The sequence below is a fragment of the Rhipicephalus microplus genome, chromosome 5 (genome assembly GCF_043290135.1).
Source record: "Rhipicephalus microplus isolate Deutch F79 chromosome 5, USDA_Rmic, whole genome shotgun sequence".
NCBI classification, from domain to species: Eukaryota; Metazoa; Arthropoda; class Arachnida; order Ixodida; family Ixodidae; genus Rhipicephalus; species Rhipicephalus microplus.
In genome coordinates this window covers 126,345,588-126,489,766 of record NC_134704.1, presented here as the reverse complement: position 1 = coordinate 126,489,766, position 144,179 = coordinate 126,345,588, and the positions used below count along the sequence as shown (strand labels likewise).

Below are 144,179 nucleotides of genomic sequence, written 5' to 3'. Positions count from 1 at the left end.
TGTGAGTCTCTTGACAATACGCGCATACTGTACGTGAGCAGTCAGTTTTGCTCCAACGATGAGCTCGACATGGCCACAGCAAAGCGAAGCGGCACACAAGACCTCATGCAAGGCATAGACCTACCCGACGAGAGCGAGCTGGATGTCATAGTTGAGGATCTCCCTGCACTGTCTCCGTACCTTGGAAACGTCGTTGGTTACATCGCAGGGTTCGTTTGCCGAATGGTCAAACGTAAAATACCTTGCGCAGTATGCTACTCGGCCACCATTGCCGAGACATGTGGTTCGGCACTCCTGAACAGAAAAAACCGTGGAGGTCTTTCCAAGCCGTCGTCATCGACAACGTACATCTGTCAGCTGACTGAAAAAGCTGTTCGACTGCAGGAGAAGGTTCACGACGGAGACCTTCCCAAAAAGAATGCAGCTGACACTGTGACAGCCAAGGTTATGGCAGAACTTTCGGGAGTGCTGAGCACGAACAAGCTCTATCCGGAACTGCATGGCCATATGTTCGAATCAGCAGTTGACTCCAACCACTTTGTGCGTCTTGTTAAATGTGTCATCGGCTGCTACGTGAAGATCAGGATGCACCATGCCGCGAAGCAAGCTACTGCAAAGATAACAGGACCAAACATTCGCAAGCGACTTGCAAAGTTGATTATTTTCAGTCACCAGTGAAGTGATGTGACGTGGCATTTCTTAAGTGCTTCAAGCGACTTGCAGAGTTGATTATTTTCAGTCACCAGTGAAGTGACGTGACGTGGCAGTTCTTAAGTGCTTCGAGTACAATAAACACGTGAAATCCATCTTTGTACATGTATGCCTGTTTTGTTTTCAATGGCGAGGCAGCAAGCATACTTAAATATTAACCTGCATGCACTATTGCCAACCATCTCCAGGCACTGCATTGTCAGTAACAAGGACACGTGCACAAACGTTCTGAGTAAATGAGTTTTTCGTACAATTGCAGGCCTCTCAATTCGAATGAAGCAGTTCCACGCGTCCTCCTTTATCATTCTTTAAGGGTTACACTAAAATGTCCAATTGAAGCCGTAACCACTAGGCAAATCTAAATCTGGATAGACCAGTTTGCATTAGGCACTGCGTGTGCGCAATAGGTGGGCGTCCCTGAAAACTAGCAATAAATGTGTTCATAAGCTAGAAATTTTCTTTCAAGAGAAAGGGCGATACTTTTTGTCAGGCAATGATGAGGAAGCGCGTTTTAAAAGAATTTACTTTGACCTGCTGGTTACACATATATGCTTGAATTCATATTGTAAAGGGTTCCGATGTACTAACCTTCAAAGGTAAAACAGGAGCAAGCTGCGCACAGCCAATTCAGGATTTTTTTTTTTGGCCGGCACGTAGCAAACATCAAATCGGTTATTCTGTTTCAGGTAGCTTCCTCCGCGTTGTTATCGAACTCGCTTAGCTAGTTGATTTTCCGATAATCCAAGGCCTTTCACGGCTGTTGATTTATTGTTTTCGACTAATACAAGCCCCTTCATGACTGTTAATTTATTGTAAGACGTGCATCCTAACACGAATCATAAAGTCCACTCGCCAGCATAAATCCCGTTCGAGCTGCGTCGTCTCCTCTCGAACCGATACCTAAGTGACATTTTTGTTCTCCTTCACAATTATAAACTGCTTCATATTAACGTCGCATGTTTCGGTATAGCATAAGTTGTGATCTGAACGCGATGTGTATCACCAAAATGCAACTAAGTGAGAACAAAATGCAAAATGCGTCAATGGGAACGCTGATCAGCGGTTGAGAAGCGTAGCAGACGCTCAACTTCCGGGACAAGCCATTGGACTTCCGGTGGCCGTGCGCGCGCCAGGCCGCGACAGCGGCGAAGCGCCATCCAGCAACCCTAGTGGAGATCAGTGGTTTCAGCATATCTCATGAGATGGTCGATCACTACGAATATCCAGCGATTCTCACCTGATGTGTATGGCAGAGGACTATAAAGGTCTATCCCAACCCGGTCGAATGGTCGCACTGGGCATGGTAACGGCTGCATTGGTGTGGTAGGACGGCTAGGATTGTGCTTGCGGCGTTAGCACTCTGTGCAAGATCGAATATACTTTTGAAGGAGTGTGCACATGCCGCGTCAAAAAAACCTAAAACGTAGCCTGACGTAGGTTTTGAACAAACTGGCGTGTGCACATTGCGGATCAGCATGGAAAGCAGCACATGTGCTGGCACGGAGATGCCTGGGTATGACGAGTAGCCATTTGCGGCCGTCAGGGTGGTAGTTGCGGCGATAAAGTATTCCATCACGGATGGCAAAGCGAGAGGCTTGTCGGTGTAGTGCTCGAGATGGCGCGTGGACGAGTGTTTCAGATAGGTAATCCATCAGAGACGCAATCCACGAATCTTTGCGCTGCTCCGCAGTCATGTCGATGGGTCCTGATAGTGGAAGTAAGTTGCCTTGGATGGAGACACTCGCAATATCAGAAGAAACAGGTGAACGCGAAAGAGCATCGGCATGCTTTTGGCCTGAGCAATAAATGACACGGATTTCGTACTCTTGGTGCCATAAAGCCCACCGTGCCAAGCGTCCAGAGGGATCTTTGAGGGAGGATAACCAGCAGAGCGCGTGGTGATCGGTAACAACTTCGAAAGGACGGCCGTACAGATAAGGCCCAAATTTGGTAATGGCCCAGATGATCGCTAGGCATTTTTTCTCAGTTACGGAACTGTAGGAGTGCGGCTCGCGTACGCAACAACATATTCTTGGTAACCAGGCTTTCGTTGGGCGAGTACAGCGCCAAGACCGGCACCGCTAGCATCCGTCTGGATTTCTGTGGGAGCACTTGAATCGAAATGCCGCAGTATGGGTGGTGTTTTTAGCAGTTCACGGAGCTTCGCAAAAGCACTGTCGCAGACTGGAGACCACGCTGTTAGATTGCGGTCTCCCTTAAGTAGGTCACTCAGAGGTGCTACGATCGAGGCGAAATCCCGGACGAAGCGGCGGAAGTATGAGCAAAGCCCAATGAAACTACGCAGATCCTTGAGAGATGCGGGCCTCGGGAACTCGCTAACAGCACGTAGCTTAGCGGGGTCAGCGAGAACGCCATCCTTCGACACGACGTGTCCGAGAATGGTCAGCTTGCGTGCTCCAAAGTGACACTTTTTCAAGTTTAGTTGGAGGCCAGCTGCAGAAAGGCAGCGTAGAACCTGTTCCAAGCGACGAAGGTGCGTGTGAAAATCGGGCGAGAATACCATCACATCATCTAAGTAGCACAAACACGTGTTCTATTTGAGGCCTCGTAAGATAGTGTCCATCATGCGCTCAAATGTTGCCGGCGCATTGCATAGGCCGAATGGCATCACATTAAATTCCTATAAGCCGTCTGGTGTAACAAAGGCGGTTTTTGGTCTATCATCCGGATTCATGGGCACTTGCCAATACCCAGAGCCTAGATCAAGGGAGGAAAAGAACTCTGCGCCTTGTAAGGAGTCGAGGGCGTCATCGATCCTAGGCAAAGGATACACATTATTTCGTGTTATTCTGTTTAGGCGACGATAATCTACGCAAAAGCGTATAGTGTGATCCTTCCTTTTAACTAAAACAACCGGCGACGCCCAAGGACTGTTTGATAGTTGAACGACGCAGCGGCTTAGCATGTCACCTACTTGTTCATCGATGACACGGCGTTCAGTCGGTGAAACATGGTACGGTCGATGCCGTAGTGGTGGATGATTACCTGTTTTGATCTGGTGGCATACAGTAGATGTTCGACCTAAGGTAAGGCTGTGACTGTCAAAAGTTGGCCGAAACTTGTCAAGGAGGCTCAAAAGCTCACACTTTTGTTGTGGGTTTAGGTTTTTGTCGATCACACGGTTGAGAATGTTGGCAGTGGAAGGGCCATTCCCGGAACTACAGGAAAGGGCGCTGACTTCCGATGATCCATCAGGAACGTCAAGTGTAGCGATGGTTTCGAATGATTCGATTGAGCCGATACAGTCGCCCCGAAGCAGCGTAATCGTGAATGGGAAAGGATTCCCCACAGGCACGTCGGTCGCACCGCGTTGAAGAGTAACGAGAGCGGTTGGGAGCGGTGATAGGTGGCGATGAACGAAAGCAGCGGAAGGCGTGAAAAATGAGGTAGCGTCGACGATGGTAGAACACGACACAAGTGCGAAGACAGTAGCGCGCGGAGGGATCCGAGTGTCGCCACTAATGACCGACTTCGCGTAGGAAGGGCGATTATCCGCAGGTAGAGCGTCACCAAGAGGACAAAAGACAACTTGGGCACGGGCACAATCAATGATGACTTGGTGATGGGAGAGAAAATGCCAGCCTAAAATAATGTCGTGAGAAGAGTGCGGGAGTACTACGAACTGCACTGTGTAAGGCACTCCTTGAATTACAAGTCTGGTGGTACAATTCGCCACAGGCTGCACAGGCTGCTGTGCAGTGGCAGCATGAAGAAACGAACCCGAGTAAGGCGTTGTCACTTTTCGAATTGCACGGCAAACTTTTTCGGAAATGACAGAAATAGCGGCACCAGTATCAATAAGGGCGAGTACAGGTACACCTTCAAGAACAGCATTAATCACATTTGGCGGCAAATGAAGAGGACTTCTGCTTTGCGACGAGGACGCATTCCTTGCCTCGGGAACTGCGTCATTTAGTTTCCGCTTCGATTGCCGGGGGGCGTCGGCGCATCGGGGAGGGCGAGCGACGACGTGGAGAAGGAGATCGGCGATCAGAATGAGGTCGTTGGTTTGGTCGAAGAGGGTGCGATTCGGAGTCTGGAGTGTAGGGAAACGTGTGGTCGTACTCATATGAACGTGGGTTTTCACGTGAATGGAGCGGGCGGCGGCGGCAAAGACGTGCGAAATGTCCGGGTAGACCACACGAAAAGCAGATCGGTCGGTTGTTGGCAGTGCGCCACGGATTAGGGACTCGGTGGACTGGAGGTCGTGGCGGCTAGGTGGTATGAAGAGGAGCGGGCAGTGGAGGTGGCGCTCGGAACGTGTGTGGTCGTTGTCGTGCTGCTGCTTCGGCATACGTCAATGGTGCATTGACTGGTGGCACCAGCTGTGGAGGAAGGGCCTCAGACACTTGTGCTTGTATAATTGTCCGCAGTGTAGGGCTAAGCGGTGCACAGCGCTCCGGTAGGCCGGAGATGAGCGACAGTTGGCAGGCAACTTTTTCGCGTACAAAATCTTTTATCTGCGAGAGGAGGACGGGATCTTGCGAGAGAGTCAAGCCGGACATCGATTCCTGATGGGGGACAGCACGGCGGGTGACGAGACGTTGCCGGCGGAGCTCATCATAGCTTTGGCAGAGCTTGGTAACTTGAGCGACAGCTGACTGGCCCACAGTTCGGACAAGAAGAACGGTCGTTCGACTCACCCGATGCACTCTCCAAGGCGGTCGATGAGGTAGACTCCTCGTCGGACTCCGTTGCTGCAGCGCGCTTGACGTCCGGGAGGGCCTCGTCAGAGCAGCCAGGGCCGCCGCTCGGAGCCGCCGCCGGCCCATCCTCCAAAGCGTCCCGAGCCGAGACACGCCGCTTCCGTCCTCGGACCATCTGGTACCACGGCATGGGGGAATCCTCGTTCTCCTCAGCGGTGGTAGCAACCGCAGGCGCGTCAGCAGGCGCGCTCACGGGCGCGTCGGCGGGTGAGGCCGGCGTCGGCTCAGCGGCGGATGGGAGGGGGGAAGCCTAAGCTTGTTCCAACTCCACCCCCTCCGGCTTTCCCCCACCGGGGGCCACTTCCCCACAGGGGGCCACGACCGGGGACCTCCCGGTCGTCAGCAGGGCTGCTCCTAACCTGCGAAGAAGAAGAAGCACCAGCGGCAGCAGCGTACGAAAACGCGCGAGCCTTGCGCGCCCATCGGGCGTGGTCGCCGCCACAGCGCTGGCATTTCTGCTCGCACATGGTGTGACCGTACTTCCCGCAGCGTTCGCAACATGGCATAACGTAATCGCTTGAGATGTGCCCCGGTCGGAAGCAGTTACGACATTGGCGTACGATGCCATCGTACTCAATGTAGATGAGTTGGTCACCACTCGCCATAATATTCGGGACGGCGTTCTCCGTCTCCACGCACACTCAGCGGACACCAGACGATGTGCTTTCGGATCCGGGCAAGTTTTCCTCTCCGACCTCGAGAAATTTTCCGTACTGCATAAGCCATTTCATTGGGTGCTTGTCACTGCAATTTCCTGGGTAACAAAAAACTCGCAGAGTCATCGTACGCGCGCCACGGTATAACCGCCTCCTTGCCAACGAAGATCTCTGGCTTAGTTTTGAACCACTCAACCGCGTCCTCTCTGACAAATGTCACCTCAAACTTTCCTCCACAAACGTTCTGGACATACGTGATGTCCTTGACTTGCAACCTCTTGACTAGGTCCTTACAGATGTCAAGATTGTTGACACCCTTTGGCACACGACCAAAAAAGGTCTTGGGTCTCAGGCACGAAGGAGCCACCATCGTGGTAAGAGTACCACGCGGTGGACAAGTAAAAACAAACTAGCCTACCAAGCAAAAGCTGAAAATTAAGCTGGCCTATTCTGACAAAAAGCCTCTCTAAAACAGAAAAAAAACAACCTCACCAAACCTAGCGCCTCCCGAAGGTCTGCTTCAGGCGCGGCCAGACATGACGGCTTCTTAAGTTCTGCTTCTGCTTCGAAACGCGCCGAGAAAGCGAATGCTCCATTTACACACTGAAGCAAAATCTTGAGCAGAGAGATATCGAACACTATCGGGGGGCGTTGGTTTGAGCTAGAGTAGAGAAACGATAACAGGCGAGACGCCAACTAAAAGAGCCCTCGCAAAGGAAAGGAAGTGGGCTCGCCAGAACGTGATTTACGAAGTTGAATGGGACGGTGTTATCTTAAATGAACAGAGTGACATTGAACGCGTATTCACAGCATTCTACAAAAAGCTGTTTGCGCGTTGCCCGGTGGACGTGGGAGGTTTCGAGACGGAATTCATGCCTTCAATGCCAAAGATTGATGATAGCTCAAAGGAAATGCTAGAGCACCGTATTACAGCCGAGGAAATTGCGTTGGTGATAGATGATTTGAAACGTGGAAAATCGCCCGGGCCCGATGGGCTAGGAGCCGGTTTTTAAAAGGCGTTCAAGTACGAATCGGCCCCCATACTGGCGGCACTTTTTGATGATGCATATGAGCGCAAGTGACTACCACCTTCATTCCTGTCTACACACAAAGTTCTTATCCCGAAAACAGATGATCGGGACTTATTAAAGCGGGTAACAGCATATCGCCCTTTCAGCTTAGTGATCGTCGACTGTAAGATATTCATGAAATTGTTGAATAAAAGGCTGCAAATGTTGATGAAGGAAATAATTGGACCACACCAGACGTGCGGTATCAAGGAACGAACCATTTTCACGGACATTCATATGGCAAGAAGCATACTCGAGTGTTCTGACGTATTGTGCAAGCGGGTCGGAATTCTCCATTTGGATGTGGAAAAGGCGTTCGACCGCATACCGCACGATATACTATTTGCCATTGTGCAGTACGTGAAGATAGGATCCGTTATTATGCAATGTGTTGCAATGGCTGACAGGGGTTGCACAACAAGGCTGATAATAAACAAGTCAAAAGGAGAGCTTATTGAAGTGCAGCCGTCGCTGCGCCAGGGATGCCCACTATCACCGTTACTTTTCGCCTTATATATCGAGCCCTTGTGCCTCAGCATAATAAGGCCTAACATTATCTGTGGCTTTGAAATGCAGCAAGCAGAGGTAAAACTACTCGCTTATGCTGACGACATTGTGGTGATTTGTGGGGACCATGGTAGTATCATGAAAACTGTGAAAATTGTGAAGCGTTATTGTGTTACTAGTGGCAGCGCTGTTAACTGGTGCAAGAGCCTAGGAATCTGGCATGGAGGTTGTCCAATGATACCCAGTACCTTTGCAAACATGCAATGGGTTTCCACTCCCATGAAATACCTAGGCGCCCCTTTAGAGTTTTACCGTGTCAGTGAACCATACTGGCAGAACCAAGTTGCGGAAATGCGTGCAAGAACTGAGAGAACAAAAGGCTCGGAATTATTTATGTTTGCACGTACCACGGTGTGTAATGTGTTTTTCACCAACTTGTGGTATGTATTGATTGTTTTGCACTGCTCTCGCAGTAACGTACAAAAGCTCCACAGAATTCTGGCTGTTTTTCTTTGGGTAACGGTTGAGGAGAGGACGAGCCACACCTACTTGTCCCGAGGTGTACGTGTCGGAGGCCTTGGCCTGTCGCACTTATTCTTCAGGCAAATAGTGAACCGGTTCTGCATCATTAGGGATGTGAAGGACCCTTTCTTGCGCACTGTATTACAGCTTAGACTTAGCAAACTTGTGCCGGACTTTGTGGTATCCACCGAATAAATTGAAGGTGGGGTTATCAGTTTTTTGAAGGAGGCTGTGATGGCTTATAAGTTCTTGCATGCTGGATTCTCAAGCGAATATCTGGCGGGAGTGAAATGAAGGAAGGTATACAAATATATTGTGAATATAATACTCCCCCTGCCCCTGTGTCGCGCAATATATAGTGCCAATCGAGGAAGTCACGTCTTGAAGTGTGTCAAACATATGTATGTAGCTCCAGGAGCCAAGTCCTTTTTCGTCAGATTGCACACCGGGACACTAGAGGTAAAAACATGGATACAGAAAAAATGAATGTATGTACCATAAGGTGTGCTCTGTTTCTTATCTACAGAAAGCCCGAAACCATTGAGCACATCTTAGAATTCTGGGAAAGCGTGTTCTTTTGGGATATATTACAAAGAAGGCTAAAGAAAAACCTCCCCTTAGACCCACAAGGAATTCATTTCCTAACTGTGGAAAACGAAGAAGGTGTCCCGTTTGACACTGTCATGCTACAGGGTTTGCACTGCATATGGAAGGCCTGCATGGCCACACGACATGTCGATATAGATGCAAGATCCGCCCACGAGTACTTTCGCGAATCAGTGGGCAGGTTCCTAGGAGGGCGTAATTTTTTAGATCCGATATCTGAATGGGTATCGAGGATCGAGCCACTTGTGAACATGAGACGATTTCAGCCAACACAGGCCAGCCAAAGTTTGGTTGCTCCTTTTATCCATGCCCAATTTATGTATCTATGTCTTATGTGCCTTGCATGATTACTTTTGATCCCTGACTCTATTTCTGTTTCGATGTATACGTCTAAGCAGGCAATAAAAAAAGCAATGATTTATTGATTTATTTGTGGGGTTTAACGTCCCAAAACCACCATATGATTATGAAAGAAGCCGTAGTGGAGGGCTCCGAAAATTTAGACTACCTGGGGTTCTTTAACGTGCACCCTAATCTGAGCACACGGGCCTACAACATTTCCGCCTCCATCGGGCAATAATGAAAAAAAGCAGCGGCGCAGTGGAACTGTGCTGGGCTCATAACCCTGAGGTCCATGGATCAAACCCACGCTCTGCTTACAGTTATTTTTCTATTGTACTAGTGCGCACTTTCTTATTGCAGATTTTCCCCACCTACCGAGCGTGCAGCAGAGTGGCGCAGTGGAAGCGTGCTGGGCTCATAACCCAGACGTCCGTGGATCTAAACCACGCTCTGCTAACTGTTATTTTTCTATTGTACTCGTGCGCACTTACTTATTGCACATTTTCCCGAACTGCCGAGTGTGCAGCAGAGTGATGCGCCTTCCACTTCTGGCTTTCGAGCGTTACGGTCACGGATTGTTCGGCTCCCATGGAGCGGCTTGAGGGGCCTGAGCGGGCCGCGGTAACATTGTTTTCGCGCTTAGCACCGACGATTATCAGGTGATTCTGCGCAATCTGCCTTCCCGGCGTGTCGTTGCGAATATTGTTTTTATGCATGGCAACCCGAGAGCCCAGCCTTACCACGACGAAGATTACCGGGACATTTTGGTCAAGGTTGGTGCGCTCACCGACGTTTTGGTGTTGGGGGCGTATCAATTGAACCACGTAGGGCTGTGACACTGACGAGTGCTGACGCTGCTCGGAAGTTGCTTTCCGCCATCGACGTGAATGTAAAGGATCGCCCATGTTTGCTTATTGGCCCAAATAACTGTGAAGTTCGCTTGAAGCTTTACTTGTTGTTGCATGGCATGACCGATGAAGGCGTGCGTGTTGTTTTGACTCCCTATGGGAAAGTATTGGAAGTGAAGTGGGAGAAAAGGAGAGTGCAGGACTTCACTGAAAAGGTCTCGACGACGTGGTTTGTGAGACTAAAGCTGCACTCCGACGTCAAGGTGTATGACAATCAGCACCAGCTCAAGATTACCAAAGAGTTGACTCTCGTCGTCGTTCCAGGCCTACTCCGTTGTGCCTACGGTGCACAAGTACCGGTCACATACGTCGGGACTGCCGAATACCCCGCTGCCGTCGTTGTCGCTGCATCGGCCACGAAGACGATGACTGCGACGCCATGACTGCGCAGGAGTTAGCCCAAACTTTGCTGAGCAAGATGGGTCGTCATGCTGTCTAGAAGAGGGCGTGTGTGAAGCACCAGGTAAGCCCGAAGCCGGGCTTTCATACGAAGGCGTATAGGAGAAAGCCGTGAAAAGGTAGATGCAAGCAGCACCGGCGACACGTTTCCAGGCTTAGCCGTCGAGACCCCTTCCGAGGCAGAACACATGACTGGGATTGAAAGTGACAGTGGCACTGTGACAGGGAAGCGTCCCCGTGACGCAGAGAAAAAAAATGGCCCCGTATCTGCATGTAATCTGCAAATGTTATCGAAAGACGATAGTCTTGCATGTGGAGAGAGTGAACAAAACATTTGTTTGATGTTCTGCGCAAGAAAATCCGCGAATGGTATTCTGGAGGCGCTGCGTTAGAGTACCTCGAGCGTGCAATGGAGGTGAACAAGCGCCTCAAGTTACGTCACACGTGAGACACAAGGGCCATCTGGCAGTTTTCTTAAAAAGCGAATTGCGTGGCTCTGAGATGGGTGTGCGCGCCCATCTCAGAGGTGATAAGGTGTAGAACGCAAGGCGATGGGTAGGTGCCACCACCGTCTCGTTTTAGCAAAGCGTTGGAAACCCTCGCCTTTCCGTGCAAGCGTTGAATGGTCAGCGCAGCGTGATAAGCGTGTAGCGGCCGGGAATATCGGCTGCTGGAGGCAGCGAGAAAGGAGACGTGAAGCTGGTTTGGAGTTGCAGGGCAAGACTGTTTATTTCCACTCCGTGCGAGTGACGAGAGTTCCCCTCAACGAGGGAGAGAAGGAGGCACCTCCGCGTTCTTCTACAAGAAAGAGGAAAAGGGGGCCCCCGAGCGAGCAGACGTAGCATGCCGCCGGTGCTAATCCCCGGAGCCGGCCCCGACAACACGTTGTTCCCCGAACACGGAGGAGGAGGCGCTGGCGCCGCGAGTAGGCACGCTGTCGACAGCCGGCTGCAGACGGGATAGAAAAGAATGCGGTAGTGCTGAGCAGCTTCCGCTACAAAGGCTCCCCCTCCTAGATTGCGGAGCTTTTAAAGAAGGACAGCAGTTACGGGCTGAATAGTGAAAGGTCACAGTCCAATGGTTAGCACTGAAATTGTACGTGAGAGGCTGCTTGAATGGAAACCTCAATATGAGCAGGCTTGGCGCGGTCAACGGCGACGACTTCTCGTTTCCCCCGCACGTCAATTGCGATGGTTTTGTTAGTACGTCTCAAAACTTTGAATGGGCCATCGTATGGCAGAGTAAGGGGCGTCTTCGTTGCGTCGTGTCGCACGAACACATGGGTACCAGAGTCCATGTCAGGAAAAGTGAAAACTTTCCTGTTGCGGGCGATGCAAGGTGCTGTTGGCCTGAGTTGCGCGAGCCATGCACGCAGCTTCTCGATGTGATCGGAGGCTGTTGGGGCGGAAGGTGTCTGGTCGGAGAAGAATTCTCCCGGGAGGCGCACTGTTGAGCCGTAGACCATTTCCGCTGCGCTGAAGCCGAGGTCTTCCTTCACCGTTGAGCGTAGGCCAAGAAGAACGAGCGGGAGCTTCTCCACCCAGTGCTGGCGGTCGAGTTTCGCTGCCAGTGCGGCTTTGAGTTGCCGGTGGAAGCGCTCAACCATTCCGTTGCTGGCGGGGTGGTAGGCGGTTGTATGCTGCAGCTTCGTGCCGAGGAGCGTTGAAAGTGCGGAAAAGAGGTTGCTCTGGAATTGCCGTCCCCGGTCAGTTGTCATGCGGGCGGGGCAGCCAAAGCGGGACACCCATGTTTGAATGAAGGCCTGCGCGACGGTCTCAGCTGATATGTCCGCAATTGGTATAGCTTCGGGCCACCGGCTGTACCTGTCGATGCATGTGAGCAGGTACCTAAATCCTTGGCAGGGCGGTAGTGGTCCCACGAGGTCGAGGTGAACGTGGTCAAACCGCGACTCAGGAGTCCGAAATTCCTGTAGTGCAGCCCAATTGTGGCGAGTCACTTTCACTTGCTGACACGTTTCACATGTCCGAGCCCATCGTCGCACGTCCGCGTCGACTCCGGGCCAAACGAAGCGTTGCGTTATCAGCCGCTGGGTGGCGCGGACACCTGGGTGGCTGATGGAGTGGAAAGTGTTGAATACCACTCGGCGAAAGTTCAGTGGGACGAAAAGTCGTGGTGCTGCCTGGGAGGTATCGCAGGTTATCGTGCTCTGTACGTAGGGAAGTGCAACCTAACCTCCGAGAGCACAAGTGAAGATCCCCCTCCCTTCAGTCTTGTCAACTCGGGGTCGTCCCGCTGAGCTGCGGCCATAGCTTCGAAGTCCAGGACTTCTGTGCCGGAAGCGTTGACGCGAGACAAGGCGTCAGCTGCTTCGTTTTCGACCCCGGGAACGTGGCGGATGTCTGTAGAAAACTCGGAGATGAATGAGAGCTGACGGATCTCTCGTTCTGAGTAGGAGGAACTGTTGTTTTTGAATACGTAGGTGAGGGGCTTGTGGTCTGTCAAGATGTAGAACTCACGGCCTTCGAGAAAGTAGCGGAAATGCTTAATGGAACAATAGATTGCGAGCATCTCCCTTCCAAAAGTGCTGTACCGTGCTTCTGCAGGCTTCAGACGTTTCGAAAAGAAGCCCAGTGGCTTCCACTGGGCGCCCTCCTGTTGCTGCAGCACTGCTCCGACCGATGTGGAGGAAGCGTCCACCATGAGGCGTGTAGGAGCTTCAGGCCGTGGATGAATGAGGAGGGTAGACGCGGCTAGCTCGTCTTTAGCTTTCTGGAAAGCGTTCTGGTGTTCGTCAGACCAACAAAATTCTGGTGCCTTTTGGTCGTCTCGGCGCAGCAGGTCGGTCAATGGCTGGAGCACTCCAGCACAAGACGGAATGAACCGCCGGTGGAAGTTTAAGAGCCCGAGGAACTCCCTCAGCTTGCGAAAAGATGTTGGAGCTGGAAACTTCTTGACGGATTCCACCCTCGATTCCAATGGCATAATGCCTTCAGCAGTGATGTGGTGGCCGAGGAAGTTGAGCGCCTCTACTCCAAACATGCACTTTTGAGGTTTCAACACCAGACCGTGCTCATCCAGACGCTGAAAGAGCTGGCGGAGGTGCTCTTCGTGCTCCGCAGGCGTTCTGCTGGCCACCAAAATGTCATCCAGGTAGACAAAGATGAAAGGAAGACCCCGGGTGACCTCATCCATGAACCTTTGAAAGGTCTGTGCGGCATTTTTCAAGCCGTAGGGCATGCGGACAAACTCAAACAGGCCGAACGAAGTTGTTATGGCTGTTTTTGGTATGTTCTGCGGTTCGACGGGGATTTGGTGGTATGCCGCTACAAGGTCAATCTTGCTGTATATTTTCGTACCTGCCAGCCGCGCGCTGAAATCGTGAATGTGTGGCAGAGGATACTGGTCCGGCGTTGTCGATGCGTTCAAGGCTCTGTAATCACCACACGGGCGCCAATCGTCGTCCTTAGGCACCATGTGTAGCGGCGATGAATGGTTGCTAGACGAAGGGCGAACAATTCCCAGCTGCAGCATATGCTCGAACTCCCTGCGTGCAGCTTGAAGCCTTTTGCTGGACAGCCGTCGTGGCCGAGCGGTGACTGGCGGCCTGGTGGTGACGATGTGGTGAGTCACGTTATGTTTCACCGGCTGTTCCGTGTTGCGGGGCTTGGTGAGCGAGGGGAATTCGGCCAGGACGTGGTGGTAGGCTGATACTGGCTGGAAGGCGCAGATGCCAGATGAGCAGATGTTTGACTCCAAACCACGTACTTTGAGGGATGTGTTGTTATCCTTGAGGCAACGGTCACGTACGCTCACATCCAGGTTGAAGTGGCTGAGAAAATCTGCTCCGAGTATGGCGAAATTAACATCCGCCACCACGAAGACCCAGCGAAACAGGCGCCTGAGTCCGACGTCTATTGTCAGTGAGCGGAAGCCGTACGTAGCGATGGCAGTGTTGTTCACTGCCTGCAGCGACGATGTGTTCTTGCTACGTCGGCGATCCTCGGGGGTTGCCGGGACAATAGAGATTTCGGCTCCCGTGTCGACTAGCAGGCGCGAGTTGCTTACGCGGTCGACTACGAAAAACAGGCAGCTGGGTGGAGGGCCGATGTCGTAAGCCGCCGTTAACGACTGGCCGGAGCATTTCCCGGAAACGAGCAAGGTTGAGTGCAGCGGCTAGCACCCGTGCCGAAACGACGGTGGTACCAGCAAACTCCGTCCTGTGTATCTCGTGCATGGCTTCTCTGGGAAGAGCTTGGATGCCTTGAAGGGGATCGGTTGCGTCGTTGCTCGTCCTGTTGGGGAGCGCCAGATAGCACAAGTTTCTGCATGGTCTCGGTAAGGTGTTGCAATTTCTCCTCAAGGCGCGACAGTCGATCTGGTTGCTCATGTGTTCTTGCAGCAGCTATGGGCGCAAAGGTTGGAGTTGAGTATTCCGCGATGCGATCGGCAAGTTGCGCTAGTCGATCAAGGGACGTCTCATTTGAACCCGCGAGAACCACGCGCACCGACTGGGGGAGCCGCTGCAGGAAAAGATCACGAAGAAGTGGGAGCTGGCCGTCCTGACGCGCGTGCACACCGAGTAGTTGCCGCATACGGTGCAGCAGATGGGAAGGTCGTTGGTCGCCCAGCTCTTCGCGACACAAGAGCTGCTGCAGTCTGCTTTCTTCAGGCGCCTCGAGGCGGTCCAGCACCGTCTTTTTGAGGGTGTCATATTCTTCTTGCGCGGGGGGGTGAAACCAAAATGTCGTCGATAGCGTCGGCGATTTCGGGGGGCAGGGCTGCGACGACGTGAAGGTATTTTGTCGACTGCGAGGTGATGTGCCGGAGCTGAAAACGGGCCTCCACTTGGCTGAACCAAACTCTTGGATTTTTCGGCCAAAAATTTGGTAGCTTCAGTTCTGTGGCGCTGACCGCAGGCGTGGAGGCAGCAGCGTTGTCGTCGGAGCTCATCGCGGCGTGTTCGTTGAAGCGTTCGGGTCACAAATTTTGTAGCAGCCGGGAATGTCGGCTGCCGGAGGCAGCGAGAAAGGAGACGTGAACCTGGTTTGGAGTTGCAGGGCAAGACTGTTTATTTCCACTCCGTGCGAGTGACGAGAGTTCCCCTCGACGAGGGAGAGAAGGAGGCACCCCCGCGTTCTTCTACAAGAAAGAGGAAAAGGGGGCCCCCGAGCGAGCAGACGTAGCATGCCGCCGGTGCTAATTCCCGGAGCCGGCCCCGACAACACGTTGTTCCCCGAACACGGAGGAGGAGGCGCTCGCGCCGCGAGTAGGCGCGCTGTCGACGGCCGGCTGCAGACGGGATAGAAAAGAATGTGGTGGTGCTGAGCAGCTTCCGCTACAAGCGCTATGGTCCCTAAAATTACTTATGTATGTCTTTTTTAGTAAAAGATGCACATGCAGAATATATACGTGCTCTTGTGGTGCCCCAGATATGCGCAATAATTGCTTTTTATTTGACAATTGCACAAGCATGAACGCTGAACCTTGAGCAACATAGGTGGGCGCTGTGGATGGGGTCGCCCGTTTCAAGTACCTAATGCCATTAAGGGTGGAAAACAGACAAATGTACAGACAGACAGACAGACAGACAGACAGACAGACAGACAGACAGACAGACAGACAGACAGACAGACAGACAGACAGACATACAGACAGACAGACAGACAGACCATAATTTTTGCGTCTAAGATCCCCAAGAAAGACTAACGTTTATAAGAAGAGAAGGGCACCACTGCTGCCACGCTGGATGAACCACCCGCCAAAACGACTCGTGCTCGGCGGCCTCTCCTACGGCACCGACCAAACGTTTCGACGGCGCGCAAGACGGTGGGAACCCCGCCTTCGCCACCTTGAGGACTGTACTGGGACAAGGCGTTCAGGAAGGAATTGCAGTTGTAAGGTAAGCGCCATGCCTCTGGGTATTTCGTAACGTTACAATAGTGCAAATAGAAAATTCGATCCGTGTGGCCACTTAGAATGTGCGTGGCCTTGCCTCACGGAGAAAACAATGTCGGCTTTATCGACTAGTAATGACCTCGACCTTGACATCCTGGCAGTCCAAGAGAATAAAGTCCATGCGACGACGAAACTGGATACATGGTGCGCCATTTCTTGCCGAGGTATTCTGCTTTAGTTAGCTATAGGGACTTCTTCCGGTTGTGTGTTGTTCGTCCGACAGAGTCTGGGCGCAAAAATAGAAACCTTAACGCCATGTCTGTCTGGGCGGCTCATTGGGTGATCTTTTGTTTTCGTGTTTGAAATGGTGCGTAATTTGTTTGTACGCACCGACTGTTGCCGACGAAAGACGCATATTTTTCGAACTTAAGCAGTATACTCAGTGTAATAGGCTCCTTATCATTATTGGCGACTTCAACTGCGTTCTTTCAGCCAAAGACAAAACTAACGAACGTCATTACAGGAATGCAAGTACCGCTGTCTTATGTGATATAATAAGGGACCATGGTTTTGAGTATGTAGCTGAATGTCTCGGGGGTGGAAGGACTGTGCAGTACACCCACTTTTAGGCAGCCAGCCACGCCCGACTATAGATAGGTCGTGCGTGAGTGTTGAATTGGTGCCAATTTGCAAGGAATACTGTGTTAACGCCATTACATTTAGTGACCACTGCTTGGTTAACTTTGTAGTAGCTAGCACGAAATAAACGAAAAGGGCCTTCAAGTGGCAACTACGGAAATTGAATTCGAATCAGCTGCCCCGCCGTGGTGGTCTAGTAGCTAAGGTACTCGGCTGCTGAACCGCAGGTCGCGGGCTCAAATCCCGGCTGCGGCGGCTGCATTTCCGATGGAGGCGCAAATGTAGGCCCGTGTATTCTGATTTGTGTGCACGTTAAAAAACCCCAGGTGGTCGAAATTTCCGGAGCCCTCCACTACGGCGTCTCTCATAATCATATGGTGGTTTTGGGACGTTAAACCCCACATATCAATCAATGAATTCGAATCAGCTGAGCGACAAAAAGTTTATGGTGAAAGTAATGACGGAAGTTGTAGAAGTGAAAGTTCTCAGTAATGGAATAATATGTGGGGTTTAAAGTTCCAAAACCACCATTTGATCATGAGAGACGCTGTAGTGAAGGGCTCCGGAAATTTCGACCACCTGGGGTTCTTTAACGTGCACCCAAATCTGAGCACACGGGCCTACAACACTTCCGTCTCCATCGAAAATGCAACCGCCGCAGCCGGTATTCGATCCCGCGACCTGTAGGTCAGCAGGCGAGTACCTTAGCCACTAGACCACCGCGGCGGGGCGAAAGTTCTCAGTAAGAAGACGTTCGGAGAAAAATGGGAGAACTTCAAACAGGCCGTTCAATTGAATGCTTTGGAGTGCTCGAGCGCTATACGCAGAGAAAAAGGAGCAGAAGAAAAGCACATGCGTAGAAACGTGGAAAAATTACTCATCGAAAATTGTAGGATGGCCGGCATGTTTATTGACGATATTCGCGCATTTAAATGTAAAATACAATGGTTCGATATCAAAAGATACCATGGTGCTATGGTGCGGGCAAGGGCTGAGCGACTGATAATGGCAGAAGCACCGTCAAAAAGGGTGGTGGGCTAAGAAAAGTGCCATGCGCCACGTAATCAGATAACAGAAATTGAACACGATGGAGGAGTCAGCGATACCGCAAATGTTATCGAGTGTGCTTTCTTTGAACACTTCAATGGTTTATTCGCCACCATCTCAGTTGATGTGGAACGTTTTAAAAAGAGTTTTTAACGCTGATGCCAAAGCTTGACAGTAATACGAAAGAAATATTGGAGGAACTCCTTTCGGAAGAGGAACTGATTGATTTATTTGTGGGGTGTAACGTCCCAAAACCACCATATGATTTTGAGAGACGCTGTAGTGGAGGGCTCCTGAAATTTCGACCACCTGGGATTCTTTAAAATTCACCAAAATCTGAGCACATGGGCCTACAATATTTCCACCTCCATCGGAAATGCAGCCACTGCAGCCGGGATTCGATCCCGCGATTTGCGGGTCAGCAGCCGAGTACCTTAGCCACTGGACCACCGCGGCGGGGCTTTCGAAAGAGGAAGTTAACAGTGCTTCGAAAGTATGCATCCAGGGAAATCCCCTGGCCCTGATGGTCTGACTTCCACCTTTTATAAGTGCTTTATGTTAGCTATAGTGCCAGTCTTAGCCGACGTTTATAATGAGGCATTCGAGCTGAAAGTATTACTCCCGTGATTTTCAACCTCCCACACTGTTCTTATACCAAAATCGGAAGACCCCTATGCACTGCGTAGAGTAACTTCTTACCACCCAATTTGCCTCACTACTGGAGATTATAATATATTCATGAAAATCCTTGCTAGAATGTTGCAAACAGTCGTTACGGAGCTCGTGGGGCCGCATCAGACGTTCAGCATTAAAGGCCGAACTTCCCTCACTAATATACATGCAGCACGGAGCATCCTCGAATGTTGCGACGCTACTGGTGCGCGAGTGGCAATGCTGCGAATCGATCTCGAGAAGGCGTTCGACAGGGTGCCTGATGAAATTCTGCTGTGCATCATAGAATATGTCACCTTAGAGAAAATAATCAAAGAGGGGGTTGCCATGGCGTACCGGACCGAGACTGCTCAACATGGTTAATTATTAACAAGGCGATGTTGAAGTGCATACCAATCAAGCGTTCGTTCCGTCAGGGTTGCCCACTTTCACCACTATTGTTTTGTTTGTACATAGAGTCTTTTTGTTTCAGTGTCATAGAGAATGACTGTGTCCGCGGGTTGAGCTGCATGAGGTTGAAGTCCGGCTGTTGGCTTATGCGGACGATATTGCCATTTTTGGCGTGGACCCTGACGGCATAGCAGAGGCTGTCAAATGTGTTACTAACTTCTGTGCTGTAAACGGCAGCGCTGTAAACTGGGTGAAATGCCTTAGCTTTTGGAACGGTGACTGACCAGAAACCCCAGACAGTTTTGCTAGCATGAGGTTTGTTAAGTCACCGGTGAAATACTTGGGTGCCCTCCTCGAGTCCTACAAAGACAGCGATTCGTTATGGAGCAGCCAAGTGGGTAACCTGCGGGAAAGAGTGAACAAATATAATGGCTGGAGGTGGTCTATGTTTTCTAAAGTCACAATTTGCAATATATTCTTACTGAGTAAAATTTGGTACATCTTACAAGTCTTACATTCTTCAAGGGTAAACATCCTAAAATTGCACCATGTGTTCGCTCTCTTTGTGTGGGAACCGTCTTGGGAAAGATCATGTCGGACCAAATAATTTCTTCGAGTGCGAAACGGAGGACTGGGCTTGTCGCATTTGTTTTTCAGACAGGTAGTCAATCGATTTTGTTTTCTTAGAGACGTCAACAACCCAATAGAGACGTCAACAACCCATTCCTTCGCACTGTCTGTCACCTTCGCCTGAAGCAACACTTGCCTAACATGGTTGTCACAACCGGCAGCGTGGTGTTTATGGCTTTCTCCGCGAAGTTGTGCTTTTAAAGGCGATAGTCTTTCTTGGGGACCTTCGTCGCAAAAATTTTTGTCTGTCTGTCTGTCAGTACATTTGCTTGTTTGTCCACTTTTAACGGCACCAGGTGCTTCAAACGGCCGACCCCATTGACAGCACCCACCACTGTTGCTCAAGATTTAGCGTTCATTGTTGTACAATTATCAATTAAAAATCAAATAATGCACATGTCTGGTGCACTATAACAACACGTATGTATTTTACTAGAAAATGCATACATAAGTAATTTTAAGGACCGTAGCGCTTATCACGCTGCGCTGACCATGCAACGCTTGCACGAACAGGCAAGTGTTTCCAACGCTTTGCTCAGACGAGACGGTGGTTACACCTACTCATCGCCTTGCGTTATACACCTTTCACCTCTGAGACGGGCGCACGCACCCGTCTTAGAGGCACGCGTTTCGTTTTCCAAGAAAACTGCCAGACGGCGCTCATGTTTCACGCGTGACGGGACTTGATGCGTTCGTTCGCCTCCACTGCACGCTCGAGGCACTCTAACGCAGCGCCTCCAGAATACCATTCACCGATTTTCTTGAGCCCCGCCGTGGTGGTCTAGTGGCTAAGGTACTCGGCTACTGACCCGCAGGTCGCGGGTTCAAATCCCGGCTGCGGCGGCTGCAATTCCGATGGAGGCGGAAATGTTGTAGGCCCGTGTGCTCAGATTTGGGTGCACGTTAAAGAACCCCAGGTGGTCGAAATTTACGGAGCCCTCCACTACGGCGTCTCTCATAATCATATGTGGTTTTGGGACGTTAAACCCCATATATCATCATCATCACCGATTGTATTGAGGAGAACATCAAATACATGTTTTGTTCACTCTGTACACAGGCAAGACTATCGTCTTTCGAAGACATTTGCAGACTAACATGCAGATACGGGTCCAATTTTATTTGTAGGTTTCTGTAAGCGCGGTTTTCACTTTAATACTTGAGTCAAGTCCGACGTAAAAAGTTTATAAAGACCTATGTGATGTATTTTTAACAGTTCTTTTGTATCGGTCCCTTTACAGTGTATGCCATGGGCACACTGTTATATAGCGCGTTAAGGCAATGAAAATACCACCAGGTGCTAAGAATTTCTTTTTTTAAATTACATACCTGTACGCTGAGTGTCAAATTCTAGATGGCTGCAAAAGGTGTTACGTTCCTTGTGGCACGCATTGCATAATATGCAGAAAGGAGGAGACAATTCAGCATGTATTCCTTGACTGCTGGGATACGGTCTTTCTTTGGGACTTGCTCCAGCGCATCAGTGAGTGAGTGAATAAAAACTTTATTGAACATGTCCGGCGTCATTGAGCGGCGTGGGGCTACAAGAACCCCGGCCTAGATGACGGCCTCGAGTCCTAGGACCCGGGCGGCATCCTGGGCATGCCGGATGGCCCACAGTTTATCGGCAAGGTCATGGCTGAGCAGAGCCGCCTCCCATCGCGCCTCACGGTTCGAGACCGCCATGTCTACCGGGTTCGTAGGGGACTGCTGCGCGTTACCGGTACACTTCCACAGCATGTGCTGCAGCGTCGCTCTGGCTCCGCACGCCTTACACACGTCGGACGTATAAATGCCTGGGTAGCAGAGGTGACGGATCACCGGATTTGGGTACGTGTGTGTCTGTAGTTGTCTCCAGGCAACTTGCTGTTTCTTGTTTAGCTTGGCGTGGGGTGGTGGACATTTGCATCTGTTCAGTCTGTAGTGTTGCGTGATGTCTCTGAAAGTGGTCACGCGATCCCCCACGTTCATTCCCGCATCGCTGTCGAAGTGTGCGAGACATCGGGACTGTCGGCAGGCGTCGCAGCTCGGCGTGTAAGTCCTCGAGTCGCGGCGTGGGCAGTCGCGTTGCCCGCAAGCGGAGGGTCCGTGTGGGCGGGGGTCCATACGAGGAAACTGTCGTTTTTGCGGCAGATGTTGCGTTCGTGAATTTGGAGAATGCGGGCCGCTTCGCGGGAGATCCGGCCGCTGGCGTAGTTGCGTATCGCTACCTGCGAGTCACCTATTATCACCTCGGCGTCCGTGGTGGCTATCACGAGGGCTATGGCAGCTTCTTCGGCCGCCTCCGTCTCTTCCGTGCCTATCGTCGCACTCGTGACAGAAGTTCCTACATGATCCGTGATCGCGACCACGAAGCCGCGGTGGCAGTCGTAACGGGCCACGTCCACGTAAACTGTGTCTTTGCTATTGCCGAATTTCTTTTCAAGGACTTGGGCGCGCCTGTTGCGCCGACCGATGTGATGTGTCGGGTGCATGTTCTTAGGCAACGGCAGAACGACGATGCGCTCGCGAATACGTCTGGGTATCCCGACCTTTTCGCCGCGCTGCGTATGGTAGTTCATACCCAGTGTCTCGAGGATGTGTCGACCAGTTCTGGTCTTCGCCAGACGTTCGTACTGAACGATGTTGTGTGCTTCGATTATCTCATCTAGAGTATTGTGCAACCCCAGCTCGAGAAATTTTTCCGTGCTGGTATTGGCCGGTAATCCGATTGCGCATTTGTACGCCTTGCGGATGAGACAATCTAGTTTGGTGCGTTCAGTCGCCTGCCACTTGAGGTAGGAGGCGACGTACGTTATATGGTTCTGTTACATAGCTAGCCGGGCAGCCACGGCAAGCATACGCAGACAACCGCAGACTAGGGCAACGAGTGAACGTTTATTGTTTCGCGCAAGCTTCTTTTGTAGCTTCATCTACGAAGCAGGGAGAGGGGGAAAAGGGGGGCGGGAATGGCTATCGCTTCAGCCATCGACAGAAACACGAAGGGGGGAAAGGGGGGGACGTAGAAGTAGGAGAGTTCAGTTCGCAACACTTCTCTCTTCTTAAAAATGGAACCGTTGTACTGGCTTGCGTTGTCTGGTAGAACGCCGAAGCACTGGTTCCGCGCTTGGGGTCGCCGCTTGTGTAGGACCGGCCTGTGGCATGGTTGGCACTGGATGGTCGTGGGGGCTTGCGGTAGTGAGCGCTTCTGGAGGCAGCACGGTGGAGCTTGTAGTTGAGGGCCCCGGCGATCGTTTCGGCAGCATGGACATATTAGACTCTGATAAGGATGCAGAGCCCGGCGATGGGGACTGCGATGCTTGTCGAGGGCGCACTTGGTCAACGTGGCGTCTGACTACAGAATGAGGAGTTTGGACGGTCACCATTCGGGATCCTGCAGTGGACTGCACACGCCCTGGTGTCCACTTTTCTCCGACACCGTAGTTCCGCACGTACACGTTGCTTTCTATGGGGACCACCCAGTCATCTGATGCCGGCGGCGAGTCTGCAACAGTTGAGGGAAAACACGCATCCAATCGTGAACGTAACTGGAACCCTAGCAGCAATTCTGACGGAGATTTTCCCGTCTTCTGTGGTGTTCTCCTGTAGTTGAACAGGAGCCGCACAAGGTTGTCCTCCAAATTACCCTCCCTCATCTTCCGAAGTCCATCCTTTATTGTACGCACTGCTCGTTCTGCCGCTCCATTAGACTGTGGATGAAAGGGCGCCGTTTTCAGATGCATTATGTTGTTCTTTGCCACGAACGTAGCAAAATCCTGGCTAGAAAACTGTGTCCCATTATCCGAAACAATGGTTCGCGGGACGCCGAATCGACTGAACATGGCGCGCAGACAGGTGATTGTGCTTGTTGTGGTGGCATGCTTTACTGGCACGGCTTCTATCCACTTGGTATGGGCATCTACTGCAACTAGAATCATCTTGCCTGCTATGGGTCCGGCAAAATCGACATGTAACCGCGACCATTTTTCATTGGTTTTCGGCCAGTTTACTGGTGGTGCCGCTGCCGGCATTGGCATGTTTTGGGCACAGTTCGTGCAGCCGGCTGAAAGCGCTTCAATATCGCGGTCTAGTCGGGGCCACCAAAATTTTGACCTTGCCACTGCTTTCATTCCTGACGAGCCTTGGTGGGTCTCGTGCAACAGTTTCAAAAGACGGTCCCGCGCTTTTTCCGGTATCACTACGCGATGCCCCCAATACACTAGACCATGGGCTACGGACAGTTCTAGTTTGCGGTCGAAAAACGGCCGCATCGTTTCCTCCAGCTGTTTTGCACTTTTGGGCCAGCCATGTAATATACAATTCTTTACCGCCGTTACTGCGGGGTCTGTGGCCGATAGCTGCTGTAGCTCCCGTGTTGTGATAACGCCATCGTCAAAATTATCCAGAGCGAGGACATATTCCGGTGGCTCACCCACGTCATCAGCCTCCGTAGACCGCAGTGGCAGCCTGCTCAGGGCGTCCGCGTTGAGCAACTGTTTTCCCGGCGTGTATTGCAGCTTGTAGCGGTAGCCACCCAAGTACAGTGCCCAGCGCTGGATACGTGCTGCAGCCAGGGGTGGCGTCGGGCGGTCGGATTGCAACAAGCTCAAGAGGGGCTGGTGGTCCGTCACGAGAGTGAATTGGCGACCTAAAAGGTAATCACGAAACTTAGTGACGCCAAACACTAAAGCCAGGGCCTCTCTTTCCAGCTGAGAGTAATTTTTCTCGGCGGCCGTCAGTGTACGGGACCGGAACCCAATGGGTTTTGGCATGCCGTTACTCGTGTGAAAAAGCGCCGCGCCCACACCGTAAGGGGAAGCATCACATTCGAGCTTCAACTCTTTCAACGGGTCAAATTGAACAAGAACCTGAGCTTGCATTAGGCTGTCTTTTGCTTTCTCAAAGGCAGCTTCTTGTTGCCGCCCCCACTGCCATACTGTGCCCTTCTCCAAAAGTTTGTTGAGCGGAGAAAGTAGAGTGGACATATTTGGAAGAAATTTGGCATAAAACGTCAGCATTCCTAAAAAGGAACGCAGCTCCGCCACGTTCTGTGGGCGAGGTGCCTGAGCGATCGCTTCCAAATTTTTCTCTGTGGGATGAAGACCCTCTCTGTCTATCCGATGGCCGAGATATGTGACAGAAGGCTGTCTAAAGCTGCACTTATCAGACCTTAGCTTAACTCCGTGTTCACGGAACCGTTGCAACACACTCTTCAGGCGTTCACTCCCATCGCCACGAGCCTCCGAAACCAGTACATCATCAAGGTAAGCCTGAACCCCTGGCAAACCTGACAGTATTGCATCCATTTTTCTTTGAAAAATAGCCGGAGCAGAGGATATTCCGAAGGGAAGCCTATTATACGAAAACAAGCCTCTGTGCGTGTTAATGACGCAGAGCTTCCTTGCGGCTTCATCCAAAGGAACTTGATTATAGGCATCTCGCAAATCAAGAATGCTAAAATACTCCCCGCCGTTTAGAGATGCAAACATGTCTTCAATCACTGGGAGAGGGTACTGCTCAACTGTACAGGCTGGATTTAGGGTGGCTTTGAAGTCACCACAAATTCTAACAGTTCCGTCTTTCTTAAGTACCGGCACGATGGGAGTGGCCCAATCGGAATGTTGGACTGGTGAAAGTACACCGATGGCTACCAGCCTGTCCAGTTCTTGCGTCACCCTGTCCCTTAGAGCGTAAGGTATGGATCTTGCCTTACAGAATTTCGGCACCGCTCCCTCTTTCAGCTGCAATGTGGCTGGAGGCCCCTTGATCAGGCCAAGATCCTTGGAGAAGACGTCGTGGTAGTCGTCGACAATGTTGTGAACTGCCCCAGCGGGTTCTGGCGTTGAGTGTAGCAAGTCTTGTGCCGACGGCTGCAAAACTGGAACCCCCGCTCTGTGGAGCAAGGAAATCAGATCCCGGCCACACAGGTTAGGTCCCGAGCAGTTCAGTACAATAAGACGGCAGTAAACTGAGACGGCCCTGTATTGCACACAAAGTTGCAATTCCCCCATCACTGGGAGTGGTCCAACGTAGCATGACAACTTCACCTGAGAAGGTTTAAGCGCTGGCCACTGTTCGCGATGCTTGTCAAACACGTTTTTGGAAATTACGCAGACAGGCGAGCCAGTATCTACTTCCATTGTAAGTTGTACGCCATTCCATGAAAAACTGCGCCTTATCGGCGGCTCGAGGCGGCTTTTTCGTGCAGAAAGTAAGGTCCATATATGTGTCTCGTCCTTATCGTCGTCTTCAGTTACGGCTTCTTCGAGAGTCAAAGCTCTTCCCTCCACTGCATGCGTTGCGACGCGGCTCTTACTGGCGGTTGTGCGGCACATCTTTGCGAGATGCCCATGACGTCCGCAGCGATAACACCTTGCTCTAATCCAACGACAGCTGTTGCCGTCGTGTTTGCTGCTTCCGCATCTATCACAATGCTGTGCCGCGTGCCGAGTCGGAGATGTTTTAACAGTGTTGGCCTCGGACGCGCGTAGCTTAAGCAAGGGCGTAGCTTCTGAGGTCATGCTTTCGGCACCATTTTCAGCTGCTTCGACAGACAGTGCCAATGCTTCGGCTTCTTCTAGCGTTAAATCCTTTTTTGCCAACATCTGTTTCCTCAGTGCCACGGAGCGTACGCCGCAGACAATGCGATCCCGAAGCATGCGGTCAAGAGACGTGCCGAAATTGCAGTTGTCTGCTATTCGGCGAATAGCAACGAGAAATGCGCTAACGCTTTCGCCTGGAAGTTGTGAGCGATTGAAGAACTTGTAGCTTTCCGTTATCTCGTGCTTCTTAGGGTCATAATACTCATTCAAGCTCTGAACGACTTCCTTGTATGTCAGTTCATTTGGTGCACGCGGGGCTACTCTGCCGGCTAGCACCTCGACCGTCTTACTAGACAACGCCGAAACTAGTAGTGCTCGCTTCTTAGCCGGGTCCGTTACACTGTTCGCCTCGAAATACGCTTCTGCTCTGACGAGGTAAGGCTTCCACTTATCTTTCGTTTCGTCGTAATCCGGCAACTGCAGGGAGGCCATCGTGGTCGGTCCTCGTTCGTCTGACGCCAGGACTCGTAGTCCGTCAGGTACCGTGGGTAGCGAAAACCGACTTCGTCGCCACTGTTACATAGCTAGCCGGGCAGCCACGGCAAGCATACGCAGACAACCGCAGACTAGGGCAACGAGTGAACGTTTATTGTTTCGCGCAAGCTTCTTTTGTAGCTTCATCTACGAAGCAGGGAGAGGGGGAAAAGGGGGGCGGGAATGGCTATCGCTTCAGCCATCGACAGAAACACGAAGGGGGGAAAGGGGGGGACGTAGAAGTAGGAGAGTTCAGTTCGCAACAGGTTCATAACGAAAGCATGTACCAGACGAATGGTATTGCTTTTCTTCATTCCGCTATGCCGATTTGTTATTCGTTTCAGCAACCGGATTGTTTAATTGACCGCGCCCTCTAGTCTGCGAACGGTTTCGCCGTTGTGGCCGTTGGCGGACAGGCACAAGCCCAGTACCCTAATGGTGCTAACTTGTGGGATGACAGCGCCGTCTGATGTGCGTACACAAATTTCTCTATACACGCACTCGAATGCGGAATCGGCGTTCTTGGGTTTACGGCCCCTGCGCGAGGGTCTATAGAGCAGGAGCTCCGATTTAGCGGCGGAACATTCGAGGCCACTGTCGCGAAGGTAGTCCTGCACCACGTCGACGGCTTTCTGCAGCATTTGCTCTACATAGCCGTCATTTCCCTCGGCAACCCAGAGAGTGATATCATTGGCGTACAAGCTATGGTAGAAGCCTTCTATCTCAGCGAGGTTTCGTGGTAATCCGACAAGCACGAGGTTAAAGAGCATGGGCGAGATTACGGAGCCCTGCGGCGTGCCCGTACAACCCATGTATATGTCTTGCGATTCTAGTCCGCCGATCGCTAATCGGGCCCGGCCGCCCGTAGGAAAATCCCGTACGTAGTGGTACGTTCTCTCGCCCAGTCCCAACGCTCGTACACTTTCAAGTATCGCAGCATGGCTAACGTTGTCGAACGCCTTTTTGAGGTCGAGCCCGAGTATCGCTTTGGTTGATCGTGTGGAATTTTCTACGATATCGCGCTTGAGTCGAAGCGTAACGTCCTGCGTGGAAAGGTTACGACGGAACCCCAGCATCGTGTGTGGGAGCATGTTTTGGTCCTCGAGGTAGTTGTTAAGGCGAGAGAGAATCACATGTTCCATGACCTTACCAACGCAGGACGTCAGGGATATCGGTCGAAGGTTGTCAATCTGTACTCGTTTGCCCGGTTTGGGGATCATAATTATGCGCGCCGTTTTCCACAAGTTCGGTATAGCACCCGCATTCCAGCACTCGTTCATGTAAGCCGTCAGTTGTTCTATCGACTCATCGTCCAAGTTACGTTGCGCTTTGTTGGTTATCCCGTCCGGGCCTGGCGCCGACTTTGTGTTGAGCCTATGCAGCACCGCCCTCACCTCTGCAACGCTGAAGTCCTCGTCTAGCTCCGCGTTACCCTCACCCTCCCAGGCGCATGCCGAGTGCGCGAGGGGGCTACGTGACAGAAAATAACGGCTTCGCACGTCATCTAGAAAGTCCGCGTGGGTGCCTTTGTAGTCGTGCAGCAACTTGTTAAGCTTATGTGCGTGCGATGTGTTCATCTCCTCCGGATCCAAGAGGTGCCGGAGGAGATGGCACGTCTTGGCCCGTCCCAGCTGGTTCTCCATCCTATTGCAGATCTCTTCCAATTGCGTTTTGCATACCTGTAACGCGTGCTCTTCCATGTCCCTGTTTAGCCGTGCTACGCGTCTGCGCAGCGTTCAATTGTGGCGTTGACGCTTCCACCTGTCTTGCAGGCTGCGCTTGGCTTCCCACATGTGTAGGAGTTTGCTGTCTACCACTTCGAGCTGTGCTTCTGGCGGAACCTCCCACGTCGCCGTTTCTAAATCCCCCTTGAGCGTCGCAGTCCAGCTATCTATATCCTCAATAGCCGCACTGCCACGATTCTGCTCTTTCCGGACTTTGCGAAACGCGTCCCAATCCACCAGCCGGTGGTTCTTGCCCTTGGTACCCTCCCGATGAACGCGGTGGTGAGGTTCAGCGTCGACCTGGATCTCGATCACTGAGTGATCACTACCCAGGTCCTCCTGTGTATTGTGCCATCGCGCGCTAGCAACGTTCTTGGTAAATGTAAGGTCGGGTGAGGTGTCTGCACATACGCTGTTGCCCCTGCGCGTAGGCGCGGAAGGGTCTGTGATGAGCTCGAGGCTCTCATTCTGCGCATCGTCCCAAAGGCGCTTACCTTTTGGCGTTCCGTAGCCGTACCCCCACGCCGCGTGGGTCGCGTTGAAGTCGCCCGCGATGAGCAAGGGCCCGTCGGCAGCTGCCTCGCGCGCCTCTCGCAGTAACGTGCTAAAGCGGTGTCTGGCTTTGGGTCTGCTATACACGTTCAGCACAAACAGGCCGGGGCCGCCCGCGCCCTTTCGTCGGGATGAGCTCTATGAGTACATGCGGTATGCTAACGTTCATAAGCTTCGTCTATAAATTTGTACCCCGCTAGCTTCACCGGGTCATTGGTTTTCTGCCATAGTATTACGTCCGGTCGTTGCCAGCTACGCAAGAATTCTTGGAGAAGCGCCCGTTTCCTCCTGTACCCCCTGCAGTTCCACTGCCAGATAGTGAACGTGTTCCGTGTGTTATGCTGTTGTGGGCGTTGTGTTTGTGTGGTTTCGTGTCGAGCCATGGTGACTGTACGTGTTATGATTTGCCGTCCGGCTGATCCTGCGCCTCTTCGTCGGGTAACGGCCTGAAGTACGGTTTCCCAGTCGTTCGTACTGGGCGACCCACTGCGCCCGGAAGTAGCATTTCGATATTGTCTATGCGCGTTCGCAGCGTCGCGACCATTTTTGTGAGCTGAGATATTGCAATGCTCAACTGTTTGGTTTGTGCGGTTTGCTGAGCAATTGCGTTGTTAAGTTGCGCGGTTCGCTGCGCGTGTTGGGTCATCATCGCGTCTACCTTGTCGTCGAGTGCAATACCTTGTGGCACGCATTGCATAATAAACAAGAAGGAGGAGACAATTGAGCATGTATTCCTTGACTGCTGGGATGCTGTCTTTCTTTGGGACGTGCTCCAGCGCATCATCAAAAAATATTTTCCCTTTGATGCACATGGCATCCGCTATTTGGAAATACAATGTGACGACGGTACCCCATATGATAAGATAATGCTTATGGCTCTTCATAGAATTTGTAAATCCAGTATGGCAGCCATGCACTTTGATGTAGATGCATGAGCGCCCACCCAGTACTTCAAAGAATAAAAAATTTTGTGGATGAACAAAAGTTGCAGGAATTTACCCCAGAGTGGTTGCCGCGCGTCGAAATACTATCGACGATGAAAACTTTTTAACAGATGTGTGGCCACAACATTTGAGCCACTGTTTTTATCAATGGTTTGGATTGTATTGTGTAATTATCTGTGAATATTTGTATTGTTTATAGGAGCCAAAGACAGGCAATAAAGAAAAAAAAAGAGTGGCACAGTGGAAGCGTGATGGGCCCATAAGCAAGAGGTCCGTGGATCGAAACCACACTCTGCTAACTTTAATTTTCTTTTGTACTAGTGCGCATTTTTTGTACTGCACATTTTCTCACTAAACAGGAGAGCAGCAGAGTGGCGCAATGGAAGCGTGCTGGGTCCATGGATAACCCAGAGGTCCGTGGTTCGAAACCACGCTCTGCTAGCTTAATTTTTTCTTTCGTACTAGTGCGCATTTTCTTACTGCACATTTTCTCATTTAACACAATAGCAGCAGAGTGACGCAATCATTATTTCGCCGGCACTCGCACGCGTAGGACGCAAGAATTATGGGCTCCTGCAGAGCAGGGGTCGCCCCGGAAACACGATTACAGACGAAAGTGAGAAGGTTTTTGAGATTATCTTGCTGAACTTGCCAACATGACGTGTTGTTTTGAACACAGTATTCTTGCACGTGGATATTCGAGTGAGGCCTTTCAAGGTCGAGAATTTCCGGGATGGCCTGGACAAGGAACGACTGCTTCCCGACGTAATAGCGTTGGGCGCCTACCAGATCAACTATGTGTAAGCCGTCACCTTTAACAGCTGGAGGCGATGAAGAGGTTGACTGAACTGAGAGAACTCCAAGTCAAGGGACGCCACTGCCTTGTTATCGACCCTCAGGAGCAGCAGGGGAGGCTGCAGCTTCAGTTGCTGTTACACGGCGTTTTGGACGAAGATGTCCGCACGGCGTTTGTGGTGTTCGGGAAAGTTACAGAAGTGATCCGGGAACGCTGGCGTGTAAAAGGAGTAAGTGAGAAGAATAAGACGACCCGCACTGTTTTAATTAAGCTGCAAAGCGGTATGAAAGTTGAGGACCTGCCTCTTCAGATACGAGTCGGCGGTGAATAAGCCCTAGTGGTAGCCCCCGGTCAGCCTTTGCAATACCTGCGTTGCAGTAGAACGGGACATGAGTGTAAGGTGCCACGGTGCCGGAGTTTCGGGCACGGGGACGCAAAATTCGTCCGTTCTTACGCCTCAGTGACCGCGTCAACAGAGGCGGAGGATGCGACGGAACACATTACGAACGTGACGGAAGTGGAGGACGTGGCTGAAGATTGCGGAGAGCAAGTCGCAGCGAATTTGAACTGCGAATCTGTAACACCAGTAGATGAATCTACACCAGTGTCTCTGGACACACGATCAGGACAAACGACGAGGCTGCTGACAAGGCAGTAACAGACGCAAGCTGTGAAGTCACCGGAGCGTCAGCCCCTGCGTCGGAACAGGGCGAAGTAGTCGATATATACGTGAATGACCTTCCTATTAACATTAAATCACAGCTGCGCCTATTTGCAGACGACTGCATTCTTTATAACCCCCTTCACTCCTTTAATGACGCAATCACCCTACAACGCGACCTTGACACCGTCAATTTATGGTGCGAAAAATAGTATATGCTCCTAAACCTCGCTAAATGCAAGGTCATGTCCTTCCCACGTAAACACAACACCTCACATGAAACCAACTGCATTATTTCGGTTCCCATTGATTACACGCGTACTTACAAGTTTCTAGGAGTTCGTCTGACATCATGACTATCATGGGTGAAACACATTGAAACCATTCGTTTTGAAGCCTCTCGCACATTAGGCTACTTACGACGTAACCTGCGACCTGCATCTCCTGACATAAGGGAACTCGCATATCTGACATACGTGGAAAAAAAAAACTCGAGTATGCGTCATCCATCTGGCATCTTTCACAAGCTTATCTCACCGATGATTTGGAAGCCTTTCAAAATCGCGCAGCTCGTTTCAATACGTCACAATATTCAAGGCATAACAGCGTAACCGCACTAAAACAAACGCTGTGAATCGCGCCGCTCGCTTCACTTCGCATAACCTCTCGTATCTGCCTCCTCCACACATTATTTTACTTTAGCAGGACAGGACACCCTCTATTAAAACGCCCATTAAGAACGTCCTTTCGCCTGTGCCGTACGCACCCTCTGATGACCATAAAATGCCAGACGATGGCGATGAGCAGCTCATTTTTCCCCCATGCGGTAACACTCTAGAATGCACTGCCAGATAACATTGTTTCTTGCAGGGACCGTTCAACATTTCGCGAAAAACTAACTCTTTTCGAGAATCCAAATACGATGTCCTAACAGCACATTGAGTCTTGCACTTATAGTTGTTTTACTGTACTGCCAGAAATTATTTATCGCCTATTATATTTTTACGTTTTGTTTTGCGTGTTATTTCCGCTTGTGTTCTTTATTTGCTCATTCATTGTAATCAGTGTGTACCCTCCTATTGTTACATTGCTTGGGAACTTACAACCTGGATGTACGACCCCCCCCCCCCTTATGTAATGCCTTCGGGCCCTTAAGGTTGAATAAATGAAATTAAATTAAATGAAATGATGCCTCTCTCAACGTCGGTTTTGAGATGAAGATAGACGGAGACACGCTCAACGCCAGCTGCGTCTCTGAGTCTAGCGGTGCCATTCCAGTCATCAAAAAACCATTGGAAGAACCTGCGAAGACGGGAGACAAGAACAGCTCAAGTAGCGTGAAAGAACCACCGGCAAAGACGCCGACTGGCAGACACACCAGCATTAGAGCAAGGGCTGGCGGCACTACGGACAAGAAAGCTACGAACAAATCGATTCCACTGTGCAGCGAAACCGGGCGGTTAGGTGGTCCCAAAGGCGTCTAGCGTAGCGTTACACGTGCAAGGTAAGTGCCATGCTCCGGGCCTAACTCCTCCACATAGTTGTAATGACACCTCAACTATCATTTAGCTTAGCCACTTTGAATGTTACCGGCTCAGCTTCAAAGAACAAGCAAAACCAAGTCTATCGATTGCTATTTAAAGAAAATCTGGATGTACTTGCAGTGCAGGAGACGAAAGCTAAATGAGAGGAAGCGACTGGGCGCATGGTGCTTAACTTTACATCACGATATTTTGCGTCTGTGAGCCATGCCATAGGCACATTTAGGGAATGTGTTCTTTTTGTTAAAAAACGTCCAGGATTAGTCAAACAAAGTGTCTTTTCGTGCTCGTCAGGGCAAGTAGTACGGTGTAATATTGTTTATCGTGACACTGAATTGCGCATTATAGGTGTTTACGCTCCAGTAGTAGTAGTAGTACAAAAACTTTATTACATACATAATCCAGACCGGCTTGAACTCCAGTGCCCAGAGGGATATACAGGGTGGAGAGCGAAGTCTGTCCGGCAGGGTGGTGCCCCTATTCCAGGGCCCCACTGGCGCGTGCCATCCGTTCAGCTCTTTGGATCAGTCGCAGCTGATCCACCAGGGCTGGGCTGGACAGCAGTGCCTCCCATTCCTCCCACGTGCCAGTGGCGTCATGCTCTTCGTCGTGCTCTGCACATTCCCACGTGATGTGAAAGAGTGTTGGGGTGGCTCCACACCACGGGCATATATCTCTGTACGCCGTGGGGTAGATTAGGTGAAGAGTGTGCAGGTTTATGTAAGTGTTAGTCTGTATTTTTCTTAGCGTTGTTGCCTCCGCAGCGCTGAGCTTGCTGTGAGGACGTGGCTACAGCTGCCTACTTTCTCTGTAGTGCTTTAAAATTGTTGCGAAGCAAGAGTCCAGGGGTGTAGGGTCATCACATGCATTGGCTTGAGTGGCTCGGTGATTTGTGAAGCCTCGAGCCACCTCGTCCGCGCGCAGGTTCCCTGTCACGCCCTCGTGCCCCGGTGCCCAAGTCACAGCCTGTACGTATTTCACTGTGGGGTCCCATCCTGTCCCAACCAATATACGGAGCGCTTGTGCTCCAATTTTGCCCTTTAGATAGTTTCTGCAAGCTTTTTGCGAATCTGTAATCATTGTTAGTGGAGCGTTTCGCGTCCATCCCTCTTTTATTGCGAGTGCTATAGCAACTTCTTCTGCTTGTGTTGTCGACGCCTGATCTATTGAAGCGCAGGCTGTTTTTTTTCCCTCTATGGTCGGTGGCTACACACACATATCTCTTTGCATTGGTCTGGTAAGGCGCGGCGTCAGTGAATCTGGCCGTGTTCAGAAACCTTGTCTTTTTTTCTTTGTAGTAAGCCCTTGCATTTCTTCTTCCAGCATGCAGAGTAGGATCCGTGTTGCTTGGTATTAGCAATACGGTGTACCATTCTCTGAATTCGCTTGGTGCTTCTTTAGTTTCTTGGTGCGTTTGTATAAAGTATCGCGCCCTAGTTTTGTTAGGACTGCTCTGCCTGTTGGGGTCTGGAGAAGGCGATTTTCTCGCGCTAGTAACTGGGCCTCGGATAATTCTTCAATTGTGTTATGAAGACCAAGCGCCAGCAGCTTCCCGTTTGAAGTATTCCGTGGTAATCTCAGGGCTGTCTTGTAGGCCATTCTAATTATTTGGTTTGTTTTTCCCTTCTCTTACCTGTTCATAATTTGATACGGAAGCGAGTATGTAATGCGACTGATGACGAGGTTTTTGACCAATTTTAGGGTATCTTGTTCTCTCATGCCTGTATGGTTGTTTGTTATTCGCGAGATCATGCGTGAGATCTGCTGTACTGATGTTTTGAGTTGATTTAGTGTGTGCAGACATCTCTGATTAGCTTGAAGCCACATTTCTAGTATGCGTGCGGTATATTTCTCCGGAATGACATTTCCGTCGAGCTTGACTTCCAGCTTCAGATTCGGGTCGATCCTCCGTGCTTTTCTCTTCGTGAAGCGAATGAGCTCTGACTTTTCGGCTGAGCACTGAAGACCCCGTATCCTTGCGTACTCTTCTATGGTGTTAGCTGCCTGTTGCAACGTCATGTTTACGCTCCAACTATTGGCCAGGAAAGAGCGAGGTTTTTTTTCCAATTTACGACAACCTATGTGTATCTGTAGGAAACTCCTACTGGTGGGGGATTTCAACTGTGTCTTGAATGAAAGTGATAGATCAAGCAGTCGCAACGTTAAAGACAAAAGCAGCGATGTCCTGGCACAGATGATTATTGAATACGAATAAGTAGATGCGGCGAAGTGTCTGTATAGCTCCCGAGATGTGAAGTATGCCCACTTTCATGACACAAGCAATGCCCGATTAGATCGACTTTACTGGGGATGCGATAGCCCAGTGTAGCAATTCGTACGTTGTCCTTGTTTCCTTTTCTGATTACTGTCTTGTAAATTGCAATATCGGGTAAAAAAATAAAAGGAACGCCTTCTCTTGGGAACAGTGGAAAATGAACTCTAACTTCTTAAGAGAGTAGTCATGTAGTGCATCAGTAATGAAGGTTAACAATAATATTAACATACACTGTATGAATCACACAGGAAAAGAATGGGAGCTATTCAAGCAGCGAATCAAAATGAAAGCAATAGAGAGATCTAGCGTTTTATATTTTGAATATTAAAAGGAGAATAAAGAGCTTAGACGGACACTTGAGAGGCCAACAGCTCTTGAATGTGAAAAACCTGGAGTATATGGTGACAATTTGCGGAGTATGAAACAGAAGATAGAGGTATATGAGGAGGAACGCTATCGCGGAGCGCTAGCGCGAGCCCGAGCAACATCAATGACTGTGGATGATCGCCCAACGAAGCGAGCGCTTGTATTAGAGAAGAGTCATGCCAGACGAAATCATATAGATGCCACTGAAGTGAACGGTATGGAAGTTTCAGACAAAGAGAGCATAGGACGAGCGTTTGGCCAACACTATGAAGCACTCTTCGCTGCCACATCCATTGATGCAGAGGCATTTAAGCAAGAGTTCCTTAGCAGAATGCCAAAGTTGTCAGATGACACCAAATCAGCTTTAGAGCTATCTATAACGCCAACGGAAGTAGAAAGGGCTATAGATAAAGTGAATCCTGGTAAATCGCTCGGGTCGGAGTGGCTCTGTGCTTTGTGTTATAAGGAGTTTATAAAAGAAATTTTCCCAAGTACTCGCAAATGTCTTCAATTAGGCTTATAAACTTTAGGCTGCCTTGGTCCTTTAGAAAAGCACATTCAGTTTTGATACCTAAGACAGAACACTCGGAGAAGTTAAAATTAGTTTCTTCGTATATACTTATATCACTAATTGATTGTGATTACAAAGTTTTAAAGAAAGTAGTAGTACTGACAGAAGAAAACTGGGAGTGGGGTTCCTAATTCACATAAACATAGCTGGCAACATAGAGGAATACTATAGCATTAATGAAAGATTGGTAGGTATCGTAATTAAACTGAATAAAAGATACAAGATGAAGGTGGTACAGGCTTCCGCGCCTTCATCCAGCCATGATGACTATTCAGTTGAAAGCTTCTATGAAGACGTGAAATTGGCAATGAGTAAGGTGAAAACACTGTACACTATACTTATGGGAGACTTTAATGCAAAGATAGAGAAAAAGCAGGCTAGGGACCAGGCAGTAGGAGATTATGGTATCGGTACTAGAAATGCCAGAGGAGAGCTACTACTAGAATTTGCAGAACGCAATAATTTACGGATTTTGAATACCTTCTACCGAAAACGAGGAAACCACAAGCGGACATGGAGAAACCCTAATGGAGAAAATAAGAACGAAATAGACTTTATAATGAGTGCACATCCAGGTATCGCTCAGGATGTAGAAGTGCTTGGCAAGGTACGATGCAGTGACCATAGAATGGTGCGGTCTCGAATTCACCTAGACTTTAAAAAGGAACGACAGAAACTGATGCGCAAGAAGCCAATCAATGAGCTAGCACTGAGAGGGAAAGTGGCACAGTTGAGAGTCTCACTTTGGAACAGGTACTCTGCTCTTATCGAGGAAACCAGCCTTAGCGTTGACGCAATTAATGATAATCTGACGAGTATCATTACGGAGTGTGCAGTGAAATTTGGAGGCAGGGTAGCTAAACAGGGCACTGGCAAGCTCTCCCAGGAAACGAAGAATCTCATTAAGGAGCGTCAAATCATGAAAGTCTCAAGTACAACAGACAAAATAGAGCTGGCAGAGCTTTCGAAGTTGATCAACAGGCGTAATGTATGCGATGTAAGAAGGTATAACATGGAGAGAATAACATGCTCTGAAAAACAGAGGAAGCGTCAAAGCAGTGAAGAGAAAACTTGGGATAGGCAAAAATCGGATGTATGCACTAAGGGACAAAGAAGGAAAAATAACTACCAATATGAATAGGATTGTTAAAATTTCGGAGAAGTTTTACAGAGATTTGTACTGTAGCCGGGACAACCACGACCTTAATACTATAAGACCTAGCAGTAACCCAGATGACAGCCCACCAGTAATGATAAAAGAAGTCAGAAAAGCTTTGGAGAGCATGCAAAGAGGCAAAGCCGCTGGTGAGGATTAGGTATCATCAGATCTGCTGAAAGATGGAGGACAAATTGTGTTAGAAAACTAGCCACCCTGTTTACGAGGTGTCTCCTGACTGGAAGAGTACAAGAGTCTTGGAAAAATGCTAACATCATCTTAATACATTAGAAAGGAGATGACAAGAACTTGAAGAATTACAGGGCGATCGGCTTGCTCTCTGTAGCATACAAGCTATTTACAAAGGTAATTGCTAACAGTGTAAAGAAAACATTCGAATTCAATCAACCAAAGGAACAAGCAGGATTTCGAACAGGCTACTCAACAAACTACCACATTCATACTATCAATCAGGTAATAGAGAAATGCTCAGAAAATAACCAGCCACTATACATAGCCTTCATAGATTACGAGAAGGCGTTTGATGCAGTCGAAATATCAGCCGTCATGCAGACACTGTGGAATAAGGGTGTCGATGAAGTATATATGAACACCCTGCAAGGAATCTGCATGGGATCAACTGCTATCTTCATCATCATCATCAGCCTGACTACGTCCACTGCAGGACAAAGGCCTCTCCCATGTTCCGCCAGTTAACCCGGTCCTGTGCTTGCTGCTGCCAATTTATACCCGCAAACTTCTTAATCTCATCTGCCCACCTAACCTTCTGTCTCCCCCTAACGCGCTTCCCTTCTCTGGGAATCCAGTCAGTTGCCCTTAATGACCAGCGGTTATCCTGTCTACGCGCTACATGCCCTGCCCATGTCCATTTCTTCATCTTTATTTCAGCTATGATATCCTTAACCCCTGTTTGTTCCCTAATCCACTCTGCTCTCTTCTTGTCTCTTAAGGTTACACCTACCATTTTTCTTTACATTGCTCGCTGCGTCGTCCTCAATTTAAGCTGAACCCTCTTTGTAAGTCTCCAGGTTTCTGCTCCGTAGCTAAGTACCGGCAAGATACAGCTGTTATATACCTTCCTCTTGAGGGATAGTGGCAATCTACCTGTCATTATTTGAGAGTGCTTGCCGAATGTGCTCCACCCCATTCTTATTCTTCTAGTTACTTCAATCTCGTGGTTCGGCTCTGCGGTTATTACCTGCCCTAAGTAGACATAGTCTTTTACAACTTCAAGTGCACTATTACCTATCTCGAAGCGCTGCTCCTTGCCGAGGTTGTTGTACATTACTTTCGTTTTCTGCAGATTAATTTTAAGACCCACCTTTCTGCTCTCCTTGTCTAACTCCGTAATCATGAGTTGCAATTCGTCCCCCGAGTTACTCAGCAATGCAATGTCATCGGCGAAGCGCAGGTTACTAAGGTATTCTCCATTGACTCTTATCCCTAACTGCTCCCATTCTAGGCTTCTGAAAACCTCGTGTAAGCACGCGGTAAATAGCATTGGGGAAATTGTGTCCCCCTGCCTTACACCCTTCTTGATTGGTATTCTGTTATCTATCTGTTATCTTAGTGTTTCATAAAGAAAGCAACAGAATACCAATCAAGAAGGGTGTAAGGCAGGGAGACACAGTCTCCTCAATGTTGTTTACCGCGTGCGTACAGGAGGTTTCCAGAAGCCTAGAATGGGAACAGTTAGGGATAAGAGTTAATGGAGGGTACCTTAGTAACCTGCGCTTCGCCGGTGACAATTCATTGCTGAGTAACTCAGGGGACGAATTGCAACTCATGATTACGGAGTTGGACAAGAAGAGCAGAAAGGTGGGTCTTAAAATTAATCTGCAGAAAACGAAAATAATGTACAGCAACCTCGGAAGAGAGCAGCGCTTCGAGATAGGTTATAGTGCACTTCAAGTTGTAGAAGACTATGTCTACTTACGACAGGTAATAACCACAGAGCCGAACCACGAGTTCGAAGAAACGAGAAAAATAAAATGTGGTAGAGCACATTTGGCAAGCGCTCTCATATTATGACAGGTAGATTGCCCCTATCCCTCAAGAGGAAGGTGCATACCAGCTGTATCTTGCCAGTACTTAGCTATGGAGCAGAAACCTGGAGACTTACAAAGAGGGTTCAGCTTGAATTGAGGAAAACGCAGCGAGCAACGAAAAGAAAAATGGTAGGTGTAACCTTAAGAGACAAAAAGAGAGCAGAGCGGATTAGGGAACAAATGGAGATTAAGGATATCATAGTTGAAAACAACAAGAGGAAATGGACATGGGCCGGGCATGTAGCGCGTAGACAGGACAACCACTGGTCATTAAGGGTAACTAACTGGATTCCAAGAGAAGGCAAGCGGGTTAAGGGGAGAAAGAAGGTTATGTGGGCAGATGAGATTAAAAAGTTTGCGGGTATAAATTGGCAGCAGCAAGCACAGGACCGGGTTACCTGGCGAAACATGGGAGAGGCCTTTGTCCTGCAGTGGACATAGTGAGACTGATGATGATGACTAGCACGGCGACTTCAAGTGGTAATCAAAGAATTTGTAGGGCCCCACCAAACACACACACACACACACACACACACACACATATATATATATATATATATATATATATATATATATATATATATATATATAGAACTAATGAAATGTAAATAAGAAGAAAGAAGAAAAGTGGATGAAAAAATTACCAGCTGTGAGCAGGAATCGAACCTACGACCTTCGAATAACGCGTTCGATCCTGTAACCACTGAGCTATCACAGCGGCCGTCCCTCCATCCACTTTTTGGGGTTTATATGTGAATTTAGAAGTAGGAGTGACAGTCAGCGCCATCTATAAGCCAAACAACGAGTGTGAAAACACTCTTATTTGCATGTTTAGCGTCACGTAGCACGTGAACTTATTTTGAGCGGGCAGCTGATTAATTGTCCCTCTTATACAACCTAAACACACCAAGTCTGTCAGTACGAGACCCTCGTTCAATGAAATAAGGGAGAGAAGTGTATACCTAAGGGCTCGTATTTCCGTGTTTTAACACAATATTAATGAGATATAACAGACAGTAATGCCAAGGAATGTACAGGGGAAGTTAATAGAACCAATGGAATGTAAATAAGAAGAAAGAAGAAGGAAAAGTAGACGAAAAAATCACCAGTTGTGAGCAGGAATCGAACCTACGACCTTCGAATACCGCGTTCGATGCTCTAACCACTGAGCTATCACAGCGGCCGTCCCTCCATCCACTTTTTGGGGTTTATATGTGAATTTAGAAGTAGGAGTCACAGTCAGCGCCATCTATAAGCCAAACTACGAGTGTGAAAACACTCTTATTTGCATGTTTGGCGTCACGTAGCACGTGAACTTATTTTGAGCGGGCAGCTGATTAATTGTCCCTCTTATACAACCTAAACACACCAAGTCTGTCAGTACGAGACCCTCGTTAAATGAAATAAGGGAGAGAATTGTATACCTAAGGGCTCGTATTTCCGTGTTTTAACACAATATTAATGAGATATAACAGACAGCAATGCCAAGGAATGTACAGGGGAAGTTAATAGAACCAATGGAATGTAAATAAGAAGAAAGAAGAAAGAAAAGTGGATGAAAAATTACCAGCTGTGAGCAGGAATCGAACCTACGACCTTCGAATAACGCGTTCGATGCTCTAACCACTGAGCTATCACAGCGGCCGTCCCTCCATCCACTTTTTTGGGTTTATATGTGAATTTAGAAGTAGGAGTGACAGTCAGCGCCATCTATAAGCCAAACAACGAGTGTGAAAACAGTCTTATTCGCATGTTTGGCGTCACGTAGCACGTGAACTTATTTTGAGCGGGCAGCTGATTAATTGTCCCTCTTATACAACCTAAACACACCAAGTCTGTCAGTACGAGACCCTCGTCCAATGAAATAAGGGAGAGAAGTGTATACCTAAGGGCTCGTATTTCCGTGTTTTAACACAATATTAATGAGATATAACAGACAGTAATGCCAAGGAATGTACAGGGGAAGTTAATAGAACCAATGTAATGTAAATAAGAAGAAAGAAGAAAGAAAAGTGCATGAAAAAATTACCAGCTGTGAGCAGGAATCGAACCTACGACCTTCGAATAACGCGTTCGATTCTCTAACCACTGAGCTATCACAGCGGCCGTCCCTCCATCCACTTTTTGGAGTTTATTTGTGAATTTAGAAGTAGGAGTGACAGTCAGCGCCTTCTATAAGCCAAACAACGAGTGTGAAAACACTCTTATTCGCATGTTTGGCGTCACGTAGCACGTGAACTTATTTTGAGCGGGCAGCTGATTAATTGTCCCTCTTATACAACCTAAACACACCAAGTCTGTCAGTACAAGACCCTCGTTCAATGAAATAAGGGAGAGAAGTGTATACCTAAGGGCTCGTATTTCCGTGTTTTAACACAATATTAATGAGATATAACAGACAGTAATGCCAAGGAATGTACAGGGGAAGTTAATAGAACCAATGGAATGTAAATAAGAAGAAAGAAGAAAGAAAAGTGGATGAAAAAATTACAAGCTGTGAGCAGGAATCGAACCTACGACCTTCGAATAACGCGTTCGATGCTTTAACCACTGAGCTATCACAGCGGCCGTCCCTCCATCCACTTTTTGGGGTTTATATGTGAATTTAGAAGTAGGAGTGATAGTCAGCGCCATCTATAAGCCAGTGGTTAGAGCATCGAACCAGTTATTCGAAGGTCGTAGGTTCGATTCCTCCTCACAGCTGGTAATTTTTTCATCCACTTTTCTTTCTTCTTTCTTCTTATTTACATTCCATTGGTTCTATTAACTTCCCCTGTACATTCCTTGGCATTACTGTCTGTTATATCTCATTAATATTGTGTTAAAACACGGAAATACGAGCCCCTAGGTATACACTTCTCTCCCTTATTTCATTGAATGAGGGTCTCGTACTGACAGACTTGGTGTGTTTAGGTTGTATAAGAGGGACAATTAATCAGCTGCCCGCTCAAAATAAGTTCACGTGCTACGTGACGCCAAACATGCGAATAAGAGTGTTTTCACACTGGTTGTTTGGCTTATAGATGGCGCTGACTGTCACTCCTACTTCTAAATTCACATATAAACCCCAAAAAGTGGATGGAGGGACGGCCGCTGTGATAGCTGAGTGGTTAGAGCATCGAACGCGTTATTCGAAGGTCGTAGCTTCGATTCCTGCTTACTGCTGGTAATTTTTTCATCCACTTTTCTTTCTTCTTTCTTCTTATTTAAATTCCATTGGTTCTATTAACTTCCCCTGTACATTCCTTGGCATTACTGTCTGTTATATCTCATTAATTTTGTGTTAAAACACGGAAATACGAGCCCTTAGGTATACACTTCTCTCCCATATATATATATATATATATATATATATATATATAATTTCTGTGCTTAGCACTAACTCAAAACATCAGCAATCATAGCTTTAGATTACAAGAATCCGGAGTTAAAATTCTGGCGTATGCCGACGATGTGGCTGTTTGTTGCACCGATAAATATAGTGCTACCACTGCCATCACTGTAGTTAAAAGGTTCGGCAATGCAACTGCCAGTCCAGTAAACTGGGGAAAGTGTCTGGGTTTCTGACATGGAGAGTGGTCGTCAAGACCAGACTATTTTGCCAATGTTACTTGGGTGACCACACCTGTCAAGTACATTTGGGTGCTACTGGATTGTTATAAAAATAAGGAGAACTACCAGAAAGAACAAGCAAAAGACATCCAAACGAAAGCCCATAGATGCAATGGTAATCATCTGTCAGTGTTGTCGAGAGCGACTGTCTGTAATCTTTTCTTTGCCTCAAAACTTTGGTATCTGATGCGAGTATCACATTCTTCAAGGCCAAACACAGAAGCTCCATCGCATCTTCGCAGTGTTTGTGTAGGCCTCGAACTGGGAAAGATGCAGTCGAACTAATCTGTTTTGAAAAGTGAGACACGGGCTGAGTTTACCACATCTTTTTATACGCCAGCTCTTGAATAGGTTCTTTTTTTTTCGCTACAAAAGAAATCCTTTCTTACGTAGAGTGTGCCAACTAAGACTGATGCGGGCTTTACCTGGATATGTGATTAGCACGAATAACATGACTGGCGCGGTCCGCGGGTATCTTAAGGAGGTTATTCTAAGTGTACGGTTTTTATCTGTTACATTTTCCAATGAATATTTATTTTCAGTGACTCACAAAATGTTGTACAAAGATGTGTGTGTTGTTGTTTTACCTGAACCCCTGTACCGTACCTTGTACACTGGAGGTCAGACAAGATGTGCTTAAACGAGTGAAAAAAATGCAAGTGGCTGCTGCCACGAAGTTCTTTTTTTAAGCTATACAAAGGTACATTATCTGTCAGGACATTTGAAGCAGACCGCGGTTTTTACTCACCTTGGGGGACAAATTGCCTTATCTGCGAAAAACCAGAAACTATAGACCATGTTTTCTTACATTGTTGGGTGGGAGTATAGTTTTGAGATGTACTTGAAAGGACGTTAACGAAGGAATTACCTTTAAATTCTTATGGTATAAGATTTCTGCCAATATTGTACGAGGAGGAAATGCCTTTGGTTTGATTATGCTATGTGGCCTTCACTGTTTATGGCGGGTCAGTATGGCGGGTGTTTATTGCGATCAAGATGCACGGCCTGCACGAATGTATTTCCGTGATTGTATGGCCAAGTTTGTAGAACTGCAGAAAACTCAGGAGATTGTACCTGAGTGGTTGTCGATGGTATAGCCCTTGGCAGCACTTACGGAATTTTAGTTTATGTCGGAATGTTACTGCTTGTTTTTTTTTAGTGCTTATGGTTTCATGTACGCGCCTATTAACTTGCAATATATTTAAAATAAAGCAGAGTGGCGCAGTGGAAGCGTACTGGAACCATAACCCAGAGGTCCGGGTATCGAAGACACGCTCAGCTAGCTTTTATTTTTCTTTTGCACTAGTGCACATTTTTATTGCCCTTTTTTTCGCGTAACATGAGAGCAGCAGAGTGGCACAGTCATTCTACTTCCGGTAGCGAAAGCGAACAGTCGCTGAATGAATATATCCGACGGAACGGTAAAAGTGGCCCGCGCCGGCCGTGGTAACAGGATGGCGGACGAAGCTAATGAATACGAAGTTGTGCTGCCCACTCTGCCCACAGGCCGTTTCGTTTTGAACACGTTCTTCCACAGCGATGTGCGTGAGAGGCCCTATAGGGTCGAGGACTTCCGTGACGCCCTCGCATCAGCTGGTGTGCTTCCTGACGTCGTGGAGTTCAGCGCATACCAAATTAATCATGCATGGGCAGTGATATCGAACACCAGTGAAGCCGCCAAAAAACTGGCCACGGTTAATGTACTTAAAATGAGAGGCCGCCGGTGTATCATCTTTGACCCAGAGGACCAGCAGGTGAAGCTTCGCTGCCACTGGATGCTTCACGGCGTCCAAGTCGAAGATATTCGGACAACCTTTGCGGCATTTCGCAATGTCACCGAGGTTACTCGAGAGCGTTGGTGGGTTCAAGGTATGAAAGAAATGGTTCAACCACAACAACTGTCCTACTGAAATTGAAGCCCGGATACAAAGTGGACAACCTTCCCCACCAGGTCCGTGTTGCAGGGGAGTTGGCCCTCGTTGTGGACCCCGGGCGGGCCGTGCAGTGCCTATACAATGTTATGGCACGGGACACGCCCGCCGGAACTGCAAGGTGCCCCGGTGCTCCAAGTGCCCTCGTTATGGGCATGCGGGCACGTACTTCGTACGCACCGACGCGTCGGCGACAGGGCAGACAAAGCCGGACCGCCGTGAGGAAATGATGGATGTTGCCGAGGCAGGAGAGGCGGCTCGGGGCACCAATGAGGCTACAAAGCAGGCCGGACCTCGAGGCTCGCTGGCGCCTTCTGAAGGTGAAGCCCCCAAAGACACGCCCGGGCAGACCATGAAGCACAAGATGACTCGGCTAGGTCTGTCAGCCAGCCGGCAGCTCAGGTATACTGTCTGTGGCTTTAGGAGTCGACACCGACAAGGGTGACACACCAACCCACCCAAGAGCGGCGGGCGACACATTCACGTCATCTGTGGTGACGGTGAAAGCTCCCGAAAGCTCACCAGCACCCAAGGTCAGCGAGCGCAAGGATGCGAACGAGCTACCGCTTGAGAAGAGTGGCGTTCAAGCACCGACCAACGTCGCCGCAGCTCCCAAACGTCCCCACCCCCCGGCTAGCAATGAGAGTGCTGAAACGACCACGCCTGGCCCCGAAGAACCACCAGCAAAAACTTTGCAAATACTGCGGCCGTCTATTGCAGCGCGTCCCAACTTTCCAGCCGATAATTCCGGCGGCAACGTCCAGCCAGTCGGGCAGTCAAAAACTCGGCCGGATGGCACCGCCGGCGATGGTACGGTCTATCCATGGGCTAGACGCGAAACGCGAGCGCAATGCTGCTGGTCTCCTTTCTTGTCGTCAAAATGGCCCCTGGATTTCCGTTCAATGTCGCCAACCTTAACGTCAGAGGACTGGCAGGTAAAAGAAAACAAAGCCAGCTTTACCGTCTCGTAACGGGGCGCGACATTGACGTGCTAGCAGTACGGGAAACCAAAGTCGATGCAGAGACCGGCAGCATGGTGCACCTTTTTGGGTCAAGGTATTCCGTTGTAGTTAACCACGGAGTGGGCACATCGGCTGGCTGTGTACTTTTTGTTAAAAAGTTGCCTGGGATTAAGGTGAACGCCTATTTTTCGTTCGAAGCAGGCCGATGTAGACTTCGCTATGAACACCGAGTGGCGGGTCGTGTGCGTGTACGCGTTCAACAAGGTAGAAGAAAGGGCGCTGTTTTTTCTCAGCCTTGAACAACAGCTCTGTGAAGAAAAGTAATTAGTATTGCTGGGCGACTGAGCGCACACGACAAAACACTCGGGGTTACAAAGATAAGAGTACCAACCTCTTGGCTAATATTGTCGCAAAGTTGGACGTCGAAAATGTAGAGAAGTGTATCACAGGCACAAGTGCGGTAAAGTACACGCGATTTGAAGGCCCTAACCATCCAAGACTTGACCGCATTTACGTTTGCGTGCACATCCTACCGGAATGCACCAGTTATAATATCCTCCCTGTGTATTTTTCAGACCACTACCTAGTCCTCTGCTCTGTCAGAATTTTGAAGCGAAATAAGCCATTCTATTGAGAACTGTGGAAATTAAATAACTTTCTGCAGGACGATATTTGTAATCCGGCAGTGAAAGCAGAAATTAGCAAAATAAGCTTCAGCGAAAAGATTCACCTTTGGTAACATTGGGAACTTTGCAAAGAAAAGCTAAGAATTAAAGCAATAAACAGGGCAACGAGCATTCCGTACGATGTAAAAAGGAGACTGAGTTGAGGGTGCTACTCGACAAATTACTCAAGCAGGAATGTGGAGCCCCTCCAAAGTAGAGTGAAGATATTAGAAAAGTAAAACAATAGTTAAAGCTGTTGGATGAAGAGCGTTAATGAGTGGCGCTGATGAGGGCAAGGGCGGATGACGCCGCAACAGGTGAAATGCCGTTGAAATGCGCTCTAGGCTTGGAAAAAGCCCGCGCTGAAAAAAAAACTGCATATGCGAGATAGAGCAGGGCGGCACCGTATTAACTCACACTGAAGGCATCACAAGAGCTTTCAAGGACCCTTATCGCGAGCTATTCGAATTGCACGACGCAAATTTTGAAAGCTTCTAGAATGACTTTATGCCGTTTTTAGCCCGTCTGGATGACGAAAGAAAGCTTGGAGCGTGTAATAACTGTGGCTGAAGTAGAGGACGCCATAGACAGGTTAAACCCATGGAAGTCGCCCGGTCCAGACGGTTTCACAGCCGCCTTTTATAAGTAGTTTAAGCATGAAATCAGCCTTATTTTGACAGGAGTACTCAATGAAGCCTATAAAATAAATACATTGCAGCCATAATACAGGATATCCCACGCAGTTCTCATACCGAAAACAGAGCGTGTATACATAAACTGAAATCTGTCTCAGCGTAACGTCCTGTAGCCCTAACCAACGTAGACCGTAAAATTTACATGAAGGATTAGCTCGAAGATTACAGGCAGTAACACAGGACATTGTGGGGCCTCCGTAAACGTGCGGCATCAAAGGACGCTCCATCGCCTTAAATATCCATAAAGCACGCAGCGTTCTAGATTTCTATGATTATTGCGATGAAAAAGTTGCCATACTACAGATTGATATAGAAAAAGCCCTTGATTGTGTTGAACACCAAATTTTGTTCGCTGTGTTAAATCACTTAACGTCGGTTCTGTTATTTGCGAGGGAGTTGCCCTGGCGCAGCGAGACTGCACGACGAGGTTGATTGTAAATAAGGATCTGAGTTCACCTATAAACGTGTATCGTTCGGTTCCTCAGGATTGCGACCTATATATATATATATATATATTCCCACTCCCAACCATAGTAGATCATTTCGATAAGATCACGCCTACTCTGCGAACTGTAGAGATTATTCTGGAACCTACACCACCGCCAGCGATAACGCTAGAACATTCGACGGCAAGAGTATAATTGCCGACGCGCTTCGCCGCTTGTCAGTAGTTGATCGACGGCCGACGCTCCGTTCGCCGCTATCAGTCCAAGACTGCTACTGCAATCGGACTTTCCGTTTACCGGGCACATGTTCGCCCAAATAAACAGTTAAATTCCAACAAAAGTCTCCTGTCTTCGGCCACGTCACGACCCCGTGGCAATATATATATATATAAATATATATATATATATATATATATATATATATATATATATATATATATATATAGATGGCACTGACTGTCACTCCTACTTCTAAATTCACATATAAACCCGAACATGTGGATGGAGGGAAGGCCGCTGTGGTAGCTCAGTGCAATAAAGAGAAAAAAAAAGCTGTGGTAGCTCAGTGGTTAGAGCATCCAACGCGTTATTCGAAGGTCGTAGGTTCGATTCCTGCTCACTGCTGGTTATTTTTTCATTCGCTTTTCTTTCTTCTTATTTACATTCCATTGGTTCTAATAACTACTCCTATACATTCCTTGGCATTACTGTCTGTTAGATCTCATTAATATTGTATTAAAACACGGAAAAACGAGCCCTTATGTATACACTTCTTTCCCTTATTTCATTGAACGAGGGTCTTGTAATGGCAGACTTGGTGTGTTTAGGTTGTATAAGAGGGACAATTAATCAGCTGCCCGCTCATAATAAGTTCACGTGCTACGTCACGCCAAACATACGCATAAGAGTGTTTTCACACTCGTCGTTTGGCGCATAGACGGCGCTGACTGTCACTCCTACTTCTAAATTCACATATAAACCCAAAAAAGTGGATGGAGGGAAGGCCGGTGTGGTAGCTCAGTGGTTAGAGCATCGAACGCGTTATTCGAAGGTCGTAGGTTTGATTCCTGCTCACGGCTGGTTATGTTTTTATCCACTTTTCTTTCTTCTTATTTACATTTCATTGGTTCTAATAACTTCCCCTGTACATTCCTTGGCATTACTGTCTGTTAGATCTCATTAATATTGTGTTAAAGCACGGAAAAACGAGCCCTTATGTACACACTTCTTTCCCTTATTATATATATATATATATATATATATATATATATATATATATATATATATATATATATATATATATATATATATATATATACATATATATATATATATATATATATATATATATATATATATATATATATATATATATATATATATATATATATATATATATAAAGAATTCATGGTTTTTGAGTTGCAGGCAGTTGATGTTAGGCTGCTCGCATATGCAGATGATGTTGTGGCTATTTTTTAATGGGACTAAACAGTATAGAACAGACTGTTGGAACTGCGTGCTTTCAGCCAAGCTACTGCGAGCGGTGTTAAGTGGTGTAAGTATTGGGGCTCTGGAATGGATCGTGGCCAACGAAGCCAGACCACTTCACTAACGTGCCCTGGGCAACGATCCCTGGTAAATACTGAAGTGTCCCGCTTGACCCATATTGAACAAGTGACCAGTTTTGGAAAGGTGAAATTAAGGACACACAGCAGAAAGCGGAGAAGTGGCAAGGAGACGCGTTCACAATCTTTGCCAGGGCCAATGTCTGCAATATCTTTTTTACCAGCTAGCTCTGGTACGATGCAGGTATTGAATTGCTCAAGGACAATTGTGCAAAGGTTGCACAAAATATATGCCGTATTTGTGTGGGTTTTAGGGTGGGAACGCTACTGCCGTACTTCCTCGTTACGACAAGTAAAAGACGGAAGGCTTGGACTAGTTCACCTATCTATACGGCAGCTAGTTAACCGGTTTTAGTTTTTTCGAGATGTCACATATTCCTTCCTGTGCATTCTATGTCAATTACGACTGGGCAACTTATGTCGGAGTGTATGTTGTCTCAACTTAATATTGTGTAAGATGGATGGAAGGCTAACACAAAAAAATGTGTCTAGTATACGATTATACGGTTTTCAAGAGAATACCTTTAGAAGGATAAACGAAAGGAACTACATTTTGCTTTATGGTACATTGTCTTTACTGTGCCGTTGCACAAGTCATTGTACAGTGGAGGCCCAGGCAGCAACGTTGTAAAGAGAGTTAAAGTGTATGCGCAGCCTGGAACAAAAACTTTTTTATTTAGTTGCACTCTGGTACGTTGCCAGTTGAAAAACTTTTTGGAAGGTAAAGGATGTTATTTGCCTTGGGACGCGCATTGCTTAATTGGCCTTTTTCACGACAGGTACAGCGCCCTTAGCGGCAAGAGTCAATAGCAAATTTGGTGGCTTTCCGGTCAACGCGACAGCGTGGGAGTCTGTGCGTTCATTTGCACCTATTGCCTGCGAGGTGGTGCACCGACAGGTTTCGCAGGCCACGTGCCACCAAAAATGTTTCGATGTGGCGCCGTTGAAGCGTTTTCGGTGCGCATGCCCAGATTACACCCATGAAAATGGTCGATTAGCAAGCTCCCGGAAACCATAGATCTTGTGTTTTTACATTGTTGGAAAGGGGTAATTTTTGGGAAGCGCTGCAGAGCGCTCTTACTAAAGAACTCCCGTTGGACCCATACGGAAGTCGGTTCTTGAGTGTAGAGAATGAAGATGGCCTGCCATTCAACACATGGGCCTCCACTCGTTGTGGCGTTGAATGATGGCAGGCTACATAGGCGTATCGTCTGAGGGGTGGGGGGGTAAGAGGGGCGCGAGCTTCGCTAAAGAAGGCAGGGATGGTTAGGAGAAGTAGAGAACGAAGAAGTGCTTTTGGAATAAACATGGCGTATGAGCCATGCCACGTCTCCCAGTCATTATAACGTCCCACAAGTCGACAGGATGGAGACCTGCCAGCCCCCTCATCAGTCGCACATCATCGACAAGGTTCTCCGCAAAACACCCTGACCGTAAATGAATTACCGAACCAGCACCTAGCAATACACATCGACGAGCATCATGACGGAATCATCGAGTGACCAGCCCATCCCGAAGTACACCGGAGCAGCGGACGATGGACCTGCACAGGACTGGTTCGACCTGTTCGAGCTCCACGCTACCGCTGCATCATAGTCGAAACGGGAGATGGTTACGAACTTCAGCGACTACGTCACCGGTGAGGCATTTAAATTTTACCTAACCCACATATTCGAGAACAACGAGTCATGGCAAAATATCAAAGAGGAAATTATTACCCGCTTTAGCGACTATGACCAAGGCCTACTCATTGCCAACCATCTAGAGACAACCGCACACTATAGTCGATTTCCTAAGCAGTCCTCAAGCATTCGAAAGCCCAGCGCGAATCGACAACTGCCTCAAGACGAAGTGGCATATGAATTTATTTACAGAAGGCCATGCGCACATTGGGAAACACCCAACCGTCAAGCGCGCCTCCCTGCTGCACGAAAGTCGGCATTTCCAAAGTAATCGCTTCAGCATATGACACGAGACGTTGCTGAACCACCTGACGCCCTTCACTCTTCGTCTCGCATACGTGGTCTACCACCTGTGTTTCCATCACGCAATTCTTCAAGTGCTCCTAACGCTCGCCACTTGCCTTATAAGGACGCCGTACTCATGGTAGATGACCTGGCGCATCCGGAAAGTACCCTGCCAAGCCATTCTCCTTCCGTGCGGTTTCATGCATCACCCTCCGGTGCACGCACCCACGACAGTCCAAACAAAACAGAAAGCTCAGGCGCATCGAACGTCGCACGCTACCATGTGTAAGAACCACTCATAGTGAACAGCGAAGAAGAAGCCCCTTAAGAACTATTTGTCAACTCTGAATGTTTTTTGTCGCAAGACATTATTTCTACGGCATCACAGACTTCCCAAAATCAGCATTTCGAACCTGGTGATGCCACGCCACCTGTGGTACCCTCATACTGTGCCCACCAATTCAAGAATCAAACCCATTCAGAAGTACATCATACTTCAGAAGCGTCCGTAATGAACCATGTCACTGAAGCCTCTCAAGAGCATGCTAGCAATGATAACGCATTACCAACTATGCCCGACAAGCAGGACCCCACCTCACCATGCATTAGCTGTCTACAGCACGCGTCAAACCTCGAAGTAAATGAATGCCCAATTCCGGAAGGGGTGCCACTACAGCCATCTCCTGAGCAGCATCAGCGAAGCAAAGTTAACAAACTCATGCGACAACGAGAGAGGCTGCAACGAAGGCATCGACGAACGCAAAATTCAACGGAAGCACTGCTTGCACACCACAAGCACTATGCACTTCGACACAGTCTGTGAAAAAGCATGAAAACAAGAAGCACCGTGATTGCACCATTTGCGACGAAAAATACAACCTTAACGACATCCGAGCTGCCGATGCCACAATGCGTTCCAACCTTGCTCAGTCCCCAGAAGAGTTCAAGAAGTATTGTCAGTATACATGTGTAGCCCGCTCTGTCCGGAACGCACCAGTTAAGCTCGTCCACCAGAGTCGTCATAGAAATCACCGGACTCCTCCTTCGGCCTCGAAGATTTAGTGAGATTGTGAAACTCCGTCAGGACGTGAAACTGTGAATTTGGCCATTATTTTGTTTAGTCTCTTCTCTAATTTGTTGTTTGTAACCGCTGCCATCTTTCAGGGGGAGGGGGAATCCTGTGACGTAAGAAGGCAGGGATGGTAAGGAGAAGTAGAGAGAAGGAAGAAGTGCTTTTGGAGTAAACATGGCGTATAACCACGTCTCCCACATCTAGCGGCACACACACACACACATATATATATATATATATATATATATATATATATATATATATATATATATATATATATATATATATATATATATATATATATCCCGGCTGACGAGTGAAATAGGTTGCCCCCCTCCCCCCCCCCTCGCGATAGAGTTCGTTGGTACGCCACTGGCAGACTATCATTTTGATAAAAATGCGTGGCCTGCCCGAGACTATTTCAGAGAGAGCGTTCATCGCTTTGTTGGAATTCACAAAGCAGCACCGGAACTACCCGACTGGCTTTGATTGATCGATTGAATGATATGTGGGGTTTAACGTCCCAAAACCACCATATATATGATTATGAGAGACGCCGTAGTGGAGGGCTCCGGAAATTTCGACCACCTGGGGTTCTTTAACGTGCACCCAATTCTGAGCACACGGGCCTACAACATTTCCGCCTCCATCGGAAATGCAGCCGCCGCAGCCAGGATTTGAACCCGCGAACCCGACTGACTTTCAAGAGTAGAGCCGCTGGTCACATTACCCGAATTTTAATCCGACGATACCGGCACCATACCGGTTGACTTAATAAAAATGTCACCGCATGCTCGTTGTACATGGGGTGCTTTCAACATCAGTGTTGTTTGGGCTATGTGTTATGTACCAAAGACAGGTAATACAGAAAAAAAAGGAAGGGGTCACATATGCGTCATAGAAAAAGTGAAATCAAATTACTAACTGCCTGGTGGACACACGCAGCGTATATCATGCGTGATCAACATATTGCGTTTAGGCGTCAATACAGCTACCACCCTGCTTTTTCATTCGGGTCACACACCTGAAGTAGGTCATCGTCTATAACTCTCTGTAGTTCAACGGTGGTTCCGGATGGAAATAAAGGCATGGGCACCGTGGTTAGTTGGTTAAAGCGCCTGTCTAGTAAAAAGTAGATTGTGAGTGTGAATCTCACCGGTGCCTTGGAAGATAACCTTTTTGTTTTTTTACTCTACTCCTTTGAGGTGTACCTGGTAGCATCCTGACTCCAGAGTCCAGCGGACAATAACAACTCATTTCCTTATTTACATAACACCATGTCGCTTGTTTGTCAATGTTACAGTTAAAAAAAGCATATAACTGAAGGCCCTGTCATGATGTATCCGCTCAAAGAGCTAGAGTAAAAAATAGAAGATCTCTTTGACAAAGGCATCCGGGTCTTTCGATATGTTCATAAAGTGACGCGCAATGATCTAAAGAAAGTGTCACGAAAATACGGTGTCGAAGACGTTTCCTGCGCACGTCACAAGCTATGTAGCCTCTTCAAGAAGACTGACGATGATCAGGCAGGAACATGTTGCAAAAGGAAGCGCTTTCAACTTTTCCTTAAATGTCGAGGAAACGTTGTGTAAAATATTCCCCCACTTACGGAAGTTGTGACATCGACCAAAGGGGGCGCTGCACAAATAAAGGTTACGTTAAAATCCATAATCGTTAAAAGGGACTGTGAGTAGCCACCTTGCAGACCACTGCGAAAATTGTGATTGTGGAGCAGTCTTCAAGGATAGCGATATTCTATGCAATTACGCTGAGCAACGCCAACGGTAAGTGGTTGAGGTCATATGCATCCAGGGAAGCGGATATTATTGTGTCAGCGTAGCTTTGCTATCGCTTTGAGAAAAATAAAACGAAGATCCTCTCGAAAGTTTGAGTCGGCATGTTTCAGTGATAACTTGTTCCTCGAAGCGCTCACTCATTGTATTTTCATGTTTATGTCGACGTACAAACGCAATAATACAAGGTTTTAGTCAGCGCCCTGTTTGTATCTCTCATCTCCGTTCAGTTCTAGCGCTGTTTCTACATTCAAGGTCATGTCACGTGACATATCAAATTATCAGCTTAAGACTGGTTTTATGGATTTGCCGCCGCGAAGCCTCGAAGCTTTTATAGTGCGGTTACCCTGGGATTTCATTTACTACAGCATCGGCGAGTTGTATAACGCATGCTTGCAAGCTTTTAACCCTTTGCGTTAAAGCATCTTTGCTGTATTTTTAGAATAAACCGAACCTCGCTCTTAAAGTTGTCTGACACCCATTCATTATGATGAACTGTTGAAGGCGACCTTGAATACAACACACTGACAGAGAAAGAAACGTAAAGGGGTTTTCCATTTGTCACGGGGGAAAGGGAGGACAGAAGCTCACCCTTCTCTCCACTCGTGCCGCTTCTGCATTGATTGCAATGCGAATAAGAAAGCTGAACGAGCTTCTCATGCGTATGCAAAAATGAGCCTTTTAAAAATAGGTGTTGTTTGGTTGGCACGCAGTCGTGGCCGAGTGCACTAGAAATCCATTGGGGTCTCCCCGCACACGTTCGAATCCTGCCGACTGCGCTGGAATTTTTTTTTTCGTGTGGTATTTAACACTCTTTATTGAATCATAATGCGGATGTATGGTTTGGAAGGTATCGTAACTAATTAAGTGTTTTTCCTAGTTGTTTCTGCTACGTTGCGCATTTTATGCAGTGTATGCAAGTTGTGCTGTGCATAAAGCGGTGTAGCCGGTTATTGATTTCTAAGGGAGAAGGGAGTGGCATAGAGGTAATATGCGAAAACGACAGGAGTCTGAGAACAGAATACCGAGGGGTAATCGAATGATCATAAAAAAATATCCATTTTATATTAAAAAAGCACACCGTGTTTACCAATGCGACGAGGTCTTTCTTAAACTGAAGAAAAAAAGCGAGAGAGAGAAGGCCAGAGCGAATACTTTTAACACAAGAACAACGCATCAAAGAGCATGTTCGAAACAGATGTGCAGTGATGGCGTCTTGATGAAAGGTAAAAATATCGTGAGCGAGCAAAAAAGAAAAATCTAGCAGAGCGTGGTTTCGATCCACGGACCTCTGGGTTATGGGCCCAGCACGCTTCCACTGCGCCACTCTGCTGAACACAAGCCGCTCGATTTGTAGCAGCTATTTGGTACTGAAGCGCATACCGATCTCGCCCTGCGTAGACCGGTGTCCTTCACGCATATAAAGGACGTGAAACGGTCGCTGTATTTGCATCCGCCTGCAGGCATTTCGTATGAAATGGGTAAAAGCTCGTCGCGCCATCTGCATGATGGTTGTTGCTGTAACATCGCGGCGTATGCAGTTAAGTATGTCGCGTTAATTTGAAACTGTCCCCTTTTTATGGGTACTTCCTGTATGAACGAACAATACACCTGTTATTATTATTATTATTATTATTATTATTATTATTATTATTATTATTATTATTATTAATATTATTATTATTATTATTATTACTTAATTTGCATACACAGATACACAAGAACGCAGAAGGAAGAGGGAGAAAGCAAGCTGGCAACTATCAGCTGGATGCGCACAACGCCTGCTCACTCTTTCTGGAGGAGGAAAGAAACAGAGGAAACAAAGATTACAGGGGAGTGAGAGGAAAGAAGATGAGGAAGAGAGAAAAAAATGACGAAGACTTCGACAAGTAGGACTAAAAATAAATAAAAACCATAAAAAAGAAAAAAAAAAGACCGTCCATAAACGGGTGGCCAGGTCCGTTTGATTCATAGATGTAAGGAGAGCTCGGTGGGCCTGGTCACGTCGGGAAGCACCACCACTCGGAAAGAGGTTGTCGTCTGGAGTCGCGCACTTGAGTCCTGGGAATTTATATTCTTTAATCAGCAAAGACCACTGCGTAGCAAATGTGGGACAGTGCACTACGAGATGCTCAAGTAGCTAATCACTTCCTTCCCAGCCACCGGCCTACCGGGGGTGTAGGGAGGGTTAAAACTACGCACCCCACCGAAGTTTTTCTGTTCTGCGTGTGTATGCGTATATAAGTAAACTCATAATTACAAGCACACGCACGAACATGCATCAAAGGTGGTTGAACACAGCCACTGACCCGGCCCCCCTTCCCACTGCTCAGGAAGATATCTGGCTGCGCCCCCGAGTTGTAGTGTAGTTCCAGAGAGGAAAATGTACTTACAATGATGATGATAATTATGCCTCAACTGTGGCTCATACCGACTCAGAAGGACTGGCCAAGGATTGCTTATATGAACTTTTAGTCCTTTCAAATAATGAATAATCTTAAGGCAAAGATGAAAGAACGTACTTAAAAACGAAAGGGGCGCAATATTCACTTTTGCTACTCCGACCAGACAGTATAGTCTTTATCTGGAATCTAAGCTACAAGAGTATCAAACGGGCTTGAAATTTATGTTTTGAACTTGCTTATTATAGCTATGATAATATATATACAAGTAGGAATATAGAGGCGCATTCGTTTTGTTTCATGAAGATGACTGCAAACGGCATCAAACGCGTTCCTATGGCTGAAGCCCAGACCCGTAGCACCAAAGGTATACACGTACTGTCAATGGTCAAGGTCAGTCCTCGGTTATCGGATGGGATGACCAGGAGTCGTTTTTACAAGCACATGAAATGTACGGCTCCACGAAGAAAAAAATATGTGCTGAATTCATAAATAAATGACATTGCAATCTAAAGCACCAAGTAAAATAAAATAAACTTCAGCAATATTACAGAAATAGCTGTTATGAGATCACAACGATGGTCGCGTGGGCCGTAGTTGTCCGCCACCGCCGGTGTCCGTAACCGCTATCCCGCGAAATAGGGAGAACAGAAATCTTGGTAGATGAAAACACCAAGGAGGCAACTGGATTTCAACGCGGGTTCCCTACTTCCCAGGCAAGCATTATACTACAGTGCCACGGCGGTGCTTGAAACTCCGTTCCAAACTTGCGTTACGCAGGCTTGATGTCGTTAGAGAAACCGCGTTACTTTGAGTAACAAAGCGTATTAAAGCAGCAAAACAACAGCCAGGCGTCACCCAATGTGAATTGTGTAACGCGTGGGTAGTCCTATGCCCTAAACAACCTTGTGAAGAGGACATTTCAGTGCATACAAGGACAACACCAGTGGGTAAAGGCGAATGAATCGTTAAAAAGTAAATGAAGAAAAATATACCTAGCAAAGCACCGTTTCAATGCAAGATCGTCTGAGTTATGAGCCCCGCACGCTTCCACAGCGTGATTGATGCTGATGCTGATGACCTCAGATGGACGGCGCTCACCCACAGAAGGGGATGGGCCAAGAACCAGGCGGCAGGTTACTTAAACGGAACTAAAATGAAATTAAAGCCATTCTAAAGAAATAGTTTAGAGATAATACTACCAATAAACAAAAAATGTTTGCTTAGCAAGCGGTCAAACCTTCTCTTGTTTTTGACAGACATCGATACTAATTATAAGTCTAAAGATCTGAAAAGGGTAGGGTTCACTGGCACGGTAATCTTTTAGTTGCATTGATGTAAAGAAACAAAATGGAGCATATATCTCGTGGCAGTAACCAAATGAAGTGCCGCCAAGTGATAAAAGTACTGGTTGATTTACTTGTATTCCTAGCTTTTGTATTGGGGCTACTAAAAGTATCTTTTCATGATAAGATTAACGACGATAGAATAAAAAGAAAGTTCAATTGTTTCAATTTCGTTGTAGAAAATGCAAAGCGGTGACGCGTTGAGTCGAGCTTTGTTGTTTGTCTCTATCGCTTCTTTCTTTTTCTCTCTTTCTTTTTGTTAAAGCGACACTGTTGAGCTCCTTGTATGTTCGGCTCCTTGTATACATTCAGCAGAGTGGCGTCCTAGAAGCGTGCTGGGCCCATAAACCGGAGGTCCGTGGATCGAAACCACGCTCTGCAACATGTTTTCTATTTTGTTCGTAATTTTTTGCTTCTATCAAAGCGCGATCACTGCAAAGCTCTTAAATAGAATTAAATGAACAATTTTTGTGTTGAACTCATCGACAGTAACCTTTCGCTTTTCTCTGCTCCTACATTTTTCCGTGGTAATATATCCGATTTTAGCGAAGAAGGGTAAAGTACCTCATTACCAGTAGCAAAAGTGTCGTAATTAAGATCTGCTAATATACCATTACAACACCCTTTGAAAGAACTTGAAGTACTGGTATATGTGGGCCTTTTATTAGACAACACATATTTTTTATACATGCTGTGACCAGGGAAGTGCTGTCATATTCGCATTATTGTTTTAATTACTGCTGCTTTTCAGATGACCTCTTTATTCAGCCACACTTGTACGTGCCCTCGCCCAAAAAAAGGGGGCTACCACACTCTACGAGAACTGGAGAAAACGCAAAACGTACTTTAAACTGCGCTGCAATCTTGATAATATACATGTGTGAGGAGGTTTATTAGCCGTTAAAGACAGCGACGAGACAGCGTCAAGAACCGTCCAGCGATCGGCACAGCAACGAACCGAAGCACGAGCCGAGAGAGCCAGGCGTTGGCGATGCTGCTCGCTGCAGGCACATCTTCTTCTTCACAATCGCCCCCGCTGAAAAAGGAGCCATCCTGGCGACTTAAAAAGTTTCAGGCAAAGGCTCATGGTATGGTTTCAGTCGGGAAACATGGACGATGTCACGTGCACGCCGGCGCATGTCGTCCGATCGGGAAACTGGTTCAATAAGGAAATTAACCGGAGAGGTTTTCTCCAAAACGGTGTAAGGCCCCTCGTACCGCGGGACAAGTTTCGAGGAGAGTCCCGGTGTTTGGTATGGGATGGCAAGCCACACAAGAGACCCTGGGGCATAGTTGGGATCCGGAAGAGAGGTGCTACAAGTTTCTTTCTGGCGTTGTTGTTCTTCCGAGGTGAACGCACGGGCGAGCTGGCGGCACTCTTCGGCTTGTCTAGCAGCATCGGAGATAGGTGGACACTCGCAAGCATCAGGACGGTAAGGAAGTAGGGTATCAATTGTATGGGAAGGCTCACGTCCGTAAAGAAGAAAGAAAGGTGAGAATCCCGTGGTGGATTGTATTGCGGTGTTATATGCGAACGTGACGTATGAGAGAACACGGTCCCAGTTGCTGTGATCAGATGCCACGTACATTGAGAGCATATCACCTAGCGTGCGGTTGAACCGTTCCGTTAGTCCGTTAGTCTGCGGGTGGTATGCTGTCGTTTTCCGATGAATGACGTGGCATTCCGAAAGCAGAGTTTTGACGACCTCGGAAAGAAAAGCGCGGCCTCTGTCACTAAGGAGCTCTCGAGGTGCACCATGTCGAAGGATAAAGCGTTGCAAAATGAAAGAGGCGACATCCTGAGCTGTAGCGCTCGGCAAAGCGGCTGTTTCGGCGTAGCGTGTCAGGTGGTCGACCGCCACTATAATCCACCGATTACCATCTGGTGTCAATGGAAGGGGACCGTAGAGGTCAACGCCGACGCGATCAAATGGCTTGGCAGGGCATGGAAGTGGCTGCAATGCGCCAGTCGCACGTGGCAGTGTTGATTTACGTCGCTGGCAGTCAGGACAGCACTGCACGAATTTACGTACAAAATTGTACATGCCGCGCCAGTAATAGCGATGGCGAAGGCGTTCATATGTTTTGAACACTCCGGCGTGGCCACATTGCGGATCGTCGTGAAGGGAGGCGCATACTTGCGATTGTAAAGTGCGTGGAATGACCAGCAACCACCGGCGGCCATCGGGAGCGTAGTTGCGTCGATGAAAAAGTTGATCGCGGATGGCGAAATGGAGAGCTTGACGTCGGAGGGATCGAGATACTGGAAGGTTGGGCGTGCCAGATAAATATTCGATAAGAGAGGCGATCCACGGGTCACGACGTTGTTCGGTGGCAATTGATTCAAGATTTAACAATGACAAGTACTGGAGGCACGTGTTTCCGCACGTCGGATCTGGTGGCAAAGGTGAGTGGGACAGGGCATCAGCGTCAGAGTGTTTGCGTCCGCAGCGGTATACGACGCGAATGTCGTACTCCTGGATGCGGAGTGCCCATCGCGCAAGGCGGCCAGAAGGGTCTTTCAGTGTGGAAAGCCAGCAAAGGGCGTGGTGATCAGTTACTAGATCGAACGGGCGGCCGTATAAGTACGGCCGAAACTTTCCAAGCGCCCACACCAGAGCCAAACACTCTTTTTCTGTCACGCTGTAATTAGTTTCGGCTTTCGTCAGAGTGCAGCTAGCGTAGGCTACAACGTATTCTGAATAGCCGGGCTTTCGTTGAGCGAGGACCGCGCCTAGCCCGACGCCGCTGGCGTCGGTGTGCACTTCGGTAGGAGCCGTCGGGTCGAAGTGGCGAAGAATAGGTGGGGAAGTAAGCAGACGGCGCAGAGTAGCGAAGGCAACGTCACATGCAGGGGACCAGGAGGTGAGGTTCACGTCACCGCGAAGAAGCTGCGTTAACGGCGACATGATAGATGCAAAATTGCGAACAAAGCGCCGGAAATAGGAGCATAGGCCTACAAAACTGCGAAGTTCTTTCATGGTCATCGGCTTGGGAAATTCTGCGACTGCTCGAAGTTTTGCTGGGTCTGGTAATACGCCGTGCTTGGACACGATGTGGCCTAGGATGACGAGCTCGCGTGCAGCGAAGCGGCATTTTTTTAGGTTAAGCTGCAGACCAGCGTTGGTCAGACAACTCAAAACGTGCCTGAGGCGAAGGAGGTGCGTAGGAAAGTCATGGGAGAAAACCACGACATCGTCGAGGTAACACAGGCACATATTCCATTTGAGGCCACGTAGCGTATTATCCATAAGACGTTCATACGTGGCAGGCGCGTTACAAAGCCCAAAGGGCATGACGTTAAATTCATATAGTCCGTCTGGTGTAATAAATGCCGTTTTTTGGCGATCGGCTTCTGCCATTGGGACCTGCCAGTAGCCAGACCGCAAATCTAGCGACGAGAAAAATTCCGCTCCGTGAAGGGTGTCAATGGCGTCATCAATGCGCGGCAAAGGATAGACGTCCTTGCGGGTTATCTTATTCAAACGACGATAGTCCACGCAAACTCGGATAGATCCGTCTTTCTTACGCACCAGGACGACGGGAGACGCCCAGGGACTGTGAGATGGTCGAATGACGTCCCTACGAAGCATATCTTCGACTTGATCGTTGATGACGCGGCGCTCTTCAGCGGAGACACGGTATGGTCTTTGACGCAGTGGCTGGTGTAGGCCGGTGTCAACATTATGTTTGACTTGTGATGTGCGGCCCAGTTGAGGTTGCGACACATCGAACGAACTCCTGAACTCATTGAGAAGATCCAGCAGGTCGGCATGTTCGGTGGGAGTGAGAGTGTCAGCGATGGCGCTGGAAAACGTATCATTGGACGACTCCCCAAGTGCTGACAGTGCTTTTGGGTGGTCGCAGTAGTCGTCCGGGACATCAAACAAAAACGAAGGGTCGAGATCCTGCACGCGGCCGAGACATTCCCCCGCAAGCAATGTGACAGGTGTGGAAAGCGGATTGCTTACGAACATGTTGCTTCTTCCGGCGGCAAGGTCAATTGTTGCGAAAGGCAGCGGCAAAGCTCGACGACATTTGAAGATATCGGAAGGCATAAAAAGAACTGTAGCGTCAGTGTAGGCGTTGCATGAAACGGGAACAAGGGCGAAATTTCCAGGCGGAATATCGGTATCTTCAAGAACGAGCAACTTCGGCGGCTGATGAGGAGCGTCCAGTAATGGGACATCACACAAGGGCGAAAACTCAACTTCGGCGCGTGCGCAGTCAATGACGGCATTATGGCGGGATAGGAAGTCCCACCCGAGGATGACGTCATGCGAACAGACAGGAAGAACAATAAACTCCACGATGTAAAGAATGCCTTCGATGGAGACTCTTGCAGTGCAGGCTGCGAGAGGCGTTACTTGCTGTGCGCTTGCGGTGTGAAGCGACAGTCCCGAAAGCGGCGTCGTTACTTTGCGTAATAAACGGCAGAGATTAGCGGCAATAACAGAAACAGCGGCTCCAGTGTCCACAAGGGCGAAAGTACAATAACCTTCAACAGTTACTGCGACCACGTTAGCAGGAGAGGAGCGAGGGCTTAGACAGTTCGAAAACGGCGCAGTTCTTGCCTCTTGAACTGCGTTGCTTAGTTTTCCTGGTCGGAGGGTCCGGGCCGGCGACGCATGGGGGAGGGCGATCGCCGACGAGGAGAGGGTGCGCGTTGCGGCTGAAAGTCTAGGTGGTCAGTAGGTGCATAGCGAGGTGGCGAGACCGGCCCGTATTGGACGAAGGGTTGGCTGCCGGGATGCGACGACCGGGCATAGTTGCCGAACGTCTGAGGTCGACGGCGGCAGTAGCGAGCAACGTGTCCGGGAGTGAAGCAAGCGTAGCAAATCGGTCGGTTATCGGGCGTCCTCCAGGAATTGGCGACTGGTGCTGCCGCCCAAGGTGCAGTATAAGCAGCCGGGTGTGCGGGCTGTGAGCGCGTGGTGTAGGGTGGTTGCGGGAGCCTACGTACAGCGTCTGCATATTGTGACAGTCATGCACACGTGCGCCAGATTGGGGGCAACGCCCCTCGGCATAGAATGTATATATGAGAGCGCTATCGTTCAATAAACGTTCTTTCGACGCACATGACCCGTGCAAGCCACATGGTGTCAGAAGTGGTCGGACCGCAGCCGATACACGCAGCCGGCGAACGAACAGCGGACGCGTAGCAAGCCAACAGGGGCGGCTCGGAGGTCCCAACCAGCTACAAGCATGCAGAACGGGGAACAGCGCCAGCAGGCCAGCGGACCAGTCACCACGCTATTGCCACCGCCGAAAGCCCTGGACACCACAGGAGACGTATGGCGAAGCTGGAAGACATGGCGGCAAGAGTTCGAGCTCTTCGCAACGGCAACATACCTGAACCAGCAACCGAAAGAGGTACAGGCAGCCACCTTTCTTATGATTATCGGAGAGGACGCACGCAAGACGTACAGCACTCTTGATTTTGCAACTGACGAAGAGAAGTCGGACGTAGAAGTACTGAAAATGAAGTTTGAGGCATTTTACAAACCAGCTCTAAACTTAGCCTACCATGAGTTCCGCTTTGGAAAGTGCGACCAAAAGGACGGTGAAAGTTTCAATGACTGGCTGACAGACCTCAGAGTGCTAGCAAAAAGCTGCGAGTTTGGGCAGCTTGAAGAGCGTATGCTGAGAAGCCGTATTATTCTCGGAATTAGAGATAAAAAGCTGCAAGAAAAGCTAATCTCCGAAAATGCTTCTTTCACGAAGACCGTAGAAATGTGTCGCTCTCGTGAACATGGCAAAGAACAGTGTGAAGAGATACAGGCGCGCCCGAAAAGCGATTACGCAGCCGAGATGAACGCGCTATCTGAAGCGAAAGGTCAGCGTTGTACAAAGTGCGCAAAGGTTCATCAGACCGACCGTGTGTGCCCAGCAAAGGGACGCACGTGCAGGAAATGCGGTGGCAGAAATCACTTTGCGATAGCCTGCAAGAAGATGCAAAAAAGATTTCATTCAAAAGAGCACGCAGTAGCATCTGTCGATGCAGAAGAAGGCGATTTCTGGTTAGAAACGCTATCGCATGCCCGTGGGAAAGACGACCGCTGGACGGCTACCGTTGAGATAGAAGGAAAGCCTATTTTTTGCAAGTTAGACACAGGCGCAACATGCTCGGTTATAGCACGCAGCCAGCTGCAGAAAATAACAAACAAGCAGCCACTTGATTGCAACGTTGTTTTAAACACATTTTTTGGCTTCCAGAAAAAAGCGACGAAACAAGTTCGTCTTGAAGTGGCAACGAGAGAAAGCAAGATTCTGACAGAGTTTTTCGTCGTGGATGACGAAATCGCCGTGACCTTGAGCGGTACAGTTGCCGAAGAGCTTGGCTTGCTCCAACGTGTCTGCTCTGTCGACCAACTAGAGCTTTACGGCACTGCCAAGCCTTACGAAGACGTGTTTGAAGGTCTGGGTCAACTGGAGGGTATTGTCTACCATCTAAAGCTCAAGCCCGGGTCCCAGGGAGTAGTGAAACCAGCACGGCGGATTCCAATAGCATTGCAAAGCAAGGTGAAAGCTGAGCTCGACCGCATGGAGACTGCTGGAGTCATCGTGAAAGTGACCGAGCCGACAGAGTGGGCCAGCAACATGGTCGTTGTTACAAAAGGAGAGAAGGTACGCATTTGTCTTGATCCTTCCGACCTAAACAAAGCTCTGCTTCGCGAGCACTATCCAATGCCAACATTGGAAGACATAGCACCTTCGATAAGTGGGGCCCAGTACTTTACAACTTTGGACGCAGCCTCCGGTTTCTGGCAAATCAAGCTGGATAAAGAAAGCTCTAAGATTTGCACTATGTGCACTCCATACGGCCGTTATAGATTTTTGCGCATGCCCTTTGGAATCTCGTCGGCGCCGGAAATATTTCAGCGGGCCATGCACCGCGTGCTAGAAGGCCTCGAAGGCGTAGCAGTTGTCATGGACGACATTCTAGTGTGGGGCCGAACAAGAGAGCAGCATGATGCAAACCTTGAACACGTCCTACGACGTTGCCGAGAGTACAAACTGAAATTGAACAGAAAGAAATGCCGTTTTTTACAGGAGTCCGTCCGGTACTTGGGACACATTTTGACGCGCGACGGCCTGAGCCTGGATCCACAGCGGCTAGAAGACATCTTGCAAGTCCAGACGCCAAGCAACCAGAAAGAGCTGCAGACGTTCCTGGGCATGGTAAATTTTGTCTCTCGCTTTATTCCGAATATGTCGGACCTAACAGCACCACTTCGAGAATTACTAAAGAAGAATGTCGCGTGGCTTTGGGAGGACCGCCAAGATGCAAGCTTCAAGGCTCTGAAGGAAGCGCTTGCGACAGCCCCTGTACTAAGCTACTACGAGAAGGGGAAACCAATCAGGCTGTCGGTAGATGCCAGTCAGAACGGAGTTGGCGCAGTGATCATACAGGACGGGCATCCACTAGCGTATTCGTCGCGTTCCTTGACAGAAACACAGCAAAGGTATGCCCAGATCGAAAAGGAGATGCTGGCAATTGTCCACGGCTGTGAAAGATTCCGCGACTATCTTTTCGGGCAGCCTGAAGTTGTGGTAGAATCCGATCACAAGCCACTAGAAATTATATTTAAGAAGCCGTTATGCCAATGTCCTCTAAGGCTTCAGCGCATGCGCCTCAGCTTGCAGAGGTACCCGATAGTCGTCAAATACACACCTGGAAAACAGCTGTTTGTTGCTGACGCTTTATCACGGTCCCCGAGCCAAGCAATATTGAAAGAACAGTGCCTGAATTATCAGTTGAACACCATTGCTTGCCTGCAGGTTTCAGACAGACGGCTGAGCCAAGTTCTACAAGAGACCGACCAGGACCCTGTGATGGTGAAACTTCGACAGTACGCAAGCAGTCAGTGGCCGGAGAGCAAAGCTGACGTCAGCAGCGAGCTACGATGCTACTGGAGCTTCCGCGACGAGCTGCATACGCAAGATGGCCTAGTATTCAGGAGCAACCGCCTCATCATTCCGGCCAAGATGCGCAGCGAAGTTCTTGCCTGCCTTCATGCAGCGCATGGGGGAGCAGAAAAAATGAAAGCACGTGCTCGAGCTGTACTTTTTTGGCCTTCTATAAACAGCGATCTAGAGGAAGTTGCTCGACGCTGTGAGACCTGCCAAAAGCACAAGCCACGAAATCTGCGCTTGCCATTGATGAACCATGAAATTCCTAGCCTACCCTGGGAAGTTGTGGGAGCCGACATATGCTATCACAATGCTACCGAGTACTTGGTGGTTGTTGACTTTTATTCTTTCTTTTTCGAAATCAGGCCCGTGAAGACGACAGCCGACAAGGTGATTGCTGCCTTCGCAGACATATTCGCCACTCATGGCTTCCCGCAGCGCCTATGCACGGACAATGGACCGCCATTCAGCAGCCAGGACTTTCGTGAATTTGTCGGTAAGATTAGCTTGCACCATGTTCGCTCCAGCCCCTATCACCCTCGATCAAACGGAATGGCTGAACGTGCGGTGCAAGAAGCCAAAAAATTGCTGAAGAGGTATCGGTACGGCACAGTGGATTTTTGTGCTGCATTGCTTGAATGGAGAAACACTCCTCGCGATTCCTATTTGAAATCTCCAATGCAGAGACTCATGGGCCGAAATGCGAGGACGCTGCTGCCAGTCACGGAAACCCACCTGCGACCGCAGACCATACCGCCAGAGGAGGTTCAACGGCGGCTCCACGTCATCAGAAGTAGACAACGTTCCTACTACAACAGGGGTACAAGGCCGCTACCAGGACTTCCTGAGGGCTCCCGCGTCACAGTGTACAACGTACCATCAAAGACCTGGTCCCCTGCTACGGTTATCAAGCCTGCCAACAGTCCGAGAGCCTACATTGTTGAGACCGAAGATGGACTCCAGTTGCAGCGCACCAGAGAACATCTCCGTCTGGCCCCCACTCCACTGGTGCCCCCCACACAAGAACATCAAGCTGACGTGGGCCCCGCCGAGCCACAACTACGCAGAAGCGAACGCAATCGCCGGCCACCGCAAAGATACCCCATGCCGGAACTTTAGTCTTTTTGTTTGTTTAAGAAGGGAGATGTGACAGTCATGCACACGTGCGCCAGATTGGGGGCAACGCCCCTCGGCATAGAATGTATATATGAGAGCGCTATCGTTCAATAAACGTTCTTTCGACGCACATGACCCGTGCAAGCCACACATATGTGAGCGGCGCGGCTACGGGCTGCATCTCTTGTGAAAAGGCGACAGGCGGAGCCACAGGCTGCGTTGCATAGGTTAGGGGCGCGGCCACAGGCTGAACGGCTGGCGGATAGGCGACAGGAGCGCCTACCGGCTGTGCGACACCCGGGCAGTGACCACGGCTTGATAGAGGTGGCTCGTAGTGCGCACGAGGAACAGCTTGCGCAACCTCTTCCGATATAGCCGTGCGAAGCGGGGCAGGTAGACGGGTGGTGGTCTCGTGAGTAAAGGGCACTAGGGAAAGTTGGCGGGCGACTTCCTCGCGGACGAAGACTTCCTCACGGACTTGCTGAAGCAATGGTGAATTTTCGGGCATGGAGTCGAAGCTGGACAGTGACTCACCACCAGGCTGAGGCTGCCTAGTCAGGGTGCGTTGCTTTTTCAACTCGTCGTAGCTCTGACACAAGCTGACGACTTCAGAAACTGTGCTTGGATTCCTTGCCAAAAGCATTTGAAATGCGCCGTCGTCGATGCCCTTCAGTATGTTTTTGACCTTGTCGGATTCGGGCATGGTGTCATTCACACGTCGACAAAGGTCGACGACGTCCTCAATATAACTGGTAAAGGTCTCGCCAGTCTGCTGAGAGCGGACGCGCAAGCGCTGTTCTGCCCTCTGCTTGCGGACAGCCGGCCGACCGAACACTTCAGCACATGACGTCTTGAAGACGCTCCATGTGGGGATGTTGTGTTTGTGGTTATTAAACCACAATTCGGCGACGCCAGTGAGATAAAATATCACGTGGCCCAGCTTGTCGGCTTTATCCCACTTATTGTTGGCGCTCACCAGTTCATAGTGCTCGAGCCAGTCTTCGACGTCGGTCCCATCCGCACCTCTGAAGACCTTCGGCTCCCGTAGTTTAGGATGGCCAGGGCAGTTGAACTGGAGCGAAGGCGTCGATGTAGTGGCGTTGGCAGTCATGACAGGTGGTAGCGTGCGGCTTCGCAGCTCCAGGGTGTAGCAACGGGGATTAACAGCACCTTCCACCAAATGTGAGGAGGTTTATTAGCCGTTAAAGACAGCGACGAGACAGCGTCAAGAACCGTCCAGCGATCGGCACAGCAACGAACCGAAGCACGAGCCGAGAGAGCCAGGCGTTGGCGATGCTGCTCGCTGCAGGCACATCTTCTTCTTCACACATGTAATTAGTTATGTTCCCCTACAATTTGATAAAAAAAACTTACATGAACAAGAAAAACGTGCTGTGCAGTCGAAAGGATTCCAACCTATGTGGGGAGACCCCAATGGATTTCTAGTCCATCGCCTTAACCACTCGGCTACGACTGCACTTTTTTTCTTTATTTGGCTCGGCCACAACTGCACGATGCGCAGATGTCACCACGCGACTGCTTTCTGAAGATGCGTGGTGAACTTGTTACGAAGGCCACTTTCTTTCTTCCTTTGCAATCAATACAGAAGTGGCGCCGGGGAACAAGAAGAACTTTTGCCCCCGTCCCCTAACCCCTTGCCATAATTTAAACCTGGTTAAGATAAAAATGTTCGCAGCTTCGACGTATAGTCCAAATCGATGATGTGCGAAGCACGAATGAGCAAGTTTGATATGTCTATTTAAAATCAACACAATGTTACCAGGAGGCCATAAATCATGCCGTATGTGACTTACATCTGATGATTATCATATTTGCATCTGGCATTGGTGCGCTTCATTGTGTGGCCCGTGTGCTCAGATTTCGGTGCACGTTAAAGAACCCCAGGTGGTTGAAATTTCCGGAGCCCTCCACTACGGCGTCTTTCGTGGACGCCGTAGTGGAGGACGACTACCACTTGCGCGTGTTGGTAAAAATGGATGATGATGCGTGTGATATATTTATTAGTGTTTGCTTTAAAATAACATTTTTCAGTTGCTAGTAAGCGCTTGTCTGTGTCCTCTCTGAGTGTGTGTATATTTAGCGCTTGTTTCATCATGAAGATTTTTGGGACATTAAACCCCTCATATCATATCAATAAATCATTCACGTCACATAATGCCAAACTTAGTATATGTGAAGCCAGCGAAACGGCCGCGAGCTCATCATGAGCGTGTCATGTAGCCATGTTTTTACATTAAACGCATGTCTTGATTATTATGTTCGAAACAGTAATTTACTTTTGGCATTCGTTCACGTCTCGTAATACCAAATTCGGTATATGTGAAGCTATCTAAACGACCATGAGCGCACCTGAAGCCTAGCGTGTAGTAATGTTCTTACATGACACGCATGCCATGATTATGATTAGATTTATTTATATGTAGGGTATGATGTCTTAAAACCATCATATGATTATGAGAAACTATGCTTATCAGGTTTGCACCAGCTGCGTTCTAGGGCGCGTCCCGCAGGACCTCAATGAAATTGTTCCAACCAACCAACCAGTCACATACGTTCGTCATCCATTCACGCCACGTAGTACAAAATTCGGAATATGTGAAGTTCGCGAAACGCCCACGAGCAAATTTATGAGCATGGCACGTAGTCGTGTTCTTACATCACAAGGTGGCCATAATTATAACAAATTTAGTACATGTGTTGTTATCAATATGACGCAAGCTCACATTTAGCGTAGCCAGCAGTCATGACTTACATGACATGCATGTCATGATTTTTACATTGGGGCCTGTCATTTATGTTCACCATGCAGTCATGCCATACCATACGAGTTTTGCAATGTGTCGAGTGAACGATACCACGGCAAGAGCAGCAAGACCGTGACATGTAAATCTTGACCTTCATGACATAAACGTCATGACTTTCACGTTATGGCTAGTCACCTAAGCTTGTCATACAGTCATGTTATGTAATAGCAATTTCGGTATAGATACCATTTTCGAAATGGCCAGAACTAAAAGCCGTAGGTGGCTAGACAGACGGACGGATGGACGGATGGACGGACGGGCGAACGGATGGACGGACGGGCGAACGGACGGACGGACGGACGGACGGACGGACGAACGGACGGATGGATGGATGGATGGATGGATGGATGGATGGATGGATGGATGGACGGACGGACGGACGGACGGACGGACGTATGTATGTATGTATGTATGTATGTATGTATGCATGCATGTATGCATGTATGCATGTATGTATGTATGTATGTATGTATGTATGTATGTATGTATGTATGTATGTATGTATGTATGTATGTATGGACGGACGGACGGACGGACGGACGGATGGATGGATGGATATGGTCAAAGTTGCCGAACTTCACCAAGAAATGCTTCCATTTAATACGCCGCGTCTATCCTTCTTGGTTCCTGGGTACCCAGTTGGGCACTGTTGTTTGAAAGGCCACAGGTCATCACAGTTCAATATCCGTGTGTACAAATTTGACTTAGAACATTAACGACCAGTTCCTTTCACGAAATTCTGAGAAGTGACGCCATGTGTCCAGTCGTCTTCGCAAAACGAGTGAATGAAAATGACTGATTACTGCACGAGCACTTGGAGGCGTATTGCACGAGCGCTTGCCAGCATCCTCGTGATAAGTGAAAGCTGGTAGGTGAAGCCTTCAGAAAAAATTGCAAGAAAACGCTGACTGTTTTTACTCTTCTTGTACAGTTCATTATAAGAAATATAATAATGAAATTCTATTTGAGGCATAACCTAATTAGTACTAATGGCAAATAAATAATTACTATCGTATAATATTTAGGTCACTGTACGTTCTTCATAACATGTCAAATCTGCAATAGCTGCTTATCATGACATTTATAGCAGCTTTATGTAGTCTAATTGAGGTATTATATTTCATGTATCGAATATGATACAGGGGGCAATACAGGGTTGAGTATACCGTGTTTCCAATTTTACACATCGTACGAAACAACCACAATTCATATATAACCTACAAAGGCACGGATATCGTGATAAAACAACTGCTGTATATGACCAATTCAAGGTCGCAACTGCTACATGACTTGATGGGAAGACAGCGCAAGCGACAAACCTAAGCGATCAGTCATGAAATCTGCCTTCGGGAACCACCCCAACCACGCATGCTTTTGCTGCTACTGCGAGTTTACCGGTGTCTAGTCAACAGAGTGGCACATTCTGCTTTCGGCAACAGAGCTGAACGGTTCCCAGAGTCATGTGCTCCAGCGGAGTCGCTACAGCACCCACTATTGTCCACGGAAACCGGAACAAGGATGACGAATATCAGTTTCTTTTGCCTCACCTGCCTAAAAGAACACTTGATACTAACACCGTGTTTTTGCACGGAGACGTCCGAGCCAGGCCCCACGAAGTCGAAGATTTCCGGGATGCGCTTACGCCGAATGGCCTGCTGCGTGACATGGTGAACTTCGTCGCTGATAGGGGTAACCACTTGTGGGCGGTGATCTCCATGATGCAGCTCCCACAAAACGTCTACTTGCGCTGAAAGAGCTTCAAGTGAAGGGGCAGCGTTGTGTCATCGTTGACCCACAGGATGAGCAGGTGACGCTAAGGCTGCACTGGCTGCTCCAATGTGTAAGTAATGAAGACATAAAAACGGATTTTGTCAACTTCGGAGAAGTAATGAAAATGAGCCCTTAGGGGTTGTGCATCCCCGGAATGGCCGACAAGTGTTTCACGACAAGGACGGTGCTGCCCAAACTTAAGCCTGGCGACAAGGTTGAGGACCTCCATGATCAAATCCGTGTCGACGGAGAGTTGGCCTCGGTCGTGGCGTCCGGCCGTCCAATGTGGCGCCTGCGTTGCCAAGGTACTGACCAAGTCCGTCGCGAGTGCAAGGACCCTTGCGGCTTCCGCTGTAGATGCTTCGGGCACGTCAAGGCTGACTGTGTGAGGACGCATGTCTCGGCATCTGAAACTGCGAAGAATGGAGGGTGGCCGAGCACGTCATGGACGTGACCAAGGCGGAGGAAGCCGCTGAAGGAACCCGCAACCCAATGGTGCTTGCGAAAACCGGGCAGGCAGCGTCGGGTAATGAAAGCCAGGAGGCCGAGACTCCTCGGCACTGGACGGCACCTGCCATCGCACCGTCAGCGGACGAGCCTGAACGTATTTTGAAGGAAAGAGTGCCCATAAACAAGGTCAACGCAACAGAGGCCCAGGGAGAGACGTCGGACAGCGAGGACATGAGCGTCCACGCTAAAGCGTGTGCGCAACGAGATAAGTGAAAGTGGCAAGATGTCGACGGTCAACAGCGAGGAGCCCCATGCAAAGACTCCTGAAAGAAGGCAGTTGCGTTTGAAGTCGACACCGAACATTCATTCAAACCAGAGTCTTCCGGACCAGGCAAACGAAAAGAACGCTGCAAAGCAGGATGGTCCTGGAGGCGGCTAGCCGGTGGCTGGTCGTGAAAGATAAGCACCGTGCTCCGAGCCTACTCCTTTACCGTGTATGTGTCACCATGGAACCATCCGTGTCACTTAGCGCAGCGACGCGTAACGTCAGAAGGTTGGCGGCTAGGCGTCGGCAAAGTCGTGTCTTACGATTGGTCACTCACCGAGACATAGACGTCCTAGCCATCCAGGACAATAAGATGGACGGAGACGAGGAGACCGGGAGCATGCTGCGCCGTTTCACTTAGATATATTATGCATTCGTTAGCCATGGCATAGGAGCGTCCGCGGGATGTGTCCTTCTTGCAAAGAAATTCCAGGTCCTTTTTTCTCAAAGCGTACTTTTATGTCAATCAGTAAGAGTTGTTTATTGTGGTTTTGTATTTTGCCACGTCGAATTTCGTGTAATTTGCATATACGCGCGAAATTGTGTAGAAGAGCGCGTCGAATGTTTTTCAAATCTGTTCCAGTAGACGAAGTTTTTTTTTTATTAGAAGGTTATTTTGTTGGGGGATTTCAATTGCGTTTTAAATGCTCGTGATAGAGTCAATAGTACTGGCATTCATGATAAAAGCAGTTATGTGTTAAGTAAATTAGCTAGCGACCTTAATATAAACGACGTGTTTGAATGCATCGAAGCGAATTAACCGAAAGTCATGTACAGGCGATTACAAGGCACTAGCCACGCGTGATTAGACCAGGTGTATTTATCGCTTGAAATAATGCCAATGTTCTATGGCATCACCATGGTGCCAGTGTCTTTTTCGAATTGTTGCTTGGTTGTCTGTAGCATAGGTATAAAACAACAACAAAAGGCTTTTAATTGAGAGTTATGGAAACTAGACGCCTAATTGCTAAGTGATGCGCGATTTGTAGAATCAGTACACGGAGTCATTAATAAAATGCTCACGGAAGGCACAGAAACTGTCACAGAGACATGGGAACGTTTAAAACAAAATGTAAAAATGTGTTTAAAGGCTGGACAGATCGTGTTCGCTTAAATTCGAGGCACAAATAAAAGAAAAAAAGCCTAAATAAAGCACTGCAGCAGCTGATAGCCCTCAAAAGCAAGGAGCCTGGATTCTACAATGACGAGGTCGCAGTATAAAAGAAAAAAATCGGCAGATCCCGCGAACAGTCGGAATCAATGATATCCGAAATTTCGGTATTGCATGAGAAGTACACGACGAAGGTAAATGCACATCGAAACATGATAATAATGATATGCTGTCATGTAAAACATGACTACATGCTATGCTCATAGCGTGCTCGCGGCCGTTTCACTACTTACCCATATACACAATTTGGTATCACGTGACCTGATTGGACGACAAAGGCAAATGACACGTCCAAACATGATAATCATAACATGCTTGTCTCGTAAAACTGAACTACATGCTACGCTCATACCACGCTCGCGACCATTTCACTAGCTCCACATACACCAAATTTTCTATCAGGTGACGCAAATAGATTACGAAGGTAAAATACACGTCAAAACGTGATAATCATGACATGGACGTCATTTATGGCAAAATTTAGCTCCGCTACGTAACGTTGTGCTCATTTCAAATTGGCATATCAATCTTCTTCAATCGTGCTTTGCATATCATCGATTCCCACTGTACGTGGAATCTGCCAATTTTTTTATATTGTTACGAGAAGGAGACCGACTCGGAGGGGTAGTCACCGATGTGTTTACAGCCGGTTAGGCGGGCAGCGCCAGCCACACAGATTAGCTCACGCCCGTGTATCTGCTTTGTCTTCTTCAACTCCATGCAATGGCACGTAGCATGACCCCCGGCCGCGGAGGCACCGTCCCGGTGCTTTAAAGGTCGTGATCTGACGCATTCTTGTAGGTCTTGATCCGCGAGACGTGTGCAATATCACTGGGCCGCATTGTATATGATGATGGATAGATGGGGCTGATCTCGTAGGTGACAGGTGTTACTTGACGCAATATACGGTAGGGTTCCGTGTAATGAGACAGAAGTTTTTCTGATAGGCCCAGCCGATGATGAGGAGACAAGAGTAAAACGAGGGTACCGGGAGCGAAATGTACGTCTCGATGTTCCGCATCGTACCGACGGAGTCGGTTGGTTTGCGACGCCATCAGCCGAGCGCGAAAGAGCTGACGGGCATGATAGGCTCGCGCAATCGCGTCGCGGGCATACTCGCTGGTGGACGAGGTGAGAGCTGAGATGACTGTGTCCAGTGGTAAAGTGGCCTCTCTTCCGTACAACAAGTAGAATCGCGAAAATCCCGCTGTGTCGTGACGGGATGAATTATACGCGAAAGTTGCGTAGGGTAAGGCAAGGTCCCAGTCTCGGTGGTCGGGCGACCCGTACATAGCGAGCATATTTGTTAAAGTGCGGTTAAATCGTTCCATGAGGCCGTTTGTTTGAGGGTGGTAAGCGGTTGTCAGTGTGTGTTGCGTGAAACAAGAACGCAGAATGTCGGCGATGACTTGGGATACAAATGTACGGCCACGGTCTGTGAGAAGCTGTCTCGGACAACGTGAATCAATATAACCTCTCCTAACAAGAAGTCAGCGACGTCGGTTGCACAGCTGGTCGGTAGAGCTCACGTAATAGCGTAGCATGTAACGTAGTCTGTAACAACGGCTATCCATTTGTTTCTCAATGTTGATGTGAGAAAAAGACCAAGCAGGTCTAACCCAACACGGTAAAATGGTTCCGCGGGTATGTCAATTGGTTGAAGATGGCCAGCAGGCCGGAGCGACGGTGTTTTACGACGTTGGCATAGCTCACACATGACGACGTATCGCCGTACAGAGTGAGCAAGGCCTGGCCAGCACGTCCGACGCCTGGAAACGGCGCCGGACGCGCTCGTACGTGTGGGATACGCTAAGGTGCCCAGCCGTGGGAGCTTCATGAAGTTCGGTGAGAACACAGTGGTGCAAATGCTTAGGCACAATAATGAGAAGGTCGGGCCCGTCTGATCGCAAAGTGCGACTGAGTAGCACACCCTTTTGAATGACAAAGTATCGGATGGAAGCATGATTTGGGGAAGATTCCATACGGCTGATGATGTCAAGTAGCTCTGGATCACGCTTCTGTTCTTCCCCAGTAATAAGAAAGTCGGACACTGACAAGATAGAGTTCCACGTGGGCTCGTCAGTGTCCTCAGGATCGTCGACAGGGTACCGGGAGAAGCAATCGGCATCATGGTGTACGCGACCAGATTGGTAGACCACCGAATAGGAAAACTCTTGCAGGCGCAAAGCCCAGCGACCAAGGCGGCCTGATGGATCTTTCAGAGAGTTAAGCCAGCAGAGTGCGTGATGGTCGCTAACTACCGAAAATGGGCGTCCGTATAGATAAGGTCGAAATTTCGCCACCGCCCATTCAAGAGCCAAGCACTCACGCTCTGTGATCGAGTAGTTACGTTCAAGGGCGGATAGCCGGCGGCTGGCATATGCAATAACGTAATCATGGCCATGTTGTTTCTGAGCCAGCACTGCACCGATGCCATTACCTTTTGCATCTGTATGGATTTTTGTAGGGGCAGCAGGGTTGAAGTGTGCCAGAATCGGAGGAGTAGTGAGAAGAGCGACGAGAGTCGAGAACGCAGAAGCCTCTTCGGAGCCCCATGAAAACGGGACTTCTTTCTTGAGGAGCTGCTTAAGCGGCCTCACTATGTGCGCAAAATTTTTCACGAATTCTCGGAAGTAGGAGCATAGTCCGATAAAGCTGCGTACATCCTTCGCAGATAGTGGTACAGGAAAGTTTTTGACGGCGCTGATTTTTGCCGGGTCTGGTTGCACACGGTTGGCGTCTACTAAATAGCCAAGCACTGTGATCTGATGGCGTCCAAAGTGACATTTGGACGAGTTGAGCTGCAGGCCAACGCGACGGAAGATTCCCAGGATGGCTGAGAGGCGCTCTATATGAGTTTTAAATGTTGGTGAAAAGACGATGACGCCGTCCAAGTAGCAAAAACAGGTGGACCATTTGAATCCTCTGAGCAGGGAGTCCATCATTCATTCGAAGGTGGCTGGAGCGTTACAAAGGCCGAAGGGCATGACCTTGAACTGATATAGACCATCGGGGGTGACGAATGCCGTCTTTCCACGGTCCATTTCATCTACCTCAATCTGCCAGTGGCCGGAACGAAGGTCTATGGAGGAAAACTAGTGGGACCCATAGAGGCAATCAAGCGCATCATCTATTCGTGGCCGAAGGTAGACATCTTTTTTGGTAATTTTGTTTAGGTGTCAATAATCCACGAATAAACGCCATGCATCGTCTTTCTTGCAGATTAGCACTACAGGAGAAGCTCAAGGACTTCAGGATGGCTCAATGATGTCCTTGGTGAGCATTTTGTCGACCTCACTTTGGATAATGTGACGCTCGGCGACCGACACCCGATATGGACGCCTATGAATAGGATGCTCATTACCAGTGTTTATGCGGTGGCTCATACCAGTAGCTTTTCCCAACGGACTGCCGCTGATGTCAAAAACGTCGATGTAGGACAGCATAAGCCAGTGGAGCTCATCGGTCTGCTGCGGCGTTAAGTTGGAAGCGATCATCGACATAATAGCGCTGTCGGAACAAGTGGCAGATTGATGTTGAGCATGGGGGTCAGAAGGAGCGGCCATCACGAAAACATCTACCGCATTGTCTTCTAAGGTGCAGAGCAACGCCAAAGAGATCCCTTGTAGCCGAACTTGAGGTGTCAAGCTAAAGTTGACAGCTGTGAGGGACGCAGAATTTCTGGCGACGGACAGAATGGTGTGCAGTAATGTAATGCCACGATGTATGAGGACATCCGTGATAGGGGTCAGAACATAGTCACCGTCGGGAACTGGTGGTATTGAGACGAGCTCTATGTAGGTCAGTGTCTGTGGAGGGAGGCGCGCGTGTCCCGTTGTGCAAAGGCGACTCGGCCATTGTGCAAGAGGTTGTGTTGCGGGCAAGTGTAGACGAAGCGTACTGGTCGAACAGTCTATGAGGGCCGAATGCGCGGACAGGGAAGTCGAGGCCTATGATTTCGTCATGGGGGCATTTATCAAGGACGGTGAAGAGAACAACTGTGTGTCGATCCACAATGCTCACACGAGCGGAGCATAATACAACGATAGATGCTATTCCACCATCCGCGACACGGACGAACTGAGTGGTCGCAGGTGTGAGAACCTTCTCGAGCTTGCGGCAAAATTCACTCATCACGGAAAGTTGAGTGCCGGTGTCGGCAAGAGCAGGGACATGTACGCCGTTTACTTGTACGTATATGAGGTTCCGTTTTGTCGGGATCGTCAAATAAGGATTTACGGTCAGTCCGAGTGATGCAGCGCCACCTCCGGTGGCTGCAACACTTAGTTTTCCGTCGGGAAACCTCGTGGGAAGGCGGGGGAAGACGGTCGGTGGGGCTCTGGAGAACGAGACTGGCGACGTGTGGGGATGGAGAGCGGGAGTAGCGGTGTTCAGAAGCAGGTTCCTGGGCAAAATGGTCGCGGCTGGTCTCATGGCGATATGCAGGACGTACATAGAAGGGACGAGAGGACGCTTGTGCAGGAAAACCCCAGTGACTTCTGCAATGGCGAGAAATGTGCCCGATTCTGTGACACGAGAAGCAGATCGGCTTGTCATCGTGTGTTCGCCATACGGACGGATTACGGAACGTTGAGGGAGAGCCGGTCGGGAAGGAACGTGCAGGCATGGTTTGGGGCTGGTAGTCGGTGCGGGGAGGCGGTGGGATAGAGTGAATTCCCAAGCTGGCAATTTCCTGCCGGACGACTGCTTGAATGAGAGGCAACGTAATTGGCGGAGAGGGGTCAGGGGACGTTGGTCCCACCTTAGCTGGAGCAGCCGCTTCAAGTTCCCGCCTGATGATTCGCGTCAAGATGTCACAGGTGTCTGGTGAATGATATGTGTCGAGACACGAGGACGTCCCAGTGGTGTTCGGGAGGCGCTGAAACTGATGGGAGATGCGTCTGCTTTTAGCTTGTTGGAACCGGTAGCATTCTTGAATGATCGCATCAACAGATGACACATTGTTGAATACCAACATGTTGAACGCATCGTCGGCGATACCCTTTAGAATATGCGCCCCTTTTTCAGGTTCGGACATGTTTTCGTAAGCTTGGCGGCATAGTGAGAGGACAGCCTGAATGTAACTGATGTAGGGCTCCGTGGAAGATTGTGCGCGAGTCGACAACTCATTTTTCGCAGCTTCACGACGACCAGAACTGTTGCCAAAAAGCTCACGGATCTTTTTCTTGAAGCTGTCTCAGCTTGTTATGTCATGCTCGTGGTTATCAAACCAAACACGAGGGGTTCCGTCGGAATAAAAGATGACGTTTGCGAGCATAAGAGTGGCATCCCTCCTGTAAGTGGCGCTGACGCGTTCGTAGAGGCGTAGGCACTGGTCGACGTCGGAACCCTCACTGCCCGAGAGCACGCCGGGGTCTTTGAGCGCGTGGAGCGTCACGAAAATTATTGTGGGCGCAGGGTTGACAGGCCAGGCAAAAGGGCGGGCGACCGGAGAGGATGTAGCCGAGTCTTGAGTGGTCATGTCGTCAGCCGCGAAGGAGCGTCCACTTCGGAGTTCCGTGGCGAGGACGGGGATCGCACGACTCCACCAAATACGTTACGAGAAGGAGACCGACTCGGAGGGGTTGTCACCAATGCATTTACAGCCGGTAAGGCGAGCAGCGCCAGCCACACAGATTAGCTCGCGCCAGTCTATCTGCTTTGTCTTCTTCAACTCCATGCAATGGCACATAGCAATATTTTCGCACAATGTGGTTAGGGACAGCGGTGGCGGCAGCTGTGGCAGCGCGGGACAACAACTGCGCGTAACCGAAAAAGTGATCTTATAACAGCTTTCGCTGTAAAAATGAAAAAAAAAGATCTCTTTAACTAATGAATCCAGATCATTCCAAATGTTCATAAAGTGATGCGCAATCTAAAGAAAGTGTCGTGGAAATTCGGTGTCAAAGACGTTTTCAGCGCACGTCGCAAGCTATTTAGGCTTTGAAAAAGACTGATGGTGATAAGGTAGAAACATTTTGTAAAAGGTTCGCATCACTTGCGGAAGTTTCGCCATCAGTGAAAGGGGCCGGTGCATAAGCGAAAGGTTACGTAAACATCCATTATCGCTAAAAGGGTCTGTAAGTAGCCACTTTGCAGACCACTGCGAAAATTGTAATTACGAGCCAATCTTGAAGGATAGCGATATTCTATGCAATTACTCTGAGCAACGCCAACGGGAAATTGTTGGGGTCATATGCATCCAGAAAAGCGGAGATCATTGTGTCAGCGGAGCTTTGCTATCGCTTCAAGATAAAAAGTACGAAGAACCTTCGAAAAGTGTGAATCGGCATGTTTCAGTCATAATTTGTTCCTTGAAACGTTCACTGATTTGTATACATCAACGTGCAAACGCAATAAAACAAGGTTTTAGTCAGCGTCCTGTTTGGATTTTCTTATTTCCGTCCCTTTCCAGCGTGGTTTCTTCATTCGATGTCATGTCAATGTGCCATCAAAATATCAGCTTAAGACTGGCTTTATGCATTTGCTGCCGCAAACCTTTCAAGCGTTTATAGTGTGGTTCCCCTCGGATTCCATTTACTACAGAGTCGGCGAGTTGAGTAACTGCATGTTTAAAAATTTTTAACCCTTCTACGTGAAAGCATCCTTGGCGTTTTTAAGAAATAAACTGACACTCGCTCTTAAAGTTTTCTGACGCTCATTCATTACGATGAACCATTCAAGGCGACCTTGAATACAACACACCAACTGAGAGAAAGAAACGCGGCCTACCTATGTCAAGGGGGTTTCAATATATGACGCAGGAAAGGGAAGGCAGAAGCGCACCGTTTTCTCCACCCGTGCCGCTTCTGCATTGACTGCAATGAGATAAGAAAGCTGAACGAAGTTGTCATGAGCAAGAAAAGAGGAGCCTTTTAAAAATAGGTGGTGCGTGGCAGACAGCAGTCGTGGCCGAGTGGTTTAGGCGATGGACTAGAAATCCATTGGGGTCTCCCCGCACAGGTTCGAACCCTGTCGACTGCGCTTGATTCTTTGTTTTCCAGTGGTATCTTACACTCTTTATCGAATCGTGATCCAGGTGTAGTGTTTCAAAGGTGTCGTAACCATTGAAGTGTTTTGCCGAGTTTTTTCTGCTACGTTGCGCATTTTATGCTGTTTATGCAAGTTGTGCATGAAGTGGTGTAGCCGATAAATGATCTCTAAGGGGGAAGGGAGTGGCATAGAGGTCATATGTGAAAGCGACAGGAGTCTGACAACGGAATAACAGGAGTAAAAGAATGTCCATAAGAAAAAAAACATCCATCCTATAAAAAAACCGTGTCAACCAGTGCGACGAGTTCGTTCTTGAACCTGAAGAAAAAAAAGCGAGAGAAGACTAGATCTTTTACTAAGCAATGACGAAAATGTTATTGTTCACACAAACGTATGTCCAGGAATTAGTGATCATAGTTGCGTTGTTGCAGAGTTAAACGTTTCTAGAATACCTGCGTGTAAGCAAACCCCTCGAAATGTTTTCATGTACGACAGAGGGGACTTTAATGCCATTTCCGAAGAGCTGGTCTTGTATTATCCCACTTTTTTATGCATATCGGAGTCATGCGGCATGGATGAATTGTGGCAAATTTTCCGTGACAAGGTTACAGAGCTGGTGAATATGTACGTACCTCAGAGGTGTCTAAGATGCAGAAAGAGGCACAAACCCTGGTTCAACTCTGAGATACGCAAACTTGTTAGAAAAGCAGCGAATGCCCATAAAAGGTTTCTTAAAAAGAGAACAGCACTAAATAAAACAAAGCTCAAAAGTGTAAACAAAGAGCTTAAGTTAAAACTAAAACAGGCAAAGCGTGTCTTCTTTGACAAGCTAAACACAGACTTGAAGTGTAATCCAAAATTCTTTTGGAAGTATGTCAAGAGCAACAGAAAAGACGACACAGCTATCCCTGACCTTTTAACCCAGGAAAAAACTATAACGGATGACTTGGAGAAAGCTGAAGCATTTAACGCCTATTTTCAGTCAGTGTTTTCAAAAAGAACTGAACACTCTCCAATGCTACCTTCAAAAAATATTGGTAATGAAATGGCGGAAATTGAAATCGATTACGCTGGTTTGGATAGTCTGCTGCGTACTCTGGACACCTCTAAGGCTACAGGGCCTGACGGTATATCATCTCATGTACTTAAAAAGTGTCACGTTATTATTGCACAATATTTATGCATAATGTACAAGTTGTCTCTAGACACCGGCGTTATTCCAAGGGATTGGAAAACAGCCAATGTGGTTCCTGTACACAAGGCAGGAAGCAAAAAACATGTACAAAATTATCGTCCCATATCCTTAATTTCAACCTGTTGCAAATTATTAGAACATGTTATTTATAGCGCATTGTTCAAATATCTCGAATCTACTCATTTTTTTGCCCGCTCCCAGCATGGATTTCGGCAGGGTCGTTCATGCGTCACACAACTAACTGAATTTCAGCATGACGTACTGACTGCGCTTGACCGTAACAACATTGTTGATGCATTATTTCTCGATTTTCGCAAGGCATTTGATACGGTCCCACATAATCTGTTAGATATTAAACTGGCTTCACTGAATATTAATGCTAAGCTGCAAACCTGGCTACGGAATTACTTAAGTGGTCGTAAACAGTGTGTTGTTTTAAATTCTAAAACGTCTTCATATGTAAACGTGACCTCAGGCGTGCCACAAGGTAGCGTTCTAGGTCCGCTGTTATTTTTGGTTTATATAAATGATATAGCCTATAACATAAAATCTTGCATAAAATTATTCGCAGACGATTGCGTCATCTACCGTCACATTACTTCAATCACAGACACTGAATTATTGCAAGATGACTTAAACACGGTAACACATTGGTGCTCCACGTGGAATATGTGCTTAAATATCTCGAAGTGCAACCACATCAGCTTTGCAAAGAACATTTCAAAAATCCAGTGCACATACAGTATTAATGGCGAGGCAGTCAAAAAAGTGCCCGAGTGTAAATATTTAGGAATTTACTTGACAGAATCATTCCATTGGAACAGACACATAGACCAAATGATCTCAAAGGCTAGTAGAACGTTGTTTTTTATTCGTAGAAACTTTCACTGTGCAACAAAAGAGGTGAAAGAAACTCTTTACTTCCTTCTTGTCAGGTCTATACTTGAATATGCTTGTGTTATCTGGGACCCGGCTCAAAAGTATCTTGCAAAAACAATAGAAAAAGTCCAAAACCAGGCAGCCCGTTTCGTCAGCAACAACTACGACCCATTCGCTAGTATGTCAGAAATAAAGGCCATATTAGGCTGGGAAACTCTAAAATCTAGAAGACGGAAACTTCGATTAAAACTTCTGCACAGCATATATTATAACCTAACAGGAATTAATAAGTCTGAATACCTACTAGCACCAACATATCGTTCCACAAGATGCCAACACTCACATAAAATACAAGAATACGCATACAAAACCACTACTTTTGCCAACTCCTTCTTTTTAAAAACAATTAGAGACTGGAATGAACTTCCCGAAGGTATAGTGAACTTGAGTGACAACAGCGCTTTTTTCTCATCGTTGTGAAATTGTGACATAGGTACTTCTCTTTTGGTACCTGTTGTCATGTGCAATATTGTACTAAAATATTTTTTATTTTTATATGTTGTTATAATTGAATTTTTCACTATGTTTGGCGTCTTATCGCAGAAATGTTTTCTATGACTTCTTATGTATACCCCCCTGCAGTAATGCCACTACGGCGTTGCAGGAACTATGTAAATAAAATAAAAATAAATAAAAGAAAGGGCAGAGCGAATGCTTTCAACACAAAAACAGCGCATCACAGACATGTTTGGAAGAGAAGTACAGTGATGACGTCGTTATGAGAGAAAGAATTATAGTGAGCAAAAAAAAATCTAGCAGCGCGTGGTTTCGATCCACGGACCTCTGGGTTATGGGCCCAGCACGCTTCCACTGCGCCACTCTGCTGAGCACAAGCAGCTTGACCTGTAGCAGCTGTTTCATATACTATACTGGAGCGCATACCGATCTCGCCTTGCGTTGTCCGGTGTCCTTCACGCATATAAAGGACGTCAACCGGTCGCTGTAACTGCATCCGCCTGCAGGCGTTCTGTATGAAATGGATAAAAGCTCGTAGCGCCATATGCATGATAGTTGTTGCTGTAACATCGCAGCGTATGCAGTGAAGTGTGTCGCGTTCACTTAAAACAGTCCCTTTTATACGGGTACTTTCTGTATGACCGAAAAATACACTTGTTAGTATTATTATTATCATTATTATTTGATTTGCATACATAGATACACAAGGACAAAAAGGAAAAAGGGAGAAAGCAAGCTGGCAACTGCCACCTCGAGGGGCACAACGCCTGCTCACTCTTTCGGAAGGAGGGAAGAAACAGGAAGAAAGTTTAAAGGGGAGTAAGAGAAAAGAAGTTGAGGAAGAGAGAAAAAAATCACGAAGACTTCGACAAGTATGAGTAAAAAAATAACAATAAAAAGAAAAAAAGACCGTCTGTTATCGAGTACAAAGGTCCGTTTGATTCATAAATGTAACGAGAGCTCGGTGGGCCTGGTCGCGTCGAGAAGCATTACCACTCGGAAAGAGGTAGTCGTCTAGAGTCGTGCACTTGAGTCCTAGGAATTTATACTCTTGAATCAGCAAAAACCCTTGCGTAGCAAATGTGGGAGAGTGCACTACTAGATGCTAGAGTAACTAATCACTTCATTCCCAGCCACCGGCCTACCCGGGGTGTAGGGAGGGTTCAAACTACCCACCTCAGTGAAGTTTTTCTGTTCTGCGTGTGTATGCGTATATAAGTAAACTCATAATTACAAGCACACGCACGAACATGCATCAAAGGTGGTTGAACACAGCCACTCACCCGGCCCCCCTTCCCACTGCTCAGGAAGATATCTGGCTGCGCCCCCGAGTTGTAGTGTAGTTCCAGAGAGGAAAATATACTTACAATGATGATGATAATTATGCCTCAACTGTGGCTCATACCGACTCAGAAGGACTGGCCAAGGATTGCTTATATGAACTTTTAGTCCTTTCAAATAATGAATAATCTTAAGGCAAAGATGAAAGAACGTACTTAAAAACGAAAGGGGCGCAATATTCACTTTTGCTACTCCGACCAGACAGTATAGTCTTTATCTGGAATGTAAGCTACAAGAGTATCAAACGGGCTTGAAATTTATGTTTTGAACTTGCTTAATATGGCTATGATAATATATATACAAATAGGAATATAGAGGCGCATTCGTTTTGTTTCATGAAGATGACTGCAAACGGCATCAAACGCGTTCCTGTGGCTGAAGCCCAGACCCGTAGCACCAAAGGTATACACGTACTGTCAATGGTCAAGGTCAGTCCTCGGTTATCGGATGGCATGACCAGGAGTCGTTTTTACAAGCACATGAAATGTACGGCTCCACGAAGAAAAAAATATGTGCTGAATTCATAAATAAATGACATTGCAAGCTAAAGCACCAAGTAAAATAAAATAAACTTCAGCAATATTACAGAAATAGCTGTTATGAGATCACAACGATGGTCGCGTGGGCCGTAGTTGTCCGCCACCGCCGGTGTCCGTAACCGCTATCCCGCGAAATAGGGAGAAAAGAAATGTTGGTAGAGGAAAACACCAAGGAGGCAACTGGATTTCAACGCGGGTTCCCTACTTCCCAGGCAAGCATTATACTACAGTGCCACGGCGGTGCTTGAAACTCCGTTCCAAACTTGCCTTACGCAGGCTTGATGTCGTTAGAGAAACCGCGTTACTTTGAGTAACAAAGCGTATTAAAGCAGCAAAACAACAGCCAGGCGTCACCCAATGTGAATTGTGTAACGTGTGGGTAGTCCTATGCCCTAAACAACCTTGTGAAGAGGACATTTCAGTGCATACAAGGACAACACCAGTGGGTAAAGGCGAATGAATCGTTAAAAAGTAAATGAAGAAAAATATACCTAGCAAAGCACCGTTTCAATGCAAGATCGTCTGAGTTATGAGTCCAGCACGCTATTACAGCACGATTGTGTTTTGTCTATATCGCTTCTTTCTTTTAGTTAAAGCGACTCTAATGAGCTCCTTGTGTGTTCAGCTCTTTGTATACATCCAGCAGAGTGGCGCTGTGGAAGCGGGATGGGCCCACAACCCTGAGGCCTGTTGATCGAAACCACGCTCTGCAATAAGTTTTCTTTTTTCTTCGTAATTTTTTACTTCTATCAAAGCGCGATTACTGCAAAGCTCTATTATATTGGAATTAAATGAACTATTTTTGTGTTGAACTCATCAACAGTAGCCCTCTCCTTCTCTCTGGCCCTAAACTTTTCTGTGATAATATATCCGGTTTTAGAAGGATAAAGTACCTCATTACCTATAAACAATAGCAAAAGGGTCGTAATTAGAATCAGCTATTGTATCATAACAACACCCTTCTTAGGAACTTGCAGTACTAGTATATGTGGGCCTTTTATTAGACAACACATATTGTTTTAGACATGCTGTGACAAGGTAAGTGATGCCACATTCGCAATATTGTTTTTAACTACTGCGGCTTTCTAGATGACCATTTTAATCAGCCACACCTGTACGCGCCTGCGTCCAAAAAAAATGGCTACCGCACTCCCCAAGAACTGGAGAAAACGCGAAACGTAGTTTAAACAGCGCTGCAATCTTGATAATATACATGTAATTAGTTATGTTGCTCATCATCCCTACAATTTGATAAAAGAAAGGTTACCTGAACAAAAAAAAGTGCTGCGCAGTCGACAGGATTCGAACCTGTGTGGGGAGACCCCAATGAATTTCTAGTCCATCGCCTTAACCACTCGGCCATGACTCCACTTTTTTTTCTATATTTGACCCGGTCATGACTGCACGATGCGCAGATGTCGCCACGCGTCTTCAGACTGCTTTCTGAAGACGCGTGGCGAATACGTTACGAAGGCCACTTTCTTTCTTCCTTTGCAATCAATACAGAAGTGGCGCCGGGGAACAAGAAGAACTTTTGCCCCCGTCCCCCAACCCCTTGCATTAATTAAAACCCGGTTAAGATAAAAATGTTGGCAGCTTCCACGTATAGTGCAGATCGATGATGTGCGAAGCACGAATGAGCAAGGTTGATATGTCTATTTAAAATCAACACAACGTTACCAGGTGGCCATAAATCATGTCGTACATTACTTACATCTGATGACTATCATATTTGCGCCTTGCATGTGTGCGCTTCATTGTGTTGCCCGTGTGCTCAGATTTGGGTGCACGTTACAGAACCCTAGGTGGTTGAAATTTCCGTGGCCCTCCACTACGGCGTCTTTCATAATCATATGGCGGTTTCGGGACGACTGCCAATTGCGCGTGTTGGTAAAAATTCATGATTATGCGTGTGATATATTTATTCTTGTTCGCTTCGAAATAACATTTTTCAGTTGCTAGTAAGCGCTTGTCTGTGTCCTCTCAGAGTGCGTGTATTTTTAGCGCTTGTTTCATCATGAAGGTTTTGGGACGCAAAACCCCACATATGATATCAATAAATCATTCACGTCACATAAAACTTAGTATAGGTGAAGCTAGCGAAATGGCCGTGACCTCATCATGAGCATGTCATGTAGCCATGTTTTACATAACACGCATGTCATGACTATCATGTTTGAAACAGTCATTTACTTTTGTCATTCGTTCACGTCTCGTAATACCAAATTCGGTATATGTGAAGCTATCTAAACGACCGTGAGCGCACCTGAAGCCTAGCATGTAGTAATGTTTTTACATGATACGCATGTCATGATTATCATGACTGATTGATTGATATGTAGGATATGACATCCCAAAACCACCATATGATTATGAGAAACCATGATTATCATTTTTGCACCAGCTGTGTTCTAGGGCACGTCCCGCCGGACCTGAATAAAATTGTTCCAAGCAACGAACCAGTCACATACGTTCGTCACCATTAACGCCACGTAGTACAAAAATCGTATATGTGAAGCTCGCGAAACACCCACGAGCGCACTTATGAGCATGGCATGTAGTCGTGTTCTTACATCACAAGCATGCCATAACTACAACAAATTTAGTATATGTGTTGTTAGTGATACGACGCAAGCTCACATTGAGCGTAGCGAGCAGTCATGACTTATATGACTTGTATGTCGTGATTTCTACATTGGAGCCTGTCACTTATGTTCGCCATGCAGTCATGTCATACCATATGAGTTTTGCAATATGTCATATGAACGAAACCACAAGACCATCAAGACCGCGACATGTAAATCTTGACATTCATGACATAAATTTCATGACTTTCACGTAATGACTAGTCACCTAAGCTCGTCATACAGTCATGTTATGGAATATAAATTTTGGTATAGATACCATTTTCGATATTGCCCAGGAGAACAAAAAGCCGTAGCAGGCTAGCTAGCTAGGTAGATTGATTGATTGATTGATTGATTGATTGATTGATTGATTGATTGATTGATTGATTGATTGATTGATTGATTCGGTCAATGTGACTGAAGTTCACCAAGAAATGCTTCGCATTTAGTACGCCGCATCTATCCTCTTTGGTCCCTGGGTAACCAATTAGGTTCCGTTGTTTGAAAGGCGACAGGTCAGCCCAGTTCCATATCCGCGTGTACAAATTTGCCTTGCAACATTAGGGATGAGTTGATTTCACGAAGCCCTGAGAAGTGGCGCCATATGTCTAGTCGTATTTGCAAAACGAGCGAACGAAAACGACTGAGTACTGCACGAGCGCTCGGAGGCGTTTTGCATGATCGCTTCCCCGCGTCCTCGTGTTAAGTGAAAGCTGAGAAGTGAAGCCTTCAGAAAAATTGCGAGAAAACGCTGGCTGTTTTTCCTTTTCTTGTACAGTTCACTTTAAGAGAAATATGAATGAAATTTTATTCGAGCCATAACCTAATTGGTACTAATTGCAAATAAATAACTAATATCATATAATATATAAGTCACTCCACTTTTTTCATAAAAGGACGAATGTGCAAGAGCTCCTTATCATGACATCTATAGTAGCTTCATGTAGCCTAATTGAGATATTATATTTCATGTATCAAGTATGATACAGTGGGCAATACAGGGTTGAAAATACCGTGTTTCCAATTTTCTACACGGTAAGAAACAACCATAATTTATATATAACCGAGAAAGGTGTGGATATCGTGACGAAACAACTGCTTTATATGACCAATCCAAGGTCGCAACTGCTACATGACTTGATGGGAAGACAGCGCAAGTGACAAACCCAAAGATCTGTCATGAAATCTGCATTATCGAACCACCCCAACCGCGTATGCTTTTGCAGCTACTCCGAGTTTACCGGTGTCTAGTCAAAAGAGTGGCGCATTCTGCTTTCGGCAACCAAGCTGAACGGTTCCCAAAGTCATGCGCTCCCGCTGAGCGGCTACAGCGGCCACTATGGAGCGCAGAAACAGGAACAAGGATGACAATTATCACTTTATTTTGCCTCAGATGACTAAGCTAATGCTTGTTACTAACACCGTGTTTTTGCACGTGGATGTCAGAGCCAGGCCCTACAATGTCGAGAATTTCCGGGATGTCATTACGCCGACAAGCCTGCTGCCTGGTGTGGTGAGTCTCCACGCTCATCAGATCAATCACTTGTGGGCGGTGACCTTCAATGACGCGGCTCCCACAAAAACGCCTACTTGCGCTGAAACAGCATCGGGTGAAGGGGCGACGTTGCGTCGTCGTTGACCCGCAGGATGAGCTGGTGAAGCTAAGGCTGCGCTGGCTGCTCCACTGTGTAAGTGATGAAGACGTAAAAACGGCTTTTGTCAACTTCGGAAAAGTGGTGGAAGGGAGGTGTGAGACGTGGCGCATCCTTGAAATGGCCGACCAGTGTTCCATGACAATGACGGTGCTACCCAAGCTCAAGGGTGGCTACAACGTTGAACGCCTCCCTCATCCACTTCATGTCGACGGAGAGTTGGCCTTATTCGCGGCGCATGGCCGTTCAATGTGGTGCGTGTGTTTCCAAGGTACTGGCCACGTCCATCGCGAGTGCGAGGTCCCTCTCTTCTCCCGCTGTAGATGCTTAGGGCCCGTCTAGGCGGACTGTGTGAGGACGTATGCCTCGGCAACTAGAACAGCGAAGAACGAAGGGGTGGCCGAGCACGTCATGGACGTGGCCGAGACGGAGGAAGCCGCTGAAGGAACCCGCAACCCAGTGGTCCTTGCGAAAACCGGACACTCATCGTCGGGTGATGAAAGCAAGGAGGCCGAGGCTCCTCGGAACTGGACGGCACCTGCCATCGCACCGTCAGCGGACGATCCTGAACGTGCTTTGAAGGAAGGGGTGCCCGCGGTCAAGGTCGATGACACAGAGGCCCAGGGAGAACCGTCGGACTGCGAGGACGTGAGTGTCACCAGTGCCACGCTAAAGCGTGTGCGCAACGAGATCAAGACGTCGACGGTCAACAGCGAGGAGCCCCCTGGAAAGACTGCTCAAGGAAGGCGGTGGAATTTGAAGCCGAAAACGAACATTCATGCGGACCAGAGACTTTCGGACCAGCCAAACAATAAGAACGCCGGAAAGCAGGATGATCGTGGAGGTGGCTAGCTGGTGGCTGGTCGTGAAAGGTAAGCGCCATGCTCTGGGCCTACACCTTCACCGTATATAAGTCACCATGGCACCAACCTTGTCATTTAGCATAGCTACGCTTAGCGTCAGAGGGTTGGCGGCTAGGCGTAGGCAAAGTCTGCTCTCACGGTTGATCATGACCGAGACATAGATGTCCTAGCCGTCTAGCAAACTAATGTTGACGGAGAGGAGGGCACCAGGAGTATGGCGCGCTGTTTCACTGAGAGATACTATGCAGTCTTTAGCCATGCCATAGGAACGTTCGTGGGCTGTTTCCTTTTTGTAAGAAAATTGCAGGACTTTGTCGTCGAAAGCGTATTTTAATGTCAGCCAGAAAAAGGTTTTATTGTGATTTTGTATTTCGTAACGTACAATTCCGTGTATTATGCATATATGCATGTCACACACTCCGGGTTAGGCCCCACCAATCTAACATCGACGTGTGGCAGACTCGCAGGCTTCCACTTTACGCTACGGCCTGCGACGCCTCAAAGGCCTCGAAGTGGTACATTTCAAGTTCATTAGCAAGTCGGTTTACCCGCGGGTTCGCACGTGAGATAATGTATGAGCTTGACCAACGGGCTCATAGAGCAGACACGGACATTTGCCTAAACACAAACAAGCATTCAATTAAAACAAGGGCAAAGGCAAGGAGATCACGAAAAATAACAAAGAAAAACACTAACACGTGATGAAGAGAACAGCTACAAAACATTCTATTCTCTAAAAGAACATTACAAGTAGTACAAGTGGTAACAATGTGGAATGTTAATAAATTGATGACATGATAGAAATCAAAAAGGGTTACAAAGAAATGTTTACGAAGGGTCATGCTCACGCTTCGGAATTTCTACGTGCGACGCAGCTCACACAACTACAATTATTGAAAAGCTGTTGATAATAAATTTCCAGTTGGAAAAAATCGCAATAAAAAGTTTTATATGGACCAGGCCAGCTCTTGGCACACGTAGGGAAGTTGACGGGTGCCGCTGAACATCTCGCCAGCTTAGTAGACGACGAGGATGCCCGGTATTGCAGCCGTCTCAATACGTTGCGCGGGTTACTCCACGCTCGTCGCCTACGTGAGCCTCGTGACACCGACGACCGCACTCCTTGCTGGTTGCACGTCAACTGCTGATTTCGAAGCAGTCAAAACTCTTTCGGGACGTCCCGTCCCCTCTTGAGGTCATTCTTTTTTCCTCGAACACATGTGTGCTCCTTTCGGGACAGGTGTAGGGAAAACGCGGTTGCGCCGCTGCTGCGTCGTTAGTCGCCGGATATCGTCCTCCCACACAAAAGCACCCTTCCTTGGACGATGGGGCGTGCGGGCGAGTCGAAAATTGCAGTCGTTTGTGACATAGCCCCTTTCTCAAGAATATGGTTCCCAAAGTTCTCAAGGTACTGGCCACGTCCATCGCGAGTGCAAGGTGCCCCTCTGCTCCCGCTGTATACGCTTCGGGCACGTCGAGGCGGACTGTATGAGGACGTATGCTTCGGCAACTAAAACAGCGAATAACGAAGGGGCCACAAAAGCATGTCATGCTTTGACATGGTTTCCATGTCAAATCATGACTTGTTTTCTTCTACAATACAGGAGTACTTACGTGATGACGCGTGAAGTGTATAATGTACAATTATATTATTGTACTCTGTTCCCCCATGTTTCTGATGGTACTTACACATACATTCAGTGCATTGCCTAACATCAAATTTGCATGTCTTGTAATCTTTATTACTTTGATGCTATGTTTGCTTTTGTTTATAGCTTATTATTTCTTTTGTACCCCACTCCCCTTTGTAAAACTATGTGCAATTGAAGGTAAATAAATAAAATTAAATGAAAATAGCTGCGTAATATTCAAGGAGATCACAAACGCGCACTGTTAGAGAGCTTTCGGTGTCCTGGTCGTCCACGAATGCGTTTTCTTTTTCGCGCACCATTTCACTGACGCGGGCGACACCACACAGAATCTAAGACGCACCGCACTCCACTGTCACACTATGACAAAAGTCCTATCTCGCACGCTAGGCCATGGCCACACACATACAAAAATAAACTGACTAAAATACTGCTCACTTTAAAGCTAAGGCACGGAAGCCTTCTTTGATGCCACATATTCAAACGTACACGCTATCAGCAGTATAGAAAAATCAAATATTGAGATGCCTTAAAACAGAATAAATGAAAACAAAGGCAATTTGTTGTCCAAGATGCAATTTGTGTGTCTGCTTAGTACTAGTCACGCACCGATGCGCTTCATTAAAAAATCAAAAGCTTTAAAGAATATCTCGCCACGTTTAGCACGCAGACGTGCCGTGATAGACCTAGAACGCAGAGGTAACTTGATAAGAGTCTCTCAAAGAAGTTTACCTTTGCATACGAAAATCAATTAAAATTTCTAAAACAAAGCTTAGAGAACTGCAAGCGCAGCAATGGGTTTAACAAAGGGTCATCTCACAGAGAAACAAATACAAAAAAACACTCGAAAACGTTGTATTTAAGGAGACCGCTAAGCTCATCAGCAATTCGAAAAGCAAGTAAAAAAATGTGAGCACTGTTTTTCAAAAACTTGTGATTTAGTAGCGTTCACCTGACGAAGCATAACTCCTAACTTTGACACGCGCTCGATGCGGTCGATTTTTCGGACCCGTTTTCACAAACAAAAGAAAACAATATACAGGACGGTCGCAAAAACTACGGCTGTGTCCCGTCAGCTTGCCCCATGGCAGCACGCCATCGTTTACGTAGCATTCTACGGAAATGGGCCTCTTTACCACGTCGCGTCGTCCAGCAAACTGCGCTCCTTTTCTATGCATTCCGTTCCTCCAACACAACAATGGACGGGTGGAGGTTGGCTCCTCCTAGCCCTGGGAACAAATGCCCGCCTCACCCCTCTGGAAGTCGGGCGGTTTGGATAATGGGGGCCCACTCGACTGGCGAATGCCACAAAACCCAAACAAAGATTTCGTTGCGTTGATTGCCATTTGACCGTTCTCGATTTTGTTGGTTGATTTGCAAACTTCGTTACTCTCTTGATTTCTCGGCGCCTTTTTCTATGTGCATGTTGCTCAGTCCTCTCTTTTGAGAACCCTGCTCTTATCACATCTCAAGCAGAACTAGTCTGGTTGATCTGAACTGCTGTACTGTCCACACAGCTGGGGTGATTTCTTCTTAAATCATTGGCATTCTGACATGCGGTCAACGTGGCCGACGGCGGAACTATGCAAGTGACGGTGTCAGGGCTGCGCTGCTCAGCCCTGAGAAAACTACTTGCAACTACACTGCTCAACTCACAGTGGACGTCAGCACACTACTCTGCCCCCCTCGCTCTACCATGGTTATCGTCTGCCGGGCCAGTAGTACTACGAACTTCACACCTGTCAGCTGCCACGGCGACGAACAAACACGGGAATCGTGCCAAGTCAATTATAGATGACCTTTCTGTATCTTCAAGACTTTGCCGGCACAGCCCCTCGTCGACATCACCGAGGCCTTCAATAGCCTCTGTGGCCACCACAGGACTTTCGGCAGCTAACAAACTTGGTGCAGTGATGAACCTGCTGTTCGCATCAGAAGTATTACCGTTAAGCCCGGCTCGTAACGGTTCAGTGCACTTGGGCTCTTTGCACCTTCCGTGCATTACATCTAATGCCACAAATTTGCACCGCCTGCTTTCAATTTTATGGCGCAATAACTGTACGTACTCATGGTATGACTGCACCAACTTGTTCGGGGCACGAACGGTCGCGCTATTGGAAAGTCCAGAGCCTGGGCAGGGGTCCAACGGCGTAGTGAGCAGTGCTAGTTTCAAGCGCTCCTTCGCTTGTTGTATTCTGAGTCTGGACCGCTCTTTTTGTCGTTCCATCTTGAGTTGCATATTTTGCATATACCACTTTCGTTCAGCAACACGTTCCTCTTTCCATCTATTTCGTTCTTTTTTGACGAAATGAAAAAGCCGATGGCCTACAAAACCCGTTCAATCAGCTTATTAAACACCGTGCCGTCCATTGTTACAACAGTTGTCTACCAACAAAACAATAATAAGACGTCTGCATATGCAACGCTCAGAGTTACGTCAGTCGTCTCTCACACATCACCACGCGGTCGGCCTGTCCTGTTGTGGATGCCAGGTAATGTCACACACTTCGGGCTAAGCCCCGCCGATCTTACATCGACATGCGGAAGACTCACAGGCTTCCACATTACGCTTCGGCCTGCGACGCCTGAAAGGCCTTGAAGTGGTACATCTCAAATTTATTTGCAGGTCGTTCGACCCGTGCGGGGTTGCACTTGTGGTGGTGTATGATCCTGACCGACGTACTCATAGAGCAGACACTGACTCTTGATTAAACACAATGAAGAGTTTGAATAAAACCGGAACAATAGCAAGGAAAATACGAAAATAACCTAATAGGAAACAATGAAAGTTCGCGCGATGGAAACAACAGCTATATAACAACCTATGCTCTAAAAAACAACAGTACAACGGGTACAGACAAAAGACCAATATGCGGAATATTACTAAAATACCATTATGGTGACAATAAGAGATAGAAAGAAAAACTACGAAAAAAAGCTCAAGCTCGTGCTTCGGAACGTCTACGTGCGACGCAGCGCGCATAACTACAATGATCGAAAAGCTGGTTATAATAAAATACCAGTTGAAAAAAAATCCCAATAAAAAGTTCTATATGAACCAGGTCAACCCTTGGTACACGTAGGGCAGTTGACGGGTGCCGCTGAAGATCTCGCCAGCTTAGTAGACGACGAGGATGCCCGGTATTGCAGCCGTCTCAATACGTTGCGCGGGTCACTCCATGCTCGCCGCTTTTGCGAGCCTCGCAACACCGACGACCGTACTCCTTGCTGGTTGCACGTCAACTGCCGATTTCGAAGCAGGCAAAACTCTTTCGGGACGTCCCGTCGCCTCTCGAGGTTATTTATTTTTCCTCGAACACATGTGTGCCCGTTTCGGTACGTCGTTAGTCGCTGGATGCCGTCCTCCCAACACAAACGCATCTTTTCTGGGACGATGGGGCGTGCGGGCGAGATGAAAATTGCAGTCGTTTGTGTCAATGTGCCGAACTGTGTAAAAGAGCGTGTCCAATTTTTATCACACCATCCGTGGACGAGCCTGAACGTGCCTAGAAGGGAGGAGTGCCCACGGTCAAGGTCGACGCAGCAGCGTCCCAGGGAGAGGCGTTGGGCAGCGAAGAAATTACTGTCACCAGTGCAACGCTAAAACGGGTGCGCGACGAGATAAGTGAAAATGGCAAGACGTCGACGTTTAACCGCGAGGAGTTCCCTGGAAAGACGCATAAAAGAAGGCGGGGGTGTTTGAAGCCGATACAGAACAACAATTCGGACCAGAGACTTCCGGACCAGGCAAACATAAGTCACAGCATATCGACGAAGTTAATGATGATGAGTGGGGCGAAGCGTCTGTCAGCCCGTCTGCGCTTCCGTCCGTCCATTCGTTCTTGCTTCCGTCCGTCCGCGCGACCATTCGTGCATCCATCCATGCGTCCGTCCATCTGTCCATGCGTCCATCCGTGAGTTCGGCATTCCGTCTGTCTGTCTGTCTGTCTGTCTGTCTGTCTGTCTGTCTGTCTGTCTGTCTGTCTGTCTGTTCGTGCGTCCATCCGTCCGTACGTCCACGGGTCTATCCATCCGTTCGCCCGTCTGCTAGTCTGTCTGTCCATCCGTTAATGCGTCCATGTTGTGAACACTCCAAATATCGCCATCTCCGATCTCGCATCCCCAGAGGCATATACCCGGTCTAGCGCAGGTATGTGTCACCTATGTCTACATACTACTACATCCATACATGCGATGGACAGACCCACGCCCTAAGGAGCTTCGCCCCTAGAAGAACGCTGGAAGGCAGGATGGTCCTGCAGGTGACTCGCCGGTGGCTGGTCGTGAAAGGTAAGCACCATGCTCTGGGCTTACTCCTTCACCGTATATCAATCGCCATGGCACCAACCGTGTCCCTTAGCATAGCTACGCTTTGCGTGAGAGGGTTGGCGGCTAGGCGTAGGCAAAGTCCCTATTATGGTTGGTCACTCACCAAGACATAGACGTCCTAGCCATCCAGGAAACTAAGGTAGATGGAGAGAAGACACCGGGAGCATGGTGCGCCGCTTCACTGAGAGATACTATGCAGTCGTTACCCGTGCCGCAGGAACATCCACAGGGTGTGGCCTTTTTGTAATGAAATTGCAGGCCCTTGTTGTCCAAAGCGTATTTTCATGTCAGTCAGGAAGAGTTAATATTGAGATTTTTGTGTAATATGCATATATGCTCAAAATTGTGTAGAAGAGCGTGTTAAATTTTTTTCGAATCTGTTCCAGTGGACGAAGTGCGATAAGCGGGTTGTTTTGTTAGGTGATTTCAAATGTGTTTTAAATGCTCGTGATAGAAGCAGTGGTACTGGCATTCGTGACAAAAGCAGTGATGTGTGAAGAAAATACTTAGTGACCATGACATAGACGACGTGTACAAATGCATCGAAGCGAACTGGGAAGTCATGTACACCTGATTTCTAGGCACTAGTCATGTGCGGTTACGGCACATGTACTTATCGCTTGACATTATGCAAAATGCCATGGCTTCACTGTAGTTCCAGTGTCTTTTTCGGATCATTGCTTGGTTGTCAGTCGCATAGGTTTGAAACACCAAAGAAATAATTTTAATGGATAGTTATGGAAACTAAACTCGTCATTGCTAAGCGATGAGTGGTTTGTATAAGATGTACACGCTGTTATTAATTAAATGATTATGGAAGGTACAGAAACTATCGCAGAGACATGAGATTGTCTAAAACAGAAAGTAAAAATGAAAGCGCTGGACACATCGAGATCCCTAAACTTGAAGCACAAATAAACGAAAGAAGTCTGAATAGAACACTGCAGCAGCTGATAGCCTTCGAAAGTGACGAGCCTGGGACTTGTAAAGACGAGGTGCGCAGTTTAAAAGAAAAAAGTTGAACAAAATGACAAGCAGCGTTACGAAGGTGCCTGGGTTCGTGCTCGTGCCAAAGAACTAGTAGCGGTGGAGACACCCCAAAAAAGAGCACTTGGTCTGGAAAAAGCACCGGGGCTGCGTAATCACATCGATACGGTTTATTGCAAAGGCACATATGCGAGCGACAATGGAACCATGGAACGCGCGTTTTAGGAGCGAAGCTCCTTAAAGCGGCACCCGTTCGTCCCTCGTCGTAGTCGTAGTGCGTAACCAGTCTTACTCTTTGACCTGCAAGGTGGTGCCGATTGGAGATTTCTCCTGTGCGTTGTTGAACCATAAAAAATTCGCAGCGTGCGCGTTTACTAAAAGCCGAATTCTCCTGTCTCTCATTCCCGATGAGCAGCCATTGGTATGTACATTGAGCACTATCTGACAAGAAAGGGTTGCTAGGTTATACATGCTGGGCGTAACCTCTTTGGTTTTAAAAAATGTTTAGCGAGCGCTGGGCCGCAGTATCATTAATACAGTGAACTAGTCTATACCATGAACTCGAGGTGGTTAAAGTTGGGAAGTAGACACGAAGCGCAAGCCATAAGAAAGTGTGCCACCTCTCGTTTAGTCCTCGGAATGTACACTGGATGGCGGTGCTTCAATATGCGGAATATATAATGAAAAGATGCGAGATGGTGGTACTTGGAGTGCTGACTAGATAGACGAACGGACACGCAGACAGATGCATGGACGGACGCACGGATGGCAGCATGGATAGATGGACGCATGAAGGGACGCAGGGACGGAAGAACGAATAGACGCACTATCGGACGGGTGAATGGACGCACGAACGGTCACACAGACACACGCATGGACGGACGGAAGCAATAACGAATATACGGGCGGAAGCTTCGCCCCACTCTCCATCACTCTCCCCGTGGATATGCTGCCATTTTTTTGCTCATTATCAGACACTCTTTTCAGCTTGACAAGCGAATGTAGATGGGTTTAAAGAAAAGTTTCTGCATTTTATGTCTCGGCTGAGTGACGACAATATCGAGCCGTTAGAAGGGAAAATAACCGGAGGCGAAGTTGAGCGCGCCATTAATCGTTTGAACCTTGGAACATCACCGGGACCCGATGGGCTAACTTCTGCCCGGTACAAAATGTTTCAAACTGAACTGACCCCTTTGTTGACCGACCTTTTCAATGAAATGTACGAACTGAAAACTCTGCCGCCTTCTTTTAGCAATGCGCATACAATACTGATTCCTAAAACTGACGAAGCTGGAAAGCTCAAACTAGTTGCATCATATAGGCCCATATAGCTGACCAATTTCAATTGCAAAAATTTTATGAAGGTTCTTGCAGCGAGGCTTCAGGGTGTCATCAAAGAAATAGTGGTAGAACATCAAACGCGTGGGATAAAAGGTAGAACTAATACCACTGACATTCACAGGATGCGAAGCCTGCTAGAGGGCTGTGATGAAGCGTTACGTGGCGTTGCTGTGCTCAAGCTAGACCTGGAGAAAGCATTTCATTGTGTTGCGCAAGATAATTTGTATGTCATCTTAGATCATGTGAATGGTGGTTCCATCATCAGGCAGGGAGTGGCTTTGGTGAACCCGAACTGCACCAAAACTGCACAACACATTTAATTGTTAATAAGTCTTTCGGGGCCCCCATTCACCTAATGCGTTCTGTGCGACCAAGCCACCCCCTCAGTTCGCTTTTGTTTTGTATTTGTATTGAATTGCTGTGTCTCGCAATCAATGGAAACGATAAAATAAGTGGTTTCAATTTGGCGGCAGCAGAAGTCAAGGTAGGAAAAATAGGAAGAAAAGAACAGCAGGGAGGTTAACCAGTCTATAGGCAGCCGGTTTGCTACCCTGCGCATGGGAGGTGGATGTGGGAGATGAAAGATAGAGAGGAGAGACGGAAGAGAGATAAAGACTGCACTGTAAGCAGCACATGCGCGCACAAGCAGAAGTCAAGCTGCTGCCTTATGCAGATGAAATTGCAGTGTTTGTACTAACAAAGAAGGTGTTAAGGAAAGGATAAGTGTTGTCAAGCATTTTTGCAACGTCACAGGGAGCCGAGTAAACTGGGGGAAATCGCTCGGCTGGTGGCATGAAAGATGGCCTTAAAACTGGCGTATTTCGCGAATGTGTGCGTGATGGGAACACCGACTAGGTAGCTTGGTATTCCCCATGAAAGTGATTGAGGCAGCGAGGAGTATTGGGCGCATCAAACAAGAGAAATTAAAGAAATGGCAGACAGGTTGGCACGAGCCTGTCTGTCTGTTTTTGCTAGATCCACTGCGTGCAACGTGTTTTTTTTTTATCACGAAGCTGTGGTATGTGACGCAGCTGCTGCATTGTTAGAGGAGCAACGTGCAAAGGCTGCACAGAATGTTCGCGGTCTTTATATGGGGCTCCGAATGGGAAAGGTGCAACCGGACTAATTTGTCCACGCGCGTGAAGTACGGGAAGCACACCTTTTCGTAAGACAGGTCGTAAGTAGATTCTTGTTCATCCGTGACATCCGTGATCCTTTTCTGCGTTCGGTATGCCTACTCAGATTGAGCAACGCCTTACCAGATGTCGTCGTCACCACTGATAATAGCATGCCGGGGACTGTGCGTGGCTATCTCAAAGAAATGGTAGATAGCGTACGTTTCTTATTTGTTCGTTATTATGTATCTAGTGTTAGAAGAAAAACTATACAGAGGTTTATGTGACGTTGTATTTCCAGGGCCATTAAAGAGGGCGTTATACTGTGGAAGACCGGGAAAAAAATTTGCAGAAGTGAATGAAAGACACTCAAGTACCTACAGGGATGAAAACTTTTTTCAGTAAGCTACACACAGGAACGATATCAGTAAATGCATCCACAGTGGAACTGGGCTGTTACACACCAGGGCGATCACACTGCCTGATATCCAAGAATCCTGAAACAATAGATCATGCTGGGAAGGGTTTTTTTTCTGCCGTCTTAAAGAATTTTAAAGAAGGAGTTCCCACTTGAATCACATGGAATCAGGTATCTGGCGGTAAAGATTGATCAGGGAATCCAATTTGATCTGGTGATGTTGACCGGGCTCCGCTGTATATGGCGCGCACGAATGGCTGGATATCACTACGACCTGGATGCTAGGCCAGCAAGAATCTATTTCAGGCAAAGCATGTCTGCTTTCATAGAAATGGCGAAAGTACAGGGATGTGTGCCAGAATGGCTGACGAGGTCGGAACCTCTGGCAGCCTTGAAAAAATTTTAGGTAGACGACACCAGCCCATGTGGCTCTGATGGTTTTTTCCCTGTGTGTATATTTGAGAAATTGTATTTGTTTTTTGTAAAATGTGTTTGTGTATATATTCCTAAAGCAGCAATTAAAAAAAGTCAGCAGAGTGGCGCTGTGGAAGCACGCTGGGTCCTTTAGAGGTCCGTGGATCGAAACCACGTACTGCTACATTTTTTAGAAATGTTTATTCTGAACATTTTCTTCACATTTTACTTATGCGACGTATTCATTGAAGTTAATTGCGAGCTGCCGGAAGAACATATAAGTAAGAAAGATAGGCATAAAGTATATTTACCTAGGCCTCAAAAACACTTCAAAAGTAGCTTCGTGCTTTTAGAAGCCACGAAGAAAGAAATCTACATTCCAGTTTCACGCATGTGCAATCGAGTAGCATTCACTCCAGCGGATAATGACAACTCTTTTTCTTATTACATAAGACCATGTACCATTTTTCGCCAAAGTGGCAGTTAACAAGAGAATGTAACTGAAGACCATCGTACCATGGATCTGATTAAAAAAATGAAATGAAAAACTCTCTGTGAAGGCACCGGTGATATTCAAACTCACGATCTCCTGTTTACTAGACAGGCGCTTTAACCAACTAAGCCACGGCTTCCATACTTTTCGCTGCATGCAGAACCCACCGTTGAAGTACAGAGAGTTTCGAGGATGACCTACTTCAGGCGCGTGACGTGAATGTAGAAACAGTGTGCTAGCTCTACTCTCACCTTAATGGATTATGGAGATCACGCAAGATATGTGCTGCATGTGTCCGCCAAGAAGCTAGTAATGAATGCGAAGCATTTCTTACCAGGCCCCGGAAACTAGGCGCTAGTTTCGGTTTCCAAGAAGACGCACGCTCGTATAGCGGTTGCCGGGCATGCTAAGATCCGGTTGAACGGAGTGAGGTTGATGTGAGTGTTCGCATTTATTTGCTTTCGCAAGTTTTTATAAATGAAAAAAGTCGATACCCCTGTAATAAATTTCTCTATCGTTTATATGCATTTTTTATTCCCTATTGCGCGAAAAAGGGCGAGAAGTGATTGACTTGCGTTCGTAGCAGTTGCCTCCGCTCCTTCTTGTAATTCGCTCAGCGATAATATAAGAAGCTATTAGAAGATATATTATTAGTTATTAAAAGGTATTAAAAGATATTACAAGTTATTAGAAGAAATCCTTAGGCTCGTCGCATATCGATAAGCAAGAACGCCACAAATTCTTTAAGTAGACACCCAACAACAATGCGAAATTTCAGTTTATCCATGAGCCGCTAAAAGGCTGCATTCACACAATATTTATTATTCCCCATGTTTGCGGCGACACCAAGTGCACTTTACGATGGGCTTCAGCTAAAAAGTGGCATCTACACTGACATGATCCTCACGAAGAGAGGCTACGACGACGATACACATCACTCTCGCCAAGTGCTTGACCTCATCTTATTGCGTTACGTATACAGGCAATTAAGGCCAAATGCTTCTGTAGACAGTGCTGGGAAAACGTACAGGCAGTCAATCTTGAGCTAACAGAGTGGGAGAAACCTCCCTTTGAGCACGAGCATGACGTACGCGCACGTGCTAGCCTATGTGGATAGCAGACGACGCCGGGAGCAATCCACACTAGATGCGCTTAAGCCAGTGGCCACCAGGCGGCGACTCAGCTTGATCTTGGGGCGAATACTAATGGCCTGTTAGCCCAGCGTTGCAGGCAGGTACCCGGGAGGTCATTCCCACGGCTCGTCGACGCCGGACGTTGAACGTTCCGGGAATCGGATTGAAAGAAGTTGAGCGGCGACGAGAAGCGGTGGTTCTTCGAGGAAGATTCGAGGAGGAAGAACTCCGTGCCTGCCACCTTCAACGGCAGCCAACCAGGAGTCGAGGAGAGAGACATTCCTGTGTTCCGTGTGGATTTTAAGAGTGTGTCAATGGGGGTTCAGGGGATAAAAACCAGGGGTGCAGGGACAGGAAAAGAAGAAACGAATAAACGTCTCTTTCAAAATGATGTCCGAGTGGTCCTTTCCTCAAGGTGTCGGAACATGAAAAATCTCGCCTTCGGCTTCCTTGGCGACAGCAGAAAATGTCACGCTACCAGCGAGGTAAGTGGAAAACCAAAAACGAAACGGAACTGATGGGCTGCCAGTCGCCACATGGGCCTTTGTGTTCCAGTCGTTGTGGCTCCACTGCCTGGCGGACACACGCAGCGCATATCATGCGTGATGCACATAATGCGTTAAGGTGACAATACATCTAACGCCCTGCTTTTTCATTCACATCGCGCGCTTCAAGTGGGTCTTTTTCGAAACTCTTTGTCCTCCAACAGTAGGCTTCGCATATACCAAGAAGCGTGGGCGCCCTGGCTTAGTTGATTAAATCGCCTGTCTAGTGAACAGGAGATCGTGACCTCAGAGGTGATAAGCTGTAGAACGTGTGGGGACGGGAAGGTGCCACCACCTACACGTCTTAGCAAAGCGTTGGAAACACTCCCCGTTTCGTGCAAGCGTTGCATGGTAAGCGCATCATGATAAGCGCTACGGTCCTTGATATTGCTTATGTATGCATTTTCTAGTAAGAGATGCATATGCAGAATATATGCGTGTGGTTATGGTGCCCCAGACATGCGCAATAATTGATTTTTAATTGGTAATTACACAAGCATAAACGCTCAACCTTGAGCAACATTGGTGGTCGCTGCGAATGTGGTCGACCGTTTCAAATACACAATGCCGGTAAGAGTGGACAAACAGACAAAAATACAGACAGACAGACAGACAGACAGACAGACAGACAGACAGACAGACAGACAGACAGACAGACAGACAGACCAAAATTTTTGCATCGAAGGTCCCCAAGAAGGACTATCGTTTTTAAATCACCGGGCCTGTGCGGCAGGCCTGGCGGTAGCATTGTCAAAGCGAAAGCTGGGAGAGCGGCCTTTCACAGCCTCTTCACGACGCTCATTGGTTAACTACTTAAAGTACATTTGCTTGGTGCCCACTAGGGCATTAATTATAAACATTTGGGTAGTATGCCGGTATTCGCTATGCTATTTTTCGTCATTCTTGTGAGAAGCGTGGTATCCGTAAGCACTTTAGGAATTTTTATAAATAGGAATTTCATGCCAATTGTCCATGCAGTGGCTGAGGACTATGAGGAATTACGGCTGTAGTGGGTATGCGCCAGAGTTATTAGGGGAAAGAGAACAAGCTTTTGTAATGGCTTCGACCATTGGACAGCCCACTCGTTACGCTATTCGCATTGTGCGACGACTGCTTGTTCTTTCGCTGTTTTAAAATGCCTTATAAGTCGTGTTAACGGGATTGCTTTCCCGACATCAAGTCTGCCTAAGGACAGTTAGACAACAAGACGCAAGCACCGGTGTAGCTCAGTGTTAGAATACTGGGCTGTCACCCAGTGGACCCGAGTTTGAGCCCCACTGTGCTAATGGTGCTAGGTCATGCCTGCCTAATGCACGTTTGACAGCAAGTTACTAGCACCGGCGAAACTCAGTGGTAGAAAATTGGGCTGGAACACAGCGGACCCGGTTTTAAGCCCTACTGTGTGATTGATGCAAGGTTTTTTTTTTGTTATTTTCGCGTGATGTTGTTACGGACACCGGCTTGGCGGTGGCAGCGGACAACAGCAACTGTGCGTGACCCGAAAAAAGCATCTCATAACAGCTTTCACTGTAAAAATGAAAAAAAAAAGATTTCTTTTAACAAACCACCCTGGTCATTGCGTATGTTCATAAAGTGACGCGCAATTTAAAGAAAATGTCGCAAAAATTCGGCGTCAAAGATGTTTTTAGCGCACGTCGCAAGCTACTTAGCCTTTGAAAGAAGACTAATGGTGATCAGGAAGAAACGTTTTGTAAAAGATTCCCCCCACTTCCGGAAGCTTTGCTATCGGTGAAAGGGACTGATGCATAAACGAAAGGTGACGTAAACATCAATAATCACTAAAAGGGTCTGTTAGTAGGCACCTTACAGACCACTGCAAGAATTGTGATTGTGAGCTAATCTTCAAGGATAGCGATATTCTATGCAATTACTCTGAGCAACGCCAACGGGAAATTGTTGGGGTCATATGCATCCAGTAAAGCGGAGATCATTGTGTCCGGGTAGCTTTGCTATTGCTTCAAAAAAAATAACAGGAAGAGCCTTTAGAAAGTATAAATCGGCATGTTTCAGTGATAACTTGTTCTTCGGAACGTTCATCTATTGCATTTTCTTGTATTTATCTGCGTGCAAACGCAATAAGACAAGGTTCTTAGTCAGAGCCCTAATTTTATCGTCTCATATCTTCTCATCTCCGTCCTGTTCGAGTGCTGTTTTTTTTCAATCAAGGTCACGTCAATGTGGCATATCAAATAATCAGCTTAAGACTGGCTTTATGCATTTCACGCCACAAAACATACAAGCTTTTATAGTGCAGTTCCCCTGGGATTCCATTTACTACAGCGTCGGTGAGTTGTGTAACTGCATTGCAAATTTTTAACCCTTGGCTTGAAAGCATCCTTGGCGTTTTTTTTTTTTAAATAAACGGACACTCGCTCCTAAATTTGTTTGACGCTCATTCATTACGACGAATCGTCAAAGGCGACCTTGGTTTCAACGCGCTGTCTGAGAGAAATGAACGTGGCGTACCCGTGTGAAGGGGGTTTAAATGCATAAACGGAGAAAAGGGAGGGCAGAAGCTCACCTTTCTCTCCAACCGTGCAGCTTCTTCATTGATGGCAATCAGAATAAGAAAGTTGAACGATGTTATCATGGGTATTCGAAAAGGAGCCTTTTAATAATAGATGGCGCTTGGCCGTCTTGCAGTCGTGGCCGAGTGGTTAAGGCGATGGACTAGAAATCCATTGGGGTCTCCCCGCACAGGTTCGAATCCTGTCGACTGCGCTATTTTTTTTCTTGTGGTATCTTAACTTTTTATCGAATCGTGATGCGGGTGTAGTTTTGGAAGGTAACTTAACTAATGATGCGTTTTGCCGATTTGTTGCTACGTTGCGCATTTTAGGCAGTTTATGCAAGTTCTGCACGAAGTGGTGTAGCCAATAAATGATTCCAAGGGGGAAGGGAGTGGCATAGAGGTCATATGCGAAAGCTACGGAAGTCTGACAACAGAATAACAAGGGGTAACAGAATGTCCATACGAAAAAAAAAACACATGCATCCTATGAAAAAACACCGTGTCAACCAGTGCGACGAGTTCCTTCTTAAACTGAAGAAAAAAAGCGAGGGAAGAAAAAAAAAGCATGTTCGGAAGAGAAGTGCAACAATGGCGTCGTTATGAAAGAAAGAATTATAGTGAGCGAAAAAAAAATTAGCTAGCAGAGCGGGGTTTTGATTAACGGACCTCTGGTTTGGGGGCCCAGCACGCTTCCACTGTGCCACTCTGCTGAGTACAAGTAGCCTGACATGCTGCAGCTGTTTCATAATGAAGCGCATACTAATGTCTCCCTGCGTAGACCGGTACGTGTCCTTCACGCGTATAAACCGGTTAATTGCGTCCGCCTGCGGCCGTTCCGTAGGAATTCTATAAAAGCTCGTCGCGCCATCTGCATGAGAGTTGTTGCGGTAACATCGCGGCGTATGTAGTTAAGTATTTCACGTTCACTAAAAACTGTCCCCTTTATATGCGTACTTTCTGTAAGTTGTAAAGCTACGTTAGGGTACTTCGTCGATGTCACGGTCAATGTCATGTTTTCGAAACGAAGTGGAATTCCTTCCCAGCTGCCATTCGACAAACCCAGCGATTTTTCCAGTTTACTGCACTGACAGTCATTCTACAAAACTTTGTGGTCACTTCTACCGCGTAGCCTACACTTCGCTTATCTTCACAAAACATTACAATGTCATCTGCGTAGGTAATTTTATTTCGCTCAAGTACCCCGTAAATTCTTTAGCATTATTAAGATGCATCACACTAAAGCAAAACGGTTCTAAAAATATTACAAAAAGTAGAGAGGAAAGAGCACATCCTTGTTTTACGCCCGACCTGATGTTAATGCGGCGAGTCAGAATTTTATTAACTACATCTTGCCTCGAGGCTTCACGGTAGCACATCTTTACCCCTTCTAATAGAATATAACCCACACATTGGCGTGTTCCATGACCGTGAGGAGAATTTCGTGCGCTACCTTATAGAAAGCCTTCTCTGAGTCTAGTTGTATCATTGCCACTTTTTTCGAAAAGGCATCGAATCACACGAGGATCGTCCTTGCAACGTTAATTTTTATTTGTTGTGGATCTCCCCTTTATCCCGCACGTTTGATTGGGCCTACCAGTTGTCGTACTACATTTTACAGCCTGCTTGCCAAGACTTTCGCATATACCTTATAGTTTGTGTTGGTCAAGCTGATGGGTCAATAATGTCCAATTGATAACAGTTTTTCAGAATCACTCGATTTTGGGATTAACACTGCAAGGCTTCGCGGAAACATGGAGGTCACTTGCTTATCATAAGCCTCTGTTATTACATCATGGAAGATCCCGGCTAGCTCTTCCTTAAGCATTTTATAGAAGCTTGCACCGAAACCATCTGGTCCTGGTGATTTATCATTGCTCAAGTTTTCGGTGACTTTTTCTTTTTCCGCGACGATTATAGGGGCCTCAGCTTTCTCTCTCGCCATCATGCAGCTTAGGCATTGTCTGAAGAAATACTTCATCGAAACGTTCTGAAAAAGACATCTTCTGCCCCAGCATTCGCTCATAATAGTTTTCAAAAGCACCGAGAATTATGTCTCTTTCCCGAATTACGTCATTCTGGTACATTAGGGTTTTTATCTCAATCCTTGCAGCACAGCCCTTTTGATCAGATATTGACGACTTCGTTGGTTCTTCACCACACCAAAGTTTTTCTGCATGCGAGCGTATAGTGGTACCTTTATATTTTTCAACGTCCAATCTTTACAATTCCGCCTTTTTTTTGTACTTCTAACATGGAACTTTCCGGAGTACTTTTTTCTTTGCTTAGGAGAAAATCTAGCTCAGCTTGGAGCGCCCTTTCTTTTCTTTTTTCTGCCTGTTTTAGTACACAGATTTTTTTAATGGCGTCTAACACAAGTTTCTCCTTAAAGTATTCCCACGTTTCTGAACAACTTTTGTACCTTAAGTGATACGCCTTTATAGAATTTCTAACTTTGTTTACAAATATTTCATTGTGTAAAAGTTTATCGTTAAATTTACACAGAGACCTACTAATGTTTGCGTGTTTCTTTGAACCTATCAAAACATGAACCACACAGTGGTCACTGAATGAGAAATTTGTTACTCCACAGTCGCTACAGTGCGATATAATTGGGGTTGGCACATATATTCTATCTAACTTCACCTGATTATCTTTCTGGTAGTGCGTGAACTTTGAAATTTCCGCATTTGCAAATACATAGCCAACATCCGTAATTTCATGCCCTTCGATTATTTCGGCAAGAACCTTTGAACTAGTATCAAATGTTGGCGGTGTATGTACACGATCCTCTACATTACATACACAGTTGAAATTACCCACCATCGTAATAAACACTTCTGCTTTTAAATAACGAACAAAAATATTTTTAAAGGAAAGCTCACCTGGACACTTATTCTATTAGGTGCGTCCAAACAAAGAGCCAGCCACTTCACTGCGCTTAACATTGAGTCACATACAAACAGGCGCTCACTATCATCCGTAATGAGACTGTTATGTTTCATCCAACGCTTTTCTTATCAGGAGTGCACAACCACCGGCTCTTCCGCGTGCAAGAGATACGCACTCAAGATAGCGCAACATGAAAACATTCGCCATTCAATCCGTCCCTTTCTATATTTGTCTCCTGAACTGCAATGATATCAAGATCTTTGTCGACAAGAAGGCGTTGTATCTGATACTGCACCTTTCGTTCCGATAGCCCCCTAACATTGATAGTAGCTAAACGCACTGGCTTGTCTATGTGAATCTTTTTGCTGTGACGAAGCGGGGACCGAGCTGCACGCGTCACTCAGCTCGAGACACAAATGCACTTTTCCAGTCGAAGGTGTAAAAGAATACGCGGACAAACTAAGAAAAAAAGAAAAAGACAAGGGCAAAAAAAGAAAAAGAAAGACGCGAGAGAACGCGCCGAAGAAGTTCTTCCAAGTCGGTGCTATGTCACTCTGTTTCTCGCTCAGTGGTGAATTAGGCGCCAGCCTTAATGTCATTCGACAATACGGAATTTTTAGATCGGTTCCTTCGTGCTGCTATCTCCTGCATTTTCTTGGGAATCCTCTTCAAGGGTTCGCTTTAACAACGCCCCGCTTGTGTCCATCACCGTCTCGCCAGTGGTTATCTTCAAACCCTTCTCAGAGTTCTTATCTGTCTTTTTACTAGAGTCGGCGTCTTCACTCTTCGAAGGCCGCTTCGGGGTATCTTTGTTTTCCGCATGCACCACCGTTTCCTGAGTTGTAGTTTGTGGCCTCATCATCGGTCCTCTGGCGGCTTCTTTGGCACCTGCTTCATTCATTAAGTGTTCACAGATTAGTTCGTCACATTTCAGAATGTCGCTATATTAGCGTAGGTTCACACACATTCGTTTTTCTTCGTGACCGAACCGCCCTCACACCGCACAGCGAGGCACACGATAGTCTCTTCTGATATGCCCTGTTCTGTTGCAACGCAGGCATAACGGGGCTCTCCCTGAAAAACCCAGAAGCGACATAATGCCATTGATGCTCAGCTGGTGGCGGTAATTCATCGACGTTTACACCCGGCTTTAACTAGAGGCAAACAGTGCACGTTGAAGAACCTTTGTCTTGGATGCTTTGAATTCGCTAGCACTCGCGGTTAACTCCTTTCACTTTCCCTTACGGGTTTAGTGCCGAGCAAACTTCCTCGTCGGCAGTGTAGTGCAGCAGCCAGTAGAGCTTCACACGAACGTCCTGTCTTCCCAGGTCCACAACAAGGTATCTTCGGTCTTTCACCTTCAAGTCACCTTGGCACAGCACTTTTCTCACTGTTTCAGAACTCGAAAGTCACCGCCCACACGTGGTTCATCTGGAACGTTCCGAGCGCCACGACCTCGGCCAGCAAACCCAGACGAGCCAAAGTGTCACGAAAATCTTCAGCCCGGTATGGCTTGGCTCTTAGATCCCCTTGCACGAAAACATTATTTAAAACACACGTATCTCTAGAAAACTGCGGTAGAACCACTTGGTAATTATCAGAACTACTTCTTTCCATCCTGTTTCCGCGGCTAAGAGCTCCTGTCACCACCCCCGAAAAACACGTCTTTTCGCTAGTGTGACCGGAAGTGAAATCGACTGCGCCACTCTGCTGCACTCTCGTTCGGTGGAAAAATGTGCAGTATAAAAGTGCGCACTAGTATGAAAGAAAAATAAAAGCTAGCAGATCGTAGTCTCGATCCACGGACCTCTGGGTTATGGGCTCAGCACATTTACACTGCGTCACTCTGATATTTTTTTGTTGTTGTTGCCTGTGTACGTACAACACTCACAAACAAATTCGCATCAAACAAAGGACAAACGTGGACGAAAGAAAAGAGGTAAAACGCCTCAAACTTAACAGGCTTTTTAAAATTCCTTCATATGTAGAAGGCTTTCTACTTGACGAAGCCATTCGGGCACCTCTTGTTGAACCTTTTGTGATTCCACGAATGAACAGACAGATTGAAAGAAGTATTGCCGAACCGGACGTGCATTACTATCAGCATGGCGCACCGCCTTTTCAGATTGTCATGTACCGTACAAGCTCAGTAACAGGACTAGATCGAAAGGTATTCCTTCTTCATTTTATTGATAGATATGTGGGCTTTAACGTCCCGAAACCACCTATAGTTATAAAGGACGCCGTAGTGGAGGGCTTCGGAAATTTCGACCACCTGGGGTTCTTTAGCGCGCACCCAAATCTGAGCACACGGGCCTACAACATTTCCGCCTCCATCGGAAATGCAGCCGCCGCAGCTGGGATTCGACCCCGTGACATGCGGGTCAGCAGCCGAGTACCTTAGCCACTAAACCACCACGGCGGGGCTTTACGGTAAGACGGTAGGATGGTAGTTGTTTATGTCAGCTTTGTCCGACTTCCTTTTATAGATCATGCTCATCCTGCTAAGTTTCCATCCATCGGGGACTTCACCATCGATTAATATTTTGCTCACTGCCTCCCTCAAAGTCTGCTTAGACTTCGGACTCAATGTGTTTATCAGCATAATTGGAATGTCATCTGGGCCTGTTGATGTACTACTAGGAACCTTCTTCTCAGCCCTTTCCCACTCTCGTTGTGAAAATGGAGCCATTGCGCCACTTCATTCATTCTTGTCTATTGTGTTGCATAGGGCACTTCTCTGTTGAAATTTTTTTGTCACCCTTGTCTTATATATTCGATAGCTTCGTCCCCTTCTAGCTTAGCACCTTGAGCTGAAGTAATAAACCTCTTCTCTAGGCTCGTCACAATTCTTAAGGAGTTTAGATGGTTCTGAAATTTCGCAGCTGCCTTTCTATCCTTTTTATGTACTTCTGCAAGCCACTGAGCCCCCTTTCTTCTAATCTTTCAATTGGTCAGAAGAGATGCTTCCCTTCTACAGCTTAGAAAGATGTCTCATTTTCTTTCAAAATAATCAGTCGGTTCACCCCTCTGCTTAGCATGTCTGTGTTCCCTACAGGCTTCCTGGTGTTTTGCTATGGCTCTCTTAACTTGTTCATCCCACCAACTCTTGAGTTTGTGTCTTCTTTTCCGAGGTGACTTGTCACGTGCCTTAGCAAGATTTAGCTCAAAGAGTCTAAATAGATTCGTGTATTTCCACACTGTTTTATTATCCTCAGTGATTAGTTTATTATTCTCTTCGGTAGCTATTTCTATTTGCTTTTCTGAATAAAAATTTTCCCGTAGTTGCTCACCTTGTCTCCTTCCCACTTTCACTGCTCTTCCAAAACGTAGCTTGATACGTTTGTGATCACTACCCAGACTTCTGGAGCCACATTCATCTATGTGCATTCCCCTGAGCCAATCATACATCCTATGTGACATCAGTGCTTAACCTATCGTCGACTGCAGCCTTCCTACCTCCCATGTTATTTGCCCTTCACACTTCTCCGTACTGTTGCAAATGATCAAATCATGCCTTTCACACATATCCATGATCATTTTGCCTGTTGGGTCGGTATACCCATCTATATCTTCTATGTGCGCATTCATATCTCCTAGTATAATTATCTTGCACTCTCCTCCTAATTCCTCAATGTCCTTATATATACACTCTACTATTGTCTGGTTTTCCTCTCTGGCCTTTACTCCCGTCCACAAATACACCAAGCCAAGGAGTGTCATTTGTCCTGTGACTTTCCCTTTTAGCCATAAATGTTCCTTGCACTCCTGCTTGACCATTTGCCAGTCTGTGCTTTTATGAATGAATGCCCCGATACCACCCCTTTTTCTGCTGCCTTCTGTTCTATTACAATATTCCCACGCGTAGTCCGGATTGTTAGCAGGTTGTTCTATGTCTCTAAGATGTGTTTCTACAAAACCGTATACCATCGGCCTCTCTTCCTTCAGCTGTTCTTCTATCCCTTCCCACTTCAGGCAGTTCCGGCCAGCTTGCATGTTAATATACCCTATGTCTGAATTGGCTCGGCCCTCGTCGATACGTCTATTTCTGCCCCTCGCTCTACCTCTCTTACATACTGGTGCCACTTTGAAATCTTATCTGTCCATACCGCCTGTCAAAAAGTCTCCCTGGTTGTTTTCCTCGTTACTAGCTATCCTGCACCCTGAAGAACCCGCGTGCCCCCCAAAAAAGCTGCTGCGCGACCCGCAAGTCGCCCACCCTCCTCATGACCTAGCCGCCCATCGAAGTGAACTATGTCTCGTTGAAAACCACCCCACCTATGCACCTCTATGTTTATTTCCACCACCTCAACGCCTTTCTCTCGGCTCATCCGCTATATCTCTTCGTTCGTGTTGACAACCGCTCTTTGCAGGTTGCCGTCACGCACCAAAACCTCCGGTGTCGTGCATATTGTAACGGAAAAGAAGAGACGCCGTAACGACGAGGCTGGGGATTAGATATATTCAAAATCAGCGGTAATGGCGTAACCGGTTCACGAGCGATCGAGCGGACACAACTCTTCGTCTTCCTCGTAAGGCGCACACTTGCGTCGCCCCCTAGAATATCAATATACATGCATGTAGCATAACCCCCGACGGCACAAGCGCCGTCTCGGCGCATCTAAATGCCAACGTCACTAGGAGAGTTGTAGGGCTTCAAGCGCGCAACATGTACAATATCGGTAGCCTGTTGGGCACATGAAGGCGACGACGGGCAGGGCCAATTTCATATGTTACAGGAGTAACCACACGAAGGACTCGGTATGGGCCTGTGTAGCGAGTAAGCAGTTTTTCTGACAAGCCAACTTGACGGGTCGGAGACCGGAGCAGGACCAAAGAACCGCGCAGAAAGTGTACGTCGCAGTGTCGTTGGTCATACAAGCGCCGTTGCTTCTCTTGAGAGGTCAGAAGGCGAGTACGGGTGACTTCGCGTGCGTGAGCGGCCCGAGTGACAGCGTCCATGGCATATTCACTGGTCCGTACTCCAGGGGACGGTATGACGGTGTCTAGAGGCAATGTTGGTTCTCGGCCAAACAGCAGAAAAAATTGAGAGTAACCAGCAGTGTCGTGGCGGGAAGAATTGTAGGCAAATGTGACGTATACGGCAACGCGAGATCCCAGTCGGTGTGGTTGGTAGAAACATACTTAGCGAGCATGTCTGTAAGAGTTCGATTTAGGCGCTCCGTGAGTCCATTGGTTTGCGGTGGTATGACGTAGTCAGCTTGTGTCTCGTTTTACAGGACTGCAAGATGTCGGCAATGACCTTCGACAAAAAGGTGCGGCCACGGCCTGTGAGCAGCTGCCGTGGGGCTCCGTGTTGCAAAATCACGTCCTTGAGGAGGAAGTCGGCGACATCTGCGGAGCAGCTTGTTCGGAGAGCTCGTGTGATGGCATAACGCGTGGCGTAGTCGGTAGCCACAGCTATCCACTTGTTACCCGTTGAAGACAAGGGGAAAGGGCCAAGTAGGTCCAAGCCAACGCAGAAGAACGGTCCTGACGGAATATCAAGTGGTTGAAGGCGTCCGGCGGGAAGTGTCGATTGTGTTTTGTGGCGCTGACATTTCTCACAAGCCGAAACGTATCTTCTGACTGAGCGTGCGAGCCCTGGCCAAAAGAAGCGTCGGCGTATTCGGTCATAAGTGCGTGACACACCGAGGTGACCAGCAGTCGGAAGGTCAAAAAGTTCATGTAGAACTTTCGAGCCAAGTTTTTCGGAATGACAAGCAGCAGAGCCGGTCCATCCGGCTCAAAACTTTGGCGGTATAATACACCATCGTGCAGCGCGAATGAGCGATGGAACTGACTGGAAAATGGCGATTCGAGGCGCTCAATGATAGCACGCAAGAACGCATAATGGCGCTGCTCATCACCGATGCATGTCATTTGCTATAAGGAAAAGATGCAAGGCTCGGTGTCGGTATCAGGCATAGTGCTCGACTCAGCGACCGGGTAGCGGGACAGGCAGTCTGCGTCTTGATGTAGGCGTCCGGACTTGTACGTCACCGTGTAGGTATACTCTTGGAGTCGCAGAGCCCAGCGTCCGAGCCGGCCAGCAGGATCCTTCAGTGACGTAAGCCAACATAGCGCATGATGGTCAGTTATCACAGAGAAATATGGGCGGAACTTTGAGACTGCCCAAACAAGAGCAAGACATTCACGCTCCGTAGTAGAATAGTTGCGCTCAGCAGCTGTGAGGAGGCGGCTAGCGTAGGCGACAACTCGGCCGTGTCCCCGTTGGCGTTGGGCTAACACGGCTCCGATTCCGTGACCACTAGCATCGGTTCGAACTTCTGTCGGAGCGAATGGGTCAAAGTGAGCCAATATGGGTGGAGTCGTCAGTAGCGTGATTAGGTGAGAAAAAGCAGCAGCTTGGTCGGTACCCCACGTAAATGTGACGTCTTTCTTCAGAAGCTCTGTGAGCGGTCGAGCGATTGTTCCGAAATCTTTCACAAACCTTCTAAAATAGGAGCAAAGTCCTACAAAACTCCGGACGTCTTTGGCTGACTGGGGTACAGGAAAACTGGTGACTGCACTAATTTTCTCGGGGTCCGGCTGCACACCAGAGGCGTCGACAAAGTGGCCCAACACTGTAATTTGCCGGTGTCCGAAGTGGCACTTCAACGAGTTCAATTGGAGGCCTGCGGTGCGGAATATGTCGAGAATAGCTGACAAACGCTGAAGGTGGGTCTCAAATGTTGGGGAATATACAACGACATCGTCAAGGTAACAAAGACATGTTGACCATTTGAGCCCTTGTAGCAGAGAGTCCATCATGCGCTAGAACGTGGCTGGGGCGTTGCATAGCCCAAATGGCATAACCTTGAACTGATATAGGCCGTCTGGAGTTACAAATGCAGTCTTCTCTTGGTCTTTTTCGTCGACAGCAATCTACCAGTAGCCGGAACGTAGGTCTATTGTAGAAAAGTATCGGGCGCCGTGGAGACAATCGAGAGTATCATCGATGTGGGGTAAAGAGTAAACGTCCTTTTTGGTGATTCTATTCAGATGACGGTAATCCACGCAGAAGTGCCACGTGCCATCTTTCTTTTTAACGAGCACAACGGGGGACGCCCAAGGACTCGAAAAGGGTTCAGTAATTCCTTTGGCTAACATCTTGGTGACTTCTTATTGAATTACTTTACGCTCGGTGGCAGACACCCGGTATGGTCGCCGATGAATGGGATGAGGGTCACCTGTGTTAATGCGGTGCTTGACGAGTGAAGTCTGGCCGAGTGAACGGCTGTCGTTGTCGAATATGTCGCCGTATGAAGCCAGAAGGTGGCATAGCGTGGTTGACTTCTCAGGTTTGAGGTCCGGGGCGATCATGGAGCGTAATGTCACATCGAGGCACGTGGCATCCTGCGAATGGCGTGGGTGCTCGGGACATACGTCTGCCGCGAAACAGGTGACGCGGTCGTCAATGAGGGGCCTTAGCGTGGCGACTGAAATTCCTTGGGGTAGCACTTGTTTTATGGAACCGAAATTGATAACAGGTCAATATGTTCGGTTAGAGGCCATGCTTACGACAGAGTGTGGGACAGTAATGTCACGTGCCAGGAGAACTTCAGTAATCGGCATCACGATATAATCACCGTTGAGCACGGAAGAAGGTGTTGCCAATTCGACGAATGTGAGAGCTTTAGGCGGTATCCGGAAGAAGCCAGTGGTGGACAGGCTGTTCGGGAGTTCAGGGGGAGAATCCGGGAGAAGAGGAAGTTCTAGGCAGAGAGTACCGGTGACACAATCTATCAGGGCAGAATGCGTCGATAGGAAGTCCATTCCGAAGACTAGGTCGTGCGGGCAATTGTCAAGCACCGTAAATAAATAAAACGGGGACATGGCGGCCGGCAATACTAACACGAGCGGTACACATTCCAGTGAAGGCCGCAGTTCCACCATCAGCGACACGGAGGGCTTTAGTTGCTGCAGGCGTGAGGACTTTTTTGAGCAGGCGACACAGATTAGCATTCATTATGGACACTTGAGCTCCGGTACCGACTAACGCCGTCAAAGAAATGCCGTCCACACACACCTCAACCAAGTTTGTTTTAGTGATGAGCGTCAACGGAGGATTTGGATCAGTCGCAAAGATGCAGCACTACCTCCCGGAGCTGCATGATCTAGTTTTCCGGCCGAGAGGGCCCGTAGTTGACCGGTGACGGATAGCGGCGTGGTTGGGGCGATGGGGAACGGCGGCGTTGAGGTGACGGCGAACGAGCAGTGGAGCGGCTGTTAGGGACGTTGGAAGAAGGGTACACACGACTGGGCGAATACCGACGGGAGTGCTCGTATGGTCGAGCAGAGGAAAATGGGCTCCAGTTTGAGGACGTCCAAGTGCTGCGGCAGTAGCGGGAGATATGGCCAACTCGGTGGCAGGGGAAGCAGATCGGCTTGTCATCTGCAGTTCTCCATTCCGCCGGATTGCGGGATCGCTGAATAAAGTGTAAGTCATGGAGTTGTGCATTTGTTGTCATTGGTCTGGAGACGAGTCGGGAGACAGAGCAGGCCACAGGAATACCGAGCTTTGCAGTTTGCTGCATCACGACGGCTTGAATAACGGAGACTGCCGGAGGCGTTTGTGCGGTGCCATGGTCGAGCGGATAAGGAGGAAATGGTGCCGGACTTGGCGCCTCAAGCTCCCGTCGAACTATTCGTGTCACGCTGTCCTGTATGGGTGGTGTGGCACCGAGATCGGTGCAGGTGGATGTAACAGCTGTGTTTGGTAGCCGCGTAAATTGAGGCAGAACACGGCGGTTTTTGGCCATTTCGAAACGGTGGCATTCCTTAATAGTCATATCTACGGTCGTGACGTTAGTGTAGACGAACGAATTGAAGGCGTCGTCCGCAATGCCCTTTAGTATGTGGCCCACCTTGTCACTCTCTGTCATTCGATCGTCGACTTTTCGGCACAATGTGAGCACGTCCTGTACGTACGAGACATACGACTCTGTTGAAGACTGCACACGAGTGGCAAGTTCTTTTCGCGCTTCCATTTGGCGACCGGACGGGTCCCCAAAAATGTCGCGTAGTCGCTTTTTGAAGGTATCTCAGCTGGTGAGCTCGGTCTCATGGTCGTCTAACCAGACCCGTGGGGTGCCGTCCAAGTAAAATATGACATTGGCGAGCATCATGGTAGGGTGCCATCAGTGTATCTGGCTAACACGCTCGTACATACGGAGCCAGTAGTTAACGTCAAGCCCAGGTTGTGCGGAGAATGTACCGGGATCACGGGGGGTGGGCATCGTCAGGCATGTAGTGGCTGGAGCTACAGATGGAGACGCTGACGGGCTGTTGTCATTAGTAGCCATGGCCGGAGACTGAACGGTGCAGCCACTGCGAAGCTTCGTGGTGAAGACGGGAACGTTCCACCTCCACCAAATATGTTACGGAAAAGAAGAGACGCCGTAACGACGAGGCTGGGGATTACATATATTCAAAACCAGCGGTAATGGCGTGCCCGGTTCACCAGCGGTCGAGCCGAGACAACCCTTCGTCTTCCTCGTCAGGCACACACGCGCGTCGCCCCCTAGAATATCAAAATACATGCATGTAGCAATATCACTACCTGTATGTACCTGAGGAGAAGTGGCGTGCATGTCATCGACCCCTTTGGCCAGTGTCGTCGCTAGTCCTGCCGCATCTTCATTTAAGACATCGTTTAAACCGCCTGAAATTATCACGAGGTTTCTTCTATCAGCTGTGGTTTTGAGTCTTGGGCTCGCTTGCCTCATGACTGCTTCCAGCTTGCGTCCTGGGAACGTCCCTACTGCAACCCTCTAATCACCTCTTACCCTCTCTTTGACTGCTTCTGCGCATCGATTTAAATTCGAGTCCCCGTCGATTATCACATGCTGTGACTTTTCAGCTGGAGCGACCTGCACCTGGGGGTTACTTTCACCTGCGACGCCGGCTGCTTTGTCCCCTCCTAGCCCAACCACTACTTCGCTGAAGCTGGGTCTTGTGACAATTGAACCAGCTGAACCTGTTTTTTCCAAACTTGCTTGCTCTTTCTTCTCCACCGTTCTGGTTGCCGGTGCCCTACTGTTCTCTCCGTCGGCCGCTCCTTTGTTCACCTTCGCTAGTGCTTCCTCGGCGCACTTCAGCCTTTCTCCCATAGGGGACACCCACTGAAGTTTGCCCGCCGACGCCAGCGCTTACCATTCTCCTGCCAGTAAAAGCGCACGCTACTAGCGTGTAGCGACCCATCCGCTCCCTTTGGCTTCCACGCATTTGCAAAGCACGCGCTTCACGTGAAACGTCCCTCGTTCCGCGATGTCACCCCAACAGCAAGCGGGGGGGGGGGGGGGGGACTATTGCTGCGTCGTCAACTGTTACGATAGCCATGCAAACACGAAGAGGTCGGCTCCACCAGTGAAATTCTACCGATTCCCAAGCAGATGGTACGAAAAAAGCAGACGACCGGAATGGAAATAAGCAGTGCGCCGAAAAAGTACATTGCTTTTTTGATAGTTTTCATGCAAAGTAAAAATGATTGAAGCAACAAACAATGCAAAATTTTTAATCGATAAGTTTTTATACGTAGCTATCTCCGTGAAGTTCTTGTACGAAATGTTTCTGTGCACACATATGGGCACAATTGCTAGTTTTTTTTTAATGGGGCATTTCGCCATCGTACATGTTTTCATAGAGTTTGATTTCATATGCAGTACTTGTTTTATTTTGTGAATGGAAGGCGCTACTAACAAGATCACGGAAAACCCTTAAACGTATACTCTTTTTCAGACTTCTTGTACACTTTATACATGAATATCCTAAAAAAACTGTTATTATCTGGTGCACTATAGATACGCTCAACGTTGATCACCGTGCAATATCTGAATAAAAAAAAAACTCCAACGTATAAACGTTGTTGTGAACGGCGCGATCTAATCTCTGCCCCAACCTCATCTTGCTTAGGTGAAAGCGTCATTCTGTGAGGGCAGCCAGATCAGCACAAAATTCCGTGGAGCAGACTGTGCCGCAAGGTATTGCTCAATATGACTCAGCAATGCAACATGAAGAGAAATCTGTTTTCCTCGATGTCTATGACACGCTTTCAAGTGATTTAGAATCGCTACAGACGCCAGCGCTGCAACTACATTTGCCGCTGCAGATGCGAAGCTCCCGCGAGTCGGCACGACCACGACATCTACGAAAAAAAGAGAGAAAAATGCATTAGCCGTTGTTGCACGTCCATTGCCAGATACAGTGAACTAGTTGTTACTGAGTGTGCAGGTGTAGCCCATACGACACGGTGCATTTTCGATAGTGACCAAGATAAAATGCCTTTATAGCAATGTGCTCCCCCCCCCCCCCAGATTAGACACACAAAAAAAAAGTTTCTCTGAAATCTGGTTGCTCATCATGATGGTACGTACGCTGTTCGCGAACTCGAAGTACCCGCAATGAGAACGGTGATATTGCAAAAAAGGACACGCGAGATAGATGTCAATTTTTGTTGTGGGTCAGAAAGAAGCCCCAAGTAGAACATTTATTTTTGAATTGCTTTGTATATAACGGAAGATAATTTGGATGGGTGCCAGTAAATTAAGGTATCCCAATTAGTAGTCACATTGCAAGAGCCTAAAGCACAAGAAGCGGCCTTACACGTGCATCCAGTAACAAACATGGTGCATAGTACACACAGCAAACCAAATAAAAGAGGTATGTAATTATGAACGTGCAGAAAGTTATACGCACCACTAACTCCACGATGTACACAGCGTCGTCCTTCACTAGCGAAACGCACTTCCCTCTGAAGAGGACGGCGTTGTCTGCTACAACTTGCTTCGCATTGGCTACATGGCTGAGCAGACGCTGCTCTTTTACCGAATTGCTGCCACGAAAAACCTTGATTGTGGCGATCCTACTAAACGCAGACAGAAGCGTATACATCATAACCGCGCGCGACGCGAAACACTCAAAAAAATGCCCGCAGCTTCCCTCGGGGGAACACTGAGGAGGATGCGGACCATATAATTGGTTAACGGGGTGTTAAAGTGCGACTTACTTGGGTCGATGGCTAAATTGGTTAACGTGGTTGTGAAATGGGGTGTTAAATTGCGACTTACTTGGGTCGATGGCTAAATTGGTTAACGTGGTTGTAGGAGGGGGTGTTAAATGAGTGAACACGTACACACGTATGCGAAAGGGCGGCGCTGGTCGAAGGGACGTCGATCATTGTGTTTGTGGATTCGTTGGAATTCATTTCACCGCGACCTTGGACGTCGACGCGCCGTACAAACCAACCGACGACACTCAAAAACACGTGCAGAACGCGCGCAGCTTGCGAGCAAAGCAACGCGTTTTCAAGGCAGGTTGAAGCGGACAGCGGAGGGGTGAACACTCGAGTAACCAGTTTTCATCCCACATTGACTGACAGCACACGGCACTGCAGCGCCTCCCTCGGCGTGAGTCTCCCCTATAGCTCTCGTTTTCTCTTGCTCTGTCGCCAACGCAGTCTCCAGATCGGTGATCCTCACCACCTGTTCACTCTGGGAAACTATAATTTTCGCCATTTTTTTTTCTCAACCTCACATTGCCTACACTTGGCGTTAGCCTCCTCTCCATTCGCTTGTGCACTTGAGTCCATTTTCAAAACCACCCCGCATCCTGAACACTTTTTACAGCCTCTTAAAATATGTCTTTCTGACACTAATTGTCCTTATGAGTTGACTCACTTGATAATTACAAAACACAGTCCCTCCCAACTAAAAAGAGAAAGTCTAAGCTTCACTACAAAAATTTGCGTGTTCAATGTACGTGCACTTCCCCACGGGGTGGCAAGAGAAAAAACTCAAAGAAACAAACACACGCACAGACTAGTAAATACCTGGTGACTGATGCCGGGAAAAGCCGCACAATGTAATAAATGCTACAAAGACTTTAACTGCTGCCTTATTAATTATAAAGGCAAGCTCAAGCATGCAAAACCACTTATCTGCGCAATCGATCGGGAGCGCTCAAAGAACACGTTCATCCACCGTGCCAGTCAGAACTGAACCCTCATTGGCAACCAACTTTGTTGTTGGTTGCCACGCCATCTGTCCACTGCATCTGCAAGCTTTATTGTGAGTACGTGGCTTCAAAGATCAGTAGGTGGCGGCATCGCTACGGCCATTTGATTCGGCGCATCACCCAGCGCCAGCGGAAAAGTGTAATTCCATCGCCTCCCGCCGCAAGATAGTGGTCTTTCCCGACGAGTGGAGCAGCGCTCGTCTGTCTGGCCCGGCCATTTCAGTCATGACATCAACCGTGTTGGCACGTTGGTACGTTGTAAGCACGCGGTCGACGTGCATCCATGCCTTGCTGCAGCTACAAAGAAGTTCAGGCACATTAGTAGAAGTTGTTCCTCGCTTTTGCATGCAACTTCATAGATCGTTGAAAAGGGGATTTGGGTAGAGGCTGCTATCTCGGAATATTTCATCTAGGGGGCATGCAGGCTTGCCGAACGGCATTTTCTAAGTTGTTGCGAGGTATGACAACGCGTAGGTATGCTTTTCTATGCAATAGCATTAAAAACATTGTTTTAATAATACCCACGTAACTACGAAAGTACTTCCGCAGCTACATGACAGCATAGCTCTCTTTGGCTCAAACATCGTAAGTGCTAACTAGTATACTGTGCTAGAAGACATAGCTTCTTCTTTCTCGCACTTCAAGCGAAATTCTTACACCGAAGCTGTTATGGTATTTAGATAACTTCAGAATTTTTTGGGTGGGAAACACAGAAAGACTATTCTTTGTTTGTTTGTCGTTTGTTGCTGGTTGGCCGGAAGCTCGTTTACACAAATTTAGGTGCACGTGGAAGAACTTCAGCAGATGTCGCCCCAGGGGCGTAGCCAAGTGGTGGCACACCCGGTACATGCCCCCCCCCCCCCCCCAATTTTTCAATGCGAAGCATTTCTTAGTGAACTTCGGCGACTTTGAGCGTATCTATCTCTCTATCTATCTGCGTCTGGTTAACCTCTCTGCTTTTCCTTGCATCTTTATCTCTCTCTATCTCTCTAGCCGCCTACGACTTTTAGCTCTCCTGGCCGTTTCGATAATGGTATCGATACCAAACTTGGTATGACATAATATGATTGTATGAAGAACACATTTGACTAGTCATGAAATAAAAATCATGACATGTATGTCATGAATTACATTTCATGGTCCTGCAGCTCTCGCGGTGGTTTCATTTCTATGGCATGTTGCGAAACTGGTATGGTATGACATGATTGCATGGCGAACATAAGCGACAGACCCTAACATGAAAATCATGAAATGCGGGTCATGTAGCAACATGACTACATGTCATCGCATGATGCGCTCGCGGCCGTTTCACTAGCGTCTAATATACCAAATTTGGTATTACGGTACGTTAATAGATGGCGAAGGTATGTGACTGGTGCAAACATGATAATAATTAGATGCGTGTCATGTAACAACATGACTACATGCCACGCTCATGATGCGCTGGCGGCCGTTTCGCTAGCTTCACTTATAACAGATTTGGTATTACGGGGCGTGAATGGATGACCAAGTTATGATACTAGTGAAACATGATAAACATGAGATGCGTGTCATGTAACAACATGACTACACGCTACGCTCGTGATGTGCTCGCGGCCGTTTCGCTAGCTTCACACGAACAAACTCGGTATTATACGACGCGAATGGACGACATATGTGAATGACACGTCCAAACATGATAATCCCGACGTGCGTGTCATGTAACAACATTACATGCTACATTCATGATGCACTTGCGGCCGTTTCGCTAACTTCACATTTGCCAAATTCGTATTACGTGACGTTAATGAATGACGAAAGTATGCGACTGGTGCAAACATGATAATAATAAGATGCGCGTCATGTGAGAACATGACTGCATGCCACAGTCAAGACAAGTGATTCTTAAGAGAGAAAGGAAGAGAAAAGTGAGCCCCGTAACTGTCTGCTTCAGTGAGCGACACCTCAACAGTAGCTCACAAGGGATGGGGGTGAGGAGAGAAAACAAACTCCCAAGCATTTCCCCGATGGTGAACATGGTTAAGTGCGAATACACGGGGTGATGCTATGAGGGGTATTTATTAATTCGCACTATTATATTTATTAATCGCACTATGGTGCCTTTATGGTGTAATGGTTCCTGGGAATCGCAATTTGATCACACGGGGGAGTTTACGTTAACTCACTGGCGAATGCCAACGGATTTTAACTTTACTCCCCCTCACGACCCGCTCTCGACGGGAGACTGAGAGAGAAGGCAGGCGCGCGAGAGAGAGGGGTGCGCGCAGCTGCAGCGAGTGAGGAGAGCGGAGGAGCGAGCGAAGGGGGAGGGGTATAAGGCGCGTTATTTACACCGATATCAGCGTCGCGTCCGTGCCTTTTATTCTGTAGAGCGTCGCGCTGCGGCCCGCCAAGTCCTCTTTCTTTTAAAGATAGAGAGAAGACTGCGGACGCCGCCGACGGCGGTGGATGGTTTGGGGTCGCTTATAAAGTGTATTCACACTTAAAAGGGTAGGAGTAAAGGTGTAGAAAAGAGAAAGAGACGTGAGGTGGTAAGCCAGAGCGAGCGACCACAAACTGGGGGGATAGAAGAGATAGGAAAGATGGAAGCACGGTCACTGGAGTCCGAGGACGGGGCACACTTGCGAGAGCTCATGTCGGCGTCGGTAGATGGCGTAGAGCAAGTCCAGTCGGTCAGAGCTACACTGTCGTCGAAGGTCGTCGGCGTCAGGAGGTGACGTAGGGCGAGCCCAGTCAGCCAGAGCTACGCTGACGCCAGAGATCGCGAGCGCACGCACGCGCGCTCACACACACAACCGGTCGGCACGGAATCCAGCAAGCGAGTCCAGCCACAGTCAAGGCGCCAATACATTTCTACATGACGCGGTGCGCGTGCTCGCCGGCGTTCATTTTGTCGCGCCATGCCGGCGTTGCTACGCCAGGCGCCTGTTTCGCCATATACTTAGGGAGCCTACATGAACGGCCGTTTTTAGGGTGGAGACATCTTAATAAGTGCCTTCAAGACACTCAGCCAAAACCAGCGGGCAACGGGGCACGATGTTGCCAGCTTCCACCAAATTCAGCATAGTTTTCTGTGCGCCGCCATTTTAGAGCCAGCCGCCGCTCCCTCCAACTACGCGAAGTACGGCGCAACAAAAAGGAGCCGACCGAGTAACAGCGGCGGTTCTCAGGGTCGTGTAAGCGACCCAGTTCTCAAAGTGAGCGCACGAAGAAATTCGCAGCCCACACACAAACACTTGCGACATAATACTGAGGTTACGCTGACACGAACGCAAGCGTGGCAACAGCTCAGACTAGCGAGCGCGTCTCCGTACGAACGCGCGGACGCGTCCCGTTTGTGGGCTTCCTACTCGCAATGCGTGGACGCAGCAACGACAACTTCGGTTATTTACTCATTCGCGAACACCGCGAAACACATATACGTGTGCCGCAAGAAAAAACAGTGAACGAATTACGCAGTACTCACAGAGCAAATACGAGACGCACTTGTGGGCTCCCAGCCGTGTCGCTTCACTTGAGCCAGCCATAGTTGTCGTCGGCCAGGGCTCGCTGGGAAGCGGAACATTCGCACCCCCTTTCTGTTGTGGTTAGTGCAGAGCGGTACGCAGCATCCAGGCATTCTAAGGCTTCACCGGCAGCGTTTAACACGCTACCGCAACGTTCGACGCCGTATTATTGAGAACTAAACGCAACCGAGCGTAGACGCAGTGCGGGCACCAAGATGGGGCGACAGCGCGGCGTTGCTGTCTGGCAACATTGTGTTTTCGCGGGCGGCGGTGCGTTGGCGGCATGTAGTGGGTCAAAGGCTGACATCACCCTAAAAACGGCCGTTCATGTAGGCTCCCTACATATACTCGCTGGCGTGCGCCGCGCTGCGTTGCTTTGACGCATGCCCATTTCAGCACGTCTGGCGTCCGTCCGTCACGAAAAGAGGGAGACGCAGTGTTGTCTGGTTAACGCATCGGCGCGAATTTCGCGCCGGTTGCCGTCGGGCCATGCCAACGGACGCTGGTCGCGCCTGGCGTGAGACTATAGAGTTCTCGCGTTGTGCTAATGTAGCGTCGCTATGCCCAGCGTGCGCGCGTGTCAACGCTACATTGGAGTATATTGGGCTCTTCAATGTGCGCTCGTGGCCGTTTTGCTAGCTCCATATATACCAAATTTGGTGTTACGTGATGTCAATGGATGACGAAATATATGACTGGTGCAAACATTATAATTTTGACACGCGAGTCACGTAAGAACATGACAATATACCACTCTAATAGCGTGCTCGCGGCCGTTTCGCTTGCTCCACATATACTCAATTTGGTATCACGTGACGTGAATAGATGACGAAGGTCAACAACAGACCCAAACATGACAGTCATGACATAGAAGTCATGTACGACATCATTTACCTCTAACCTCGTAACATTGTGCTGATTTTAAAGTCACATATCAACCTTTCTTCTTCGTGCTTCGCATATAATCGATTCCCACTGTACGTGGAATCTGCTCTTTGTTTTATGCGAAGCATTTCTTAGCGAACTTCGGCGACTTTGAGCGTATCTATCTGTAGCGTCATCATCATCGCCATTTTTCTAGCTACCGCGCTGCGCCTCTCGTGCAGCTGATGCGACAGCTCGAGGCGCGAGCAGTGGAGATCGAGCTCACGTGCCTGGCGGTTTGGACGTGGCAGCCGCCGCCGCTCCGCTTCAGCAAATCAACCTGGATAATAAAGTGGCGAGAGAATGACACGACCACGTTGGCCGCCGTCCCGTCTTCCTCTCTCGCTACATTGGTGACCACGGACACACGAACAAGCGACCGGCGCTGCACTACTGCCACCGAGCTACGCGGCCATGCTCCAGTCAGCACAAGCCTGGCAGCCTCAATTCGACCCGCCACTGCCCCCGTTCCGGACCTCTCGCCTAGAGTCGTGGTTCGAGTAGTTTGCGGTGGCCTTGTATCACAACGGCATCTGGATCCAAGAGCTCATGTACGAGGTATTGGAATACCGTCTTCCTCATGACCTCAAACACCACCTCACATACTTCTCCGGGAGCCCTCGCCCGTACGATCACTTGCGAGATGTCGTGCTCAAGTTTTACGGCCTTAAACATGCTCCTCCTCCCGAAAATGACACAACTGCGCCTGGCTCATCACCTTCCAGGACGCCTCTCGCCCCACAGCCAGTCCAGACCATTCCCCTGCCGGCAACTGGCCACATAGATTCGACACCGGCCACTGCCCCGTGCACCGTCGCATTCGCTGCAGAGACTTGGTCAGCTGAACTGTCTGTCCCGGGCGATTCGACGACCTCAAAGATCACGTGGCTTCAAAGATCAGTGGGTGGCGGCATCGCTACGGCCATTTGATTCGGCGCATCACCCAGCGCCAGCGGAAAAGTGTAATTCCATCGCCTCCCGCCGCAAGATAGTGGTCTTTCCCGACGAGTGGAGCAGCGCTCGTCTGTCTGGCCCGGCCATTTCAGTCATGACATCAACCGTGTTGGCACGTTGGTACGTTGTAAGCACGCGGTCGACGTGCATCCATGCCTTGCTGCAGCTACAAAGAAGTTCAGGCACATTAGTAGAAGTTGTTCCTCGCTTTTGCATGCAACTTCATAGATCGTTGAAAAGGGGATTTGGGTAGAGGCTGCTATCTCGGAATATTTCATCTAGGGGGCATGCAGGCTTGCCGAACGGCATTTTCTAAGTTGTTGCGAGGTATGACAACGCGTAGGTATGCTTTTCTATGCAATAGCATTAAAAACATTGTTTTAATAATACCCACGTAACTACGAAAGTACTTCCGCAGCTACATGACAGCATAGCTCTCTTTGGCTCAAACATCGTAAGTGCTAACTAGTATACTGTGCTAGAAGACATAGCTTCTTCTTTCTCGCACTTCAAGCGAAATTCTTACACCGAAGCTGTTATGGTATTTAGATAACTTCAGAATTTTTTGGGTGGGAAACACAGAAAGAGTATTCTTTGTTTGTTTGTCGTTTGTTGCTGGTTGGCCGGAAGCTCGTTTACACAAATTTAGGTGCACGTGGAAGAACTTCAGCAGATGTCGCCCCAGGGGCGTAGCCAAGTGGTGGCACACCCGGTACATGCCCCCCCCCCCAATTTTTCAATGCGAAGCATTTCTTAGTGAACTTCGGCGACTTTGAGCGTATCTATCTCTCTATCTATCTGCGTCTGGTTAACCTCTCTGCTTTTCCTTGCATCTTTATCTCTCTCTATCTCTCTAGCCGCCTACGACTTTTAGCTCTCCTGGCCGTTTCGATAATGGTATCGATACCAAACTTGGTATGACATAATATGATTGTATGAAGAACACATTTGACTAGTCATGAAATAAAAATCATGACATGTATGTCATGAATTACATTTCATGGTCCTGCAGCTCTCGCGGTGGTTTCATTTCTATGGCATGTTGCGAAACTGGTATGGTATGACATGATTGCATGGCGAACATAAGCGACAGACCCTAACATGAAAATCATGAAATGCGGGTCATGTAGCAACATGACTACATGTCATCGCATGATGCGCTCGCGGCCGTTTCACTAGCGTCTAATATACCAAATTTGGTATTACGGTACGTTAATAGATGGCGAAGGTATGTGACTGGTGCAAACATGATAATAATTAGATGCGTGTCATGTAACAACATGACTACATGCCACGCTCATGATGCGCTGGCGGCCGTTTCGCTAGCTTCACTTATAACAGATTTGGTATTACGGGGCGTGAATGGATGACCAAGTTATGATACTAGTGAAACATGATAAACATGAGATGCGTGTCATGTAACAACATGACTACACGCTACGCTCGTGATGTGCTCGCGGCCGTTTCGCTAGCTTCACACGAACAACTCGGTATTACACGACGCGAATGGACGACATATGTGAATGACACGTCCAAACATGATAATCCCGACGTGCGTGTCATGTAACAACATTACATGCTACATTCATGATGCACTTGCGGCCGTTTCGCTAACTTCACATTTGCCAAATTCGTATTACGTGACGTTAATGAATGACGAAAGTATGCGACTGGTGCAAACATGATAATAATAAGATGCGCGTCATGTGAGAACATGACTGCATGCCACAGTCAAGACAAGTGATTCTTAAGAGAGAAAGGAAGAGAAAAGTGAGCCCCGTAACTGTCTGCTTCAGTGAGCGACACCTCAACAGTAGCTCACAAGGGATGGGGGTGAGGAGAGAAAACAAACTCCCAAGCATTTCCCCGATGGTGAACATGGTTAAGTGCGAATACACGGGGTGATGCTATGAGGGGTATTTATTAATTCGCACTATTATATTTATTAATCGCACTATGGTGCCTTTATGGTGTAATGGTTCCTGGGAATCGCAATTTGATCACACGGGGGAGTTTACGTTAACTCACTGGCGAATGCCAACGGATTTTAACTTTACTCCCCCTCACGACCCGCTCTCGACGGGAGACTGAGAGAGAAGGCAGGCGCGCGAGAGAGAGGGGTGCGCGCAGCTGCAGCGAGTGAGGAGAGCGGAGGAGCGAGCGAAGGGGGAGGGGTATAAGGCGCGTTATTTACACCGATATCAGCGTCGCGTCCGTGCCTTTTATTCTGTAGAGCGTCGCGCTGCGGCCCGCCAAGTCCTCTTTCTTTTAAAGATAGAGAGAAGACTGCGGACGCCGCCGACGGCGGTGGATGGTTTGGGGTCGCTTATAAAGTGTATTCACACTTAAAAGGGTAGGAGTAAAGGTGTAGAAAAGAGAAAGAGACGTGAGGTGGTAAGCCAGAGCGAGCGACCACAAACTGGGGGGATAGAAGAGATAGGAAAGATGGAAGCACGGTCACTGGAGTCCGAGGACGGGGCACACTTGCGAGAGCTCATGTCGGCGTCGGTAGATGGCGTAGAGCAAGTCCAGTCGGTCAGAGCTACACTGTCGTCGAAGGTCGTCGGCGTCAGGAGGTGACGTAGGGCGAGCCCAGTCAGCCAGAGCTACGCTGACGCCAGAGATCGCGAGCGCACGCACGCGCGCTCACACACACAACCGGTCGGCACGGAATCCAGCAAGCGAGTCCAGCCACAGTCAAGGCGCCAATACATTTCTACATGACGCGGTGCGCGTGCTCGCCGGCGTTCATTTTGTCGCGCCATGCCGGCGTTGCTACGCCAGGCGCCTGTTTCGCCATATACTTAGGGAGCCTACATGAACGGCCGTTTTTAGGGTGGAGACATCTTAATAAGTGCCTTCAAGACACTCAGCCAAAACCAGCGGGCAACGGGGCACGATGTTGCCAGCTTCCACCAAATTCAGCATAGTTTTCTGTGCGCCGCCATTTTAGAGCCAGCCGCCGCTCCCTCCAACTACGCGAAGTACGGCGCAACAAAAAGGAGCCGACCGAGTAACAGCGGCGGTTCTCAGGGTCGTGTAAGCGACCCAGTTCTCAAAGTGAGCGCACGAAGAAATTCGCAGCCCACACACAAACACTTGCGACATAATACTGAGGTTACGCTGACACGAACGCAAGCGTGGCAACAGCTCAGACTAGCGAGCGCGTCTCCGTACGAACGCGCGGACGCGTCCCGTTTGTGGGCTTCCTACTCGCAATGCGTGGACGCAGCAACGACAACTTCGGTTATTTACTCATTCGCGAACACCGCGAAACACATATACGTGTGCCGCAAGAAAAAACAGTGAACGAATTACGCAGTACTCACAGAGCAAATACGAGACGCACTTGTGGGCTCCCAGCCGTGTCGCTTCACTTGAGCCAGCCATAGTTGTCGTCGGCCAGGGCTCGCTGGGAAGCGGAACATTCGCACCCCCTTTCTGTTGTGGTTAGTGCAGAGCGGTACGCAGCATCCAGGCATTCTAAGGCTTCACCGGCAGCGTTTAACACGCTACCGCAACGTTCGACGCCGTATTATTGAGAACTAAACGCAACCGAGCGTAGACGCAGTGCGGGCACCAAGATGGGGCGACAGCGCGGCGTTGCTGTCTGGCAACATTGTGTTTTCGCGGGCGGCGGTGCGTTGGCGGCATGTAGTGGGTCAAAGGCTGACATCACCCTAAAAACGGCCGTTCATGTAGGCTCCCTACATATACTCGCTGGCGTGCGCCGCGCTGCGTTGCTTTGACGCATGCCCATTTCAGCACGTCTGGCGTCCGTCCGTCACGAAAAGAGGGAGACGCAGTGTTGTCTGGTTAACGCATCGGCGCGAATTTCGCGCCGGTTGCCGTCGGGCCATGCCAACGGACGCTGGTCGCGCCTGGCGTGAGACTATAGAGTTCTCGCGTTGTGCTAATGTAGCGTCGCTATGCCCAGCGTGCGCGCGTGTCAACGCTACATTGGAGTATATTGGGCTCTTCAATGTGCGCTCGTGGCCGTTTTGCTAGCTCCATATATACCAAATTTGGTGTTACGTGATGTCAATGGATGACGAAATATATGACTGGTGCAAACATTATAATTTTGACACGCGAGTCACGTAAGAACATGACAATATACCACGCTAATAGCGTGCTCGCGGCCGTTTCGCTTGCTCCACATATACTCAATTTGGTATCACGTGACGTGAATAGATGACGAAGGTCAACAACAGACCCAAACATGACAGTCATGACATAGAAGTCATGTACGACATCATTTACCTCTAACCTCGTAACATTGTGCTGATTTTAAAGTCACATATCAACCTTTCTTCTTCGTGCTTCGCATATAATCGATTCCCACTGTACGTGGAATCTGCTCTTTGTTTTATGCGAAGCATTTCTTAGCGAACTTCGGCGACTTTGAGCGTATCTATCTGTAGCGTCATCATCATCGCCATTTTTCTAGCTACCGCGCTGCGCCTCTCGTGCAGCTGATGCGACAGCTCGAGGCGCGAGCTGTGGAGATCGAGCTCACGTGCCTGGCGGTTTGGACGTGGCAGCCGCCGCCGCTCCGCTTCAGCAAATCAACCTGGATAATAAAGTGGCGAGAGAATGACACGACCACGTTGGCCGCCGTCCCGTCTTCCTCTCTCGCTACATTGGTGACCACGGACACACGAACAAGCGACCGGCGCTGCACTACTGCCACCGAGCTACGCGGCCATGCTCCAGTCAGCACAAGCCTGGCAGCCTCAATTCGACCCGCCACTGCCCCCGTTCCGGACCTCTCGCCTAGAGTCGTGGTTCGAGTAGTTTGCGGTGGCCTTGTATCACAACGGCATCTGGATCCAAGAGCTCATGTACGAGGTATTGGAATACCGTCTTCCTCATGACCTCAAACACCACCTCACATACTTCTCCGGGAGCCCTCGCCCGTACGATCACTTGCGAGATGTCGTGCTCAAGTTTTACGGCCTTAAACATGCTCCTCCTCCCGAAAATGACACAACTGCGCCTGGCTCATCACCTTCCAGGACGCCTCTCGCCCCACAGCCAGTCCAGACCATTCCCCTGCCGGCAACTGGCCACATAGATTCGACACCGGCCACTGCCCCGTGCACCGTCGCATTCGCTGCAGAGACTTGGTCAGCTGAACTGTCTGTCCCGGGCGATTCGACGACCTCAGCTGGGCCAGCTGACCTTCCTGCAGACTCCCCGCCTGTCCCGGCACCTGTGGAGGCCCGCGACACCACTCACACTATGCACCCAGAGCCCGCTGTGACACTGAACGCCATCAGTTTCCCCTGCACACCGGTGCCTGCTGCTCAAAACCTCGGGGACTGCCAGCACCTACTAACATCATCATCGATGTATCCTACAGAAGTTCAAGCCCCTGATCATGCACGGCTAAACGTGCATGATGCTGTGACGATGTCAGGAAATCCCGAGGGCCGCACGCCTGGCTCACCACAGGTGGAGCACACCGTGCATGCCCCAACAGATGCGCAGTTAAACCATCCGCCTACCATTACGTACGCGTGCTTGAGCATTTCAACGCCATCGACGGCCCATAACAACTGTGACGCCACATACCCGCCGCTCGATCTCGCATCACCAAACGTCGGTTCTAGCTCGAACAACGCGACGACTCATCGGCGTACGCCTACGCGTTACACATCGTCAAAGGTCGGAAAAAGCAATCTATCAGTGCCCTCTGAGCCGGCTCGTTATCACTGTAAACCATGTCGTACTTCATCGGTCCAAAGCGCACCGTTTTCAACTTATTTGCACCCTACTCGGCCGACCAGGTGGCCGCCGCAGCCGGTAATGTGCCACCGGAAGCGACGGTACCAGCACGGTAAACACACTACCAAGGTTGACCGCACTCCCTGTCGACGTTCCCACCAACTCCAACAAGGAAGTAACACTAGACCCTCTGGACTGGCCGTACTACGCTCATGCTACAGTCCATCTTTTAAGCATCAGTGTCCGAGTGCGCGCGACAATCGACCGCACCGAAACGGCTCGTGTGTGTTCTCGGCTCTTGACCATTTTTTACCTTGTCGTTGGTACTCGCTATCGACAAAAGTGTCCATCACGACCCTCGCCCGCTCCTTCCAACAGCGTGCCTGCGTAGCCACCCTCGTCCGCTGCGCCATTCCCAGTGTCGCCCGCCAGAGACCCACTGGTTGCCGATTGTCCCTTCCAGTTGACGACCTGGACTGCTCACGGACCCCGTTTCGTTTTTCAAACCTAACTCGCTTGTATATACGCTCTCATTATTTTCATTCCGGCTTCATTTCTGCGGGGGGGAGTAATCTGTAGCATCATCATCATCGCCATTCATCATCATCGTCATTTTTCTAGCTACCGCGCTGCGCCTCTCGTGCAACTGATGCGACAGCTCGAGGCGCGAGCTGTGGAGATCGAGCTCACGTGCCTGGCGGTTCGGACGTGGCAGCCACCGCCGCTCCGCTTCAGCAAATCAACCTGGATAATAAAGGGGCGAGAGAATGACACGACCACGTTGGCCGTCATCCCTTCTTCCTCTCTCGCTACATTATCTATCTATCTATCTATCTATCTATTTATTTATTTATCTATCTCTCTATCTATCTATCTATCTATCTATCTGTCTATTTATTTATTTATCTATCTCTCTATCTTTCTATCTATCTATCTATCTATCTATCTATCTATCTATCTATCTATCTATCTATCTATCTAGCCGCCTACGACTTTTAGCTCTCCTGGCCGCTTCGATTATGGTATCAATACCAAACTTCGTATGGTATAGCATGACTGTATGAAGAACGTATTTGACTAGTCGTAACATGAAAATCTAGGCATGTATGTCATGGATGTCATGATTTGCATTTCATAGTCCTGCAGCTCTTGCAGTGGTTTCGTTCACATGGCATGTTGCAAAATTGGTATAGTAGGACATGATTGCATGGCAAACACAAGCGACAGACCCTAACATGAAAATCATGACGTGCGTGTCATGTAACAACATGACTACATGCCAAGCTCATGATGCGCTTGCAGCCGTTTCGCTAACATCACACATACCAAATTTATTATTACGGTACGTGAATAGATGACGAAGGTATGTGACTGGTGCAAACGTGATAATCATGAGATGCGTGTCATGTAACAACATGACTACATGCCACGCTCATGACGCGCTGGTGGCCATTTCGCTATTTTAACTTATAACAACTTGATTCGGTATTACGGGAAGTGAATGGATGACGAAGGTATGATACTGGTGCAAACATGATAAACATGACATGCGTGTCATCTAACAACGTGACTACATGCCACACTGATGATGCACTCGCGACCATTTCGCTAGCTTTACATATGCGAAATTTGGTATTACGTGACGCCAATGGACAACGAAGGTATGTGACTGGTGCAAAAATGATAATTATGAGATGCGTGTCATGTGAGAACATGACTACATGCAACCGTCAAGGCGCCAATACATTTCGACGTGTCGCGGTGCGCGTGCTCACCGGCGTCCATTTCGTCGCGTCACGCCGGCGTTGCCACGCGGGGTGCCAGTCCTGCCGTATACTCGCAGGCGCACGCCGCGCTGCGTTGCTTTGACACATGCGCGTTTCAGCGCGTCCGGCGTCCCTCCATCATGAAAATAGGAAGAGGCAGTGTTGTATGGATAACACATCGGTGCGAAATGCAGCATGTCGCATTTCGCGCCGGTGTTGTCTACGGGCCGCGCCGACAGGCGCTGGTCGCGCCTGGCGTCAGACCTGACGTTTTGCAAACGTAGCGTCACTGTGCTCAGCGTACATGCGCGTCAACGCTACATTGGACTATATATTGGGCCCTTCATGACGCGCTCGCGGCCGTTTTGCTAGCTCCACTTATATACCAAATTTGGTGTTACGTGACGTCAATGGATGACGAAATATATCACTGGTGCAAACAAATAATCCTGACACGCGTGTAATGTAAGAACATGACAACACACCACGCTCATAGCATGCTCGCGGCCGTTTCGCTAGCTCCACATATACTAAATTTGGTATCACGTGACGTCAATAGATGACCAAGGTAAACGACAAATCCAAACATGATAATCATCACACGGAGGTCATTTACGGCATCATTTACCTCCCCCTCGTAACGTTGTGCTGATATTAAAGTGACAAATCAACAATTCTCATTCGTGCTTCACATATCATCGATTACTGACGTGGGATCTGCCTTTTTTTTTCGCCATATTCATGGTGAGTGAAAAATGGTCATTTTCAGGGGGAGCCTCTACCAATATCAAAATGGTCCATCCCCACCCCCCCGAAAAAAATTCTGGCTGCGCGCGTCTCGCTCCCTCCCCTCTTTGTTTTTTTTCGTTTCTGTTCTTTCTTCATTTTATTTTTTACCACCACATTTACGTGGAGGCTACAGCTGAAAGTTTGTGTAGCTATGTATGGGTGCACGTTGAAGAACCCCACGTTGTATCATTTCGTGTGTCAACGCAATTTGGTGGACACCACATGCTTTTCGCGTCGAAGTATCGCAGGAAAGGCGAAGTCTCTCCTGCGATACTTCGACGCGAAAATTCGGGCCTGTCTGTCGACTTGTCTGTTTGTCACCCAAAACGGTTTGTCTTTCTGCTTCAAGTTCTGTTTGCTTTTTATTCCAAAATCCAACCACATCCGCATTGCCTACCATTATTGCGCAGGTTTCTGCGTTCATACTTGTGCGTGGTGTCAATTAAAGGAAACGCTGCGCATGTATGAGGCAGAACATCAAAACACCTCAATATACATGGGCGTGTTCCTTTATACTATAAAAGGCATACATAAATAGTTCTAAGGAACCTGGCGTTTATTACGCTGCGCTGGCAACGCGACGTTATGCACGAAAAGGCGGGTGTTTGCTGCGCTTCGCTAAGACGATGCGGTGGTGACACCTACCCGCTTTGTCACTTTAACACAGCGGGTAAGTGCTTTAACCACTTTAACGCAGCGCCTCCAGAATTCCATTCCCCGACTCTCTCGCGAAGAACGTCGAATAAATATTTTATTCACTCTCTCCTCAGTGGCGGGAGACTATCGTCATTCGACGACATTTTCGGTGAAACACGCTGATACGGGGCCATTGTTTTTGCCGGGAGGCGAACTTTGATGGAGGCGAAATGCTGAAGGCCCATGTTTTTACAGTTAAGGGCACTTTGAAAAAACACCACAGGATAAAATTTCTTATTTATTTATTTATTTATTTATTTATTTGCCCTGGGGGCCTTTCGGCATTACGGTGGGGAGTGGATTACAGGGGAAAATTATTGACAGCAGCATTAACAAAGATAACACAATTCATAATTAGTACAATGTTCGCTAATCATACAAAGTTAGCTGAGTATGACGAAAATCATGCGCAACGAGAACACATATAATTACAAAATGCCTTAATTTTTTGCTCATACAGCATTAGCTGGGTAGGTGAAATACAGCGATGGATCAAAAACTGCAGGTTCGATTAAACTAGGATGATAAGATTGACATGTGCAGTTTTAATAGTATGCCATGAAAATTGTTCAGGTGACATCAGTTGATACAAGTGCTTGTTACTGTCAAACGTGTTGTAATGCTTTACGAAAGTTCTCGTTGTTAATAATACAAGCAATATCAGCTGGGAGGTCATTTCAATGATGTGATGTATGAGGTATAAATAATTTTGAGAAACATGTGGTGTTACACGCACAAATTCTAACTTTGTGTTGATTATCAATGCAGTGATAAGTAATATGGCCATGACATCAATTCCTCATGCAAAGTGGGACAGTGATACAGTTTATGAAAGAATGATAAGCGAAAAACCTTACGTCGTGAAGTTAGAGATTCGAGATGCAGATGTGATTTCATTAAAGATGCGCTGGATCTTCGGCTGTAGTCCCATAAAATAAATCTGAGCCCTCCACCACCAAGCACACTCTCTTCTCTCTTCCATTTCTCTTGCCCTTCCAAAGACGCTGTGTCGTGGTTCCTGCAACGGGTGCAAAAAAATAGTGTCCCTCTAATGCTGTAATGCAGTTGCTAGTACACAACAGCGGCACTCTTTGTACCCCTTCACAGAGTGAAGATGAATTTTTCCGTAGCAATTGTTTCTTAAAGACGATAGTCTTTTTTCGGGACATTCGACGCAAATATTTTGGTCTGTCTATCTGTACATTTGTCTGTTTGTTCGCCCTTAACGGTACCCTAAACGGCACAAAAGTGACCAAACGATACACCAAAACGGTCGACCATATCCGCAGCATCCACCAATATTGCTCAAGGTTCAGCGTTCATACTTGTGCGATTGTCAATTAAAAAAGCAATTATTGCGCATATCTGAGGCACTATAACAACACGTCAATATTATGTTGAAGCGTACAGACACGAATGTACAACAGTGAACAACGTTTATTGGGAGCGAGGCTTTTTATAGCCTCTGAAGGGTATGCGCACACAACGTGCGCAGTGGCAATGACATGTGCAAATGACGATGCATCAGCCTTTTTTCCCCTTAAGGCTGGTAGCGATCCGGCGGGCGTCGGTTTCTGGTGGACCTGCGTAACATGGTTTCGCCAGGATCGAACTCTTTATTGCCATCAGATTGCGCGCCGCTGGCGTCATTTCCAACCTGGTTGTCATGCGTATTTGGTCGGCTGTCTGTGTCTGGCGCACCTGGGCTCTGGGGTTCTCTTGAGGTCAGTGGTGCACCGGTTTTGCCAGCTTCCGTCTGCGGTGCCTCAACCCCGGGCTCTTGCTTGACTTCTGCTCCACCGGCAGCGAGTCGCGTGCTGTCGGTTTCTCTTCCTCTCAACTGGTCATAATGCCGGCGATGATGTTCGCCGTCTGCGGCCTTGATGGTTACCATGCGGTGGCCTTCGGGGGTCTGTACGACGCCAGCCTTCCACCTGGCTCCTGTCCCGTAGTTCCGGTACCAAACAGATTCTCCAACTTGGCGAGTGGTTCCGGGGTGCTCCGTATCTGTGTGAGAACATGGCCGACATGACACGATGTTATCCAACTTGCATCGAGGCTCAAAACCCAGCAGCATGAACGCTGGCGTTTTCCCGCTGGGCAGAGGGGTGCGGCGATACTGCAACAGAATTTGGTCTAATCGGCCTTGCAGTGTGTCTCTAGCGTTCTTGCGCAGTCCCAGTTTAATCGTTCGCACTGCCCTCTCTGCTAAACCGTTGGACTGCGGATGATAAGGCGCGGTGCGAAAGTGGCGAATTCCGTTTTCATTCATGAACGACTGAAACTGCGCGCTAGTGAACTGTGGCCCGTTATCGGAAACCACGGTTCGGGGCAGGCCAAACCTACTAAACATTGATTGTAAGGCTTCGATAGTCCGTCCCGCGCTGGCTATCTTCACTGGGCTCACTGGGCGTGTGCGAATCAACCGCGATGAGCAACATATGTCCGTCAACCGGGCCGGCATAGTCTACGTGCACCCTTGACCACTTTTCCTTGGTTTCCGGCCATGGCACAGGCTCCTTGGCAGGTGGCATGCTGCTACACTGCACACATACAGGGCAAGTGTTTACCACACGTTCAATGTCCCGATCCAGCCCCGGATACCAAAATATGGAGCGCGCCAACTTCTTCATCGACGTCATCCCTTGATGAGTCTCGTGCAGCATGCGTAGTACGGAGTTCCGGGCGGCGACCAGAATTATCGCTCGGTGGCCCCAGTAGACAATGTTATTACTGCACACAAGTTCATGTTTTTTTTTTTAAAAGAATGGACGTAAGTCTGGTTTTGATCTCGGTAGTTTCCTAGGCCAGCCGTCGCGAATATAGACAGCGACTTGCTTGAGGGTGCTATCTGCTTTTGTCGCCCGGGCCAAATCACTAGACGACATCAGGGTGGTGTATAGTTGCTCAGCAAAAAGTACATACTCACGGGCGTCGTTATTGATGGACTCCATGGTACTGGCATCGTGCTGGTAGCTTGCCGGAAGGCGGCTCAGGGCATCAGCTACCGGAAGGGTTTTTCCTGCCTTGTACTCGATCGTGTACGTGTAGCCGCTGTATAATAAAGACCAACGTTGGATCCGTGCCGCTGCCAGAGCAGGTACGGGCTTGTCCGGGCTGAGCAGTCGCAGAAGTGTCTTGTGATCTGTAATTAGCGTGAAAGTATTACCCAGTAGGTACTCACGAAATTTGGTCACCCCATAGACAACTGCCAGCGCTTCACGCTCAATTTGTGCGTAATTCCGCTCTGCGGCAGTCAGCGTGCGCGACCGAAATCCAACTGGCTTCGCTTCTCCGTAGACCCGGTGGTATAAAACAGCCCCGATGCCGTAAGACGACGCGTTCGTTTCTAACATGAGGGGCTTTTGCGGATCGTAGTGCGTGAGGAACTTGGCGCCTTTGACGAGGCGTTTCGTTGCTTCGAAAGCGGCCTCTTGTCTTGCTCCCCACTGCCAACGGGCGTTTTTCTTTAACAGTTCATACAACGGTGCGAGAACAGTGGACAAGTTGCCAAGGAATGCATGGTAATACGTCACAAAGCCGATGAATGACCGCAGCTCTGCCACACATGTGGGCCTGAACATTCCTGATACTGCTTCAATGTTCTCCGTTTTCGGCAAAAGGCCATCTGCGCATATGCGGTGCCCAAGATACTCAACTTCTTTCTTCCGTATTTTGCATTTGCTTGGGTGAAGCTTCACACCGTAGTCCCGTAACCTCTGGAAGACTTCGCGCAATTTTTTGCAGTTCTCTCGCTTCTCTGCCACAACCACGTCATCCAAGTAAACTTGAACACCCGGTATTCCTTGAAGGATGGCTTCCATGCGTCTCTGGAAAATTGCTGGGGCGGACGCTACACCGAAAAGGAGCCGGTTGAAGCAGAATAGTCCTTTTTGCGTGTTAACGACTAGAAGCTGCTTTGCGTTCTCATCTAGAGGTAGCTGACTGTAAGCGTCCTTTAGATCGATTGTAGAGAACACTTCGCCTCCACTTAAGCTAGCAAAGATATCTTGAATTTTGGGCAACGGATATTTTTCCGTGTGGCAAGCAGCGTTGACTGTTACTTTGAAGTCACCGCAAAGTCGTATGGACCCATTTTTCTTTACTACCGGAACAAGAGGCGTTGCCCAGTCAGCGCAAGCAACTGGTGTCAAAATTCCTGTCTGAACGAGACGATCTATCTCTTGGCTAACGGCTTCTCTCATCCCGTAAGGCACGGCACGTGCCTTAAAGAAACGAGGTACGACACCTTCGCGCAAGCGTAACTCAACGGGTGGCCCTTTGATTAAACCTAGCTCTTCCGAGAACAAGTCCTGAAACTCGTCTAACAACTGCTGCACCTGTAAATCGTTCTTAGTAGAGGATGGCTCACCGGGGGCAGCCTTCATTCCGACGGCGAGAACCTGCCTTCCGTGCTGTTCGAGGGCTTTGATGACGTCCCGCCCACACAGATCCGGTCCAGAGCACCCCAGCACCACCAAGGTAGCGTCCAGTGTGGTCCCGCCGTACGTCACCGAGATATTGAGTTGACCCTTGACGGGAAGTTGACCGAGGAAACATGTCAGTTGCAAGGTAGTCTTCTGGAGCCGAGGCCAAAGGTGACGGTATTTGGTGTAGGTAGGCCATGTGATGATTGTCACGGGGAACCGGTGTCTACTTGCATTCGGAGAGCCACGCCATCCGATTCCATGGTGCGATAAATTGGCTGGACCATGTTCACCGATGCCGCTTGCAAGTTGTGCAGAAATTGTTCGAAGTCATCATTATCAGACCAATGACTTTCAGAGTGGAATACTTTGTTTTGCCGGGACTGGTGCTGCTGGCACACACGGGCTAGGTGTCCTTGCCTCTTACAAGTGAAGCATTTGACAGAACGGAACTTGCATTTTTCCGCTGTATGACCACTTTTGCCGCAGTATGGGCACGTTCCTTCGTGCCGCCAGTCTTCCCTGCTCGCCGACTCTCATAGTGACGGATGCCTAGTTGGTTGGCCTCTGCGCTTCATCGTCATAGCGTGCACATTGTCCGTGTTTTGCGCGCTGGCCATGTGGTCCACGTTTGCCGCTGTCATCTCTGCTGCACGTGCTGCCTCTTCCGCCTCCCTGAGCGCGAGTTCCGCTTTTGCCAACAGCTGCCGACGAACACTAGCGTCGCGCAGGCCGCAAACAATGCGGTCCCCTAGCATCCTGTCGAGGGCGCTACCGAAATTACACCTGCTTGCAATCTTTCGTATTTCTACGAGAAATTCATTTACCGACTCTCCTGCAAGCTGATTCCTTGTGAAGAACTTGTACGATTTTGCGATTTCGTTGCACGCCGGAGCAAATCGCTCACCCAGGAACTTCACAGCGTCTTCGTATTTCAGGTCCTGTATCTTCACCGGCGCGCATCGTGCAGCCAATAAATCCACTGTCTTTGTGCTCAACGCCGTCACCAAAATTGCCCTGCGTTTTTTCTCGTCCGTGACGTCGTGAACCTCGAAGTATGCTTCCAAGCGTAGCCGGTAAGCCTCCCAGTTGTCCGCCTCCTCATCGAAACCCGGTGGGCCCGCGTGCGCAGCCATGGTCGCAGCGCGACCAACGGTTCGACCGCCTCGTCGCCACTGAAGCGTACAGACACGAATGTACAACAGTGAACAACGTTTATTGGGAGCGAGGCTTTTTATAGCCTCTGAAGGGTATGCGCACACAACGTGCGCAGTGGCAGTGACATGTGCAAATGACGATGCATCATATGTAAGTGTGCTTTTCACTAGAAAAGGCATACATAAGTAATTTTAAGGATCATAGCCTTTATAACAGTGCGCTGGCCACGCAACGCTTGCACGAAAAGGCGAGTGTTTCCAACGCTTTCCTAAGACGACACGGTGGTGGCACCTACCCATCACCTTGCATTCTACACCTTATCACCTCAGTGACGGGCGCGCACGGCGCGCACCCCGTTTTCCAGGATAACTGCCAGATAGCGCTCATGTCTGACGTGTGACGTGACGATGCGCTCGTTCGTCTCCACCGCGCGCTCGAGGCACTCATAACGGGGCGCCTCCAGAATACAATTCACCGATTTTCTTGCGCAGAACATCAAATAAACGTTTTGTTCACTCTCTCCATACGAAAGACTATCATCTTTCGACGACATTTGCGGTGTAACATGCAGATACGGGGCCAATTTTTTTATGTTCTATGTATTCCTGCAAGTCTCAGGTTGTTTGGCAAAAGTATTGTAAAAATTAAATACTTTGCAGTATGATCAAAATTATATTGGCCATGCGTTGTGCCACAGCCTTCTCTTCTGCATATCCTTCTGTCGATCTGGCAGAAAGAAAACAAACTTGGCGTCAGTTTTAATGGATTTTCCTCGAATGATGATCGTTAACAATCATAGCTGAAGGCAACATCAAGAAAATATTTTTTGCCAAACGACAAATTTGCTAGTAGTGTTGTCTGCAGCAATCACTTTTTGGCTTAATATCATGCTTCGGTATCCACAAGGGCGCACCATCTGAAGCAGGACGCTTTTCCATTCTGAGTAGCTAGCAAAATTATCCAATCTGCGCATAGCCACAACAGCCACGCGCACACACAAAAAAAAAATTGGAGCTATCTTCGCCGGAAGAGGACATCAACTTTATTACGTGGCGATGAAGCTGCTAATTCGGCAGTTTCAGTGGTGGCGAGAAAAGCACGAGCTATCTGTGAAACGTCCCCGGCTGGTTACCTTTAGAGCGCGAAGATAGCTTGTTGAACCAAGAAGCAATTTATGAATCAAGCCATTCACCAGAGGCTTCTTTTAGGCAGGTGCCCACATTTGTGTCTCCAGATGGTGTGGTCGTATGAGGTGAGAAACCAGGTGCACGAGACCCAGCACATGAACTTAAGCAGGCTAGTGAGACAGCTGAATGCGCAACGCAAATTAGCGATGAGCGCAATTAGCAATGAGCGAGAAAATGCCCGCCTAAAAAGAAGCACAATGGTTTTGGAAAGTACACTCTCCACTCAGCATTGAAGAAATTCATAGACAAGGCCAGCACAGCCCATTTCTGCTTGAAGACTGCTTGGCGGAACACTTCAAAAGCACAGTCTGCTGGGAAGCCGCCTGGACCTGCGGCTTTCATTTCGAAGTAGTCACATATATTGTAGCTACGAGCCCCATTCCAAAAACTTTTGTTGCCTTTCGCCTCGGCACTGCAGCAAGCTGGTCAATCGCGGTATTGTACGTGCTTGTTTGCACAACACACTCACAAAGTCATGCCATCATTCCATCATTCAATGTAGGGAAGTTACAGAGGGCACATAGCCCGTTTGATGGCAGCTGGATATCCTATGCACTTGCTGGTATCCGTATCGGAAAAACTGTCAAAAACTGAGACGTTAGTTCCACGCGCACTAATTCGCAGGCAGCTATGAGTAAGAAGGTGGCTATGATCCCATACCTGCATGGAATTTCACGCAATTTAAAGAAGATGAGTCAGAGGCAGGGTTCTCACTGGTATTTTCTGTGCCGAATAAATTGTCGCAGTTATGTGCAAGAACTAATCCTGTAAGAGGACCTCCTAACGAATGCAACATTAAGCACCAGAATGAATTTGTTCAATTTGTGAAGAATGCAGTATGTGACGCATCTTTCAGCTGCGGTCTATGTTACGTCAGACAGTCACGCAGATCTCAATGCAAGATTACTTGAACCAGAAATTGAAAAAGGGATATGATGGTTTCCTGACGACTCATTGCATAGAATGCAAGTGCAAACCAATGATTGATAAAATAACTGTGTGGGCTACTCACTCTAATGATAGGGTAAAGCTCATTATTGAGGCGACGGGGATAGCAAATCGAAACTGCGTCAGCCAGCCATCCATAGCCCTAACAAAAAAAAAGAAACCTAGATTACTTGCATTCACCGGCACGTGGTTTTTTCATGTAAATTCACTGCTGTTTGGTCCTTGTTTTTATTTTTTGTACATTAAATGATTTGATTGTGATGTCATGTGACAGGTATATATTCTTGGTGGTTTGCAATAAAATTTTAGTTGGAAGTTTGCGCTCGTCCTCGTTTTCTTAGTCTGTTGTTACCTTTCTTGCGCTTCAGCTGTTTAAGACATGAAATACCAACTAGCCCGCTCCCACACCTTGCTGCTGGGAGAGTTGGTAACTCTTTTTAAGGTTGGTGCACGGAAAAGCGATAACACAAAAGTTCGTGGAACAGATCACCAATGCATTAAAACAACACCCCCTGTGGTCTCCAGAGCTTGCCCTGGAATTTGTGATTTTGTACTGCTTGTCTCCTAAAGCATACCATAACATGCACAAAAGAAACCTGTTAAAGTTACCATGAAAAAACACACCACTTGAATATGTTGGTAATATGTGGGGTTTAACGTCCCAAAACCTCCATATATGATTATGAGAGACGCCATAGTGGAGGGCTCCGGAAATTTCGAACACCTGGGGTTCTTTAGCGTGCACGAAATCTGAGCACACGGGCCTACAACGAACGCTTAGAGCAAGAGGCAGGGCAGCTGAAAGAGCAGTTTCAGTTTATTGTAGTAATACAAGCATCAATTACATAAGTCTATACACAGATGAGGGTCCTACAGCATTTTCGCCTCCATAAAAAATGCAGCCGCCGCAGACGGGATTCGATCCCGCGATCTGCGGGTCAGCAGCTGAGTGAGTACCTTAGCCACTAGACCACCGCGGCAGGGCCACTTCAATATGTTAGCAAATGCAACAGTGAAAGTGGGGTCACACCTTCAATGAAAGAACGCTTAGAGCAAGAGGCAGGGCAGCTGAAAGAGCAGTTTCAGTTTATTGTAGTAATACAAGCATCAATTACATAAGACTATACACAGATGAGGGTCCCAGAG

The 144,179-nt window shown here is 48.2% G+C and overlaps 1 protein-coding gene and 5 non-coding genes across 6 annotated transcripts; 2 read left to right on the top strand and 4 right to left on the bottom strand.

Moving 5' to 3' along the window:
* Window positions 1-40,499: 40,499 nt before the first annotated feature.
* TRNAP-CGG (transfer RNA proline (anticodon CGG)) lies at window positions 40,500-40,572 on the bottom strand. The gene has a single exon. It is a non-coding gene; the product is annotated as a tRNA-Pro (tRNA).
* Window positions 40,573-68,334: 27,762 nt separating this feature from the next.
* On the bottom strand, window positions 68,335-68,416 carry TRNAS-AGA (transfer RNA serine (anticodon AGA)). Its single transcript has one exon. It is a non-coding gene; the product is annotated as a tRNA-Ser (tRNA).
* Window positions 68,417-80,382: 11,966 nt separating this feature from the next.
* TRNAS-AGA (transfer RNA serine (anticodon AGA)) lies at window positions 80,383-80,464 on the top strand. The gene has a single exon. It is a non-coding gene; the product is annotated as a tRNA-Ser (tRNA).
* A 5,766-nt stretch (window positions 80,465-86,230) lies between these two features.
* TRNAS-AGA (transfer RNA serine (anticodon AGA)) lies at window positions 86,231-86,312 on the bottom strand. The gene has a single exon. It is a non-coding gene; the product is annotated as a tRNA-Ser (tRNA).
* An 18,857-nt stretch (window positions 86,313-105,169) lies between these two features.
* Window positions 105,170-105,251, top strand: TRNAS-AGA (transfer RNA serine (anticodon AGA)). The gene has a single exon. It is a non-coding gene; the product is annotated as a tRNA-Ser (tRNA).
* Window positions 105,252-109,172: 3,921 nt separating this feature from the next.
* On the bottom strand, window positions 109,173-140,876 carry LOC142817568 (uncharacterized). The gene is made up of 5 exons (XM_075894612.1): window positions 140,334-140,876; window positions 139,686-139,845; window positions 138,243-139,166; window positions 137,015-137,320; window positions 109,173-109,321 (listed from the first exon to the last, which is right to left on the bottom strand). The coding sequence occupies exons 1-5, from the start codon at window positions 140,874-140,876 to the stop codon at window positions 109,173-109,175; spliced, it is 2,082 nt and encodes a 693-aa protein (XP_075750727.1).
* Between the last annotated feature and the right edge of the window lie 3,303 nt (window positions 140,877-144,179).

What these genes read in the sequence shown, in the direction of transcription:
- LOC142817568 (XM_075894612.1), bottom strand. Translation starts at nt 140,876, where the DNA reads ATGGCTGCGCACGCGGGCCCACCGGGTTTCGATGAGGAGGCGGACAAC. An exon ending in CGGAATGAAGGCTGCCCCCG is followed by an intron (nt 139,167 to 139,685) that starts GTGAGCCATCCT and finishes TTTTCGGTGTAG; the next exon opens with CGTCCGCCCCAGCAATTTTC. An exon ending in AAGAGAACCCCAGAGCCCAG is followed by an intron (nt 109,322 to 137,014) that starts GTGCGCCAGACA and finishes GTTCTGAAACAG; the next exon opens with TGAGAAAAGTGCTGTGCCAA.